Source organism: Thalia democratica, chromosome 4 (genome assembly GCF_965202585.1).
Source record: "Thalia democratica chromosome 4, ktThaDemo2.hap1.1, whole genome shotgun sequence".
Lineage (NCBI taxonomy): Eukaryota > Metazoa > Chordata > Thaliacea > Salpida > Salpidae > Thalia > Thalia democratica.
In genome coordinates, this window is record NC_139168.1 from 79,560,590 (window position 1) to 79,704,768 (window position 144,179).

The window sequence follows — 144,179 nt, forward strand, 5'->3', positions numbered from 1 at the left end:
TATCTAAAAAGTAAACACGTTTCTAATTAATTCAAACATATTTTATTTCATATAAACAAAAACATACTAAACGCTTTGTCTTGCTTCATAGATGGCATATTTAATGTTTATATTAAGTGTTTAAATCATTTTTATGTATGTTAAACGCTTAGAAATATTTCTAAGGTATGATATACAAACTTATATTAGTTTTGAATATTATAGTTTGAGAAACTTCTAATTTAGAAACTGTTTTTATAAATTTCAGTAGGTTTCTTTACAGCTAATCAAATTGGAAAACATGTTGTTATTTTTACAACTAAATATTAAGGGCTATCTAAAATTTTAATAAGAGTTGGAATATAAATCAAATAGCAACACATTATAGTAATGCAATTTATTAAAGCAAAAAAATAATTACGAAAAATTATCAATCAAACTGAATAATTATACATCTTTTTTAGAGAAGTAGTTGTATAACTGAACACAATTTTTTATCGTCTCATCCATCCATGCTTCATCAACTTCTGGTGCGTGAAGGTTTCGCTGAAAACGTCATTCAGCATTTCAGTGATAAATTTGTTGAACTTCAATGTGCTCTTATCCCTCGGCACCTTGAAGTCCTTCTTGACTTCATCGTCATCGTCGAAGATGAAATCACCTTCCACTATCAGGTACACGGAGACCAGCATTCCGAAGATGTCGGCGTCCTTGTATGTTCTCTCCTGGATTATTCCCGGAGATCTGTATCCTTGCGTGCCAACGCAGTTCCAGTTTTCGAACGGCTTTAAATAAATAATGTAAAATTTTATTTTTTATTTATTAAGTTTCTAAATCATGTTAAAAAAAATTAATAGTAGTTTTATATAAAAATTTAGTATCTATCATTTTAAGTTTTATAAGTCTTAAATTGAATATTTATTAAATTATAAATAAATTTTATCGATGTTTTTATGTAGTTTTTAGTATATTTAAATACATTTGAAGAAAAAAATTAACAAATTTTAAAATTTTATACCACGTGTATAGCTCAGTCATGTGTCTTAATAAAACTGACCTTATCGCTTTCTATGTGAGTGCATCCGAAATCAACGAATTTCACTTCAATGTCGCCTTCATGTTCTCTTATTAGTATGTTGTCTAATTTAACGTCCAAATGGTAGACCCCCTTCTGGTTCATGCGATTGATCGTTTTGTACGCCTGAAAAAAAATTGTTGGTTTTAAATCAGTTTAAAATTATCATTAATAGCACAGGTTAATTATAATTTATAAGTGGTTATCTACTGGATACGGATCATATGTACTTTTCAAGTGTTTCTTGTAACATATAGTGTAAGGTTCGAAACTTAATTGACTTTAATCAACCTCTGCTTTTTCTTGCTTAATACAAGTATTATTTTTAAGTCAGGATCCGGATACAATATTACCGCTCCTAATTTTAGCAAACTTTCCTGACCACTTTTATTTGTTTTAAAAGTTGTCTATGTAAAATTTGTTAGCAATTAAAATGATAGATTAAAGTTGTAAATCAGTACATCATGCAAGAATTTTATTGTGTTAAATGCTTTTTAGTCCGCAAAGAAAATCTGTAGTTTGCATTGTAGATAAATCTTTATTTATTTATAAAATTTCGTTTAATATATAGTTTTTTCGAAACTCATATGGTAGTATCATAATCTAATTATCTAAACCTTAATTAAACTTATGCCTAAAAGTTACATTATTTTAACTTAAAAGCTTATCTTGCAACAAGAAAAATTATCTATAACACATTTTTTTTTTCTTTTTACATTCAAAAAGCTAATTGCAATTGAGATTTGAAAAAAGCAAACAATATTTTAAAACTGCAATTATCATACAGCTTATAACTATCGATAATTTTAGTTCATTGCGTAAAAAATAAGTTGCTTAGCAACTAACGGAAACGACGCGTGCTTCTCTCACTTGTGGTTAGTAACGGTTGCGCAGTAACAAATGCAATCAGTGAAACATCAACAATTAATCATTAAGAAACAAATAATTTTTGCTATGTTTGTTTTATAAAACAAGTTTAAAAACTTTAAATTTTGTTGCCAGACTTCTGCTGGTTTAAACTTACTCAGTTAAGCATTTACGTTTATTGTTAGTATAGTAACTATCTATATTCAACTCATATTAAACCTTATGCTAAGTTTAAGTTGATAAATATACTAAATAAATTAAACTACACAGTAAAAAAACAACATTATTTTTTTAAAATTAAATTATGTTCAGAAACTTAATTTGTAAAGCTGTGAAAACAGCTTACAGTTATTATCAAACAGTATCTTTTTCGTATAAATATATATTAAGAATATTGTTTTCAATGCACTAATACTTACGTGTATTAAAAAAAAAATTCTCTAATAATTTATAATAATTTTAAATTGATTTGAAGAGAAAAACAATGTTGTCATTAAATATAAATAGAAGAAAGCGTTTATAATCACCTTTAAATGTATTCCAAGGAAGCGTTTGTAGGAATTTATTTTAACGGTCAACTGAGAAAGCATTTAATATATTTTATCATAATATAAGTGTATCAGATTAAAACTAGGGTTCAAACCTTTTACTGTATTATTTTTTTTATAGATTGAGAAATATTTAAAAATAAGTTTTATTATAAATAAAAATGATAAAGTTAATAATAAAGATACGTGTTAAACTATTCGATTGTTCAGAGTATTTTTAAATTAAACAGCACTTTTTAAGGATATGATTAAAGAAAAAAGTTTTTTTAATATTTTATTATTGTAATTATCCTGCAGTTTATTGGGTTTTAAACCAAAATATAAATTAAATTTTTCGAAAAAAATTGGAAAAACAAACTTATGTGTATGGTAGAGTGTAATTGTTAAAAACTTATGTTAAATCAATCACTAATTATAAAAACTAGTTACATATATATAGGTTTACATAAATTACTTTTTACTAAACCAAACACACAAACAAATTCAAGAATCTTTAAAAAATAACGTTTTAACAGCTTAAATCAACATAAAAATTGGAATTATTATTAATAATTTAAGCAAAATGTTCTGCATTTTATTTATTACTGTTAAATTCAAATATGACAATTTAAAAAACTTAGAAACCCTTAAGCACAATAATTTTGCTAAACTAATTACTAAAGTCTTCTGTTTTGATAGTAGCGATTTTTAACTTTTTACCTTTAAACAAACAATTTGAAAATTATAAGAAAAACCAAATAAACATAGCTGTTAGAAAATACGTGATAAATTAAAAAGAAGTTTTCAGTTTTGACTGAGAACTTTAGTTGCATTTACCCTGTTGTTTCTGTTAAAATACCTTTAAGTTGTATCAGTTATGTGTCCAGCAAGGTATTTATACTTATTTAAACTGATATATGATTTGATAACGTTGCTTGATCTTTGTAATTCGAATTATCCTAATAAAGTCAATGAATATTTTCAAACTGTTATCGGCTCAAACAATAACACTATATTTAAATGTATAAATATTAACAAACGCAGTTTATTTTTACTTACAATAAAAGTCTTTTTTTATTAAGTTCAGTAGTTTTCTAAAATCACAGTTAATTTTAGAAAGTTTTTGCTGTAATATTGCTAAACTTAGTTAAAAATCCTTCAATAATTTACTTCTATAAATATTACTAAATGTTGATGTGGTGTATTGTAAGTATTTTTGATTCAAGCATGATACACATAGATCTATCGTGTTTTATTAGTTATGTTTAATTTATATCTATCTTTATAACTATATAATTAAGTTTAGGAAATTAAGTGTTTAAAATTTTTAGAAGTTTTATTTAGCTCTACAAGTGATAATTCAAAAATCGAGCTATCAAACAACTTCATGTTTTATTCCATGCTGTGAAACTTAAACTTTTATTTGTTGGTATCGTAAAGACAACATAGATTTTGAAACAGTTCTATGCGTTTTTCAGTATGCAGCTTTAAAAAACTATATTTAAATAAAAAAATAACATTAAAACATACAAAACTGCTGTTTCTAAAAATTTTTACTTCTACCATCTGTCTTATTGCAATCTTATAATTAAAAACACATGTACTTAACATTATGATATAGAAGTAATATTTCTTTAAATGAATAAAACATTTTTAAAACTTTTGTTAAAGTATTTAAATACACGCAAATACTTGTTTAACATAACAATATACATATTTTATAGTTTTATTATAATTATGCACTTTCAAGAAACTCAATTTTTTAAGCTGTAGAAAACAACCTATAGTTGTTAACAAACAGTATTTTCTCATTTTCAATTTAATAAAATCAAAAATCACAAATAAATTAAATCAACATAGAATTGAAAAGAAAAGTGTATTGTCATTAAACATAAAAAAGATAAAAATATTTATAATTTCCTTTGAATGCATTTTAAGGCAACGTGTTTAAGAATTTATTTTAACGAATAACTTTCAAAGCATTTGTTAGATTTTAGTGAAATCTAATTGTATCAGGTTCGAACTATGGTTCAAATTTTTTATTATATCAAAGGTTTTGTTATAGATTAAGAAATATTAAGAAAACCAGTTAGGTTAGTAATAAAAATGTTAATGTTAGTAGTAAAAATGATAGCAAAAAATTTAAAAATTTGAATAAATATATAATTTATAGTTATTTTAAAGAATAACTTTTACGTCATTTTAAATTAAAGTTCTGTAAAAGACAGCTAACTCAAAAAAAAAAAATTATATATATTATATTTTATAGATTTCGTTTAAACATGAGTGATTTATACTCATTCAGTGAACACTAACTATAATTAATAGCCTAGTAAAATTACTCATATTCTAAGGTTTAAATTTATATCTATAAATCTAGTTCTAACTCTTATTATTAACCTTATAAATGAAGTTTATAATTGAAAGACATGTTTTAGTTAAAATTTTGTGCAAAAGTTAATAGAAAATGATAGTATTAAGATGTTTTATAAACTCTTTCTAGTAACAATTGTTTTGCGACTTTAATTCGTTACGTATTTAACAAGTTAAAATTAAATAATGGGTAAGTTTAACAATTTGTACCTTGGTGGCAATTATTGAAAAAAAGTTTGGGAAACTTTGTTTAGTTGCACTATACAAATAATTAAGGTATAAATGAATTCAATATTTCAAAAATTTCAAAGTTTATAATAATCTAACGAAAGATTATAGACTTTGACTTAAAAAATGTGAGCTTCTATTAAAAAAGTTTGTTAGAAACAACCATTTAATAACATTCTATTATTGTTTTATAACGTACGTTAGATTTAACATATAAAATTATAAAAGAAGTTTTAGAACTGACCAAACCGGTGTTCATGCAACATTAATACTAGTTTTATATGTTAATAAAACTGTTATATTTCTTTAATTTGAGTTCCGATCTAGTTTTAGTGTATTTTTTTTTGATAAACTTGATGTACACTAACTAACAAAGGCGTACATACTTACAGTGCATTAGCTGTGTATAATTTTCGTTATATCTTTAATTAGTTTTTATTTTGCAAAAAGTTAAATTACTTCAGAACAAATAAAGATCATTGATAAATTTATATATAGAAGTTAACATCCTACATACATTTGCTTAAACTATTTTAATAATATTTTGACAAAATAAGATTAGGATAACTCTGAGTACAAAAAAAAAGAGTACGAATCGAAATCTTGTTCGATATTCAGTAATATAAAGCTAAAATTTCTTTCTAAAAAAATGAGTTAATTATAACAAACATTTTATTTACAGCATTTGTCAATTTCTATTTGAAACAACCTACTTAAACATGACTTATTGTTAGAACTAACCAAAAAATGTGAAAATAATTATGTATAAACTGATGCCTTGTTACAACTGTTAACTTGAATCAAATAATAAAACAAAAACTAACTAATAATATGTAAATCAAGTAATGAAGCCGCTGAACTGAAGTCGAAAACAAGTAACTTAATACCTAAAAACTAATTTAACGATAATTCGATAAAACCTTGTATTATGTAATCATATTTAAAGTCTAAAATAGAACTGGTTCGTAGTGGAAGTTTTCTTTTATTGCCAGACATATGCTGGTTAATACTCCTGGGGAGGAATATACAACTTATAACAACTTGAATAGTATTTATGTCGGTTAATAAACGTTTGATTTATTATTTAACTTGTAATACGTGAGCAGAAATACAACGTGACTTAAATAGATTATATAAAAATACTTTTGTCGTAGCAAAAGGTGATTGAAGTTTTTTTTTAAGAAAAGTTACAAACACTAATTTTACAATTTACATTAAAATATTAACAATATAACTTTTTAATAAACTTTTAGTCGATGGAAGTATATTATATAGACTTGTATTTTAAATTTATATTATTATTTCATAAACTTAGAAATTTTATTATTTTATATTAATAAAAAAAAGAGAACTTATATTATCTATTGATAGCTTGTAGATATTGAATGTGTTTACGTTCAATTCTTTTGTTAGAATTAAGTTTTAAATTTTTCTACATAATATAGTATATATATTCAGACATGTTTAGTTAAAGAAGTTGTTTAGAACCTACTTAAATTAAGAAAAGCTTTAAAGTCACTATAGTAATGTTATTCGTCAGTTATAGTAAACTTTAAAAATAAGAACTTAAAAAATAATAAAATTAAACTAAGTATTCAACTTTGAGACTTTACGACTTTTGTAACTGTTTTTTTTTATTTTTAAAGGGCATTTTTAAGTTAGAAAATGTTTTGAAATCCCTGCCGTAACTTGATTTAAAATTCAGGACTAAAAAAACTGAAGGAGTTTTGTGAGTTGATCCTTCCAGTTTAAATAAAAAGCCAACTGTTTTTGAGAAATTTCTTAAAGATTTACCGTATTTCTTCTAGTTCTTTGAAAGTACATGTTTTGAGTTTATTTTTAGACAAAATTTAATTAAAAAAAATTATATTGTTAAATGTTATATCATTATTGAAAAGATACTGTAAAATTACATTACACTTGAATTACAAATAAATAAAAAACTGATGATTTCAAAAACTATTTATATGAGATAGGTTGTTTTTTCAAATCAAAATTTCACTACCTAACATGAGAAATTAGTTTAAAACTCTAGGGTTTTCCAGGTTTTCCGTCTAAATTGTCAAATTCTAGGTTTTTTAAAGATTCTAGGTCTTTTGGCCTTGTAAGTGGTCTGTTATGACATAAATTAAGAATAAGTTCCATTTAAAGTTTCCTTTATATGAGTATAAAGATTCATAACTTTTTAAGAATATTGTTTCCAAATATTTTTGTTTGGCATTTTGTTATTATCAATGTTTCACTTTGTTCAAATATAATTTAAAACTAAGTTTTCTTGAACTAAAAAAGTTCAACGCTCCCAACATTGTTAAGCGAATAAAAATAATAATTGTTTTTTCTTTATACTTTTTAGTAACTTACTTTCAAATGTTAATAACTACAGTAGAATAATTTAAATGAACATATGAATTTTATTGCAATTCATTTAATATTATTTAAAGCTTACTGCTTTTTTATAATCCTATTATTGTATTAAAAGTTTATAAAGCTTCTATTTCCCTTAAAATTAAATTTCAAGATATTTTTGTTAAATAAAGAGCAATACAACTTAATCATTAGAAAGCATTTTTGCAAGCAGGATCGCAAGAATGCAAATAAAAAAGCGCTTTGTTTTGAGCGCTTCGTCGGAATTACGCCTAACGTTAATTAGATCTCTTATACTTAAAATTCTCAATTGAATTGAATAAAAACTCCTCAAATTATATTTTACTTGTTAATTATATATAAATACGTTTCTTATTTAATTTAACAAAAACTAATATTTATATATGACAAATTTATGTAAAGATTAAATGCTTTAATTATTTTTACTCAAGTTTAACGCTTCCAAATGATTCCATGGTATGATATATTATTTCAGACTAGTTTTAAATTCTATAATTTCAGAATGACTAATTTAGAAGCTTTTTAATATAAAACTTAGCTAGGTATCTAAACAGCTAACCTTAAAAACAATTTTTTATCTTACAGTTAAATTTAAAAAACCATGTTATTCAAAATTTCAATATAAATTAAATAACGACTTATTCTGCTAATGCATTTTATTAAAGTAAAATGTTACAGAAAAAAAATCAATCAAACTGAGTAATTATATAACTATTTTTTTAAATAATTAACTGAACACAAAATTTTATCGTCTCACCCATCCATGCTTCATTATTTTCTGGTGCGTGAAGGTTCCGCTGAAAACGTCATTCAGCATTTCAGTGATAAATTTGTTGAACTTCAATGTGCTCTTATCCCTCGGCACCTTGAAGTCCTTCTTGACATCATCGTCATCGTCGAAGATGAAATCACCTTCCACCATCAGGTACACGGAGACCAGCATTCCGAAGATGTCGGCGTCCTTGTATGTTTTCTCCTGGATTATTCCCGGAGATCTGTATCCTTGCGTGCCAACGCAGTTCCAGTTTTCAAACGGCTTTAAAAAAAATTAATAACGTTAGATTTTTTGGCATTTACCAAGTTTTAAGATCATTTTAACAATTGTAGGTAGTAATTTTATATAAATATTTAGTATCTTTTCTTTTAAGTTTTGTAAACCTTAAATTGAATATTTATGTAAATTAAATTAAATTTACCAAAGTTTTTATTAAGTTATCTGTATATTTAAATATAGTTATTAAAAAAAATTAAAACTTTATATAACTAAGTAAACGTAGTAATGTTTCTAAACAAAACTGACCTTATCGCTTTCTATGTGAGTGCATCCGAAATCAACGAATTTCACTTCAATGTCGCCTTCATGTTCTCTTATTAGTATGTTGTCTAATTTAACGTCCAAATGGTAGACCCCCTTCTGGTTCATGCGATTGATCGTTTTGTACGCCTGAAAAAAAATTGTTGGTTTTAAATCAGTTTAAAATTATCATAAATAGCCCAAGTTAATTATAAGTTATAAGTGGTTATCTACTGGATACTGATCATATGTACTTTTCAAGTGATTCTTGTAACATATAGTGTAAGGTTCGAAACTTAATTGACTTTAATCAACCTCTGCTTTTTCTTGCTTAATACAAGTATTATTATTAAGTCAGGATCCGGTTGGATCCGGATGATTTTCTAATTTGAAAACTTTATCCTGATCGAGGAGGGTTATAATTTTAAAAAAGTCGGAATCCGGATACTAGATTACAATAACTTATTTAATTTCTAGCTTAGATACTTTTTTAATTGTTACTTTTTAATATAAGTGAATATTTTAGTAGTTGGTAGTAATTCAAAATTAATTCTGCCATAGTTTTATTAACAAACAATTATACAAAGAACATATCTTTAAATTTAAAATTATCAAACCTTCTTGAACAACAGCTTCGCATTCTTCTCATCCATGTATTCATGCTTGTCTAAATAAGCTGAAATATCTTTGAAACCGTCCAGGTATTCCATCACTATGATGTAGTAGTCCTCATAAGTGTACCAGTCCTTTAGTTTCACTATATCTGTTTAATATTGATTATTTTTAGTTTTAAAATGTTTAACATCTTTGTGATCATTTTGTATGTTTTTTTTTTGCATGCTAAACGTAGGCATCATAGACATTGATACTGACATCATGACTAAATTATAAGACATGCAAAAGAAAGAAAAAAGAAAAAAATAAGTTAAGTATAAGTGATTTCTAGAGAAAAGAAAATAATGTTGAAGGATAAGGCAAACGAAATTCTTACTATTTTCCAAGACTGTTCCTTTCACTGTCCCTAATACTTTTTGGTGTTTTTCAACTTCCTCAGGGATTCCAGTAACATTTTTCATAGAACAATATTTTATTGCAACTTTGAGGTTTTCGTGTTCCAGCATGCCTGTCAACAAATGCATGTTACAAATAACCAATATTGTAAAATCTAAATTATCAAAAATCTGATGAAAATTATTAAAGAAACTTATTTTTAGTTATTTTAATCATAAGTTATTACATATTAATAACAACGTCAAATCTCAACATTTTTTTTGAATTTTTACTCATAGCCTTTAAATTTTAACGGAAGTAGTAATTCCAATTACGCAACTACCTATAAACACTGCCCCGTGTCCTCCCCATCCGATGCATTTATCAGTAATCTTGTATTTCTGGAAAAACATTTTATTAGTACTGGAGTAATTCAAATGATAGTCATCAACAGTCAGTTCGCTTTTGTCGGGTAGCTTCAATGTTTGTGTTACGCATTTTCCCGGTCAGTTTTACATTTTTTAGCTATGACTGTTACTGGTTGTATGTTTTTTCGTTTGTTTTTTATGGGTACCATTTCGTATTTTACGAGAGCTTGTTATGTGAAGTTTTACTAAAATTATGTGCTATAAAGTAAGTTTTATTTTTATATAAATGAAACAAAACTTGAGTTTGTCAGCTTATTATAATTTATTAGTTTGATTTTCATTAGAAGAAATAGGTAAATTAGTTAAGTAAATAAATGAAGTTTAAAGAAAGTAAAAAGTAAACTTACAAAGCATTTGTTTACTGTAGTTTGCATAGTAACAAAAAATGTTGTGAAAATTTAGATAAAAATAAAAAATGCATTTGAAAGGGCATATTACGTAAGATGTATATTTTAAAGAAAAAAAAAGTTTCGCTCAGTATTAGTGGGGCTAAGCTTTTAGGGTGGAGGCGGGGACGTGGTGGCCCTTGAAGAGCGACAGCGTGTGGTGAAAAACCCGTAAATTTTTTAAATTATTTTTTTTCTAAAATCGATATGGTGCAATCTTGTGGATTTGCGACACCTAGCGGATAAAAAAATTAGAAATTTAACTTTGATTTTTATTTAAAATAAACTAATTTCGCGATGTGTTTAAAATTCGTAATCAATTAGGCAATTTTACAATTTTTTTAGAAGTCAGAGCTTAAAAACCTCGGAAACTTCTTTATGATAAAGTAAAGGTTTACAGTTTTATATTAAATTAAAGATTAACGTTTTTATAATGAAGTAAAGTCTAAATTTTAACAAGGTTTTTAACGTTAACAAGTTATACTGCATATATTATAAAATCTATGAAAAACTGTGAAAATTTATCGATTCTTATCGTTTTTTAAGCGAATGAGATATGTTAATTTTATTTAAACTCTAACAATATAAATAACAAACTATTTAAAAGGTAACATATATTGAAGCTATTACAGGTATTACATACAAAGTAAAGTTTCATGTTTAACTGTTTTAATTGTTTTTTTTTTTTTTGAAAACGGATAAACTTAATAATAAATGCATATTTCTAAGTACAACATTTATAAAACAGCATTCATTACAATTACATTAAGGCAATGGAGTACAATACAAAACCAGAAAAATTGGGTTTGAATCTTTATATTAAGCTTAAACTCAGCGAAATTTTTATTATCAGGCTTCTTATACATAACTCGTAATTACTTGTCCTTTACAGTTTAAATAATATTTTTGTTTGATAGTACAACTGTTTTAAATAAATGTAGCCCGCCTAAAACTTTTCTTCTATGTTCCGCGAGCAACTACTTCTAGCAAAATTAATCTAACACTTGTAAAAAGCTGCCCTCTACTTTACTCATTTATGACAACTAATTTATCTTGTAAACATTATTGTTATGTTCTTTTTAAAGTTTGCAGTTTGTTTTAACACGCTCAAACGTATTTTAAAAAAGCTATACATAAAAGCTGTATCTTAAATTAAGAAAAGCTGTATAGAAATCAGTAAAAGCTTAGAAGTAGAGCAACGAATAAAACTTATAAAAAGTTATTAACTCATGTTTGTTTGTTATTCAAAAAACGAGATTTTTAAGTAAATTTTCTGTCTATGTATGAACTCAAGTTAAATTTATTAAAAATTTTACAATAAAAATGATTTTTTTTCAAAGCTTACAAAAGTTTCAGTAATTCTTCCACTTTCATTAAATACTAACGTACAAATTTTAAGGTTCGTATTTAACTAAACATAAATTTTTTTGAATCAAACATTGTTTATTTTATCTCTATTTGGAGTAAACTTTACATATAAATGCATATAATTCTAAAACAGTAGTCATTACAGTCATAAAAGCAGATTAAGCGAGGCGATGGAGTAAAGTACCAACCCAGACAAAACGGGTCTGAATCTTGGCAAAACTTATATCGAGCTTAATTTTACATTAAATTTTTATTATAATTATCAGGCTCTTAATATTTAATTTGTAACCACTTATCCTTTATAGTTTAAAATCGTGTTTCTTATTGATAATACAATTATTTCATGTAAGCCCGCGGAAACTTTTTATATATTCTGCTCGCAACTCTTTCTAAAAAGAATGGCCTTTTACCTATAAAATGCTTTTTTTATAAAATCCTTGTATTTTACTCGTCTAAATAAATAGTCTATCTTCTAAATAGTATCAATATATTTTTATTATAAAATGTATCATCTATGTCTGGTGTACTACCTGACAAAAAGCAAGTCGATTTTGTTATGTGCAAATTATAAGTAGTTTATAAAAAATATCACTGTAAAGTAATGTTCAAAAAATGTACAAATAATAGAAATTAAAAGTAGAACGGATTTTACATTAAAGTATGTATTTTGATTTTAAAATTAGCCGAAATAAAATAAACTAAATATTAAATAAACTCTACTTAACAATTTATCTTTCAACTTGTCATAAGCAAGAAGCTAAATGTCTATTAATCGAAAGTTTGAAAAAGTAGCTATAACCAGTTAACATAAGCTTTAATTCTTTTTGAAAAAGATTCATTTAAGCACTGACTATGTCTTTGACCGAAACTTAGTTTGTAAAATAAAATCTTGAAAGAATAAATTCATTATTTCCCCTATAGTAGCTAGCTAAGTGCTTTATCTAAACTCGAAATCGTTAAACTTAACATAATAATTCTAAAAGTTAAGTATTGAGTACACAGAGATTTTATAGAAACTAAATACCTATACAATAAATATATCTTTAGACCCCAAATAACATTATACAAGAAAGTATTTTTGTAGTTTTTTGTGTACGCAAAAACGTATATGTGTTTAAAGTTGTTTTAATTTAGTTGAAAATTAACTAAAAGGCTTGCGTTAAGTTAAAAATAATGAGCTGAAACAATTTTTTTATTAATTTAAATGACACAAAAGTTTCGTTGTTAAAATTTGTTGGTATACTGTAACTTTCTAACAAAATTTATGTATAGTTTGGCAGTTTTAAATTCATCAAAGAGCTGCGTTTAAAGTTTTAAAAAAATATTTGGTATCCAGTTAAACTTCTCAATAACAGGTTCAGAATGATAAAGTAAAAACTAATAAATAATTTTTACTTATTTAAGCTATAATTTTCAGCTTCAAGCTGAGTAAAAAAATTGTATTTTCTCGCGTTCATGTGATTTCTTTAGCAATTTTATTACTTTTATAAGTTTATTATATAACTTGTAACTTATTTTGGTAATATAATGCACTGACGAAAGTCAAAATGTACGAAATACAACCAGGCTTGGTAGAAACAATTTCCAGCAAAGTTGCCATAAAAAGTGTCATTCGACTTTAGAACAAGTTAATTTCATTTATACTGTAAAAATCTGATTTCATTACATAAAATTAGTAGCTTTTAACTTCCCAAGTTGCCAAAACACGACATTGTTAGAGTAAATATTTGCAGTAGCCAATAACACGATTTAAACATTGTTTATTTTACAACAATTTAGTTTTAAAATAGGATATTTTAGTGATAGCTGCAGACCGCGGTAACCTTTATAAAGTGCGGCCCGTGAATAACTTAAGAATAAGAAAAATGACTCTTTAATTGTAAAGTCTGCCAATTTAACTGATAAGGAAATGCTGCAGCTACAAAACTTTTAATTTAAATTAACAGGTTCAACAGATATTCTTTTGAAATTAACACATATTCAGTTTTTTTAGGAAAAATTCGTAATAAATTTTTGTTATGTTTTCACACCAGAGCCCTACAGTGTTATTTGACGTGAGAACCTAAACAAATCACATTATATTTTAACAACATGTTCATAGTTTATAAACAAACACGAAGAAATTGGCAAAGCAGGTCCTTTTAAAATACATACTTGGACAGCTAAATATTTCAGTTCAAACACCGTTGATAAAGAAAACAATTTTTTCTTGGCACCTTAACTAGTTTCGTAAAAGCTACCCATCAGTAACGATATTTACAACTTATGTAATTAACAACTGCAAGACTACCAGGATAAAAAATCAGTACATACTAATTACCTCTTTAAATATAATCTAGCTTGTGCAAACGAAATATGCAGTCAACATATACGACTTTGGTAAACGGATTATGCTTACAACGACTTATTAAACGTTTTGGTCTTTACCCTTTTGATGCATATTTAACTTTTTATAACAGTTTTAGTAAGGGACTATTTCTTATCAGAATTATGCAGTGCACAAATAATTGTAAATACAAAAAAAATTAAATTGATTTTTGAACTTTTGTAACCTTATGTAATTCTGTAACTTTATTTTAGATAAAAAACAGTTTATAATAGAACACAATTTATTCAATACACAAAAAAACATAATATTTGAAGATTGGATTCATTCCATGTTTTTCACACGTCCAACGTCAGCAACAAATAGAAGACCACCGGAGAGACCTGTAAGAATAATATACAATTAATAAACCGAAAAAATTATTGATGCTTCTTTAACTAATAATTGGTAATCTTTCATTAAATAATCAAATTATATTAGTGAACAGATGCCGTTAAAAGTGGCTGAAACTCAAAAGTCAACGTAACATGTAATGAAAAAGCATCTAACAAACTTGTAGCTTTTGCAGTCAAAACAACAGTTTATTAACAATTTACAAATAAATAAATGCAAGCAAGCAATACAAACTAATTTAATTTATTAATTTTAATAACTATACGTGTTCAAAGTTTAGATAAAATCATATAACTTAGCTATTAAATACCACAAAGAAATAAATTATAGTTCTGTGAAACAAAATAGCTTACTTAGCTTCAAACTTTTTAATAACCTCTATTTCACAAGTACTATATTTTAGTCTCTTTAAAATTAATTGTAGACTTGTAACAAAAATTATAGTAAAACAATCAAAAAACATACAAGTTTAAAATGTTAGCTACAAAATCTACATGTTATTGAAAATTAACACCAGCTTTTAAATTTGACTTAAGTCAGTTTATCTTAAAGCTTATAAAATTTATACATATGTAAACAACAAATAAATAAAGACGTTTGAATGATTAAAATTAACAACACTTTTTACTTTTAACAAGTTTGATTGAGCAATGCTTACAAATCTTAAATAACTTATTTTCTTTACAAAAGATAATAAATACTCAAAAAATTAATTAATAAAACAAAAATTCGAGTAAATTTGAAAAAAATAATTATAATAGCAATCGACACAAACGATATAAAATTTATAAATTATAAAATCTAAATGAGATAATTAGAAGGAGCATAGACTATTCAAAAGCTTTATTTTTCAATCATAGTTGTCACAACTGTTATTAAATTTAGTAAAGAAAAAGTTATTTACATTAAAACAGATTAAAATATTATAGTAAATTGGACAAAATAAAATGAGAAAATACTGCACCATTTGTTGGTCTAGTAATTTAAACAAATGTAATTTTAATAATTCTCAAATTTGCTATGATACACCGCTAAGATAAACATATATTTAATTTTGGTTAAATTAATAAATACATATTTTTTCTTATGTTCAAAATAAACAGTCGATTTATAAATCAAAACTCTATTTAACTATAAAAAACACCAAGCACTAAAAAAACACTTTGGATTTATTAAAAAAATTTCAGTATCAGATTATTTTTTCTATATGTTTAACAAAACAGTTTTTAAATTATTTGTAATTGTAGACACTTACTTATTGTTCCACTTCGCACAATTTATGATATTTAGTGACAGAGAGGTCCACCGGTTCCGCTTCAGTGATTTGGCATCGGTGAACCAATTCAAGACACTGAAAAAAAAATTATAAATATTACAATTCATAGAGTTGATTTAAACTGGTATTAAATATTTAGTAAAGCATTTTATTTAAACACAATAGATATATAGAATATGTAAAAATTTGTGGCCACATTGTTAAATATTAAGCATGTTCCATCACAATTATCATTGTTTCGTTATGATTTTCTTATTGAATCACTAGTTAAATAAACTTCACTCATTCTTTTAACAAAAAAAAAGTATAATGTGCAACAGTTGTATGAAAAATGTTAGCAGGAATAATTAAAACGACATATTCTGTAAAAAAAGTTTTGAGGCTATTGTTCTGATAAGTTCAAATTTCTTATTAAACTGAACTGTATAATTATTTCTTGACATACAGATTAAAATGTCAAGTTGACTAAAAGGTTTGTAGTTTGTTGTAGATGAAAAGTTTATAGAAGTTCAAATGACCAGTTTGTAGAGAGCATATTTATCTTTTAGGGTTATAAACTTTGTAAATTGAAACTGTGAAAAACACTCTTAAAAGTTTTAATGATTTTAAACAACTAGTTTTTGTAATATGTACTATGATTACTTAATTTAAACTACTGATATGAAAACACACTGTTCAAATATTACTTACATTTCAGGCCACCTGTATTAAACAATAAATTTTACTACTATTTTTTATGCTTTACTACACCACTATACATATTAAACACAACATTATAAGATACTAAGTTTTACAAGTACCATATTTTAGTCTCTTTAAACTTAATTGTAGATTTGTATACAATATATACAAGTTAACATGTAATAAAAAAGCATCCAACAAACTTGTAGCTTTTGCAGTCAAAACTACAGTTTGATAAAAATTGACAAAAAATTAAATGCAAGCGAGCAATACAAACTAAATAAATTTATTAATTTTAATAATCATATGTGTTTAAAGTTTAAATAAAATCATATAACTTATAAATAAAGACGTTTGAATGATTTAAATTACCATTTTATTGAAATTAACAACACTTTTTACTTTTAACAAGTTTGTTTGAGCAATGCTTACATATCTTAACTAACTTATTTTCCTTTCAAAAGATGATAAATACTCACATAATTAATTTACCAAACGAAAATTCGAGTTTAAATTATTAAAATAGAAATCAAAACAAACAAATGAAATTAATCAATTATCAAACCTAAATAAGATTATCAGAAGGAGCATACACTATTTAAAAGCTTTAATTTTTAATCATAGTTGTTGCAACTGCTAATAACTTTTTCTCTACTAAATTTAAGTACATTAAAACAGTTTAATATATTATAAAAAATTTGACAAAATTTACATTGCTCAATATGAGAAAATACTGCTCTATTTGTTGGTTTAGTAAGTTAATCATATATAACTTTAATAGTTATCAAGTTTGCTATGATAGACCGCTAAGATAAACGTTTTACTTTACTTTGATTGTATCAATGAAAACATCTTTTTTCTTATGTTTAAAATAGACAGTAAATTTATAAATCAAAACTCTATTTAACCATAAAAATACCCCAAGCACTAAAGAAACACTTTGGATTTATTACAAAAAATTCAGTATCAGATTATTTTCTTTAAGTTGAACAAAACAGTTTTTAAATTATTTGTAATTGTAAATACTTACTTATTGTTTCACTTTGCATAATCAATGAGATCTAGTGACAGAGAGGTCCACCGGATCCACATTAGTGATTTGTCATGGTCAATAATGCAATTTAAGAACAGAAACTGAAAAAAAAACAAAGTTATAAATAGTATAATACATAAAGTTGATTTAAACTGGTATTTTTATTAAAATAGTCATGTGTGTGCATGTCTAACAACTTAAGTAAAGTACACACAACTGTTTTGCAAACAGAGATATTAAATTTGTATAAAAAATCATAAAAATATTACTTATTAAAAATGTGTTTTATTCATTATTATACAAACAACTTGGTTTACATTTAAAATAATTCTCATAGTATAAAAACAACATTGCCACTCTTTAAAACAAAAAACTATCCTTAGTGACCTTGTACAGTCCTAAGTCATCCTGTGCTTTTTTTTCAAATCATATTGAAAATCTTAATTTAATTGAAATAAACTTTTCAAATCAATATAAATCATGTTTTAAAACAAAACAGGTTATAAAATATCAAAACATTGTTACTTGACCAACTTTATCTGTATCAAGGTCTAGAAAAAACTGGCCTAAGACTTTTAAAAACATAAAACTATTTTGATTTGTCCTTACTTAACCTTAGATTTAAAAAATTCAAACTCTGCTGAACAATATTAAGTATTTTGAATGTATGGCAAGCATGATACAAAATACTTATAAACTTTTGGTGAAAATGTAAGGTTTTCAAAATTATATCTTTTTTTACAACATTATACTTATACAAAGATAAAATGTTTTAAAAACAAGTGTTGATTAAATAAAAGTAATTTTATACATTTAGATATATAAATGTAAAAGTACTGGGTGTAAGGGACAGGGGTGGGGGCTTATAAATTTATATGCTCATCTGTTTACCAGAGGTCTTAACTACTTTATCTACTTTATAGATAGCTGATTTATAAATTAAATGTTATATGTGATCAGTCACATAAAGGTTAGAATTTTTTTCTATACCCTTAATAGGTTTTAACCAAAACACTATGTTAAAATTTTAGCATGGGTGCCATACTTTCAGAAAAAAAGAATAGTTTAAGTTTGTGTATCAGGTTAAAACTTTTTTTTATAAACTTATAAACAGTTATATAAAAAGTTATCTACTGCTATGATTAAATAATATGTTAATGAAACTAAAACTTTTAGCTTTTGTGTTTTACCAGGTAAAATGTATTATACTGTTATCTTAATCTTCAAATTACATACATGGTTTGTCTTATAGTATGGATCTGTTTGATATATAAGAGTTAAACAACTCTAAGTTGTAGTTAATAATACTATTATTAAAACATACTCACCACTGTACTATACCAAAAACTTGCAGAAATAATTTTATTGGGTGGGTTGTAGAAGAAGATATTGTTGTAAACAAACTTTCAAAACACTAGGTGCTTATTTCGTTTTAATAAGTATTCGCTGTTCAAATACTAGTTTTATTACTTACAAAACCACTGTACGAAACCCAATTTACAATTTAATTTAAAAAACTTTTTACGTTTAAAATGACCAAACTATACAATTAAAAGTCAAAAAAATTAAATTCTTGCAATATTCACAAATTTCAACATACTATCAAAAAATTACAAAATGTAAAATTTGACTAATAAACTAGGTTTTAATAAAAACATTTTTTGATTAATTTTTAATAGATTTCTTTATAAAAATTGTTACAACAGAAGTATTTATTTTCACATCTAAAAACTCGCACAAATAAAAGTTTTAGAACGTTTGTATAATGTTTCAATTTTGTTAAAAAATAGAGTAGTTTTATCCGTGAAAAACTATGTGGATGAAAGCTTAACTTCAAAACAGGAAAAGAAAGCAGTTACTAATTAATGTTACATTTACCAGACCAAAAAAGTACCAAAAAATAAGTTTAATAATTTTTGTTTAACAATACATATGGTTGGAAAAATTAATGTTTTGCTTTAAAATTTAAAAAATATTATAATTTATTTTAGGAATTTTTACATAACAGTGTATACCATATATTTTGAAAAAATAAAAGCGTCAATAAACCTAACCAAGTTAAAATGTCTTATTTTTGTATGTCTATAAAAATAAACAGTAATTAAGTTGGTGTCTATTGTTAATGTTATTTTAGTTTATAAACTTTTCAGTTGTTGGTTTTATAAGTAAACATGTGAAACTGCGGTTAATTTTCTTAATGATTCTTGTAAAAATTAATAATTTAAAACTTAACTTTTATCAGTACTTGTGCAATTGATATAAAAACTTCTAACTGAAATATAGAATTAATTCAATAATTGCTTACTTAGATGCTTTAAACAGCTTTCTTATTATATGAATATAATTTATTAAACTTTAGTAAAAGAAATAAAAATGTTACATAATAAAGTTAAATAAGCATTTGTAAGCAAGTTTTAAAATTTTCTAGTAACTAATATTGTTTCCTACAATAAAATTAATGTAAAAAAAACTTACAAAACGAATAGTAAAAACTTTTATTTTAAACTAGACTGTCATTTAATTTTTTTTTAAACTTGAAAAATTTTATTGCTTTGCCACTACTTACTTTTCACTAAATATGTAATGTTGTTCTAAGCAGCTTTCGAAATGACTAGCAGCTAAAATAGAAACATTGAAAAAAAAATCAATTTTAAAAGCTTTAAAACAAGCATATTAATTTAAACTATATACACTTGTAATAAAATGAATGAAACACTTTGACATTTTTCGGTCCAGTTTTTACTTAAAGTTTTTATTAAAAGTAAGAGCATTGTTATCATTATTTAAAAAGTGTTTCGTACAATGTATAATTTACAAGGTATACACAGATTTATATTGCAAATGAAGATTTAAAGTAAAATGTGAATTTAGAAAACAAAAAAACTAAAAAGATTGCTAAAAAAGTTCGAAAATAAATTAGTTATGTTAGTTTATTATTTAAATAAATAAACTGCTAAGATTAATGTCTAGCTACATAAGTTTAGCAGTTATAAGTCTGTGAACTTTGTATGTTGTATAGTATCTACAAAGTTACAATAAATATAATTTTTTTTTAATTACATATTGAACTTTTCTTCAAATCATGTTGAAAAATAACTTGCAATTTTTAATTTTTTATCGAAATTATTTACAAAACTCACACAAATATACGTTTTAGAATGTTTGTATTATTTTTCAATTTTTGAAAAAATAAAGTAAAATCATATCTCAGTCGTTTTGAAAATATTGTTAAACTAAATTAAATTAAATTAAATTAATATTAGAAAATATATAACTGTCGTGTTAGTAATCAACCAAAAATATTATAGTTTAAAATTATACTAATTTAATATTAATTTTTATTTTGAGTTGAAGAATTTGAAAACAACTACATAGCTATTGCAAATTTAGATAAATTATATGGCAAAATACCATAAACTTAATAAGTATTGACTGAATTAAGTTTTACTCAAACTTGGTTTTAGTTTAATGCAATGTTCTTAAGTATTTTTGTGTATGAGTGATTTTTTATTATGTCTTAGACAATTTTATAAATTAATTGTACTTGTTTGATGCTGTAGATTATATTTTTACTTGTTTAATTTAATCAACTAAAATGATAACAATAGCACTAATTTAACCAACTTCTAAATTTGTAATCGTAACTTTTTTTTTCTATAATTCAGTTATTTAAATATATATGGACCAATTGCCAAAGTTTTATTCTTTAATTTAGCTGTAATCAATATATTTTTAAGATTTTTTTTATAAATTCTATTTTTTTTACTTATTTTAAGATGTGATTAACACCTTTGAAATTTACTAACAATTAAAGTAGGAGTATATAAAAAATATTGATTTCACAAGCTTAACAATAAGCGTAATTTATTATAATAAAGATTCAAATTTCTTTTTATTTGAATTTTGTTTCGAAAAGTTTGTGTTTGGCGTTAAGTTATCATCAATATTTTACTTTGCGAATACAATATTTTCAATATAAATTTATTGAATTGAAAATTTTTAAGGTTCACAACATGTTGAGTGAATAACTTTTGTTTACATTTACTTTTTTACGTATATACTTTTAAATACTTAATAACAAAAAACAATGGTTAAATTAATTAGTTGGACTTTAAACAATTCATCAAACGATTTTTTAAACTATACTACTTTTTTATAATCCTATTATTGTATTAAAAGTTTATAAAGCTTCTATTTCCCTTATTATTAAATTTCAAGATATTTTTGTTAAATAAAGAGCAATACAACTTAATCATTAGAAAGCATTTTTGCAAGCAGGATCGCAAGAATGCAAAAAAAAAAGCGCTTTGTTTTGAGCGCTTTGTCGGAATTTCGCCCAACTTTATTAGATCTCTTATACTTAAAATTCTCAATTGAATTGAATAAAAACTCCTCAAATTATGTTTTACTTGTTAATTATATATAAATACGTTTCTTATTTAATTTAACAAAAAACTAATATTTATATATGACAAATTTATGTTTAGATTAAATGTTTTAATTATTTTTACTCAAGTTTAACGCTTCCAAATGATTCCATGGTATGATATATTATTTCAGACTAGTTTTAAATTCTATAATTTCAGAATGACTAATTTAGAAGCTTTTTAATATAAAATTTAGTTAGGTATCTAAACAGCTAACCTTAAAAACAATTTTTTATCTTACAGTTAAATTTTAAAAACCATGTTGTTCAAAATTTCAATATAAATTAAATAACGACTTATTCTGCTAATGCATTTTATTAATGCAAAATGTTACAGAAAAAAAATCAATCAAACTGAATAATTATATAACTATTTTTTTAAATAATTAACTGAACACAAAATTTTATCGTCTCATCCATCCATGCTTCATTATCTTCTGGTGCGTGAAGGTTCCGCTGAAAACGTCATTCAGCATTTCAGTGATAAATTTGTTGAACTTCAATGTGCTCTTATCCCTCGGCACCTTGAAGTCTTTCTTGACTTCATCGTCATCGTCGAAGATGAAATCACCTTCCACCATCAGGTACACGGAGACCAGCATTCCGAAGATGTCGGCGTCCTTGTATGTTTTCTCCTGGATTATTCCCGGAGATCTGTATCCTTGCGTGCCAACGCAGTTCCAGTTTTCAAACGGCTTTAAATAAATAGTGTAAAATTTTATTTTGTGTTTATTAAGTTTCTAAATCATGTTAACAAAAATATGTGGTAGTTTTATATAAAAATTTAGTGTCTATCATTTTAAGTTTTGTAAGTCTTAAAGTGAATATTTATTAAAGTATAAATAAATTTTATCAATGTTTTTATGTAGTTTTTAGTATATTTAAGTACATTTGAAGAAAAACATAACAAATTTTAAAATTTTATATAACGTGTATCACTTAATAATGTGTCTAAACAAAACTGACCTTATCGCTTTCTATGTGAGTGCATCCGAAATCAACGAATTTCACTTCAATGTCGCCTTCATGTTCTCTTATTAGCATGTTGTCTAATTTAACGTCCAAATGGTAGACCCCCTTCTGGTTCATGCGATTGATCGTTTTGTACGCCTGAAAAAAAATTGTTGGTTTTAAATCAGTTTAAAGTTATCATAAACAGCACAGGTTAATTATAAGTTATAAGTGGCTATCTACTGGATACGGATCACATGTACTTTTCAAGTGTTTCTTGTAACATATAGTGTAAGGTTCGAAACTTTATTGACTTTAATCAACCTCTGCTTTTTCTTGCTTAATACAAGTATTATTTTTAAGTCAGGATCCGGTCGGATCCGGATCCAACTAATTTGAAAACTTTATCCTGATCGAGGAGGGTTATAATTTTAAAAAATTCGGAATCCGTATACTAGATTACAATAACTTATTTAATTTTTAGCTTAGATACTTTTTTAATTGTTACTTTTTAATATAAGTGAATATTTTAGTAGTTGGTAGTAATTCAAAATTAATTCTACCATAGTTTTATTAACAAACAATTATACAAAGAACATATCTTTAAATTTAAAATTATCAAACCTTCTTGAACAACAGCTTCGCATTCTTCTCATCCATGTATTCATGCTTGTCTAAATAAGCTGAAATATCTTTGAAACCGTCCAGGTATTCCATCACTATGATGTAGTAGTCCTCATAAGTGTACCAGTCCTTTAGTTTCACTATATCTGTTTAATATTGATTATTTTTAGTTTTAAAACGTTTAACATCTTTGTGATCATTGTTTATGTTCTTTTTTTTTTTTTGCATGCCAAACGTAGTCATTATAGACATTGATACTGACATCATGACTAAATTGAAAGACACGCAAAAGAAAGAAAAAAGAAAAAAATAAGTTAAGTATAAGTGATTTCTAGAGAAAAGAAAATAATGTTGAAGGATAAGGCAAACGAAATTCTTACTATTTTCCAAGACTGTTCCTTTTACTGCCCCTAATACTTTTTGGTGTTTTTCAACTTCCTCAGGGATTCCCATAACATTTTTCATAGAACAATATTTTATTGCAACTTTGAGGTTTTCGTGTTCCGGCATGCCTGTGAACAAAAGCATGTTAGAAATAATCAATATTGTAAAATCTAAATTATCAAAAAGCTGATGAAAATTATTTAAGAAACTTATTTTTAGTTATTTTAATCATAAGTTATTACAGATTAATAACAACGTCAAAACTCAACATTTTTTGAATTTTTACTCATAGACTTTTCATTTTAACGGAAGTAGTAATTCCAATTACGCAATTACCTATAAACACTGCCCCGTGTCCTCCCCATCCGATGCATTTATCAGTAATCTTGTATTTGTGGAAAAACATTTTATTAGTACTGGAGTATTTCAAATGATAGTCATCAACAGTCAGTTCGCTTTTGTCGGGTAGCTTCAATGTTTGTGTTACGCATTTTCCCGGTCAGTTTTACATTTTTTAGCTATGACTGTTACTGGTTGTATGTTTTTTCGTTTGTTTATTATGGGTACCATTTCGTATTTTACGATAGCTTGTTAAGTGAAGTTTTACTAAAGTTCTGTGTTGTAAAGTAAGTTTTACTTTTATATAAATAAAGCAAAAGTTGAGTTTGTCAGCTTAATATAATTTATTAGTTTGATTTTCATTAGAAGAAATAGGTAAATTAGTTAAGTAAATGAATGAAGTTTAAAGAAAGTAAAAAGTAAACTTACAAAGCATTTGTTTACTGTAGTTTGCATAGTAACAAAAAATGTTGTGAAAATTTAGATAAAAATAAAAAATGCATTTGAAAGGGCATATTACGTAAGATGTATATTTAAAAGAAAAAAAAAGTTTCGCTCAGTATTAGTGGGGCTAAGCTTTTAGGGTGGAGTAGACGGACGTGGTGGCCCTTGAAGAGCGACAGCGTGTGGTGAAAAACCCGTAAATTTTTTAAATTATTTTTTTTCTAAAATCGATATGGTGCAATCTTGTGGATTTGCGACACCTAGCGGATAAAAAAATTAGAAATTTAACTTTGATTTTTATTTAAAATAAACTAATTTCGCGATGTGTTTAAAATTCGTAATCAATTAGGCAGTTTTACAATTTTTTTAGAAGTCAGAGCTTAAAAACCTCGGAAACTTCTTTATGATAAAGTAAAGGTTTACAGTTTTATATTAAATTAAAGATTAACGTTTTTATAATGAAGTAAAGTCTAAATTTTAACAAGGTTTTTAACGTTAACAAGTTATACTGCATATATTATAAAATCTATGAAAAACTGTGAAAATTTATCGATTCTTATCGTTTTTTAAGCGAATGAGATATGTTAATTTTATTTAAACTCTTACAATATAAATAACAAACTATTTAAAAGGTAACATATATTGAAGCTATTACAGGTATTACATACAAAGTAAAGTTTCATGTTTAACTGTTTTAATTGTTTTTTTTTTTTTTTTTGAAAACGGATAAACTTAATAATAAATGCATATTTCTAAGTACAACATTTATAAAACAGCATTCATTACAATTACATTAAGGCAATGGAGTACAATACAAAACCAGAAAAATTGGGTTTGAATCTTTATATTAAGCTTAAACTCAGCGAAATTTTTATTATCAGGCTTCTTATACATAACTCGTAATTACTTGTCCTTTACAGTTTAAATAATATTTTTGTTTGATAGTACAACTGTTTTAAATAAATGTAGCCCGCCTAAAACTTTTCTTCTATGTTCCGCGAGCAACTACTTCTAGCAAAATTAATCTAACACTTGTAAAAAGCTGCCCTCTACTTTACTCATTTATGACAACTAATTTATCTTGTAAACATTATTGTTATGTTCTTTTTAAAGTTTGCAGTTTGTTTTAACACGCTCAAACGTATTTTAAAAAAGCTATACATAAAAGCTGTATCTTAAATTAAGAAAAGCTGTATAGAAATCAGTAAAAGCTTAGAAGTAGAGCAACGAATAAAACTTATAAAAAGTTATTAACTCATGTTTGTTTGTTATTCAAAAAACGAGATTTTTAAGTAAATTTTCTGTCTATGTATGAACTCAAGTTAAATTTATTAAAAATTTTACAATAAAAATGATTTTTTTTTCAAAGCTTACAAAAGTTTCAGTAATTCTTCCACTTTCATTAAATACTAACGTACAAATTTTAAGGTTCGTATTTAACTAAACATAATTTTTTTTGAATCAAACATTGTTTATTTTATCTCTATTTAGAGTAAACTTTACATATAAATGCATCTAATTCTAAAACAGTAGTCATTACAGTCATAAAAGCAGATTAAGCGAGGCGATGGAGTAAAGTACCAACCCAGACAAAACGGGTCTGAATCTTGGCAAAACTTATATCGAGCTTAATTTTACATTAAATTTTTATTATAAGTATCAGGCTCTTAATATTTAATTTGTAACCACTTATCCTTTATAGTTTAAAATCGTGTTTCTTATTGATAAATCAATTATTTCATGTAAGCCCGCGGAAACTTTTTATATATTCTGCTCGCAACTCTTTCTAAAAAGAATGGCCTTTTACCTATAAAATGCTTTTTTTATAAAATCCTTGTATTTTACTCGTCTAAATAAATAGTCTATCTTCTAAATAGTATCAATATATTTTTATTATAAAATGTATCATCTATGTCTGGTGTACTACCTGACAAAAAGCAAGTCGATTTTGTTATGTGCAAATTATAAGTAGTTTATAAAAAATATCACTGTAAAGTAATGTTCAAAAAATGTACAAATAATAGAAATTAAAAGTAGAACGGATTTTACATTAAAGTATGTATTTTGATTTTAAAATTAGCCGAAATAAAATAAACTAAATATTAAATAAACTCTACTTAACAATTTATCTTTCAACTTGTCATAAGCAAGAAGCTAAATGTCTATTAATCGAAAGTTTGAAAAAGTAGCTATAGCCAGTTAACATAAGCTTTAATTCTTTTTGAAAAAGATTCATTTAAGCACTGACTATGTCTTTGACCGAAACTTAGTTTGTAAAATAAAATCTTGAAAGAATAAATTCATTATTTCTAGTAGCTAGCTAAGTGCTTTATCTAAACTCGAAATCGTTAAACTTAACATAATAATTCTAAAAGTTAAGTATTGAGTACACAGAGATTTTATAGAAACTAAATACCTATACAATAAATATATCTTTAGACCCCAAATAACATTATACAAGAAAGTATTTTTGTAGTTTTTTGTGTACGCAAAAACGTATATGTGTTTAAAGTTGTTTTAATTTAGTTGAAAATTAACTAAAAGGCTTGCGTTAAGTTAAAAATAATGAGCTGAAACAATTTTTTTATTAATTTAAATGACACAAAAGTTTCGTTGTTAAAATTTGTTGGTATACTGTAACTTTCTAGCAAAATTTATGTATAGTTTGGCAGTTTTAAATTCATCAAAGAGCTGCGTTTAAAGTTTTAAAAAAATATTTGGTATCCAGTTAAACTTCTCAATAACAGGTTCAGAATGATAAAGTAAAAACTAATAAATAATTTTTACTTATTTAAGCTATAATTTTCAGCTTCAAGCTGAGTAAAAAAAATTGTATTTTCTCGCGTTCATGTGATTTCTTTAGCAATTTTATTACTTTTATAAGTTTATTATATAACTTGTAACTTATTTTGGTAATATAATGCACTGACGAAAGTCAAAATGTACGAAATACAACCAGGCTTGGTAGAAACAATTTCCAGCAAAGTTGCCATAAAAAGTGTCATTCGACTTTAGAACAAGTTAATTTCATTTATACTGTAAAAATCTGATTTCATTACATAAAATTAGTAGCTTTTAACTTCCCAAGTTGCCAAAACACGACATTGTTAGAGTAAATATTTGCAGTAGCCAATAACACGATTTAAACATTGTTTATTTTACAACAATTTAGTTTTAAAATAGGATATTTTAGTGATAGCTGCAGACCGCGGTAACCTTTATAAAGTGCGGCCCGTGAATAACTTAAGAATAAGAAAAATGACTCTTTAACTGTAAAGTCTGCCAATTTAACTGATAAGGAAATGCTGCAGCTACAAAACTTTTAATTTAAATTAACAGGTTCAACAGATATTCTTTTGAAATTAACACATATTCAGTTTTTTTAGGAAAAATTCGTAATAAATTTTTGTTATGTTTTCACACCAGAGCCCTACAGTGTTATTTGACCTGAGAACCTAAACAAATCACATTATATTTTAACAACATGTTCATAGTTTATAAACAAACACGAAGAAATTGGCAAAGCAGGTCCTTTTAAAATACATACTTGGACAGCTAAATATTTCAGTTCAAACACCGTTGATAAAGAAAACAATTTTTTCTTGGCACCTTAACTAGTTTCGTAAAAGCTACCCATCAGTAACGATATTTACAACTTATGTAATTAACAACTGCAAGACTACCAGGATAAAAAATCAGTACATACTAATTACCTCTTTAAATATAATCTAGCTTGTGCAAACGAAATATGCAGTCAACATATACGACTTTGGTAAACGGATTATGCTTACAACGACTTATTAAACGTTTTGATGCATATTTAACTTTTTATAACAGTTTTAGTAAGGGACTATTTCTTATCAGAATTATGCAGTGCACAAATAATTGTAAATACAAAAAAAATTAAATTGATTTTTGAACTTTTGTAACCTTATGTAATTCTGTAACTTTATTTTAGATAAAAAACAGTTTATAATAGAACACAATTTATTTAATACACAAAAAAACATAATATTTGAAGATTGGATTCATTCCATGTTTTTCACACGTCCAACGTCAGCAACAAATAGAAGACCACCGGAGAGACCTGTAAGAATAATATATAATTAATAAACCGGAAAAATTATTGATGCTTTTTAAACTAAAAATTAGTAATATTTCATTTAATAATTAAATCATATTAGTGAACAGATGCCGTTAAAAGTGGCTGAAACTCAAAAAGCAACGTAACATGTAATAAAAAAGCATCCAACAAACTTGTAGCTTTTGCAGTCAAAACAACAGTTTATTAACAATTTACAAATAAAAAAATGCAAGCAAGCAATAAAAACTAATTTAATTCATTAATTTTAATAACTATACGTGTTCAAAGTTTAACTAAAATCATATAACTTAGCTATTAAATACCACAAAGAAATAAATTATAGTTCTGTGAAACAAAATAGCTTCCACAGCTTCAAACTTTTTAATAACCTCTATTTCACAAGTACTATATTTTAGTCTCTTTAAAATTAATTGTAGACTTGTAACAAAAATTATAGTAAAACAATCAAAAAACATACAAGTTTAAAATGTTAGCTACAAAATCTACATGTTATTGAAAATTAACACCAGCTTTTAAATTTGACTTAAGTCAGTTTATCTTAAAGCTTATAAAATTTATACATATGTAAACAACAAATAAATAAAGACGTTTGAATGATTAAAATTAACAACACTTTTTACTTTTAACAAGTTTGATTGAGCAATGCTTACAAATCTTAAATAACTTATTTTCTTTACAAAAGATAATAAATACTCAAAAAATTAATTAATAAAACAAAAATTCGAGTAAATTTGAAAAAAATAATTATAATAGCAATCGACACAAACGATATAAAATTTATAAATTATAAAATCTAAATAAGATAATTAGAAGGAGCATAGACTATTTAAAAGCTTTATTTTTCAATCATAGTTGTCACAACTGTTATTAAATTTAGTAAAGAAAAAGTTATTTACATTAAAACAGATTAAAATATTATAGTAAATTGGACAAAATAAAATGAGAAAATACTGCACCATTTGTTGGTCTAGTAATTTAAACAAATGTAATTTTAATAATTCTCAAATTTGCTATGATACACCGCTAAGATAAACATATATTTAATTTTGGTTAAATTAATAAATACATATTTTTTCTTATGTTCAAAATAAACAGTCGATTTATAAATCAAAACTCTATTTAACTATAAAAAACACCAAGCACTAAAAAAACACTTTGGATTTATTAAAAAAATTTCAGTATCAGATTATTATTACTCAAAAAATTAATTAATAAAACAAAAATTCGAGTAAATTTGAAAAAAATAATTATAATAGCAATCGACACAAACGATATAAAATTTATAAATTATAAAATCTAAATAAGATAATTAGAAGGAGCATAGACTATTTAAAAGCTTTATTTTTCAATCATAGTTGTCACAACTGTTATTAAATTTAGTAAAGAAAAAGTTATTTACATTAAAACAGATTAAAATATTATAGTAAATTGGACAAAATAAAATGAGAAAATACTGCACCATTTGTTGGTCTAGTAATTTAAACAAATGTAATTTTAATAATTCTCAAATTTGCTATGATACACCGCTAAGATAAACATATATTTAATTTTGGTTAAATTAATAAATACATATTTTTTCTTATGTTCAAAATAAACAGTCGATTTATAAATCAAAACTCTATTTAACTATAAAAAACACCAAGCACTAAAAAAACACTTTGGATTTATTAAAAAAATTTCAGTATCAGATTATTATTACTCAAAAAATTAATTAATAAAACAAAAATTCGAGTAAATTTGAAAAAAATAATTATAATAGCAATCGACACAAACGATATAAAATTTATAAATTATAAAATCTAAATAAGATAATTAGAAGGAGCATAGACTATTTAAAAGCTTTATTTTTCAATCATAGTTGTCACAACTGTTATTAAATTTAGTAAAGAAAAAGTTATTTACATTAAAACAGATTAAAATATTATAGTAAATTGGACAAAATAAAATGAGAAAATACTGCACCATTTGTTGGTCTAGTAATTTAAACAAATGTAATTTTAATAATTCTCAAATTTGCTATGATACACCGCTAAGATAAACATATATTTAATTTTGGTTAAATTAATAAATACATATTTTTTCTTATGTTCAAAATAAACAGTCGATTTATAAATCAAAACTCTATTTAACTATAAAAAACACCAAGCACTAAAAAAACACTTTGGATTTATTAAAAAAATTTCAGTATCAGATTATTTTTTCTATATGTTTAACAAAACAGTTTTTAAATTATTTGTAATTGTAAACACTTACTTATTGTTCCACTTCGCACAATTTATGATATTTAGTGACAGAGAGGTCCACCGGTTCCGCTTCAGTGATTTGGCATCGGTGAACCAATTCAAGACACTGAAAAAATAATTATAAATATTACAATTCATAGAGTTGATTTAAACTGGTATAAAATATTTAGTAAAGCATTTTATTTAAACACAATAGATATATAGAATATGTAAAAATTTGTGGCCACATTGTTAAATATTAAGCATGTTCCATCACAATTATCATTGTTTCGTTATGATTTTCTTATTGAATCACTAGTTAAATAAACTTCACTTATTCTTTTAACAAAAAAAAAGTATAATGTGCAACAGTTGTATGAAAAATGTTAGCAGGAATAATTAAAACGACATATTCTGTAAAAAAAGTTTTGAGGCTATTGTTCTGATAAGTTCAAATTTCTTATTAAACTGAACTGTATAATTATTTCTTGACATACAGATTAATATGTCAAGTTGACTAAAAGGTTTGTTGTAGATGAAAAGTTTATAGAAGTTCAAATGACCAGTTTGTAGAGAGCATATTTATCTTTTAGGGTTATAAACTTTGTAAATTGAAACTGTGAAAAACACTCTTAAAAGTTTTAATGATTTTAAACAACTAGTTTTTGTAATATGTACTATGATTACTTAATTTAAACTACTGATATGAAAACACACTGTTCAAATATTACTTACATTTCAGGCCACCTGTATTAAACAATAAATTTTACTACTATTTTTTATGCTTTACTACACCACTATACATATTAAACACAACATTATAAGATACTAAGTTTTACAAGTACCATATTTTAGTCTCTTTAAACTTAATTGTAGATTTGTATACAATATATACAAGTTAACATGTAATAAAAAAGCATCCAACAAACTTGTAGCTTTTGCAGTCAAAACTACAGTTTGATAAAAATTGACAAAAAATTAAATGCAAGCGAGCAATACAAACTAAATAAATTTATTAATTTTAATAATTATATGTGTTTAAAGTTTAAATAAAATCATATAACTTATAAATAAAGACGTTTGAATGATTTAAATTACCATTTTATTGAAATTAACAACACTTTTTACTTTTAACAAGTTTGTTTGAGCAATGCTTACATATCTTAACTAACTTATTTTCCTTTCAAAAGATGATAAATACTCACATAATTAATTTACCAAACGAAAATTCGAGTTTAAATTATTAAAATAGAAATCAAAACAAACAAATGAAATTAATCAATTATCAAACCTAAATAAGATTATCAGAAGGAGCATACACTATTTAAAAGCTTTAAAATTTAATCATAGTTGTTGCAACTGCTAATAACTTTTTCTCTACTAAATTTAAGTACATTAAAACAGTTTAATATATTATAATAAATTTGACAAAATTTACATTGCTCAATATGAGAAAATACTGCACTTTTTGTTGGTTTAGTAAGTTAATCATATGTAACTTTAATAGTTATCAAGTTTGCTATGATAGACCGCTAAGATAAACGTTTTACTTTACTTTGATTGTATCAATGAAAACATCTTTTTTCTTATGTTTAAAATAGACAGTAAATTTATAAATCAAAACTCTATTTAACCATAAAAATACCCCAAGCACTAAAGAAACACTTTGGATTTATTACAAAAAATTCAGTATCAGATTATTTTCTTTAAGTTGAACAAAACAGTTTTTAAATTATTTGTAATTGTAAATACTTACTTATTGTTTCACTTTGCATAATCAATGAGATCTAGTGACAGAGAGGTCCACCGGATCCACATTAGTGATTTGTCATGGTCAATAATGCAATTTAAGAACAGAAACTGAAAAAAAAACAAAGTTATAAATAGTATAATACATAAAGTTGATTTAAACTGGTATTTTTATTAAAATAGTCATGTGTGTGCATGTCTAACAACTTAAGTAAAGTACACACAACTGTTTTGCAAACAGAGATATTAAATTTGTATAAAAAATAATAAAAATATTACTTATTAAAAATGTGTTTTATTCATTATTATACAAACAACTTGGTTTACATTTAAAATAGTTCTCATAGTATAAAAACAACATTGCCACTCTTTAAAACAAAAAACTATCCTTAGTGACCTTGTACAGTCCTAAGTCATCCTGTGCTTTTTTTTCAAATCATATTGAAAATCTTAATTTAATTGAAATAAACTTTTCAAATCAATATAAATCATGTTTTAAAACAAAACAGGTTATAAAATATCAAAACATTGTTACTTGACCAACTTTATCTGTATCAAGGTCTAGAAAAAACTGGCCTAAGACTTTTAAAAACATAAAACTATTTTGATTTGTCCTTACTCAACCTTAGATTTAAAAAATTCAAACTCTGCTGAACAATATTAAGTATTTTGAATGTATGGCAAGCATGATACAAAATACTTATAAACTCTTGGTGAAAATGTAAGGTTTTCAAAATTATATCTTTTTTTACAACATTATACTTATACAAAGATAAAATGTTTTAAAAACAAGTGTTGATTAAATAAAAGTAATTTTATACATTTAGATATATAAATGTAAAAGTACTGGGTGTAAGGGACAGGGGTGGGGGCTTATAAATTTATATGCTCATCTATTTACCAAAGGTCTTAACTACTTTATCTACTTTATAGATAGCTGATTTATAAATTAAATGTTATATGTCATCAGTCACATAAAGGTTAGAATTTTTTTCTATACCCTTAATAGGTTTTAACCAAAACACTATGTTAAAATTTTAGCATGGGTGCCATACTTTCAGAAAAAAAGAATAGTTTAAGTTTGTGTATCAGGTTAAAACTTTTTTTTATAAACTTATAAACAGTTATATAAAAAGTTATCTACTGCTATGATTAAATAATATGTTAATGAAACTAAAACTTTTAGCTTTTGTGTTTTACCAGGTAAAATGTATTATACTGTTATCTTAATCTTCAAATTACATACATGGTTTGTCTTATAGTATGGATCTGTTTGATATATAAGAGTTAAACAACTCTAAGTTGTAGTTAATAATACTATTATTAAAACATACTCACCACTGTACTATACCAAAAACTTGCAGAAATAATTTTATTGGGTGGGTTGTAGAAGAAGATATTGTTGTAAACAAACTTTCAAAACACTAGGTGCTTATTTCGTTTTAATAAGTATTCGCTGTTCAAATACTAGTTTTATTACTTACAAAACCACTGTACGAAACCCAATTTACAATTTAATTTAAAAAACTTTTTACGTTTAAAATGACCAAACTATACAATTAAAAGTCAAAAAAATTAAATTCTTGCAATATTCACAAATTTCAACATACTATCAAAAAATTACAAAATGTAAAATTTGACTAATAAACTAGGTTTTAATAAAAACATTTTTTGATTAATTTTTAATAGATTTCTTTATAAAAATTGTTACAACAGAAGTATTTATTTTCACATCTAAAAACTCGCACAAATAAAAGTTTTAGAACGTTTGTATAATGTTTCAATTTTGTTAAAAAATAGAGTAGTTTTATCCGTGAAAAACTATGTGGATGAAAGCTTAACTTCAAAACAGGAAAAGAAAGCAGTTACTAATTAATGTTATATTTACCAGACCAAAAAAGTACCAAAAAATAAGTTTAATAATTTTTGTTTAACAATACATATGGTTGGAAAAATTAATGTTTTGCTTTAAAATTTAAAGAATATTATAATTTATTTTAGGAATTTTTACATAACAGTGTATACCATATAATTTGAAAAAATAAAAGCGTCAATAAACCTAACCAAGTTAAAATGTCTTATTTTTGTATGTCTATAAAAATAAACAGTAATTAAGTTGGTGTCTATTGTTAATGTTATTTTAGTTTATAAACTTTTCAGTTGTTGGTTTTATAAGTAAACATGTGAAACTGCGGTTAATTTTCTTAATGATTCTTGTAAAAATTAATAATTTAAAACTTAACTTTTATCAGTACTTGTGCAATTGATATAAAAACTTCTAACTGAAATATAGAATTAATTCAATAATTGCTTACTTAGATGCTATAAACAGCTTTCTTATTATATGAATATAATTTATTAAACTTTAGTAAAAGAAATAAAAATGTTACATAATAAAGTTAAATAAGCATTTGTAAGCAAGTTTTAAAATTTTCTAGTAACTAATATTGTTTCCTACAATAAAATTAATGTAAAAAAAACTTACAAAACGAATAGTAAAAACTTTTATTTTAAACTAGACTGTCATTTAATTTTTTTTTAAACTTGAAAAATTTTATTGCTTTGCCACTACTTACTTTTCACTAAATATGTAATGTTGTTCTAAGCAGCTTTCGAAATGACTAGCAGCTAAAATAGAAACATTGAAAAAAAAATCAATTTTAAAAGCTTTAAAACAAGCATATTAATTTAAACTATATACACTTGTAATAAAATGAATGAAACACTTTGACATTTTTCGGTCCAGTTTTTACTTAAAGTTTTTATTAAAAGTAAGAGCATTGTTATCATTATTTAAAAAGTGTTTCGTACAATGTATAATTTACAAGGTATACACAGATTTATATTGCAAATGAAGATTTAAAGTAAAATGTGAATTTAGAAAACAAAAAAACTAAAAAGATTGCTAAAAAAGTTCGAAAATAAATTAGTTATGTTAGTTTATTATTTAAATAAATAAACTGCTAAGATTAATGTCTAGCTACATAAGTTTAGCAGTTATAAGTCTGTGAACTTTGTATGTTGTATAGTATCTACAAAGTTACAATAAATATAATTTTTTTTTAATTACATGTTGAACTTTTCTTCAAATCATGTTGAAAAATAACTTGCAATTTTTAATTTTTATCGAAATTATTTACAAAACTCACACAAATATACGTTTTAGAATGTTTGTATTATTTTTCAATTTTTGAAAAAATAAAGTAAAATCATATCTCAGTCGTTTTGAAAATATTGTTAAACTAAATTAAATTAAATTAAATTAATATTAGAAAATATATAACTGTCGTGTTAGTAATCAACCAAAAATATTATAGTTTAAAATTATACTAATTTAATATTAATTTTTATTTTGAGTTGAAGAATTTGAAAACAACTACATAGCTATTGCAAATTTAGATAAATTATATGGCAAAATACCATAAACTTAATAAGTATTGACTGAATTAAGTTTTACTCAAACTTGGTTTTAGTTTAATGCAATGTTCTTAAGTATTTTTGTGTATGAGTGATTTTTTATTATGTCTTAGACAATTTTATAAATTAATTGTACTTGTTTGATGCTGTAGATTATATTTTTACTTGTTTAATTTAATCAACTAAAATGATAACAATAGCACTAATTTAACCAACTTCTAAATTTGTAATCGTAACTTTTTTTTTTCTATAATTCAGTTATTTAAATATATATGGACCAATTGCCAAAGTTTTATTCTTTAATTTAGCTGTAATCAATATATTTTTAAGATTTTTTTTATAAATTCTATTTTTTTTACTTATTTTAAGATGTGATTAACACCTTTGAAATTTACTAACAATTAAAGTAGGAGTATATAAAAAATATTGATTTCACAAGCTTAACAATAAGCGTAATTTATTATAATAAAGATTCAAATTTCTTTTTATTTGAATTTTGTTTCGAAAAGTTTGTGTTTGGCGTTAAGTTATCATCAATATTTTACTTTGCGAATACAATATTTTCAATATAAATTTATTGAATTGAAAATTTTTAAGGTTCACAACATGTTGAGTGAATAACTTTTGTTTACATTTACTTTTTTACGTATATACTTTTAAATACTTAATAACAAAAAACAATGGTTAAATTAATTAGTTGGACTTTAAACAATTCATCAAACGATTTTTTAAACTATACTACTTTTTTATAATCCTATAATATTAAAAGCTTTTAGTGCTTCTAGTTCCCTAAAAAATAAAAAATAAAAATTTGATATATAAAGAGTATAACAAAGTTTCTAATACTTTTAAAGTATAAAAGGAAATACTTGCAAACAAGATCGCAAGAATTCAAAAAAAAAAATGGTCGAAAAGCTGCCGGGACATTTCGCAAAACGCAATATTTGTGTATTTTGAACGCTAGGTCGGAATTTCGCCCGATTTTAATTCAAATTCTTATTTGGTAAAAATTATATTTTTAAATTAGATTTTTACTTGTTTGCTATCTAAAAAGTAAACACGTTTCTAATTAATTCAAACATATTTTATTTCATATAAACAAAAACATACTAAACGCTTTGTCTTGCTTCATAGATGGCATATTTAATGTTTATATTAAGTGTTTAAATCATTTTTATGTATGTTAAACGCTTAGAAATATTTATAAGGTATGATATACAAACTTATATTAGTTTTGAATATTATAGTTTGAGAAACTTCTAATTTAGAAACTGTTTTTATAAATTTCAGTAGGTTTCTTTACAGCTAATCGAATTGGAAAACATGTTGTTATTTTTACAACTAAATATTAAGGGCTATCTAAAATTTTAATAAGAGTTGGAATATAAATCAAATAGCAACACATTCTGCTAATGTAGTTTATTAAAGCAAAAAATTCATAACGAAAAAAAACTAATCAAACTGAATAATCGTATAACTTTTTTAGAGAAGTAATTGTATAACTGAACACAAAATTTTATCGTCTCATCCATCCATGCTTCATCAACTTCTGGTGCGTGAAGGTTTCGCTGAAAACGTCATTCAGCATTTCAGTGATAAATTTGTTGAACTTCAATGTGCTCTTATCCCTCGGCACCTTGAAGTCCTTCTTGACATCATCGTCATCGTCGAAGATGAAATCACCTTCCACCATCAGGTACACGGAGACCAGCATTCCGAAGATGTCGGCGTCCTTGTATGTTTTCTCCTGGATTATTCCCGGAGATCTGTATCCTTGCGTGCCAACGCAGTTCCAGTTTTCAAACGGCTTTAAAAAAATTTAATAACGTTAGATTTTTTGGCATTTACCAAGTTTTGAGATCATTTTAACAATTGTAGGTAGTAATTTTATATAAATATTTAGTATCTTTTCTTTTAAGTTTTGTAAACCTTAAATTGAATATTTATGTAAATTAAATTAAATTTACTAAAGTTTTTATTAAGTTATCTGTATATTTAAATATAGTTATTAAAAAAAATTAAAACTTTATATAACTAAGTAAACGTAGTAATGTGTCTAAACAAAACTGACCTTATCGCTTTCTATGTGAGTGCATCCGAAATCAACGAATTTCACTTCAATGTCGCCTTCATGTTCTCTTATTAGTATGTTGTCTAATTTAACGTCCAAATGGTAGACCCCCTTCTGGTTCATGCGATTGATCGTTTTGTACGCCTAGAAAAAAATTGTTGGTTTTAAATCAGTTTAAAATTATCATAAATAGCACAAGTTAATTATAAGTTATAAGTGGTTATCTACTGGATACGGATCATATGTACTTTTCAAGTGATTCTTGTAACATATAGTGTAAGGTTCGAAAATTGACTTTAATCAACCTCTGCTTTTTCTTGCTTAATACAAGTATTATTTTTAAGTCAGGATCCGGTCGGATCCGGATCCAGCTAATTTGAAAAATTTATCCTGATCGAGGAGGGTTATAATTTTAAAAAAGTCGGAATCCGGATACTAGATTACAATAACTTATTTAATTTTTAGCTTAGATACTTTTTTAGTTGTAACTTTTTAATATAAGTGAATATTTTAGTAGTTGGTAGTAATTCAAAATTAATTCTGCCATAGTTTTATTAACAAACAATTATACAAAGAACATATCTTTAAATTTAAAATTATCAAACCTTCTTGAACAACAGCTTCGCATTCTTCTCATCCATGTATTCATGCTTGTCTAAATAAGCTGAAATATCTTTGAAACCGTCCAGGTATTCCATCACTATGATGTAGTAGTCCTCATAAGTGTACCAGTCTTTTAGTTTCACTATATCTGTTTAATATTGATTATTTTTAGTTTTAAAATGTTTAACATCTTTGTGATCATTGTTTATGTTCTTTTTTTTTGCATGCCAAACGTAGGCATTATAGACATTGATACTGACATCATGACTAAATTGAAAGACATGCAAAAGAAAGAAAAAAAAAAAAGTTAAGTATAAGTGATTTCTAGAGAAAAGAAAATAATGTTGAAGGATAAGGCAAACGAAATTCTTACTATTTTCCAAGACTGTTCCTTTCACTGCCCCTAATACTTTTTGGTGTTTTTCAACTTCCTCAGGGATTCCAGTAACATTTTTCATAGAACAATATTTTATTGCAACTTTGAGGTTTTCGTGTTTCGGCATGCCTGTGAACAAATGCATTTTACAAATAATCAATATTGTAAAATCTAAATTATCAAAAAGCTGATGAAAATTATTTAAGAAACTTATTTTTAGTTATTTTAATCATAAGTTATTACAGATTAATAACAACGTCAAAACTCAACATTTTTTTGAATTTTTACTCATAGACTTTTAATTTTAACAGAAGTAGTAATTCCAATTACTCAATTACCTATAAACACTGCCCCGTGTCCTCCCCATCCGATGCATTTATCAGTAATCTTGTATTTGTGGAAAAACATTTTATTAGTACTGGAGTATTTCAAATGATAGTCATCAACAGTCAGTTCGCTTTTGTCGGGTAGCTTCAATGTTTGTGTTACGCATTTTCCCGGTCAGTTTTACATTTTTTAGCTATGACTGTTACTGGTTGTATGTTTTTTCGTTTGTTTATTATTGGTACCATTTCGTATTTTACGATAGCTTGTTAAGTGAAGTTTTACTAAAGTTCTGTGTTGTAAAGTAAGTTTTACTTTTATATAAATAAAGCAAAAGTTGAGTTTGTCAGCTTAATATAATTTATTAGTTTGATTTTCATTAGAAGAAATAGGTAAATTAGTTAAGTAAATAAATGAAGTTTAAAGAAAGTAAAAAGTAAACTTACAAAGCATTTGTTTACTGTAGTTTGCATAGTAACAAAAAATGTTGTGAAAATTTAGATAAAAATAAAAAATGCATTTGAAAGGGCATATTACGTAAGATGTATATTTTAAAGAAAAAAAAAGTTTCGCTCAGTATTAGTCCGGCTAAGCTTTTAGGGTGGAGGCGGGGACGTGGTGGCCCTTGAAGAGCGACAGCGTGTGGTGAAAAACCCGTAAATTTTTTAAATTATTTTTTTTCTAAAATCGATATGGTGCAATCTTGTGGATTTGCGACACCTAGCGGATAAAAAAATTAGAAATTTAACTTTGATTTTTATTTAAAATAAACTAATTTCGCGATGTGTTTAAAATTCGTAATCAATTAGGCAGTTTTACAATTTTTTTAAAAGTCAGAGCTTAAAAACCTCGGAAACTTCTTTATGATAAAGTAAAGGTTTACAGTTTTATATTAAATTAAAGATTAACGTTTTTATAATGAAGTAAAGTCTAAATTTTAACAAGGTTTTTAACGTTAACAAGTTATACTGCATATATTATAAAATCTATGAAAAACTGTGAAAATTTATCGATTCTTATCGTTTTTTAAGCGAATGAGATATGTTAATTTTATTTAAACTCTAACAATATAAATAACAAACTATTTAAAAGGTAACATATATTGAAGCTATTACAGGTATTACATACAAAGTAAAGTTTCATGTTTAACTGTTTTAATTGTTTTTTTTTTTTTTTGAAAACGGATAAACTTAATAATAAATGCATATTTCTAAGTACAACATTTATAAAACAGCATTCATTACAATTACATTAAGGCAATGGAGTACAATACAAAACCAGAAAAATTGGGTTTGAATCTTTATATTAAGCTTAAACTCAGCGAAATTTTTATTATCAGGCTTCTTATACATAACTCGTAATTACTTGTCCTTTACAGTTTAAATAATATTTTTGTTTGATAGTACAACTGTTTTAAATAAATGTAGCCCGCCTAAAACTTTTCTTCTATGTTCCGCGAGCAACTACTTCTAGCAAAATTAATCTAACACTTGTAAAAAGCTGCCCTCTACTTTACTCATTTATGACAACTAATTTATCTTGTAAACATTATTGTTATGTTCTTTTTAAAGTTTGCAGTTTGTTTTAACACGCTCAAACGTATTTTAAAAAAGCTATACATAAAAGCTGTATCTTAAATTAAGAAAAGCTGTATAGAAATCAGTAAAAGCTTAGAAGTAGAGCAACGAATAAAACTTATAAAAAGTTATTAACTCATGTTTGTTTGTTATTCAAAAAACGAGATTTTTAAGTAAATTTTCTGTCTATGTATGAACTCAAGTTAAATTTATTAAAAATTTTACAATAAAAATGATTTTTTTTTCAAAGCTTACAAAAGTTTCAGTAATTCTTCCACTTTCATTAAATACTAACGTACAAATTTTAAGGTTCGTATTTAACTAAACATAATTTTTTTTGAATCAAACATTGTTTATTTTATCTCTATTTGGAGTAAACTTTACATATAAATGCATCTAATTCTAAAACAGTAGTCATTACAGTCATAAAAGCAGATTAAGCGAGGCGATGGAGTAAAGTACCAACCCAGACAAAACGGGTCTGAATCTTGGCAAAACTTATATCGAGCTTAATTTTACATTAAATTTTTATTATAATTATCAGGCTCTTAATATTTAATTTGTAACCACTTATCCTTTATAGTTTAAAATCGTGTTTCTTATTGATAATACAATTATTTCATGTAAGCCCGCGGAAACTTTTTATATATTCTGCTCGCAACTCTTTCTAAAAAGAATGGCCTTTTATCTATAAAATGCATTTTTTATAAAATCCTTGTATTTTACTCGTCTAAATAAATAGTCTATCTTCTAAATAGTATCAATATATTTTTATTATAAAATGTATCATCTATGTCTGGTGTACTACCTGACAAAAAGCAAGTCGATTTTGTTATGTGCAAATTATAAGTAGTTTATAAAAAATATCACTGTAAAGTAATGTTCAAAAAATGTACAAATAATAGAAATTAAAAGTAGAACGGATTTTACATTAAAGTATGTATTTTGATTTTAAAATTAGCCGAAATAAAATAAACTAAAAATTAAATAAACTCTACTTAACAATTTATCTTTCAACTTGTCATAAGCAAGAAGCTAAATGTCTATTAATCGAAAGTTTGAAAAAGTAGCTATAGCCAGTTAACATAAGCTTTAATTCTTTTTGAAAAAGATTCATTTAAGCACTGACTATGTCTTTGACCGAAACTTAGTTTGTAAAATAAAATCTTGAAAGAATAAATTCATTATTTCCCCTATAGTAGCTAGCTAAGTGCTTTATCTAAACTCGAAATCGTTAAACTTAACATAATAATTCTAAAAGTTAAGTATTGAGTACACAGAGATTTTATAGAAACTAAATACCTATACAATAAATATATCTTTAGACCCCAAATAACATTATACAAGAAAGTATTTTTGTAGTTTTTTGTGTACGCAAAAACGTATATGTGTTTAAAGTTGTTTTAATTTAGTTGAAAATTAACTAAAAGGCTTGCGTTAAGTTAAAAATAATGAGCTGAAACAATTTTTTTATTAATTTAAATGACACAAAAGTTTGTTGTTAAAATTTGTTGGTATACTGTAACTTTCTAACAAAATTTATGTATAGTTTGGCAGTTTTAAATTCATCAAAGAGCTGCGTTTAAAGTTTTAAAAAAATATTTGGTATCCAGTTAAACTTCTCAATAACAGGTTCAGAATGATAAAGTAAAAACTAATAAATAATTTTTACTTATTTAAGCTATAATTTTCAGCTTCAAGCTGAGTAAAAAAAATTGTATTTTCTCGCGTTCATGTGATTTCTTTAGCAATTTTATTACTTTTATAAGTTTATTATATAACTTGTAACTTATTTTGGTAATATAATGCACTGACGAAAGTCAAAATGTACGAAATACAACCAGGCTTGGTAGAAACAATTTCCAGCAAAGTTGCCATAAAAAGTGTCATTCGACTTTAGAACAAGTTAATTTCATTTATACTGTAAAAATCTGATTTCATTACATAAAATTAGTAGCTTTTAACTTCCCAAGTTGCCAAAACACGACATTGTTAGAGTAAATATTTGCAGTAGCCAATAACACGATTTAAACATTGTTTATTTTACAACAATTTAGTTTTAAAATAGGATATTTTAGTGATAGCTGCAGACCGCGGTAACCTTTATAAAGTGCGGCCCGTGAATAACTTAAGAATAAGAAAAATGACTCTTTAATTGTAAAGTCTGCCAATTTAACTGATAAGGAAATGCTGCTACTACAAAACTTTTAATTTAAATTAACAGGTTCAACAGATATTCTTTTGAAATTAACACATATTCAGTTTTTTTAGGAAAAATTCGTAATAAATTTTTGTTATGCTTTCACACCAGAGCCCTACAGTGTAATTTGACCTGAGAACCTAAACAAATCACATTATATTTTAACAACATGTTCATAGTTTATAAACAAACACGAAGAAATTGGCAAAGCAGGTCCTTTTAAAATACATACTTGGACAGCTAAATATTTCAGTTCAAACACCGTTGATAAAGAAAACAATTTTTTCTTGGCACCTTAACTAGTTTCGTAAAAGCTACCCATCAGTAACGATATTTACAACTTATGTAATTAACAACTGCAAGACTACCAGGATAAAAAATCAGTACATACTAATTACCTCTTTAAATATAATCTAGCTTGTGCAAACGAAATATGCAGTCAACATATACGACTTTGGTAAACGGATTATGCTTACAACGACTTATTAAACGTTTTGGTCTTTACCCTTTTGATGCATATTTAACTTTTTATAACAGTTTTAGTAAGGGACTATTTCTTATCAGAATTATGCAGTGCACAAATAATTGTAAATACAAAAAAAATTAAATTGATTTTTGAACTTTTGTAACCTTATGTAATTCTGTAACTTTATTTTAGATAAAAAACAGTTTATAACAGAACACAATTTATTTAATACAAGAAAAAAACATAATATTTGAAGATTGGATTCATTCCATGTTTTTCACACGTCCAACGTCAGCAACAAATAGAAGACCACCGGAGAGACCTGTAAGAATAATATATAATTAATAAACCGGAAAAATTATTGATGCTTTTTAAACTAAAAATTAGTAATATTTCATTTAATAATTAAATCATATTAGTGAACAGATGCCGTTAAAAGTGGCTGAAACTCAAAAAGCAACGTAACATGTAATAAAAAAGCATCCAACAAACTTGTAGCTTTTGCAGTCAAAACAACAGTTTATTAACAATTTACAAATAAAAAAATGCAAGCAAGCAATACAAACTAATTTAATTCATTAATTTTAATAACTATACGTGTTCAAAGTTTAACTAAAATCATATAACTTAGCTATTAAATACCACAAAGAAATAAATTATAGTTCTGTGAAACAAAATAGCTTCCACAGCTTCAAACTTTTTAATAACCTCTATTTCACAAGTACTATATTTTAGTCTCTTTAAAATTAATTGTAGACTTGTAACAAAAATTATAGTAAAACAATCAAAAAACATACAAGTTTAAAATGTTAGCTACAAAATCTACATGTTATTGAAAATTAACACCAGCTTTTAAATTTGACTTAAGTCAGTTTATCTTAAAGCTTATAAAATTTATACATATGTAAACAACAAATAAATAAAGACGTTTGAATGATTAAAATTAACAACACTTTTTACTTTTAACAAGTTTGATTGAGCAATGCTTACAAATCTTAAATAACTTATTTTCTTTACAAAAGATAATAAATACTCAAAAAATTAATTAATAAAACAAAAATTTGAGTAAATTTGAAAAAAATAATTATAATAGCAATCGACACAAACGATATAAAATTTATAAATTATAAAATCTAAATAAGATAATTAGAAGGAGCATAGACTATTTAAAAGCTTTATTTTTCAATCATAGTTGTCACAACTGTTATTAAATTTAGTAAAGAAAAAGTTATTTACATTAAAACAGATTAAAATATTATAGTAAATTGGACAAAATAAAATGAGAAAATACTGCACCATTTGTTGGTCTAGTAATTTAAACAAATGTAATTTTAATAATTCTCAAATTTGCTATGATACACCGCTAAGATAAACATATATTGAATTTTGGTTAAATTAATAAATACATATTTTTTCTTATGTTCAAAATAAACAGTCGATTTATAAATCAAAACTCTATTTAACTATAAAAAACACCAAGCACTAAAAAAACACTTTGGATTTATTAAAAAAATTTCAGTATCAGATTATTTTTTCTATATGTTTAACAAAACAGTTTTTAAATTATTTGTAATTGTAAACACTTACTTATTGTTCCACTTCGCACAATTTATGATATTTAGTGACAGAGAGGTCCACCGGTTCCGCTTCAGTGATTTGGCATCGGTGAACCAATTCAAGACACTGAAAAAAAAATTATAAATATTACAATTCATAGAGTTGATTTAAACTGGTATTAAATATTTAGTAAAGCATTTTATTTAAACACAATAGATATATAGAATATGTAAAAATTTGTGGCCACATTGTTAAATATTAAGCATGTTCCATCACAATTATCATTGTTTCGTTATGATTTTCTTATTGAATCACTAGTTAAATAAACTTCACTTATTCTTTTAACAAAAAAAAAGTATAATGTGCAACAGTTGTATGAAAAATGTTAGCAGGAATAATTAAAACGACATATTCTGTAAAAAAAGTTTTGAGGCTATTGTTCTGATAAGTTCAAATTTCTTATTAAACTGAACTGTATAATTATTTCTTGACATACAGATTAATATGTCAAGTTGACTAAAAGGTTTGTTGTAGATGAAAAGTTTATAGAAGTTCAAATGACCAGTTTGTAGAGAGCATATTTATCTTTTAGGGTTATAAACTTTGTAAATTGAAACTGTGAAAAACACTCTTAAAAGTTTTAATGATTTTAAACAACTAGTTTTTGTAATATGTACTATGATTACTTAATTTAAACTACTGATATGAAAACACACTGTTCAAATATTACTTACATTTCAGGCCACCTGTATTAAACAATAAATTTTACTACTATTTTTTATGCTTTACTACACCACTATACATATTAAACACAACATTATAAGATACTAAGTTTTACAAGTACCATATTTTAGTCTCTTTAAACTTAATTGTAGATTTGTATACAATATATACAAGTTAACATGTAATAAAAAAGCATCCAACAAACTTGTAGCTTTTGCAGTCAAAACTACAGTTTGATAAAAATTGACAAAAAATTAAATGCAAGCGAGCAATACAAACTAAATAAATTTATTAATTTTAATAATTATATGTGTTTAAAGTTTAAATAAAATCATATAACTTATAAATAAAGACGTTTGAATGATTTAAATTACCATTTTATTGAAATTAACAACACTTTTTACTTTTAACAAGTTTGTTTGAGCAATGCTTACATATCTTAACTAACTTATTTTCCTTTCAAAAGATGATAAATACTCACATAATTAATTTACCAAACGAAAATTCGAGTTTAAATTATTAAAATAGAAATCAAAACAAACAAATGAAATTAATCAATTATCAAACCTAAATAAGATTATCAGAAGGAGCATACACTATTTAAAAGCTTTAAAATTTAATCATAGTTGTTGCAACTGCTAATAACTTTTTCTCTACTAAATTTAAGTACATTAAAACAGTTTAATATATTATAAAAAATTTGACAAAATTTACATTGCTCAATATGAGAAAATACTGCTCTATTTGTTGGTTTAGTAAGTTAATCATATATAACTTTAATAGTTATCAAGTTTGCTATGATAGACCGCTAAGATAAACGTTTTACTTTACTTTGATTGTATCAATGAAAACATCTTTTTTCTTATGTTTAAAATAGACAGTAAATTTATAAATCAAAACTCTATTTAACCATAAAAATACCCCAAGCACTAAAGAAACACTTTGGATTTATTACAAAAAATTCAGTATCAGATTATTTTCTTTAAGTTGAACAAAACAGTTTTTAAATTATTTGTAATTGTAAATACTTACTTATTGTTTCACTTTGCATAATCAATGAGATCTAGTGACAGAGAGGTCCACCGGATCCACATTAGTGATTTGTCATGGTCAATAATGCAATTTAAGAACAGAAACTGAAAAAAAAACAAAGTTATAAATAGTATAATACATAAAGTTGATTTAAACTGGTATTTTTATTAAAATAGTCATGTGTGTGCATGTCTAACAACTTAAGTAAAGTACACACAACTGTTTTGCAAACAGAGATATTAAATTTGTATAAAAAATCATAAAAATATTACTTATTAAAAATGTGTTTTATTCATTATTATACAAACAACTTGGTTTACATTTAAAATAATTCTCATAGTATAAAAACAACATTGCCACTCTTTAAAACAAAAAACTATCCTTAGTGACCTTGTACAGTCCTAAGTCATCCTGTGCTTTTTTTTCAAATCATATTGAAAATCTTAATTTAATTGAAATAAACTTTTCAAATCAATATAAATCATGTTTTAAAACAAAACAGGTTATAAAATATCAAAACATTGTTACTTGACCAACTTTATCTGTATCAAGGTCTAGAAAAAACTGGCCTAAGACTTTTAAAAACATAAAACTATTTTGATTTGTCCTTTCTCAACCTTAGATTTAAAAAATTCAAACTCTGCTGAACAATATTAAGTATTTTGAATGTATGGCAAGCATGATACAAAATACTTATAAACTTTTGGTGAAAATGTAAGGTTTTCAAAATTATATCTTTTTTTACAACATTATACTTATACAAAGATAAAATGTTTTAAAAACAAGTGTTGATTAAATAAAAGTAATTTTATACATTTAGATATATAAATGTAAAAGTACTGGGTGTAAGGGACAGGGGTGGGGGCTTATAAATTTATATGCTCATCTGTTTACCAGAGGTCTTAACTACTTTATCTACTTTATAGATAGCTGATTTATAAATTAAATGTTATATGTCATCAGTCACATAAAGGTTAGAATTTTTTTCTATACCCTTAATAGGTTTTAACCAAAACACTATGTTAAAATTTTAGCATGGGTGCCATACTTTCAGAAAAAAAGAATAGTTTAAGTTTGTGTATCAGGTTAAAACTTTTTTTTATAAACTTATAAACAGTTATATAAAAAGTTATCTACTGCTATGATTAAATAATATGTTAATGAAACTAAAACTTTTAGCTTTTGTGTTTTACCAGGTAAAATGTATTATACTGTTATCTTAATCTTCAAATTACATACATGGTTTGTCTTATAGTATGGATCTGTTTGATATATAAGAGTTAAACAACTCTAAGTTGTAGTTAATAATACTATTATTAAAACATACTCACCACTGTACTATACCAAAAACTTGCAGAAATAATTTTATTGGGTGGGTTGTAGAAGAAGATATTGTTGTAAACAAACTTTCAAAACACTAGGTGCTTATTTCGTTTTAATAAGTATTCGCTGTTCAAATACTAGTTTTATTACTTACAAAACCACTGTACGAAACCCAATTTACAATTTAATTTAAAAAACTTTTTACGTTTAAAATGACCAAACTATACAATTAAAAGTCAAAAAAATTAAATTCTTGCAATATTCACAAATTTCAACATACTATCAAAAAATTACAAAATGTAAAATTTGACTAATAAACTAGGTTTTAATAAAAACATTTTTTGATTAATTTTTAATAGATTTCTTTATAAAAATTGTTACAACAGAAGTATTTATTTTCACATCTAAAAACTCGCACAAATAGAAGTTTAAGTACGTTTGTATAATGTTTCAATTTTGTTAAAAAATAGAGTAGTTTTATCCGTGAAAAACTATGTGGATGAAAGCTTAACTTCAAAACAGGAAAAGAAAGCAGTTACTTATTAATGTTATATTTACCAGACCAAAAAAGTACCAAAAAATAAGTTTAATAATTTTTGTTTAACAATACATATGGTTGGAAAAATTAATGTTTTGCTTTAAAATTTAAAGAATATTATAATTTATTTTAGGAATTTTTACATAACAGTGTATACCATATATTTTGAAAAAATAAAAGCGTCAATAAACCTAACCAAGTTAAAATGTCTTATTTTTGTATGTCTATAAAAATAAACAGTAATTAAGTTGGTGTCTATTGTTAATGTTATTTTAGTTTATAAACTTTTCAGTTGTTGGTTTTATAAGTAAACATGTGAAACTGCGGTTAATTTTCTTAATGATACTTGTAAAAATTAATAATTTAAAACTTAACTTTTATCAGTACTTGTGCAATTGATATAAAAACTTCTAACTGAAATATAAAATTAATTCAATAATTGCTTACTTAGATGCTTTAAACAGCTTTCTTATTATATGAATATAATTTATTAAACTTTAGTAAAAGAAATAAAAATGTTACATAATAAAGTTAAATAAGCATTTGTAAGCAAGTTTTAAAATTTTCTAGTAACTAATATTGTTTCCTACAATAAAATTAATGTAAAAAAAACTTACAAAACGAATAGTAAAAACTTTTATTTTAAACTAGACTGTCATTTAATTTTTTTTTAAACTTGAAAAATTTTATTGCTTTGCCACTACTTACTTTTCACTAAATATGTAATGTTGTTCTAAGCAGCTTTCGAAATGACTAGCAGCTAAAATAGAAACATTGAAAAAAAAATCAATTTTAAAAGCTTTAAAACAAGCATATTAATTTAAACTATATACACTTGTAATAAAATGAATGAAACACTTTGACATTTTTCGGTCCAGTTTTTACTTAAAGTTTTTATTAAAAGTAAGAGCATTGTTATCATTATTTAAAAAGTGTTTCGTACAATGTATAATTTACAAGGTATACACAGATTTATATTGCAAATGAAGATTTAAAGTAAAATGTGAATTTAGAAAACAAAAAAACTAAAAAGATTGCTAAAAAAGTTCGAAAATAAATTAGTTATGTTAGTTTATTATTTAAATAAATAAACTGCTAAGATTAATGTCTAGCTACATAAGTTTAGCAGTTATAAGTCTGTGAACTTTGTATGTTGTATAGTATCTACAAAGTTACAATAAATATAATTTTTTTTTAATTACATATTGAACTTTTCTTCAAATCATGTTGAAAAATAACTTGCAATTTTTAATTTTTATCGAAATTATTTACAAAACTCACACAAATATACGTTTTAGAATGTTTGTATTATTTTTCAATTTTTGAAAAAATAAAGTAAAATCATATCTCAGTCGTTTTGAAAATATTGTTAAACTAAATTAAATTAAATTAAATTAATATTAGAAAATATATAACTGTCGTGTTAGTAATCAACCAAAAATATTATAGTTTAAAATTATACTAATTTAATATTAATTTTTATTTTGAGTTGAAGAATTTGAAAACAACTACATAGCTATTGCAAATTTAGATAAATTATATGGCAAAATACCATAAACTTAATAAGTATTGACTGAATTAAGTTTTACTCAAACTGGGTTTTAGTTTAATGCAATGTTCTTAAGTATTTTTGTGTATGAGTGATTTTTTATTATGTCTTAGACAATTTTATAAATTAATTGTACTTGTTTGATGCTGTAGATTATATTTTTACTTGTTTAATTTAATCAACTAAAATGATAACAATAGCACTAATTTAACCAACTTCTAAATTTGTAATCGTAACTTTTTTTTTTCTATAATTCAGTTATTTAAATATATATGGACCAATTGCCAAAGTTTTATTCTTTAATTTAGCTGTAATCAATATATTTTTAAGATTTTTTTTTATAAATTCTATTTTTTTTACTTATTTTAAGATGTGATTAACACCTTTGAAATTTACTAACAATTAAAGTAGGAGTCTATAAAAAATATTGATTTCACAAGCTTAACAATAAGCGTAATTTATTATAATAAAGATTCAAATTTCTTTTTATTTGAATTTTGTTTCAAAAAGTTTGTGTTTGGCGTTAAGTTATTATCAATATTTTACTTTGCGAATACAATATTTTCAATATAAATTTATTGAATTGAAAATTTTTAAGGTTCACAACATGTTGAGTGAATAACTTTTGTTTACATTTACTTTTTTACGTATATACTTTTAAATACTTAATAACAAAAAACAATGGTTAAATTAATTAGTTGGACTTTAAACAATTCATCAAACGATTTTTTAAACTATACTACTTTTTTATAATCCTATAATATTAAAAGCTTTTAGTGCTTCTAGTTCCCTAAAAAATAAAAAATAAAAATTTGATATATAAAGAGTATAACAAAGTTTCTAATACTTTTAAAGTATAAAAGGAAATACTTGCAAACAAGATCGCAAGAATTCAAAAAAAAAAATGGTCGAAAAGCTGCCGGGACATTTCGCAAAACGCAATATTTGTGTATTTTGAACGCTAGGTCGGAATTTCGCCCGATTTTAATTCAAATTCTTATTTGGTAAAAATTATATTTTTAAATTAGATTTTTACTTGTTTGCTATCTAAAAAGTAAACACGTTTCTAATTAATTCAAACATATTTTATTTCATATAAACAAAAACATACTAAACGCTTTGTCTTGCTTCATAGATGGCATATTTAATGTTTATATTAAGTGTTTAAATCATTTTTATGTATGTTAAACGCTTAGAAATATTTATAAGGTATGATATACAAACTTATATTAGTTTTGAATATTATAGTTTGAGAAACTTCTAATTTAGAAACTGTTTTTATAAATTTCAGTAGGTTTCTTTACAGCTAATCGAATTGGAAAACATGTTGTTATTTTTACAACTAAATATTAAGGGCTATCTAAAATTTTAATAAGAGTTGGAATATAAATCAAATAGCAACACATTCTGCTAATGTAGTTTATTAAAGCAAAAAATTCATAACGAAAAAAAACTAATCAAACTGAATAATCGTATAACTTTTTTAGAGAAGTAATTGTATAACTGAACACAAAATTTTATCGTCTCATCCATCCATGCTTCATCAACTTCTGGTGCGTGAAGGTTTCGCTGAAAACGTCATTCAGCATTTCAGTGATAAATTTGTTGAACTTCAATGTGCTCTTATCCCTCGGCACCTTGAAGTCCTTCTTGACATCATCGTCATCGTCGAAGATGAAATCACCTTCCACCATCAGGTACACGGAGACCAGCATTCCGAAGATGTCGGCGTCCTTGTATGTTTTCTCCTGGATTATTCCCGGAGATCTGTATCCTTGCGTGCCAACGCAGTTCCAGTTTTCAAACGGCTTTAAAAAAATTTAATAACGTTAGATTTTTTGGCATTTACCAAGTTTTGAGATCATTTTAACAATTGTAGGTAGTAATTTTATATAAATATTTAGTATCTTTTCTTTTAAGTTTTGTAAACCTTAAATTGAATATTTATGTAAATTAAATTAAATTTACTAAAGTTTTTATTAAGTTATCTGTATATTTAAATATAGTTATTAAAAAAAATTAAAACTTTATATAACTAAGTAAACGTAGTAATGTGTCTAAACAAAACTGACCTTATCGCTTTCTATGTGAGTGCATCCGAAATCAACGAATTTCACTTCAATGTCGCCTTCATGTTCTCTTATTAGTATGTTGTCTAATTTAACGTCCAAATGGTAGACCCCCTTCTGGTTCATGCGATTGATCGTTTTGTACGCCTAGAAAAAAATTGTTGGTTTTAAATCAGTTTAAAATTATCATAAATAGCACAAGTTAATTATAAGTTATAAGTGGTTATCTACTGGATACGGATCATATGTACTTTTCAAGTGATTCTTGTAACATATAGTGTAAGGTTCGAAAATTGACTTTAATCAACCTCTGCTTTTTCTTGCTTAATACAAGTATTATTTTTAAGTCAGGATCCGGTCGGATCCGGATCCAGCTAATTTGAAAAATTTATCCTGATCGAGGAGGGTTATAATTTTAAAAAAGTCGGAATCCGGATACTAGATTACAATAACTTATTTAATTTTTAGCTTAGATACTTTTTTAGTTGTAACTTTTTAATATAAGTGAATATTTTAGTAGTTGGTAGTAATTCAAAATTAATTCTGCCATAGTTTTATTAACAAACAATTATACAAAGAACATATCTTTAAATTTAAAATTATCAAACCTTCTTGAACAACAGCTTCGCATTCTTCTCATCCATGTATTCATGCTTGTCTAAATAAGCTGAAATATCTTTGAAACCGTCCAGGTATTCCATCACTATGATGTAGTAGTCCTCATAAGTGTACCAGTCTTTTAGTTTCACTATATCTGTTTAATATTGATTATTTTTAGTTTTAAAATGTTTAACATCTTTGTGATCATTGTTTATGTTCTTTTTTTTTGCATGCCAAACGTAGGCATTATAGACATTGATACTGACATCATGACTAAATTGAAAGACATGCAAAAGAAAGAAAAAAAAAAAAGTTAAGTATAAGTGATTTCTAGAGAAAAGAAAATAATGTTGAAGGATAAGGCAAACGAAATTCTTACTATTTTCCAAGACTGTTCCTTTCACTGCCCCTAATACTTTTTGGTGTTTTTCAACTTCCTCAGGGATTCCAGTAACATTTTTCATAGAACAATATTTTATTGCAACTTTGAGGTTTTCGTGTTTCGGCATGCCTGTGAACAAATGCATTTTACAAATAATCAATATTGTAAAATCTAAATTATCAAAAAGCTGATGAAAATTATTTAAGAAACTTATTTTTAGTTATTTTAATCATAAGTTATTACAGATTAATAACAACGTCAAAACTCAACATTTTTTTGAATTTTTACTCATAGACTTTTAATTTTAACAGAAGTAGTAATTCCAATTACTCAATTACCTATAAACACTGCCCCGTGTCCTCCCCATCCGATGCATTTATCAGTAATCTTGTATTTGTGGAAAAACATTTTATTAGTACTGGAGTATTTCAAATGATAGTCATCAACAGTCAGTTCGCTTTTGTCGGGTAGCTTCAATGTTTGTGTTACGCATTTTCCCGGTCAGTTTTACATTTTTTAGCTATGACTGTTACTGGTTGTATGTTTTTTCGTTTGTTTATTATTGGTACCATTTCGTATTTTACGATAGCTTGTTAAGTGAAGTTTTACTAAAGTTCTGTGTTGTAAAGTAAGTTTTACTTTTATATAAATAAAGCAAAAGTTGAGTTTGTCAGCTTAATATAATTTATTAGTTTGATTTTCATTAGAAGAAATAGGTAAATTAGTTAAGTAAATAAATGAAGTTTAAAGAAAGTAAAAAGTAAACTTACAAAGCATTTGTTTACTGTAGTTTGCATAGTAACAAAAAATGTTGTGAAAATTTAGATAAAAATAAAAAATGCATTTGAAAGGGCATATTACGTAAGATGTATATTTTAAAGAAAAAAAAAGTTTCGCTCAGTATTAGTCCGGCTAAGCTTTTAGGGTGGAGGCGGGGACGTGGTGGCCCTTGAAGAGCGACAGCGTGTGGTGAAAAACCCGTAAATTTTTTAAATTATTTTTTTTCTAAAATCGATATGGTGCAATCTTGTGGATTTGCGACACCTAGCGGATAAAAAAATTAGAAATTTAACTTTGATTTTTATTTAAAATAAACTAATTTCGCGATGTGTTTAAAATTCGTAATCAATTAGGCAGTTTTACAATTTTTTTAAAAGTCAGAGCATAAAAACCTCGGAAACTTCTTTATGATAAAGTAAAGGTTTACAGTTTTATATTAAATTAAAGATTAACGTTTTTATAATGAAGTAAAGTCTAAATTTTAACAAGGTTTTTAACGTTAACAAGTTATACTGCATATATTATAAAATCTATGAAAAACTGTGAAAATTTATCGATTCTTATCGTTTTTTAAGCGAATGAGATATGTTAATTTTATTTAAACTCTAACAATATAAATAACAAACTATTTAAAAGGTAACATATATTGAAGCTATTACAGGTATTACATACAAAGTAAAGTTTCATGTTTAACTGTTTTAATTGTTTTTTTTTTTTTTTGAAAACGGATAAACTTAATAATAAATGCATATTTCTAAGTACAACATTTATAAAACAGCATTCATTACAATTACATTAAGGCAATGGAGTACAATACAAAACCAGAAAAATTGGGTTTGAATCTTTATATTAAGCTTAAACTCAGCGAAATTTTTATTATCAGGCTTCTTATACATAACTCGTAATTACTTGTCCTTTACAGTTTAAATAATATTTTTGTTTGATAGTACAACTGTTTTAAATAAATGTAGCCCGCCTAAAACTTTTCTTCTATGTTCCGCGAGCAACTACTTCTAGCAAAATTAATCTAACACTTGTAAAAAGCTGCCCTCTACTTTACTCATTTATGACAACTAATTTATCTTGTAAACATTATTGTTATGTTCTTTTTAAAGTTTGCAGTTTGTTTTAACACGCTCAAACGTATTTTAAAAAAGCTATACATAAAAGCTGTATCTTAAATTAAGAAAAGCTGTATAGAAATCAGTAAAAGCTTAGAAGTAGAGCAACGAATAAAACTTATAAAAAGTTATTAACTCATGTTTGTTTGTTATTCAAAAAACGAGATTTTTAAGTAAATTTTCTGTCTATGTATGAACTCAAGTTAAATTTATTAAAAATTTTACAATAAAAATGATTTTTTTTTCAAAGCTTACAAAAGTTTCAGTAATTCTTCCACTTTCATTAAATACTAACGTACAAATTTTAAGGTTCGTATTTAACTAAACATAATTTTTTTTGAATCAAACATTGTTTATTTTATCTCTATTTGGAGTAAACTTTACATATAAATGCATCTAATTCTAAAACAGTAGTCATTACAGTCATAAAAGCAGATTAAGCGAGGCGATGGAGTAAAGTACCAACCCAGACAAAACGGGTCTGAATCTTGGCAAAACTTATATCGAGCTTAATTTTACAATAAATTTTTATTATAATTATCAGGCTCTTAATATTTAATTTGTAACCACTTATCCTTTATAGTTTAAAATCGTGTTTCTTATTGATAATACAATTATTTCATGTAAGCCCGCGGAAACTTTTTATATATTCTGCTCGCAACTCTTTCTAAAAAGAATGGCCTTTTATCTATAAAATGCATTTTTTATAAAATCCTTGTATTTTACTCGTCTAAATAAATAGTCTATCTTCTAAATAGTATCAATATATTTTTATTATAAAATGTATCATCTATGTCTGGTGTACTACCTGACAAAAAGCAAGTCGATTTTGTTATGTGCAAATTATAAGTAGTTTATAAAAAATATCACTGTAAAGTAATGTTCAAAAAATGTACAAATAATAGAAATTAAAAGTAGAACGGATTTTACATTAAAGTGTGTATTTTGATTTTAAAATTAGCCGAAATAAAATAAACTAAATATTAAATAAACTCTACTTAACAATTTATCTTTCAACTTGTCATAAGCAAGAAGCTAAATGTCTATTAATCGAAAGTTTGAAAAAGTAGCTATAGCCAGTTAACATAAGCTTTAATTCTTTTTGAAAAAGATTCATTTAAGCACTGACTATGTCTTTGACCGAAACTTAGTTTGTAAAATAAAATCTTGAAAGAATAAATTCATTATTTCCCCTATAGTAGCTAGCTAAGTGCTTTATCTAAACTCGAAATCGTTAAACTTAACATAACAATTCTAAAAGTTAAGTATTGAGTACACAGAGATTTTATAGAAACTAAATACCTATACAATAAATATATCTTTAGACCCCAAATAACATTATACAAGAAAGTATTTTTGTAGTTTTTTGTGTACGCAAAAACGTATATGTGTTTAAAGTTGTTTCAATTTAGTTGAAAATTAACTAAAAGGCTTGCGTTAAGTTAAAAATAATGAGCTGAAACAATTTTTTTATTAATTTAAATGACACAAAAGTTTCGTTGTTAAAATTTGTTGGTATACTGTAACTTTCTAACAAAATTTATGTATAGTTTGGCAGTTTTAAATTCATCAAAGAGCTGCGTTTAAAGTTTTAAAAAAATATTTGGTATCCAGTTAAACTTCTCAATAACAGGTTCAGAATGATAAAGTAAAAACTAATAAATAATTTTTACTTATTTAAGCTATAATTTTCAGCTTCAAGCTGAGTAAAAAAAATTGTATTTTCTCGCGTTCATGTGATTTCTTTAGCAATTTTATTACTTTTATAAGTTTATTATATAACTTGTAACTTATTTTGGTAATATAATGCACTGACGAAAGTCAAAATGTACGAAATACAACCAGGCTTGGTAGAAACAATTTCCAGCAAAGTTGCCATAAAAAGTGTCATTCGACTTTAGAACAAGTTAATTTCATTTATACTGTAAAAATCTGATTTCATTACATAAAATTAGTAGCTTTTAACTTCCCAAGTTGCCAAAACACGACATTGTTAGAGTAAATATTTGCAGTAGCCAATAACACGATTTAAATAACATTGTTTATTTTACAACAATTTAGTTTTAAAATAGGATATTTTAGTGATAGCTGCAGACCGCGGTAACCTTTATAAAGTGCGGCCCGTGAATAACTTAAGAATAAGAAAAATGACTCTTTAATTGTAAAGTCTGCCAATTTAACTGATAAGGAAATGCTGCAGCTACAAAACTTTTAATTTAAATTAACAGGTTCAACAGATATTCTTTTGAAATTAACACATATTCAGTTTTTTTAGGAAAAATTCGTAATAAATTTTTGTTATGTTTTCACACCAGAGCCCTACAGTGTTATTTGACGTGAGAACCTAAACAAATCACATTATATTTTAACAACATGTTCATAGTTTATAAACAAACACGAAGAAATTGGCAAAGCAGGTCCTTTTAAAATACATACTTGGACAGCTAAATATTTCAGTTCAAACACCGTTGATAAAGAAAACAATTTTTTCTTGGCACCTTAACTAGTTTCGTAAAAGCTACCCATCAGTAACGATATTTACAACTTATGTAATTAACAACTGCAAGACTACCAGGATAAAAAATCAGTACATACTAATTACCTCTTTAAATATAATCTAGCTTGTGCAAACGAAATATGCAGTCAACATATACGACTTTGGTAAACGGATTATGCTTACAACGACTTATTAAACGTTTTGGTCTTTACCCTTTTGATGCATATTTAACTTTTTATAACAGTTTTAGTAAGGGACTATTTCTTATCAGAATTATGCAGTGCACAAATAATTGTAAATACAAAAAAAAAAAAATTGATTTTTGAACTTTTGTAACCTTATGTAATTCTGTAACTTTATTTTAGATAAAAAACAGTTTATAATAGAACACAATTTATTTAATACACAAAAAAACATAATATTTGAAGATTGGATTCATTCCATGTTTTTCACACGTCCAACGTCAGCAACAAATAGAAGACCACCGGAGAGACCTGTAAGAATAATATATAATTAATAAACCGGAAAAATTATTGATGCTTTTTAAACTAAAAATTAGTAATATTTCATTTAATAATTAAATCATATTAGTGAACAGATGCCGTTAAAAGTGGCTGAAACTCAAAAAGCAACGTAACATGTAATAAAAAAGCATCCAACAAACTTGTAGCTTTTGCAGTCAAAACAACAGTTTATTAACAATTTACAAATAAAAAAATGCAAGCAAGCAATACAAACTAATTTAATTCATTAATTTTAATAACTATACGTGTTCAAAGTTTAACTAAAATCATATAACTTAGCTATTAAATACCACAAAGAAATAAATTATAGTTCTGTGAAACAAAATAGCTTCCACAGCTTCAAACTTTTTAATAACCTCTATTTCACAAGTACTATATTTTAGTCTCTTTAAAATTAATTGTAGACTTGTAACAAAAATTATAGTAAAACAATCAAAAAACATACAAGTTTAGAATGTTAGCTACAAAATCTACATGTTATTGAAAATTAACACCAGCTTTTTAATTTGACTTAAGTCAGTTTATCTTAAAGCTTATAAAATTTATACATATGTAAACAACAAATAAATAAAGACGTTTGAATGATTAAAATTAACAACACTTTTTACTTTTAACAAGTTTGATTGAGCAATGCTTACAAATCTTAAATAACTTATTTTCTTTACAAAAGATAATAAATACTCAAAAAATTAATTAATAAAACAAAAATTCGAGTAAATTTGGAAAAAATAATTATAATAGCAATCGACACAAACGATATAAAATTTATAAATTATAAAATCTAAATAAGATAATTAGAAGGAGCATAGACTATTTAAAAGCTTTATTTTTCAATCATAGTTGTCACAACTGTTATTAAATTTAGTAAAGAAAAAGTTATTTACATTAAAACAGATTAAAATATTATAGTAAATTGGACAAAATAAAATGAGAAAATACTGCACCATTTGTTGGTCTATTAATTTAAACAAATGTAATTTTAATAATTCTCAAATTTGCTATGATACACCGCTAAGATAAACATATATTTAATTTTGGTTAAATTAATAAATACATATTTTTTCTTATGTTCAAAATAAACAGTCGATTTATAAATCAAAACTCTATTTAACTATAAAAAACACCAAGCACTAAAAAAACACTTTGGATTTATTAAAAAAATTTCAGTATCAGATTATTTTTTCTATATGTTTAACAAAACAGTTTTTAAATTATTTGTAATTGTAAACACTTACTTATTGTTCCACTTCGCACAATTTATGATGTTTAGTGACAGAGAGGTCCACCGGTTCCGCTTCAGTGATTTGGCATCGGTGAACCAATTCAAGACACTGAAAAAAAAATTATAAATATTACAATTCATAGAGTTGATTTAAACTGGTATTAAATATTTAGTAAAGCATTTTATTTAAACACAATAGATATATAGAATATGTAAAAATTTGTGGCCACATTGTTAAATATTAAGCATGTTCCATCACAATTATCATTGTTTCGTTATGATTTTCTTATTGAATCACTAGTTAAATAAACTTCACTTATTCTTTTAACAAAAAAAAAGTATAATGTGCAACAGTTGTATGAAAAATGTTAGCAGGAATAATTAAAACGACATATTCTGTAAAAAAAGTTTTGAGGCTATTGTTCTGATAAGTTCAAATTTCTTATTAAACTGAACTGTATAATTATTTCTTGACATACAGATTAATATGTCAAGTTGACTAAAAGGTTTGTTGTAGATGAAAAGTTTATAGAAGTTCAAATGACCAGTTTGTAGAGAGCATATTTATCTTTTAGGGTTATAAACTTTGTAAATTGAAACTGTGAAAAACACTCTTAAAAGTTTTAATGATTTTAAACAACTAGTTTTTGTAATATGTACTATGATTACTTAATTTAAACTACTGATATGAAAACACACTGTTCAAATATTACTTACATTTCAGGCCACCTGTATTAAACAATAAATTTTACTACTATTTTTTATGCTTTACTACACCACTATACATATTAAACACAACATTATAAGATACTAAGTTTTACAAGTACCATATTTTAGTCTCTTTAAACTTAATTGTAGATTTGTATACAATATATACAAGTTAACATGTAATAAAAAAGCATCCAACAAACTTGTAGCTTTTGCAGTCAAAACTACAGTTTGATAAAAATTGACAAAAAATTAAATGCAAGCGAGCAATACAAACTAAATAAATTTATTAATTTTAATAATTATATGTGTTTAAAGTTTAAATAAAATCATATAACTTATAAATAAAGACGTTTGAATGATTTAAATTACCATTTTATTGAAATTAACAACACTTTTTACTTTTAACAAGTTTGTTTGAGCAATGCTTACATATCTTAACTAACTTATTTTCCTTTCAAAAGATGATAAATACTCACATAATTAATTTACCAAACGAAAATTCGAGTTTAAATTATTAAAATAGAAATCAAAACAAACAAATGAAATTAATCAATTATCAAACCTAAATAAGATTATCAGAAGGAGCATACACTATTTAAAAGCTTTAAAATTTAATCATAGTTGTTGCAACTGCTAATAACTTTTTCTCTACTAAATTTAAGTACATTAAAACAGTTTAATATATTATAATAAATTTGACAAAATTTACATTGCTCAATATGAGAAAATACTGCACTTTTTGTTGGTTTAGTAAGTTAATCATATGTAACTTTAATAGTTATCAAGTTTGCTATGATAGACCGCTAAGATAAATGTTTTACTTTACTTTGATTGTATCAATGAAAACATCTTTTTTCTTATGTTTAAAATAGACAGTAAATTTATAAATCAAAACTCTATTTAACCATAAAAATACCCCAAGCACTAAAGAAACACTTTGGATTTATTACAAAAAATTCAGTATCAGATTATTTTCTTTAAGTTGAACAAAACAGTTTTTAAATTATTTGTAATTGTAAATACTTACTTATTGTTTCACTTTGCATAATCAATGAGATCTAGTGACAGAGAGGTCCACCGGATCCACATTAGTGATTTGTCATGGTCAATAATGCAATTTAAGAACAGAAACTGAAAAAAAAACAAAGTTATAAATAGTATAATACATAAAGTTGATTTAAACTGGTATTTTTATTAAAATAGTCATGTGTGTGCATGTCTAACAACTTAAGTAAAGTACACACAACTGTTTTGCAAACATAGATATTAAATTTGTATAAAAAATCATAAAAATATTACTTATTAAAAATGTGTTTTAATCATTATTATACAAACAACTTGGTTTACATTTAAAATAATTCTCATAGTATAAAAACAACATTGCCACTCTTTAAAACAAAAAACTATCCTTAGTGACCTTGTACAGTCCTAAGTCATCCTGTGCTTTTTTTTTAAATCATATTGAAAATCTTAATTTAATTGAAATAAACTTTTCAAATCAATATAAATCATGTTTTAAAACAAAACAGGTTATAAAATATCAAAACATTGTTACTTGACCAACTTTATCTGTATCAAGGTCTAGAAAAAACTGGCCTAAGACTTTTAAAAACATAAAACTATTTTGATTTGTCCTTACTCAACCTTAGATTTAAAAAATTCAAACTCTGCTGAACAATATTAAGTATTTTGAATGTATGGCAAGCATGATACAAAATACTTATAAACTTTTGGTGAAAATGTAAGGTTTTCAAAATTATATCTTTTTTTACAACATTATACTTATACAAAGATAAAATGTTTTAAAAACAAGTGTTGATTAAATAAAAGTAATTTTATACATTTAGATATATAAATGTAAAAGTACTGGGTGTAAGGGACAGGGGTGGGGGCTTATAAATTTATATGCTCATCTGTTTACCAGAGGTCTTAACTACTTTATCTACTTTATAGATAGCTGATTTATAAATTAAATGTTATATGTCATCAGTCACATAAAGGTTAGAATTTTTTTCTATACCCTTAATAGGTTTTAACCAAAACACTATGTTAAAATTTTAGCATGGGTGCCATACTTTCAGAAAAAAAGAATAGTTTAAGTTTGTGTATCAGGTTAAAACTTTTTTTTATAAACTTATAAACAGTTATATAAAAAGTTATCTACTGCTATGATTAAATAATATGTTAATGAAACTAAAACTTTTAGCTTTTGTGTTTTACCAGGTAAAATGTATTATACTGTTATCTTAATCTTCAAATTACATACATGGTTTGTCTTATAGTATGGATCTGTTTGATATATAAGAGTTAAACAACTCTAAGTTGTAGTTAATAATACTATTATTAAAACATACTCACCACTGTACTATACCAAAAACTTGCAGAAATAATTTTATTGGGTGGGTTGTAGATGAAGATATTGTTGTAAACAAACTTTCAAAACACTAGGTGCTTATTTCGTTTTAATAAGTATTCGCTGTTCAAATACTAGTTTTATTACTTACAAAACCACTGTACGAAACCCAATTTACAATTTAATTTAAAAAACTTTTTACGTTTAAAATGACCAAACTATACAATTAAAAGTCAAAAAAATTAAATTCTTGCAATATTCACAAATTTCAACATACTATCAAAAAATTACAAAATGTAAAATTTGACTAATAAACTAGGTTTTAATAAAAACATTTTTTGATTAATTTTTAATAGATTTCTTTATAAAAATTGTTACAACAGAAGTATTTATTTTCACATCTAAAAACTCGCACAAATAAAAGTTTTAGAACGTTTGTATAATGTTTCAATTTTGTTAAAAAATAGAGTAGTTTTATCCGTGAAAAACTATGTGGATGAAAGCTTAACTTCAAAACAGGAAAAGAAAGCAGTTACTAATTAATGTTATATTTACCAGACCAAAAAAGTACCAAAAAATAAGTTTAATAATTTTTGTTTAACAATACATATGGTTGGAAAAATTAATGTTTTGCTTTAAAATTTAAAGAATATTATAATTTATTTTAGGAATTTTTACATAACAATGTATACCATATAATTTGAAAAAATAAAAGCGTCAATAAACCTAACCAAGTTAAAATGTCTTATTTTTGTATGTCTATAAAAATAAACAGTAATTAAGTTGGTGTCTATTGTTAATGTTATTTTAGTTTATAAACTTTTCAGTTGTTGGTTTTATAAGTAAACATGTGAAACTGCGGTTAATTTTCTTAATGATTCTTGTAAAAATTAATAATTTAAAACTTAACTTTTATCAGTACTTGTGCAATTGATATAAAAACTTCTAACTGAAATATAGAATTAATTCAATAATTGCTTACTTAGATGCTTTAAACAGCTTTCTTATTATATGAAAATAATTTATTAAACTTTAGTAAAAGAAATAAAAATGTTACATAATAAAGTTAAATAAGCATTTGTAAGCAAGTTTTAAAATTTTCTAGTAACTAATATTGTTTCCTACAATAAAATTAATGTAAAAAAAACTTACAAAACGAATAGTAAAAACTTTTATTTTAAACTAGACTGTCATTTAATTTTTTTTTAAACTTGAAAAATTTTATTGCTTTGCCACTACTTACTTTTCACTAAATATGTAATGTTGTTCTAAGCAGCTTTCGAAATGACTAGCAGCTAAAATAGAAACATTGAAAAAAAAATCAATTTTAAAAGCTTTAAAACAAGCATATTAATTTAAACTATATACACTTGTAATAAAATGAATGAAACACTTTGACATTTTTCGGTCCAGTTTTTACTTAAAGTTTTTATTAAAAGTAAGAGCATTGTTATCATTATTTAAAAAGTGTTTCGTACAATGTATAATTTACAAGGTATACACAGATTTATATTGCAAATGAAGATTTAAAGTAAAATGTGAATTTAGAAAACAAAAAAACTAAAAAAGTTCGAAAATAAATTAGTTATGTTAGTTTATTATTTAAATAAATAAACTGCTAAGATTAATGTCTAGCTACATAAGTAAAGCAGTTATAAGTCTGTGAACTTTGTATGTTGTATAGTATCTACAAAGTTACAATAAATATATTTTTTTTTTAATTACATGTTGAACTTTTCTTCAAATCATGTTGAAAAATAACTTGCAATTTTTAATTTTTATCGAAATTATTTACAAAACTCACACAAATATACGTTTTAGAATGTTTGTATTATTTTTCAATTTTTGAAAAAATAAAGTAAAATCATATCTCAGTCGTTTTGAAAATATTGTTAAACTAAATTAAATTAAATTAAATTAATATTAGAAAATATATAACTGTCGTGTTAGTAATCAACCAAAAATATTATAGTTTAAAATTATACTAATTTAATATTAATTTTTATTTTGAGTTGAAGAATTTGAAAACAACTACATAGCTATTGCAAATTTAGATAAATTATATGGCAAAATACCATAAACTTAATAAGTATTGACTGAATTAAGTTTTACTCAAACTTGGTTTTAGTTTAATGCAATGTTCTTAAGTATTTTTGTGTATGAGTGATTTTTTATTATGTCTTAGACAATTTTATAAATTAATTGTACTTGTTTGATGCTGTAGATTATATTTTTACTTGTTTAATTTAATCAACTAAAATGATAACAATAGCACTAATTTAACCAACTTCTAAATTTGTAATCGTAACTTTTTTTTTTCTATATTTCAGTTATTTAAATATATATGGACCAATTGCCAAAGTTTTATTCTTTAATTTAGCTGTAATCAATATATTTTTAAGATTTTTTTTATAAATTCTATTTTTTTTACTTATTTTAAGATGTGATTAACACCTTTGAAATTTACTAACAATTAAAGTAGGAGTCTATAAAAAATATTGATTTCACAAGCTTAACAATAAGCGTAATTTATTATAATAAAGATTCAAATTTCTTTTTATTTGAATTTTGTTTCGAAAAGTTTGTGTTTGGCGTTAAGTTATCATCAATATTTTACTTTGCGAATACAATATTTTCAATATAAATTTATTGAATTGAAAATTTTTAAGGTTCACAACATGTTGAGTGAATAACTTTTGTTTACATTTACTTTTTTACGTATATACTTTTAAATACTTAATAACAAAAAACAATGGTTAAATTAATTAGTTGGACTTTAAACAATTCATCAAACGATTTTTTAAACTATACTACTTTTTTATAATCCTATAATATTAAAAGCTTTTAGTGCTTCTAGTTCCCTAAAAAATAAAAAATAAAAATTTGATATATAAAGAGTATAACAAAGTTTCTAATACTTGTAAAGTATAAAAGGAAATACTTGCAAACAAGATCGCAAGAATTCAAAAAAAAAAAAAATGGTCGAAAAGCTGCCGGGACATTTCGCAAAACGCAATATTTGTGTATTTTGAACGCTAGGTCGGAATTTCGCCCGATTTTAATTCAAATTCTTATTTGGTAAAAATTATATTTTTAAATTAGATTTTTACTTGTTTGCTATCTAAAAAGTAAACACGTTTCTAAACTAAACTAATTAATTCAAACATATTTTATTTCATATAAACAAAAACATACTAAACGCTTTGTCTGGCTTCATAAATGGCATGTTTAATGTTTATATTAAGTGTTTAAATCATTTTTATGTATGTTAAACGCTTAGAAATATTTCTAAGGTATAATATACAAACTTATATTAGTTTTGAATATTATAGTTTGAGAAAATTCTAATTTAGAAACTGTTTTTATAAATTTAAGTAGGTTTCTTTACAGCTAATCAAATTGGAAAACATATTGTTATTTTTACAACTAAATATTAAAGGCTATCTAAAATTTTAATAAGAGTTGGAATATAAATCAAATAGCAACACATTATAGTAATGCAATTTATTAAAGCAAAAAAATAATTACGAAAAATTATCAATCAAACTGAATAATTATACAACTTTTTTAGAGAAGTAGTTGTATAACTGAACACAATTTTTTATCGTCTCATCCATCCATGCTTCATCAACTTCTGGTGCGTGAAGGTTCCGCTGAAAACGTCATTCAGCATTTCAGTGATAAACTTGTTGAACTTTAATGTGCTCTTATCCCTCGGCACCTTGAAGTCCTTCTTGACATCATCGTCATCGTCGAAGATGAAATCACCTTCCACCATCAGGTACACGGAGACTAGCATTCCGAAGATGTCGGCGTCCTTGTATTTTTTCTCCTGGATTATTCCCGGAGATCTGTATCCTTGCGTGCCAACGCAGTTCCAGTTTTCAAACGGCTTTAAAAAAATTAATAACGTTAGATCTTTTTGGCATTTACCAAGTTTTGAGATCATTTTAACAATTGTAGGTAGTAATTTTATATAAATATTTAGTATCTTTTCTTTTAAGTTTTTTAAACCTTAAATTGAATATTTATTTAAATTAAATTAAATTTACCAAAGTTTTTATTAAGTTTACTGTAAATTTAAATATAGTTATAAGAAAAAATTGAAACTTTATATAACTAAGTAAACGTAGTAATGTGTCTAAACAAAACTGACCTTATCGCTTTCTATGTGAGTGCATCCGAAATCAACGAATTTCACTTCAATGTCGCCTTCATGTTCTCTTATTAGTATGTTGTCTAATTTAACGTCCAAATGGTAGACCCCCTTCTGGTTCATGCGATTGATCGTTTTGTACGCCTGAAAAAAAATTGTTGGTTTTAAATCAGTTTAAAATTATCATAAATAGCACAAGTTAATTATAAGTTATAAGTGGTTATCTACTGGATCCGGATCATATGTACTTTTCAAGTGATTCTTGTAACATATAGTGTAAGGTTCGAAACTTAATTGACTTTAATCAACCTCTGCTTTTTCTTGCTTAATACAAGTATTATTTTTAAGTCAGGATCCGGTCGGATCCGGATCTAGCTAATTTTAAAACTTTATCCTGATCGAGGAGGGTTATAATTTTAAAAAAGTCGGAATCCGGATACTAGATTACAATAACTTATTTAATTTTTAGCTTAGATACTTTTTTAATTGTTACTTTTTAATATAAGTGAACATTTTAGTAGTTGGTAGTAATTCAAAATTAATTCTGCCATAGTTTTATTAACAAACAATTATACAAAGAACATATCTTTAAATTTAAAATTATCAAACCTTCTTGAACAACAGCTTCGCATTCTTCTCATCCATGTATTCATGCTTGTCTAAATAAGCTGAAATATCTTTGAAACCGTCCAGGTATTCCATCACTATGATGTAGTAGTCCTCATAAGTGTACCAGTCCTTTAGTTTCACTATATCTGTTTAATATTGATTATTTTTAGTTTTAAAATGTTTAACATCTTTGTGATCATTGTTTATGTTCTTTTTTTTTGCATGCCAAACGTAGGCATTATAGACATTGATACTGACATCATGACTAAATTGAAAGACATGCAAAAGAAAGAAAAAAGAAAAAAATAAGTTAAGTATAAGTGATTTCTAGAGAAAAGAAAATAATGTTGAAGGATAAGGCAAACGAAATTCTTACTATTTTCCAAGACTGTTCCTTTCACTGCCCCTAATACTTTTTGGTGTTTTTCAACTTCCTCAGGGATTCCAGTAACATTTTTCATAGAACAATATTTTATTGCAACTTTGAGGTTTTCGTGTTCCGGTATGCCTGTGAACAAATGCATTTTACAAATAATCAATATTGCAAAATCTAAATTCAAAATCTGATGAAAATTTTAAAAGAAACTTAATGTTAGTTATTTTAATCATAAGTTATTACAGATTAATAACAACGTCAAATCTCAACATTTTTTTTTAATTTTTACTCATAGACTTTTAATTTTAACAGAAGTAGTAATTCCAATGACGCAACTACCTATAAACACTGCCCCGTGTCCTCCCCATCCGATGCATTTATCAGTAATCGTGTATTTCTGGAAAAACATTTTATTAGTACTGAAGTATTTCAAATGGAAGTCATCAACAGTCAGTTCGCTTTTGTCGGGTAGCTTCAATGTTTGTGTTACGCATTTTTCCCGGACAATTTTACATTTTTTAGCTATGACTGTTACTGGTTGTATAGTTTTTCGTTTGTTTATTATGGGTACCATTTCGTATTTTACGAGAGCTTGTTAAGTGAAGTTTTACTAAAGTTCTGTGTTGTAAAGTAAGTTTTACTTTTATATAAATAAAGCAAAAGTTGAGTTTGTCAGCTTAATATAATTTATTAGTTTGATTTTCATTAGAAGAAATAGGTAAATTAGTTAAGTAAATAAATGAAGTTTAAAGAAAGTAAAAAGTAAACTTACAAAGCATTTGTTTACTGTAGTTTGCATAGTAACAAAAAATGTTGTGAAAATTTAGATAAAAATAAAAAATGCATTTGAAAGGGCATATTACGTAAGATGTATATTTTAAAGAAAAAAAAAGTTTCGCTCAGTATTAGTCCGGCTAAGGTTTTAGGGTGGAGGCGGGGACGTGGTGGCCCTTGAAGAGCGACAGCGTGTGGTGAAAAACCCGTAAATTTTTTTAATTATTTTTTTTCTAAAATCGATATGGTGCAATCTTGTGGATTTGCGACACCTAGCGGATAAAAAAATTAGAAATTTAACTTTGATTTTTATTTAAAATAAACTAATTTCGCGATGTGTTTAAAATTCGTAATCAATTAGGCAGTTTTACAATTTTTTTAGAAGTCAGAGCTTAAAAACCTCGGAAACTTCTTTATGATAAAGTAAAGGTTTACAGTTTTATATTAAATTAAAGATTAACGTTTTTATAATGAAGTAAAGTCTAAATTTTAACAAGGTTTTTAACGTTAACAAGTTATACTGCATATATTATAAAATCTATGAAAAACTGTGAAAATTTATCGATTCTTATCGTTTTTTAAGCGAATGAGATATGTTAATTTTATTTAAACTCTAACAATATAAATAACAGACTATTTAAAAGGTAACATATATTGAAGCTATTACAGGTATTACATACAAAGTAAAGTTTCATGTTTAACTGTTTTAATTGTTTTTTTTTTTTTTTGAAAACGGATAAACTTAATAATAAATGCATATTTCTAAGTACAACATTTATAAAACAGCATTCATTACAATTACATTAAGGCAATGGAGTACAATACAAAACCAGAAAAATTGGGTTTGAATCTTTATATTAAGCTTAAACTCAGCGAAATTTTTATTATCAGGCTTCTTATACATAACTCGTAATTACTTGTCCTTTACAGTTTAAATAATATTTTTGTTTGATAGTACAACTGTTTTAAATAAATGTAGCCCGCCTAAAACTTTTCTTCTATGTTCCGCGAGCAACTACTTCTAGCAAAATTAATCTAACACTTGTAAAAAGCTGCCCTCTACTTTACTCATTTATGACAACTAATTTATCTTGTAAACATTATTGTTATGTTCTTTTTAAAGTTTGCAGTTTGTTTTAACACGCTCAAACGTATTTTAAAAAAGCTATACATAAAAGCTGTATCTTAAATTAAGAAAAGCTGTATAGAAATCAGTAAAAGCTTAGAAGTAGAGCAACGAATAAAACTTATAAAAAGTTATTAACTCATGTTTGTTTGTTATTCAAAAAACGAGATTTTTAAGTAAATTTTCTGTCTATGTATGAACTCAAGTTAAATTTATTAAAAATTTTACAATAAAAATGATTTTTTTTTCAAAGCTTACAAAAGTTTCAGTAATTCTTCCACTTTCATTAAATACTAACGTACAAATTTTAAGGTTCGTATTTAACTAAACATAAACTTTTTTGAATCAAACATTGTTTATTTTATCTCTATTTGGAGTAAACTTTACATATAAATGCATCTAATTCTAAAACAGTAGTCATTACAGTCATAAAAGCAGATTAAGCGAGGCGATGGAGTAAAGTACCAACCCAGACAAAACGGGTCTGAATCTTGGCAAAACTTATATCGAGCTTAATTTTACATTAAATTTTTATTATAATTATCAGGCTCTTAATATTTAATTTGTAACCACTTATCCTTTATAGTTTAAAATCGTGTTTCTTATTGATAATACAATTATTTCATGTAAGCCCGCAGAAACTTTTTATATATTCTGCTCGCAACTCTTTCTAAAAAGAATGGCCTTTTACCTATAAAATGCTTTTTTTATAAAATCCTTGTATTTTACTCGTCTAAATAAATAGTCTATCTTCTAAATAGTATCAATATATTTTTATTATAAAATGTATCATCTATGTCTGGTGTACTACCTGACAAAAAGCAAGTCGATTTTGTTATGTGCAAATTATAAGTAGTTTATAAAAAATATCACTGTAAAGTAATGTTCAAAAAATGTACAAATAATAGAAATTAAAAGTAGAACGGATTTTACATTAAAGTATGTATTTTGATTTTAAAATTAGCCGAAATAAAATAAACTAAATATTAAATAAACTCTACTTAACAATTTATCTTTCAACTTGTCATAAGCAAGAAGCTAAATGTCTATTAATCGAAAGTTTGAAAAAGTAGCTATAGCCAGTTAACATAAGCTTTAATTCCTTTTGAAAAAGATTCATTTAAGCACTGACTATGTCTTTGACCGAAACTTAGTTTGTAAAATAAAATCTTGAAAGAATAAATTCATTATTTCCCCTATAGTAGCTAGCTAAGTGCTTTATCTAAACTCGAAATCGTTAAACTTAACATAATAATTCTAAAAGTTAAGTATTGAGTACACAGAGATTTTATAGAAACTAAATACCTATACAATAAATATATCTTTAGACCCCAAATAACATTATACAAGAAAGTATTTTTGTAGTTTTTTGTGTACGCAAAAACGTATATGTGTTTAAAGTTGTTTTAATTTAGTTGAAAATTAACTAAAAGGCTTGCGTTAAGTTAAAAATAATGAGCTGAAACAATTTTTTTATTAATTTAAATGACACAAAAGTTTCGTTGTTAAAATTTGTTGGTATACTGTAACTTTCTAACAAAATTTATGTATAGTTTGGCAGTTTTAAATTCATCAAAGAGCTGCGTTTAAAGTTTTAAAAAAATATTTGGTATCCAGTTAAACTTCTCAATAACAGGTTCAGAATGATAAAGTAAAAACTAATAAATAATATTTACTTATTTAAGCTATAATTTTCAGCTTCAAGCTGAGTAAAAAAAATTGTATTTTCTCGCGTTCATGTGATTTCTTTAGCAATTTTATTACTTTTATAAGTTTATTATATAACTTGTAACTTATTTTGGTAATATAATGCACTGACGAAAGTCAAAATGTACGAAATACAACCAGGCTTGGTAGAAACAATTTCCAGCAAAGTTGCCATAAAAAGTGTCATTCGACTTTAGAACAAGTTAATTTCATTTATACTGTAAAAATCTGATTTCATTACATAAAATTAGTAGCTTTTAACTTCCCAAGTTGCCAAAACACGACATTGTTAGAGTAAATATTTGCAGTAGCCAATAACACGATTTAAACATTGTTTATTTTACAACAATTTAGTTTTAAAATAGGATATTTTAGTGATAGCTGCAGACCGCGGTAACCTTTATAAAGTGCGGCCCGTGAATAACTTAAGAATAAGAAAAATGACTCTTTAATTGTAAAGTCTGCCAATTTAACTGATAAGGAAATGCTGCAGCTACAAAACTTTTAATTTAAATTAACAGGTTCAACAGATATTCTTTTGAAATTAACACATATTCAGTTTTTTTAGGAAAAATTCGTAATAAATTTTTGTTATGCTTTCACACCAGAGCCCTACAGTGTAATTTGACCTGAGAACCTAAACAAATCACATTATATTTTAACAACATGTTCATAGTTTATAAACAAACACGAAGAAATTGGCAAACCAGGTCCTTTTAAAATACATACTTGGACAGCTAAATATTTCAGTTCAAACACCGTTGATAAAGAAAACAATTTTTTCTTGGCACCTTAACTAGTTTCGTAAAAGCTACCCATCAGTAACGATATTTACAACTTATGTAATTAACAACTGCAAGACTACCAGGATAAAAAATCAGTACATACTAATTACCTCTTTAAATATAATCTAGCTTGTGCAAACGAAATATGCAGTCAACATATAGGACTTTGGTAAACGGATTATGCTTACAACGACTTATTAAACGTTTTGGTCTTTACCCTTTTGATGCATATTTAACTTTTTATAACAGTTTTAGTAAGGGACTATTTCTTATCAGAATTATGCAGTGCACAAATAATTGTAAATACAAAAAAAATTAAATTGATTTTTGAACTTTTGTAACCTTATGTAATTCTGTAACTTTATTTTAGATAAAAAACAGTTTATAATAGAACACAATTTATTTAATACACAAAAAAACATAATATTTGAAGATTGGATTCATTCCATGTTTTTCACACGTCCAACGTCAGCAACAAATAGAACACAATCGGAAAGATCTGTAAGAATAATATATAATTAATAAACCGGAAAAATTATTGATGCTTTTTAAACTAAAAATTAGTAATATTTCATTTAATAATTAAATCATATTAGTGAACAGATGCCGTTAAAAGTGGCTGAAACTCAAAAAGCAACGTAATATGTAATAAAAAAGCATCCAACAAACTTGTAGCTTTTGCAGTCAAAACAACAGTTTATTAACAATTTACAAATAAAAAAATGCAAGCAAGCGATACAAACTAATTTAATTCATTAATTTTAATAACTATACGTGTTCAAAGTTTAACTAAAATCATATAACTTAGCTATTAAATACCACAAAGAAATAAATTATAGTTCTGTGAAACAAAATAGCTTCCACAGCTTCAAACTTTTTAATAACCTCTATTTCACAAGTACTATATTTTAGTCTCTTTAAAATTAATTGTAGACTTGTAACAAAAATTATAGTAAAACAATCAAAAAACATACAAGTTTAAAATGTTAGCTACAAAATCTACATGTTATTGAAAATTAACACCAGCTTTTAAATTTGACTTAAGTCAGTTTATCTTAAAGCTTATAAAATTTATACATATGTAAACAACAAATAAATAAAGACGTTTGAATGATTAAAATTTACAACACTTTTTACTTTTAACAAGTTTGATTGAGCAATGCTTACAAATCTTAAATAACTTATTTTCTTTACAAAAGATAATAAATACTCAAAAAATTAATTAATAAAACAAAAATTCGAGTAAATTTGAAAAAAATAATTATAATAGCAATCGACACAAACGATATAAAATTTATAAATTATAAAATCTAAATAAGATAATTAGAAGGAGCATAGACTATTTAAAAGCTTTATTTTTCAATCATAGTTGTCACAACTGTTATTAAATTTAGTAAAGAAAAAGTTATTTACATTAAAACAGATTAAAATATTATAATAAATTGGACAAAATAAAATGAGAAAATACTGCACCATTTGTTGGTCTAGTAATTTAAACAAATGTAATTTTAATAATTCTCAAATTTGCTATGATACACCGCTAAGATAAACATATATTTAATTTTGGTTAAATTAATAAATACATATTTTTTCTTATGTTCAAAATAAACAGTCGATTTATAAATCAAAACTCTATTTAACTATAAAAAACACCAAGCACTAAAAAAACACTTTGGATTTATTAAAAAAATTTCAGTATCAGATTATTTTTTCTATATGTTTAACAAAACAGTTTTTAAATTATTTGTAATTGTAAACACTTACTTATTGTTCCACTTCGCACAATTTATGATATTTAGTGACAGAGAGGTCCACCGGTTCCGCTTCAGTGATTTGGCATCGGTGAACCAATTCAAGACACTGAAAAAAAAATTATAAATATTACAATTCATAGAGTTGATTTAAACTGGTATTAAATATTTAGTAAAGCATTTTATTTAAACACAATAGATATATAGAATATGTAAAAATTTGTGGCCACATTGTTAAATATTAAGCATGTTCCATCACAATTATCATTGTTTCGTTATGATTTTCTTATTGAATCACTAGTTAAATAAACTTCACTTATTCTTTTAACAAAAAAAAAGTATAATGTGCAACAGTTGTATGAAAAATGTTAGCAGGAATAATTAAAACGACATATTCTGTAAAAAAAGTTTTGAGGCTATTGTTCTGATAAGTTCAAATTTCTTATTAAACTGAACTGTATAATTATTTCTTGACATACAGATTAATATGTCAAGTTGACTAAAAGGTTTGTTGTAGATGAAAAGTTTATAGAAGTTCAAATGACCAGTTTGTAGAGAGCATATTTATCTTTTAGGGTTATAAACTTTGTAAATTGAAACTGTGAAAAACACTCTTAAAAGTTTTAATGATTTTAAACAACTAGTTTTTGTAATATGTACTATGATTACTTAATTTAAACTACTGATATGAAAACACACTGTTCAAATATTACTTACATTTCAGGCCACCTGTATTAAACAATAAATTTTACTACTATTTTTTATGCTTTACTACACCACTATACATATTAAACACAACATTATAAGATACTAAGTTTTACAAGTACCATATTTTAGTCTCTTTAAACTTAATTGTAGATTTGTATACAATATATACAAGTTAACATGTAATAAAAAAGCATCCAACAAACTTGTAGCTTTTGCAGTCAAAACTACAGTTTGATAAAAATTGACAAAAAATTAAATGCAAGCGAGCAATACAAACTAAATAAATTTATTAATTTTAATAATTATATGTGTTTAAAGTTTAAATAAAATCATATAGCTTATAAATAAAGACGTTTGAATGATTTAAATTACCATTTTATTGAAATTAACAACACTTTTTACTTTTAACAAGTTTGTTTGAGCAATGCTTACATATCTTAACTAACTTATTTTCCTTTCAAAAGATGATAAATACTCACATAATTAATTTACCAAACGAAAATTCGAGTTTAAATTATTAAAATAGAAATCAAAACAAACAAATGAAATTAATCAATTATCAAACCTAAATAAGATTATCAGAAGGAGCATACACTATTTAAAAGCTTTAAAATTTAATCATAGTTGTTGCAACTGCTAATAACTTTTTCTCTACTAAATTTAAGTACATTAAAACAGTTTAATATATTTTAATAAATTTGACAAAATTTACATTGCTCAATATGAGAAAATACTGCACTATTTGTTGGTCTAGTAAGTTAAACATATGTAACTTTAATAGTTATCAAGTTTGCTATGATAGACCGCTAAGATAAACATTTTACTTTACTTTGATTATATCAATAAAAACATCTTTTTTCTTATGTTTAAAATAAACAGTAAATTTATAAATCAAAACTCTATTTAACCATAAAAAAAACCCCAAGCACTAAAGAAACACTTTGGATTTATTACAAAAATTTCAGTATCAGATTTTTTTCTATAAGTTGAACAAAACAGTTTTTAAATTATTTGTAATTGTAAATACTTACTTATTGTTTCACTTTGCATAATCAATGAGATCTAGTGACAGAGAGGTCCACCGGTTCCGCATCATTGATTTGTCATGATCAATAATGCAATTTAAGAACAGAAACTGAAAAAAAAAACAAAGTTATAAATAGTATAATACATAAAGTTGATTTAAACTGGTATTTTTATTAAAATAGTCATGTGTGTGCATGTCTAACAACTTAAGTAAAGTACACACAACTGTTTTGCAAACAGAGATATTAAATTTGTATAAAAAATCATAAAAATATTACTTATTAAAAATGTGTTTTATTCATTATTATACAAACAACTTGGTTTACATTTAAAATAGTTCTCATAGTATAAAAACAACATTGCCACTCTTTAAAACAAAAAACTATCCTTAGTGACCTTGTACAGTCCTAAGTCATCCTGTGCTTTTTTTTCAAATCATATTGAAAATCTTAATTTAATTGAAATAAACTTTTCAAATCAATATAAATCATGTTTTAAAACAAAACAGGTTATAAAATATCAAAACATTGTTACTTGACCAACTTTATCTGTATCAAGGTCTAGAAAAAACTGGCCTAAGACTTTTAAAAACATAAAACTATTTTGATTTGTCCTTACTCAACCTTAGATTTAAAAAATTCAAACTCTGCTGAACAATATTAAGTATTTTGAATGTATGGCAAGCATGATACAAAATACTTATAAACTTTTGGTGAAAATGTAAGGTTTTCAAAATTATATCTTTTTTTACAACATTATACTTATACAAAGATAAAATGTTTTAAAAACAAGTGTTGATTAAATAAAAGTAATTTTATACATTTAGATATATAAATGTAAAAGTACTGGGTGTAAGGGACAGGGGTGGGGGCTTATAAATTTATATGCTCATCTGTTTACCAAAGGTCTTAACTACTTTATCTACTTTATAGATAGCTGATTTATAAATTATATGTTATATGTCATCAGTCACATAAAGGTTAGAATTTTTTTCTATACCCTTAATAGGTTTTAACCAAAACACTATGTTAAAATTTTAGCATGGGTGCCATACTTTCAGAAAAAAAGAATAGTTTAAGTTTGTGTATCAGGTTAAAACTTTTTTTTATAAACTTATAAACAGTTATATAAAAAGTTATCTACTGCTATGATTAAATAATATGTTAATGAAACTAAAACTTTTAGCTTTTGTGTTTTACCAGGTAAAATGTATTATACTGTTATCTTAATCTTCAAATTACATACATGGTTTGTCTTATAGTATGGATCTGTTTGATATATAAGAGTTAAACAACTCTAAGTTGTAGTTAATAATACTATTATTAAAACATACTCACCACTGTACTATACCAAAAACTTGCAGAAATAATTTTATTGGGTGGGTTGTAGAAGAAGATATTGTTGTAAACAAACTTTCAAAACACTAGGTGCTTATTTCGTTTTAATAAGTATTCGCTGTTCAAATACTAGTTTTATTACTTACAAAACCACTGTACGAAACCCAATTTACAATTTAATTTAAAAAACTTTTTACGTTTAAAATGACCAAACTATACAATTAAAAGTCAAAAAAATTAAATTCTTGCAATATTCACAAATTTCAACATACTATCAAAAAATTACAAAATGTAAAATTTGACTAATAAACTAGGTTTTAATAAAAACATTTTTTGATTAATTTTTAATAGATTTCTTTATAAAAATTGTTACAACAGAAGTATTTATTTTCACATCTATAACTCGCACAAATAAAAGTTTTAGAACGTTTGTATAATGTTTCAATTTTGTTAAAAAATAGAGTAGTTTTATCCGTGAAAAACTATGTGGATGAAAGCTTAACTTCAAAACAGGAAAAGAAAGCAGTTACTAATTAATGTTATATTTACCAGACCAAAAAAGTACCAAAAAATAAGTTTAATAATTTTTGTTTAACAATACATATGGTTGGAAAAATTAATGTTTTGCTTTAAAATTTAAAGAAAATTATAATTTATTTTAGGAATTTTTACATAACAGTGTATACCATATAATTTGAAAAAATAAAAGCGTCAATAAACCTAACCAAGTTAAAATGTCTTATTTTTGTATGTCTATAAAAATAAACAGTAATTAAGTTGGTGTCTATTGTTAATGTTATTTTAGTTTATAAACTTTTCAGTTGTTGGTTTTATAAGTAAACATGTGAAACTGCGGTTAATTTTCTTAATGATTCTTGTAAAAATTAATAATTTAAAACTTAACTTTTATCAGTACTTGTGCAATTGATATAAAAACTTCTAACTGAAATATAGAATTAATTCAATAATTGCTTACTTAGATGCTTTAAACAGCTTTCTTATTATATGAATATAATTTATTAAACTTTAGTAAAAGAAATAAAAATGTTACATAATAAAGTTAAATAAGCATTTGTAAGCAAGTTTTAAAATTTTCTAGTAACTAATATTGTTTCCTACAATAAAATTAATGTAAAAAAAACTTACAAAACGAATAGTAAAAACTTTTATTTTAAACTAGACTGTCATTTAATTTTTTTTTAAACTTGAAAAATTTTATTGCTTTGCCACTACTTACTTTTCACTAAATATGTAATGTTGTTCTAAGCAGCTTTCGAAATGACTAGCAGCTAAAATAGAAACATTGAAAAAAAAATCAATTTTAAAAGCTTTAAAACAAGCATATTAATTTAAACTATATACACTTGTAATAAAATGAATGAAACACTTTGAAATTTTTCGGTCCAGTTTTTACTTAAAGTTTTTATTAAAAGTAAGAGCATTGTTATCATTATTTAAAAAGTGTTTCGTACAATGTATAATTTACAAGGTATACACAGATTTATATTGCAAATGAAGATTTAAAGTAAAATGTGAATTTAGAAAACAAAAAAACTAAAAAGATTGCTAAAAAAGTTCGAAAATAAATTAGTTATGTTAGTTTATTATTTAAATAAATAAACTGCTAAGATTAATGTCTAGCTACATAAGTTTAGCAGTTATAAGTCTGTGAACTTTGTATGTTGTATAGTATCTACAAAGTTACAATAAATATAGTTTTTTTTTAATTACATGTTGAACTTTTCTTCAAATCATGTTGAAAAATAACTTGCAATTTTTAATTTTTATCGAAATTATTTACAAAACTCACACAAATATACGTTTTAGAATGTTTGTATTATTTTTCAATTTTTGAAAAAATAAAGTAAAATCATATCTCAGTCGTTTTGAAAATATTGTTAAACTAAATTAAATTAAATTAAATTAATATTAGAAAATATATAACTGTCGTGTTAGTAATCAACCAAAAATATTATAGTTTAAAATTATACTAATTTAATATTAATTTTTATTTTGAGTTGAAGAATTTGAAAACAACTACATAGCTATTGCAAATTTAGATAAATTATATGGCAAAATACCATAAACTTAATAAGTATTGACTGAATTAAGTTTTACTCAAACTTGGTTTTAGTTTAATGCAATGTTCTTAAGTATTTTTGTGTATGAGTGATTTTTTATTATGTCTTAGACAATTTTATAAATTAATTGTACTTGTTTGATGCTGTAGATTATATTTTTACTTGTTTAATTTAATCAACTAAAATGATAACAATAGCACTAATTTAACCAACTTCTAAATTTGTAATCGTAACTTTTTTTTTTCTATAATTCAGTTATTTAAATATATATGGACCAATTGCCAAAGTTTTATTCTTTAATTTAGCTGTAATCAATATATTTTTAAGATTTTTTTTATAAATTCTATTTTTTTTACTTATTTTAAGATGTGATTAACACCTTTGAAATTTACTAACAATTAAAGTAGGAGTATATAAAAAATATTGATTTCACAAGCTTAACAATAAGCGTAATTTATTATAATAAAGATTCAAATTTCTTTTTATTTGAATTTTGTTTCGAAAAGTTTGTGTTTGGCGTTAAGTTATCATCAATATTTTACTTTGCGAATACAATATTTTCAATATAAATTTATTGAATTGAAAATTTTTAAGGTTCACAACATGTTGAGTGAATAACTTTCGTTTACATTTACTTTTTTACGTATATACTTTTAAATACTTAATAACAAAAAACAATGGTTAAATTAATTAGTTGGACTTTAAACAATTCATCAAACGATTTTTTAAACTATACTACTTTTTTATAATCCTATAATATTAAAAGCTTTTAGTGCTTCTAGTTCCCTAAAAAATAAAAAATAAAAATTTGATATATAAAGAGTATAACAAAGTTTCTAATACTTGTAAAGTATAAAAGGAAATACTTGCAAACAAGATCGCAAGAATTCAAAAAAAAAAAATGGTCGAAAAGCTGCCGGGACATTTCGCAAAACGCAATATTTGTGTATTTTGAACGCTAGGTCGGAATTTCGCCCGATTTTAATTCAAATTCTTATTTGGTAAAAATTATATTTTTAAATTAGATTTTTACTTGTTTGCTATCTAAAAAGTAAACACGTTTCTAATTAATTCAAACATATTTTATTTCATATAAACAAAAACATACTAAACGCTTTGTCTGGCTTCATAAATGGCATGTTTAATGTTTATATTAAGTGTTTAAATCATTTTTATGTATGTTAAACGCTTAGAAATATTTCTAAGGTATAATATACAAACTTATATTAGTTTTGAATATTATAGTTTGAGAAAATTCTAATTTAGAAACTGTTTTTATAAATTTAAGTAGGTTTCTTTACAGCTAATCAAATTGGAAAACATATTGTTATTTTTACAACTAAATATTAAAGGCTATCTAAAATTTTAATAAGAATTTGAATATAAATCAAATAGCAACACATTATAGTAATGCAATTTATTAAAGCAAAAAATAAATTACGAAAAAATATCAATCAAACTGAATAATTATATTTTTTTTAGAGAAGTAATTATATAACTGAACTAAATTTTTTATCGTCTCATCCATCCATGCTTCATCATCTTCTGGTGCGTGAAGGTTCCGCTGAAAACGTCATTCAGCATTTTAGTGATAAATTTGTTGAACTTCAATGTGCTCTTATCCCTCGGCACCTTGAAGTCTTTCATGACTTCATCGTCATCGTCGAAGATGAAATCACCTTCCACCATCAGGTACACAGAGACCAGCATTCCGAAGATGTCGGCGTCCTTGTATGTTTTCTCCTGGATTATTCCCGGAGATCTGTATCCTTGCGTGCTAACGCAGTTCCAGTTTTCAAACTGCTTTAAAAAAAAATAATGATTTTTTTTTGCATATACCAAGTTTTGAGATCATTTTAATAATTGTAGGTAGTAATTATATATAAAGATTTAGTATCTATTCTTTTAAATTTTGTAAACTGTAAATTGATTATTTATGTAAATTGAATTAAAGTTTACCAAAGTTTTTATTAATTTATTTGTATAATTAAATTTAGTTTAAGAAAAACAAAAAAAAAAGAAACTTCATATAACGTGTATCACTTAATAATGTGTCTTAATAAAACTGACCTTATCGCTTTCTATGTGAGTGCATCCGAAATCAACGAATTTCACTTCAATGTCGCCTTCATGTTCTCTTATTAGCATGTTGTCTAATTTAACGTCCAAATGGTAGACCCCCTTTTGGTTCATGCGATTGATCGTTTTGTACGCCTGAAAAACAAATTGTAGAATTTTAATCAGTAAAATTGTTTTTTTATAGCACATATTAGTTAAAAATTATAAGTGGTGATCTACTGGATGCGGATCTAATGTACTTTTCAAGTTTTTCCTGTAGCATCTAGTCTAGTTTAAAGTCCAAAACTCAATTTACCTCAAATGTTTCTGGCATATTTATTTTTTTCTGCATAATCTACGCATTATTTTTAAGTTAGGACCTGGATCAAGTTAATTTAAAAATTGTATACTGATCAAGCAGGGTTCTAACTTTGAAAGAAGATTCGGATCCGAGTACTAGATCAAAATATAATTAATATTTATTGGCTTTAATACTTTTGTAAATGTAATTTTTAAATGTTTTTAGTTATTTGAGTTGTTGGAAGTAATTAAAAAATAATGCTGCCATAGTTATATTAACAAAAAATTAAAAAAAATATAAATAATTAAAATAAATATAACAAACCTTCTTGAACAACTGTTTCGCTCTCTTCTCATCCATGTATTCATGCTTGTCTAAATAAGCTGAAATATCTTTGAACCCGTCCAGGTATTCCATCACTATGATGTAGTAGTCCTCATAAGTGTACCAGTCTTTTAGTTTCACTATATCTGTTTAATATTGATTATTTTTAGTTTTAAAATGTTTAACATCTTTGTGATCATTGTTTATGTTCTTTGTCTTTTGCATGCCAAACGTAGGCATTATAGACATTGATACTGACATCATGACTAAATTGAAAGACATGCAAAAGAAAGAAGAAAGAAAAAAAAAATTCAAGTATAAGTGATTTCTAGTGAAAAGAAAATAATGTTGAAGGATAAGGCAAACGAAATTCTTACTATTTTCCAAGACTGTTCCTTTCACTGCCCCTAATACTTTTTGGTGTTTTTCAACTTCCTCAGGGATTCCAGTAACATTTTTCATAGAACAATATTTTATTGCAACTTTGAGGTTTTCGTGTTTCGGCATGCCTGTGAACAAATGCATGTTACAAATAATCAATATTGTAAAATCTAAATTATCAAAAAGCTGATGAAAATTATTTAAGAAACTTATTTTTAGTTATTTTAATCATAAGTTATTACAGATTAATAACAACGTCAAAACTCAACATTTTTTTGAATTTTTACTCATAGACTTTTAATTTTAACAGAAGTAGTAATTCCAATTACTCAATTACCTATAAACACTGCCCCGTGTCCTCCCCATCCGATGCATTTATCAGTAATCTTGTATTTGTGGAAAAACATTTTATTAGTACTGGAGTATTTCAAATGATAGTCATCAACAGTCAGTTCGCTTTTGTCGGGTAGCTTCAATGTTTGTGTTACGCATTTTCCCGGTCAGTTTTACATTTTTTAGCTATGACTGTTACTGGTTGTATGTTTTTTCGTTTGTTTATTATGGGTACCATTTCGTATTCTACGAGAGCTTGTGATGTGAAGTTTTACTAAAGTTCTGTGTTGTAAAGTAAGTTTTACTTTTATATAAATAAAGCAAAAGTTGAGTTTGTCAGCTTAATATAATTTATTAGTTTGATTTTCATTAGAAGAAATAGGTAAATTAGTTAAGTAAATAAATGAAGTTTAAAGAAAGTAAAAAGTAAACTTACAAAGCATTTGTTTACTGTAGTTTGCATAGTAACAAAAAATGTTGTGAAAATTTAGATAAAAATAAAAAATGCATTTGAAAGGGCATATTACGTAAGATGTATATTTTAAAGAAAAAAAAAGTTTCGCTCAGTATTAGTGGGGCTAAGCTTTTAGGGTGGAGGCGGGGACGAGGTGGCCCTTGAAGAGCGACAGCGTGTGGTGAAAAACCCGCAAATTTTTTAAATTATTTTTTTTCTAAAATCGATATGGTGCAATCTTGTGGATTTGCGACACCTAGCGGATAAAAAAATTAGAAATTTAACTTTGATTTTTATTTAAAATAAACTAATTTCGCGATGTGTTTAAAATTCGTAATCAATTAGGCAGTTTTACAATTTTTTAGAAGTCAGAGCTTAAAAACCTCGGAAACTTCTTTATGATAAAGTAAAGGTTTACAGTTTTATATTAAATTAAAGATTAACGTTTTTATAATGAAGTAAAGTCTAAATTTTAACAAGGTTTTTAACGTTAACAAGTTATACTGCATATATTATAAAATCTATGAAAAACTGTGAAAATTTATCGATTCTTATCGTTTTTTAAGCGAATGAGATATGTTAATTTTATTTAAACTCTAACAATATATATAACAAACTATTTAAAAGGTAACATATATTGAAGCTATTACAGGTATTACATACAAAGTAAAGTTTCATGTTTAACTGTTTTAATTGTTTTTTTTTTTTTTTGAAAACGGATAAACTTAATAATAAATGCATATTTCTAAGTACAACATTTATAAAACAGCATTCATTACAATTACATTAAGGCAATGGAGTACAATACAAAACCAGAAAAATTGGGTTTGAATCTTTATATTAAGCTTAAACTCAGCGAAATTTTTATTATCAGGCTTCTTATACATAACTCGTAATTACTTGTCCTTTACAGTTTAAATAATATTTTTGTTTGATAGTACAACTGTTTTAAATAAATGTAGCCCGCCTAAAACTTTTCTTCTATGTTCCGCGAGCAACTACTTCTAGCAAAATTAATCTAACACTTGTAAAAAGCTGCCCTCTACTTTACTCATTTATGACAACTAATTTATCTTGTAAACATTATTGTTATGTTCTTTTTAAAGTTTGCAGTTTGTTTTAACACGCTCAAACGTATTTTAAAAAAGCTATACATAAAAGCTGTATCTTAAATTAAGAAAAGCTGTATAGAAATCAGTAAAAGCTTAGAAGTAGAGCAACGAATAAAACTTATAAAAAGTTATTAACTCATGTTTGTTTGTTATTCAAAAAACGAGATTTTTAAGTAAATTTTCTGTCTATGTATGAACTCAAGTTAAATTTATTAAAAATTTTACAATAAAAATGATTTTTTTTTCAAAGCTTACAAAAGTTTCAGTAATTCTTCCACTTTCATTAAATACTAACGTACAAATTTTAAGGTTCGTATTTAACTAAACATAATTTTTTTTGAATCAATCATTGTTTATTTTATCTCTATTTGGAGTAAACTTTACATATAAATGCATATAATTCTAAAACAGTAGTCATTACAGTCATAAAAGCAGATTAAGCGAGGCGATGGAGTAAAGTACCAACCCAGACAAAACGGGTCTGAATCTCGGCAAAAACTTATATCAGGCTTAATTGTACATTAAATATTTATTATAATTATCAGGCTTTTAATACATAATTTGTAACCACTTATCCTTTATAGTTTAAAATCGTGTTTCTTATTGATAATACAATTATTTCATGTAAGCCCGCGGAAACTTTTTATATATTCTGCTCGCAACTCTTTCTAAAAAGAATGGCCTTTTATCTATAAAATGCTTTTTTTATAAAATCCTTGTATTTTACTCGTCTAAATAAATAGTCTATTTTCTAAATAGTATCAATTTTTTTTTATTATAAAATGTATTATCTATGTCTGGTGTACTACCTGACAAAAAGCAAGTCGATTTTGTTATGTGCAAATTATAAGTAGTTTATAAAAAATATCACTGTAAAGTAATGTTCAAAAAATGTACAAATAATAGAAATTAAAAGTAGAACGGATTTTACATTAAAGTATGTATTTTGATTTTAAAATTAGCCGAAATAAAATAAACTAAATATTAAATAAACTCTACTTAACAATTTATCTTTCAACTTGTCATAAGCAAGAAGCTAAATGTCTATTAATCGAAAGTTTGAAAAAGTAGCTATAGCCAGTTAACATAAGCTTTAATTCTTTTTGAAAAAGATTCATTTAAGCACTGACTATGTCTTTGACCGAAACTTAGTTTGTAAAATAAAATCTTGAAAGAATAAATTCATTATTTCCCCTATAGTAGCTAGTTAAGTGCTTTATCTAAACTCGAAATCGTTAAACTTAACATAATAATTCTAACATAATAAAATTAACATAATATCTAAAAGTTAAGTATTGAGTACACAGAGATTTTATAGAAACTAAATACCTATACAATAAATATATCTTTAAACCCCAAATAACATTATACAAGAAAGTATTTTTGTAGTTTTTTGTGTACGCAAAAACGTATATGTGTTTAAAGTTGTTTTAATTTAGTTGAAAATTAACTAAAAGGCTTGCGTTAAGTTAAAAATAATGAGCTGAAACAATTTTTTTATTAATTTAAATGACACAAAAGTTTCGTTGTTAAAATTTGTTGGTATACTGTAACTTTCTAACAAAATTTATGTATAGTTTGGCAGTTTTAAATTCATCAAAGAGCTGCGTTTAAAGTTTTAAAAAAATATTTGGTATCCAGTTAAACTTCTCAATAACAGGTTCAGAATGATAAAGTAAAAACTAATAAATAATTTTTACTTATTTAAGCTATAATTTTCAGCTTCAAGCTGAGTAAAAAAAATTGTATTTTCTCGCGTTCATGTGATTTCTTTAGCAATTTTATTACTTTTATAAGTTTATTATATAACTTGTAACTTATTTTGGTAATATAATGCACTGACGAAAGTCAAAATGTACGAAATACAACCAGGCTTGGTAGAAACAATTTCCAGCAAAGTTGCCATAAAAAGTGTCATTCGACTTTAGAACAAGTTAATTTCATTTATACTGTAAAAATCTGATTTCATTACATAAAATTAGTAGCTTTTAACTTCCCAAGTTGCCAAAACACGACATTGTTAGAGTAAATATTTGCAGTAGCCAATAACACGATTTAAACATTGTTTATTTTACAACAATTTAGTTTTAAAATAGGATATTTTAGTGATAGCTGCAGACCGCGGTAACCTTTATAAAGTGCGGCCCGTGAATAACTTAAGAATAAGAAAAATGACTCTTTAATTGTAAAGTCTGCCAATTTAACTGATAAGGAAATGCTGCAGCTACAAAACTTTTAATTTAAATTAACAGGTTCAACAGATATTCTTTTGAAATTAACACATATTCAGTTTTTTTAGGAAAAATTCGTAATAAATTTTTGTTATGCTTTCACACCAGAGCCCTACAGTGTAATTTGACCTGAGAACCTAAACAAATCACATTATATTTTAACAACATGTTCATAGTTTATAAACAAACACGAAGAAATTGGCAAAGCAGGTCCTTTTAAAATACATACTTGGACAGCTAAATATTTCAGTTCAAACACCGTTGATAAAGAAAACAATTTTTTCTTGGCACCTTAACTAGTTTCGTAAAAGCTACCCATCAGTAACGATATTTACAACTTATGTAATTAACAACTGCAAGACTACCAGGATAAAAAATCAGTACATACTAATTACCTCTTTAAATATAATCTAGCTTGTGCAAACGAAATATGCAGTCAACATATACGACTTTGGTAAACGGATTATGCTTACAACGACTTATTAAACGTTTTGGTCTTTACCCTTTTGATGCATATTTAACTTTTTATAACAGTTTTAGTAAGGGACTATTTCTTATCAGAATTATGCAGTGCACAAATAATTGTAAATACAAAAAAAATTAAATTGATTTTTGAACTTTTGTAACCTTATGTAATTCTGTAACTTTATTTTAGATAAAAAACAGTTTATAATAGAACACAATTTATTTAATACACAAAAAAACATAATATTTGAAGATTGGATTCATTCCATGTTTTTCACACGTCCAACGTCAGCAACAAATAGAAGACCACCGGAGAGACCTGTAAGAATAATATATAATTAATAAACCGGAAAAATTATTGATGCTTTTTAAACTAAAAATTAGTAATATTTCATTTAATAATTAAATCATATTAGTGAACAGATGCCGTTAAAAGTGGCTGAAACTCAAAAAGCAACGTAACATGTAATAAAAAAGCATCCAACAAACTTGTAGCTTTTGCAGTCAAAACAACAGTTTATTAACAATTTACAAATAAAAAAATGCAAGCAAGCAATACAAACTAATTTAATTCATTAATTTTAATAACTATACGTGTTCAAAGTTTAACTAAAATCATATAACTTAGCTATTAAATACCACAAAGAAATAAATTATAGTTCTGTGAAACAAAATAGCTTCCACAGCTTCAAACTTTTTAATAACCTCTATTTCACAAGTACTATATTTTAGTCTCTTTAAAATTAATTGTAGACTTGTAACAAAAATTATAGTAAAACAATCAAAAAACATACAAGTTTAAAATGTTAGCTACAAAATCTACATGTTATTGAAAATTAACACCAGCTTTTAAATTTGACTTAAGTCAGTTTATCTTAAAGCTTATAAAATTTATACATATGTAAACAAAAAATAAATAAAGACGTTTGAATGATTAAAATTAACAACACTTTTTACTTTTAACAAGTTTGATTGAGCAATGCTTACAAATCTTAAATAACTTATTTTCTTTACAAAAGATAATAAATACTCAAAAAATTAATTAATAAAACAAAAATTCGAGTAAATTTGAAAAAAATAATTATAATAGCAATCGACACAAACGATATAAAATTTATAAATTATAAAATCCAAATAAGATAATTAGAAGGAGCATAGACTATTTAAAAGCTTTATTTTTCAATCATAGTTGTCACAACTGTTATTAAATTTAGTAAAGAAAAAGTTATTTACATTAAAACAGATTAAAATATTATAGTAAATTGGACAAAATAAAATGAGAAAATACTGCACCATTTGTTGGTCTAGTAATTTAAACAAATGTAATTTTAATAATTCTCAAATTTGCTATGATACACCGCTAAGATAAACATATATTTAATTTTGGTTAAATTAATAAATACATATTTTTTCTTATGTTCAAAATAAACAGTCGATTTATAAATCAAAACTCTATTTAACTATAAAAAACACCAAGCACTAAAAAAACACTTTGGATTTATTAAAAAAATTTCAGTATCAGATTATTTTTTCTATATGTTTAACAAAACAGTTTTTAAATTATTTGTAATTGTAAACACTTACTTATTGTTCCACTTCGCACAATTTATGATATTTAGTGACAGAGAGGTCCACCGGTTCCGCTTCAGTGATTTGGCATCGGTGAACCAATTCAAGACACTGAAAAAAAAATTATAAATATTACAATTCATAGAGTTGATTTAAACTGGTATTAAATATTTAGTAAAGCATTTTATTTAAACACAATAGATATATAGAATATGTAAAAATTTGTGGCCACATTGTTAAATATTAAGCATGTTCCATCACAATTATCATTGTTTCGTTATGATTTTCTTATTGAATCACTAGTTAAATAAACTTCACTTATTCTTTTAACAAAAAAAAAGTATAATGTGCAACAGTTGTATGAAAAATGTTAGCAGGAATAATTAAAACGACATATTCTGTAAAAAAAGTTTTGAGGCTATTGTTCTGATAAGTTCAAATTTCTTATTAAACTGAACTGTATAATTATTTCTTGACATACAGATTAATATGTCAAGTTGACTAAAAGGTTTGTTGTAGATGAAAAGTTTATAGAAGTTCAAATGACCAGTTTGTAGAGAGCATATTTATCTTTTAGGGTTATAAACTTTGTAAATTGAAACTGTGAAAAACACTCTTAAAAGTTTTAATGATTTTAAACAACTAGTTTTTGTAATATGTACTATGATTACTTAATTTAAACTACTGATATGAAAACACACTGTTCAAATATTACTTACATTTCAGGCCACCTGTATTAAACAATAAATTTTACTACTATTTTTTATGCTTTACTACACCACTATACATATTAAACACAACATTATAAGATACTAAGTTTTACAAGTACCATATTTTAGTCTCTTTAAACTTAATTGTAGATTTGTATACAATATATACAAGTTAACATGTAATAAAAAAGCATCCAACAAACTTGTAGCTTTTGCAGTCAAAACTACAGTTTGATAAAAATTGACAAAAAATTAAATGCAAGCGAGCAATACAAACTAAATAAATTTATTAATTTTAATAATTATATGTGTTTAAAGTTTAAATAAAATCATATAACTTATAAATAAAGACGTTTGAATGATTTAAATTACCATTTTATTGAAATTAACAACACTTTTTACTTTTAACAAGTTTGTTTGAGCAATGCTTACATATCTTAACTAACTTATTTTCCTTTCAAAAGATGATAAATACTCACATAATTAATTTACCAAACGAAAATTCGAGTTTAAATTATTAAAATAGAAATCAAAACAAACAAATGAAATTAATCAATTATCAAACCTAAATAAGATTATCAGAAGGAGCATACACTATTTAAAAGCTTTAAAATTTAATCATAGTTGTTGCAACTGCTAATAACTTTTTCTCTACTAAATTTAAGTACATTAAAACAGTTTAATATATTATAATAAATTTGACAAAATTTACATTGCTCAATATGAGAAAATACTGCACTTTTTGTTGGTTTAGTAAGTTAATCATATGTAACTTTAATAGTTATCAAGTTTGCTATGATAGACCGCTAAGATAAACGTTTTACTTTACTTTGATTGTATCAATGAAAACATCTTTTTTCTTATGTTTAAAATAGACAGTAAATTTATAAATCAAAACTCTATTTAACCATAAAAATACCCCAAGCACTAAAGAAACACTTTGGATTTATTACAAAAAATTCAGTATCAGATTATTTTCTTTAAGTTGAACAAAACAGTTTTTAAATTATTTGTAATTGTAAATACTTACTTATTGTTTCACTTTGCATAATCAATGAGATCTAGTGACAGAGAGGTCCACCGGATCCACATTAGTGATTTGTCATGGTCAATAATGCAATTTAAGAACAGAAACTGAAAAAAAAACAAAGTTATAAATAGTATAATACATAAAGTTGATTTAAACTGGTATTTTTATTAAAATAGTCATGTGTGTGCATGTCTAACAACTTAAGTAAAGTACACACAACTGTTTTGCAAACAGAGATATTAAATTTGTATAAAAAATCATAAAAATATTACTTATTAAAAATGTGTTTTATTCATTATTATACAAACAACTTGGTTTACATTTAAAATAATTCTCATAGTATAAAAACAACATTGCCACTCTTTAAAACAAAAAACTATCCTTAGTGACCTTGTACAGTCCTAAGTCATCCTGTGCTTTTTTTTCAAATCATATTGAAAATCTTAATTTAATTGAAATAAACTTTTCAAATCAATATAAATCATGTTTTAAAACAAAACAGGTTATAAAATATCAAAACATTGTTACTTGACCAACTTTATCTGTATCAAGGTCTAGAAAAAACTGGCCTAAGACTTTTAAAAACATAAAACTATTTTGATTTGTCCTTACTCAACCTTAGATTTAAAAAATTCAAACTCTGCTGAACAATATTAAGTATTTTGAATGTATGGCAAGCATGATACAAAATACTTATAAACTTTTGGTGAAAATGTAAGGTTTTCAAAATTATATCTTTTTTTACAACATTATACTTATACAAAGATAAAATGTTTTAAAAACAAGTGTTGATTAAATAAAAGTAATTTTATACATTTAGATATATAAATGTAAAAGTACTGGGTGTAAGGGACAGGGGTGGGGGCTTATAAATTTATATGCTCATCTGTTTACCAGAGGTCTTAACTACTTTATCTACTTTATAGATAGCTGATTTATAAATTAAATGTTATATGTCATCAGTCACATAAAGGTTAGAATTTTTTTCTATACCCTTAATAGGTTTTAACCAAAACACTATGTTAAAATTTTAGCATGGGTGCCATACTTTCAGAAAAAAAGAATAGTTTAAGTTTGTGTATCAGGTTAAAACTTTTTTTTATAAACTTATAAACAGTTATATAAAAAGTTATCTACTGCTATGATTAAATAATATGTTAATGAAACTAAAACTTTTAGCTTTTGTGTTTTACCAGGTAAAATGTATTATACTGTTATCTTAATCTTCAAATTACATACATGGTTTGTCTTATAGTATGGATCTGTTTGATATATAAGAGTTAAACAACTCTAAGTTGTAGTTAATAATACTATTATTAAAACATACTCACCACTGTACTATACCAAAAACTTGCAGAAATAATTTTATTGGGTGGGTTGTAGAAGAAGATATTGTTGTAAACAAACTTTCAAAACACTAGGTGCTTATTTCGTTTTAATAAGTATTCGCTGTTCAAATACTAGTTTTATTACTTACAAAACCACTGTACGAAACCCAATTTACAATTTAATTTAAAAAACTTTTTACGTTTAAAATGACCAAACTATACAATTAAAAGTCAAAAAATTTAAATTCTTGCAATATTCACAAATTTCAACATACTATCAAAAAATTACAAAATGTAAAATTTGACTAATAAACTAGGTTTTAATAAAAACATTTTTTGATTAATTTTTAATAGATTTCTTTATAAAAATTGTTACAACAGAAGTATTTATTTTCACATCTAAAAACTCGCACAAATAAAAGTTTTAGAACGTTTGTATAATGTTTCAATTTTGTTAAAAAATAGAGTAGTTTTATCCGTGAAAAACTATGTGGATGAAAGCTTAACTTCAAAACAGGAAAAGAAAGCAGTTACTTATTAATGTTATATTTACCAGACCAAAAAAGTACCAAAAAATAAGTTTAATAATTTTTGTTTAACAATACATATGGTTGGAAAAATTAATGTTTTGCTTTAAAATTTAAAGAATATTATAATTTATTTTAGGAATTTTTACATAACAGTGTATACCATATATTTTGAAAAAATAAAAGCGTCAATAAACCTAACCAAGTTAAAATGTCTTATTTTTGTATGTCTATAAAAATAAACAGTAATTAAGTTGGTGTCTATTGTTAATGTTATTTTAGTTTATAAACTTTTCAGTTGTTGGTTTTATAAGTAAACATGTGAAACTGCGGTTAATTTTCTTAATGATTCTTGTAAAAATTAATAATTTAAAACTTAACTTTTATCAGTACTTGTGCAATTGATATAAAAACTTCTAACTGAAATATAGAATTAATTCAATAATTGCTTACTTAGATGCTTTAAACAGCTTTCTTATTATATGAATATAATTTATTAAACTTTAGTAAAAGAAATAAAAATGTTACATAATAAAGTTAAATAAGCATTTGTAAGCAAATTTTAAAATTTTCTAGTAACTAATATTGTTTCCTACAATAAAATTAATGTAAAAAAAACTTACAAAACGAATAGTAAAAACTTTTATTTTAAACTAGACTGTCATTTAGTTTTTTTTTAAACTTGAAAAATTTTATAGCTTTGCCACTACTTACTTTTCACTAAATATGTAATGTTGTTCTAAGCAGCTTTCGAAATGACTAGCAGCTAAAATAGAAACATTGAAAAAAAAATCAATTTTAAAAGCTTTAAAACAAGCATATTAATTTAAACTATATACACTTGTAATAAAATGAATGAAACACTTTGACATTTTTCGGTCCAGTTTTTACTTAAAGTTTTTATTAAAAGTAAGAGCATTGTTATCATTATTTAAAAAGTGTTTCGTACAATGTATAATTTACAAGGTATACACAGATTTATATTGCAAATGAAGATTTAAAGTAAAATGTGAATTTAGAAAACAAAAAAACTAAAAAGATTGCTAAAAAAGTTCGAAAATAAATTAGTTATGTTAGTTTATTATTTAAATAAATAAACTGCTAAGATTAATGTCTAGCTACATAAGTTTAGCAGTTATAAGTCTGTGAACTTTGTATGTTGTATAGTATCTACAAAGTTACAATAAATATAATTTTTTTTTAATTACATATTGAACTTTTCTTCAAATCATGTTGAAAAATAACTTGCAATTTTTAATTTTTATCGAAATTATTTACAAAACTCACACAAATATACGTTTTAGAATGTTTGTATTATTTTTCAATTTTTGAAAAAATAAAGTAAAATCATATCTCAGTCGTTTTGAAAATATTGTTAAACTAAATTAAATTAAATTAAATTAATATTAGAAAATATATAACTGTCGTGTTAGTAATCAACCAAAAATATTATAGTTTAAAATTATACTAATTTAATATTAATTTTTATTTTGAGTTGAAGAATTTGAAAACAACTACATAGCTATTGCAAATTTAGATAAATTATATGGCAAAATACCATAAACTTAATAAGTATTGACTGAATTAAGTTTTACTCAAACTGGGTTTTAGTTTAATGCAATGTTCTTAAGTATTTTTGTGTATGAGTGATTTTTTATTATGTCTTAGACAATTTTATAAATTAATTGTACTTGTTTGATGCTGTAGATTATATTTTTACTTGTTTAATTTAATCAACTAAAATGATAACAATAGCACTAATTTAACCAACTTCTAAATTTGTAATCGTAACTTTTTTTTTTTCTATAATTCAGTTATTTAAATATATATGGACCAATTGCCAAAGTTTTATTCTTTAATTTAGCTGTAATCAATATATTTTTAAGATTTTTTTTATAAATTCTATTTTTTTTACTTATTTTAAGATGTGATTAACACCTTTGAAATTTACTAACAATTAAAGTAGGAGTCTATAAAAAATATTGATTTCACAGGCTTAACAATAAGCGTACTTTATTATATTAAAGATTCAAGTTTCTTTTTATTTGAATTTTGTTTCAAAAAGCTTGTGTTTGGCGTTTAGTTATTATCAATATTTTATTTTGTGAATACAAAATTTTTAATATAAATTTATTGAATTGAAAGTTTCAACGTTCACAACATGTTGAGTGAATAACTTTTGTTTACATTTACTTTTTTACGTATATACTTTTAAATACTTAATAACAAAAAATAATGGTTAAATTAATTAGTTGGACTTTAAACAATTCAACAAACGATTTTTTAAACTATACTACTTTTTTATAATCCTATAATATTAAAAGCTTTTAGTGCTTCTAGTTCCCTAAAAAATAAAAAATAAAAATTTGATATATAAAGAGTATAACAAAGTTTCTAATACTTTTAAAGTATAAAAGGAAATACTTGCAAACAAGATCGCAAGAATTCAAAAAAAAAATTGGTCGAAAAGCTGCCGGGACATGTCGCAAAACGCAATATTTGTGTATTTTGAACGCTAGGTCGGAATTTCGCCCGATTTTAATTCAAATTCTTATTTGGTAAAAATTATATTTTTAAATTAGATTTTTACTTGTTTGCTATCTAAAAAGTAAACACGTTTCTAATTAATTCAAACATATTTTATTTCATATAAACAAAAACATACTAAACGCTTTGTCTTGCTTCATAGATGGCATATTTAATGTTTATATTAAGTGTTTAAATCATTTTTATGTATGTTAAACGCTTAGAAATATTTATAAGGTATGATATACAAACTTATATTAGTTTTGAATATTATAGTTTGAGAAACTTCTAATTTAGAAACTGTTTTTATAAATTTCAGTAGGTTTCTTTACAGCTAATCGAATTGGAAAACATGTTGTTATTTTTACAACTAAATATTAAGGGCTATCTAAAATTTTAATAAGAGTTGGAATATAAATCAAATAGCAACACATTCTGCTAATGTAGTTTATTAAAGCAAAAAATTCATAACGAAAAAAAACTAATCAAACTGAATAATCGTATAACTTTTTTAGAGAAGTAATTGTATAACTGAACAAAAATTTTTATCGTCTCATCCATCCATGCTTCATCAACTTCTGGTGCGTGAAGGTTTCGCTGAAAACGTCATTCAGCATTTCAGTGATAAATTTGTTGAACTTCAATGTGCTCTTATCCCTCGGCACCTTGAAGTCCTTCTTGACGTCATTGTCATCGTCGAAGATGAAATCACCTTCCACCATCAGGTACACGGAGACTAGCATTCCGAAGATGTCGGCGTCCTTGTATGTTCTCTCCTGGATTATTCCCGGAGATCTGTATCCTTGCGTGCCAACGCAGTTCCAGTTTTCAAACGGCTTTAAATAAATAATGTAAAATTTTATTTTTTATTTATTAAGTTTCTAAATCATGTTAAAAAAAATTAATAGTAGTTTTATATAAAAATTTAGTATCTATCATTTTAAGTTTTATAAGTCTTAAATTGAATATTTATTAAATTATAAATAAATTTTATCGATGTTTTTATGTAGTTTTTAGTATATTTAAATACATTTGAAGAAAAAAATTAACAAATTTTAAAATTTTATACCACGTGTATAGCTCAGTCATGTGTCTTAATAAAACTGACCTTATCGCTTTCTATGTGAGTGCATCCGAAATCAACGAATTTTACTTCAATGTCGCCTTCATGTTCTCTTATTAGTATGTTGTCTAATTTAACTTCCAAATGGTAGACCCCCTTCTGGTTCATGCGATTGATCGTTTTGTACGCCTGAAAAAAAATTTTTGGTTTTAAATCAGTTTAAAATTATCATAAATAGCACAAGTTAATTATAAGTTATAAGTGGTTATCTACTGGATACGGATCATATGTACTTTTCAAGTGATTCTTGTAACATATAGTGTAAGGTTCGAAACTTAATTGACTTTAATCAACCTCTGCTTTTTCTTGCTTAATACAAGTATTATTTTTAAGTCAGGATCCGGTCGGATCCGGATCCAGCTAATTTGAAAAATTTATCCTGATCGAGGAGGGTTATAATTTTAAAAAAGTCGGAATCCTAATACTAGATTACAATAACTTGTTTAATTTTTAGCTTAGATACTTTTTTAGTTGTAACTTTTTAATATAAGTGAATATTTTAGTAGTTGGTAGTAATTCAAAATTAATTCTACCATAGTTTTATTAACAAACAATTATACAAAGAACATATCTTTAAATTTAAAATTATCAAACCTTCTTGAACAACAGCTTCGCATTCTTCTCATCCATGTATTCATGCTTGTCTAAATAAGCTGAAATATCTTTGAAACCGTCCAGGTATTCCATCACTATGATGTAGTAGTCCTCATAAGTGTACCAGTCTTTTAGTTTCACTATATCTGTTTAATATTGATTATTTTTAGTTTTAAAATGTTTAACATCATTGTGATCATTGTTTATGTTCTTTTTTTTTTGCATGCCAAACGTAGGCATTCTAGACATTGATACTGACATCATGACTAAATTGAAAGACATGCAAAAGAAAGAAAAAAAAAAAAGTTAAGTATAAGTGATTTCTAGAGAAAAGAAAATAATGTTGAAGGATAAGGCAAATGAAATTCTTACTATTTTCCAAGACTGTTCCTTTCACTGCCCCTAATACTTTTTGGTGTTTTTCAACTTCCTCAGGGATTCCAGTAACATTTTTCATAGAACAATATTTTATTGCAACTTTGAGGTTTTCGTGTTTCGGCATGCCTGTGAACAAATGCATGTTACAAATAATCAATATTGTAAAATCTAAATTATCAAAAAGCTGATGAAAATTATTTAAGAAACTTATTTTTAGTTATTTTAATCATAAGTTATTACAGATTAATAACAACGTCAAAACTCAACATTTTTTTGAATTTTTACTCATAGACTTTTAATTTTAACAGAAGTAGTAATTCCAATTACTCAATTACCTATAAACACTGCCCCGTGTCCTCCCCATCCGATGCATTTATCAGTAATCTTGTATTTGTGGAAAAACATTTTATTAGTACTGGAGTATTTCAAATGGAAGTCATCAACAGTCAGTTCGCTTTTGTCGGGTAGCTTCAATGTTTGTTTTACGCATTTTTCCCGGTCAGTTTTACATTTTTTAGCTATGACTGTTACTGGTTGTATGTTTTTTCGTTTGTTTATTATGGGTACCATTTCGTATTTTACGATAGCTTGTTAAGTGAAGTTTTACTAAAGTTCTGTGTTGTAAAGTAAGTTTTACTTTTATATAAATAAAGCAAAAGTTGAGTTTGTCAGCTTAATATAATTTATTAGTTTGATTTTCATTAGAAGAAATAGGTAAATTAGTTAAGTAAATAAATGAAGTTTAAAGAAAGTAAAAAGTAAACTTACAAAGCATTTGTTTACTGTAGTTTGCATAGTAACAAAAAATGTTGTGAAAATTTAGATAAAAATAAAAAATGCATTTGAAAGGGCATATTACGTAAGATGTATATTTTAAAGAAAAAAAAAGTTTCGCTCAGTATTAGTGGGGCTAAGCTTTTAGGGTGGAGTAGACGGACGTGGTGGCCCTTGAAGAGCGACAGCGTGTGGTGAAAAACCCGTAAATTTTTTTAATTATTTTTTTACTAAAATCGATATGGTGCAATCTTGTGGATTTGCGACACCTAGCGGATAAAAAAATTAGAAATTTAACTTTGATTTTTATTAAAAATAAACTAATTTCGCGATGTGTTTAAAATTCGTAATCAATTAGGCAGTTTTACAATTTTTTTAGAAGTCAGAGCTTAAAAACCTCGGAAACTTCTTTATGATAAAGTAAAGGTTTACAGTTTTATATTAAATTAAAGATTAACGTTTTTATAATGAAGTAAAGTCTAAATTTTAACAAGGTTTTTAACGTTAACAAGTTATACTGCATATATTATAAAATCTATGAAAAACTGTGAAAATTTATCGATTCTTATCGTTTTTTAAGCGAATGAGATATGTTAATTTTATTTAAACTCTAACAATATAAATAACAAACTATTTAAAAGGTAACATATATTGAAGCTATTACAGGTATTACATACAAAGTAAAGTTTCATGTTTAACTGTTTTAATTGTTTTTTTTTTTTTGAAAACGGATAAACTTAATAATAAATGCATATTTCTAAGTACAACATTTATAAAACAGCATTCATTACAATTACATTAAGGCAATGGAGTACAATACAAAACCAGAAAAATTGGGTTTGAATCTTTATATTAAGCTTAAACTCAGCGAAATTTTTATTATCAGGCTTCTTATACATAACTCGTAATTACTTGTCCTTTACAGTTTAAATAATATTTTTGTTTGATAGTACAACTGTTTTAAATAAATGTAGCCCGCCTAAAACTTTTCTTCTATGTTCCGCGAGCAACTACTTCTAGCAAAATTAATCTAACACTTGTAAAAAGCTGCCCTCTACTTTACTCATTTATGACAACTAATTTATCTTGTAAACATTATTGTTATGTTCTTTTTAAAGTTTGCAGTTTGTTTTAACACGCTCAAACGTATTTTAAAAAAGCTATACATAAAAGCTGTATCTTAAATTAAGAAAAGCTGTATAGAAATCAGTAAAAGCTTAGAAGTAGAGCAACGAATAAAACTTATAAAAAGTTATTAACTCATGTTTGTTTGTTATTCAAAAAACGAGATTTTTAAGTAAATTTTCTGTCTATGTATGAACTCAAGTTAAATTTATTAAAAATTTTACAATAAAAATGATTTTTTTTTCAAAGCTTACAAAAGTTTCAGTAATTCTTCCACTTTCATTAAATACTAACGTACAAATTTTAAGGTTCGTATTTAACTAAACATAATTTTTTTTGAATCAAACATTGTTTATTTTATCTCTATTTGGAGTAAACTTTACATATAAATGCATCTAATTCTAAAACAGTAGTCATTACAGTCATAAAAGCAGATTAAGCGAGGCGATGGAGTAAAGTACCAACCCAGACAAAACGGGTCTGAATCTTGGCAAAACTTATATCGAGCTTAATTTTACATTAAATTTTTATTATAATTATCAGGCTCTTAATATTTAATTTGTAACCACTTATCCTTTATAGTTTAAAATCGTGTTTCTTATTGATAATACAAATATTTCATGTAAGACCGCGGAAACTTTTAATATATTCTGCTCGCAACTCTTTCTAAAAAGAATGGCCTTTTATCTATAAAATGCTTTTTTTATAAAATCCTTGTATTTTACTCGTATAAATAAACAGTCTATTTTCTAAATAGTATCAATTTTTTTTTATTATAAAATGTATTATCTATGTCTGGTGTACTACCTGACAAAAAGCAAGTCGATTTTGTTATGTGCAAATTATAAGTAGTTTATAAAAAATATCACTGTAAAGTAATGTTCAAAAAATGTACAAATAATAGAAATTAAAAGTAGAACGGATTTTACATTAAAGTATGTATTTTGATTTTAAAATTAGCCGAAATAAAATAAACTAAAAATTAAATAAACTCTACTTAACAATTTATCTTTCAACTTGTCATAAGCAAGAAGCTAAATGTCTATTAATCGAAAGTTTGAAAAAGTAGCTATAGCCAGTTAACATAAGCTTTAATTCTTTTTGAAAAAGATTCATTTAAGCACTGACTATGTCTTTGACCGAAACTTAGTTTGTAAAATAAAATCTTGAAAGAATAAATTCATTATTTCCCCTATAGTAGCTAGCTAAGTGCTTTATCTAAACTCGAAATCGTTAAACTTAACATAATAATTCTAAAAGTTAAGTATTGAGTACACAGAGATTTTATAGAAACTAAATACCTATACAATAAATATATCTTTAGACCCCAAATAACATTATACAAAAAAGTATTTTTGTAGTTTTTTGTGTACGCAAAAACGTATATGTGTTTAAAGTTGTTTTAATTTAGTTGAAAATTAACTAAAAGGCTTGCGTTAAGTTAAAAATAATGAGCTGAAACAATTTTTTTATTAATTTAAATGACACAAAAGTTTCGTTGTTAAAATTTGTTGGTATACTGTAACTTTCTAACAAAATTTATGTATAGTTTGGCAGTTTTAAATTCATCAAAGAGTTTCGTTTAAAGTTTTAAAAAAATATTTGGTATCCAGTTAAACTTCTCAATAACAGGTTCAGAATGATAAAGTAAAAACTAATAAATAATTTTTACTTATTTAAGCTATAATTTTCAGCTTCAAGCTGAGTAAAAAAAATTGTATTTTCTCGCGTTCATGTGATTTCTTTAGCAATTTTATTACTTTTATAAGTTTATTATATAACTTGTAACTTATTTTGGTAATATAATGCACTGACGAAAGTCAAAATGTACGAAATACAACCAGGCTTGGTAGAAACAATTTCCAGCAAAGTTGCCATAAAAAGTGTCATTCGACTTTAGAACAAGTTAATTTCATTTATACTGTAAAAATCTGATTTCATTACATAAAATTAGTAGCTTTTAACTTCCCAAGTTGCCAAAACACGACATTGTTAGAGTAAATATTTGCAGTAGCCAATAACACGATTTAAACATTGTTTATTTTACAACAATTTAGTTTTAAAATAGGATATTTTAGTGATAGCTGCAGACCGCGGTAACCTTTATAAAGTGCGGCCCGTGAATAACTTAAGAATAAGAAAAATGACTCTTTAATTGTAAAGTCTGCCAATTTAACTGATAAGGAAATGCTGCAGCTACAAAACTTTTAATTTAAATTAACAGGTTCAACAGATATTCTTTTGAAATTAACACATATTCAGTTTTTTTAGGAAAAATTCGTAATAAATTTTTGTTATGTTTTCACACCAGAGCCCTACAGTGTTATTTGACGTGAGAACCTAAACAAATCACATTATATTTTAACAACATGTTCATAGTTTATAAACAAACACGAAGAAATTGGCAAAGCAGGTCCTTTTAAAATACATACTTGGACAGCTAAATATTTCAGTTCAAACACCGTTGATAAAGAAAACGATTTTTTCTTGGCACCTTAACTAGTTTCGTAAAAGCTACCCATCAGTAACGATATTTACAACTTATGTAATTAACAACTGCAAGACTACCAGGATAAAAAATCAGTACATACTAATTACCTCTTTAAATATAATCTAGCTTGTGCAAACGAAATATGCAGTCAACATATACGACTTTGGTAAACGGATTATGCTTACAACGACTTATTAAACGTTTTGGTCTTTACCCTTTTGATGCATATTTAACTTTTTATAACAGTTTTAGTAAGGGACTATTTCTTATCAGAATTATGCAGTGCACAAATAATTGTAAATACAAAAAAAATTAAATTGATTTTTGAACTTTTGTAACCTTATGTAATTCTGTAACTTTATTTTAGATAAAAAACAGTTTATAATAGAACACAATTTATTTAATACACAAAAAAACATAATATTTGAAGATTGGATTCATTCCATGTTTTTCACACGTCCAACGTCAGCAACAAATAGAAGACCACCGGAGAGACCTGTAAGAATAATATATAATTAATAAACCGGAAAAATTATTGATGCTTTTTAAACTAAAAATTAGTAATATTTCATTTAATAATTAAATCATATTAGTGAACAGATGCCGTTAAAAGTGGCTGAAACTCAAAAAGCAACGTAACATGTAATAAAAAAGCATCCAACAAACTTGTAGCTTTTGCAGTCAAAACAACAGTTTATTAACAATTTACAAATAAAAAAATGCAAGCAAGCAATACAAACTAATTTAATTCATTAATTTTAATAACTATACGTGTTCAAAGTTTAACTAAAATCATATAACTTAGCTATTAAATACCACAAAGAAATAAATTATAGTTCTGTGAAACAAAATAGCTTCCACAGCTTCAAACTTTTTAATAACCTCTATTTCACAAGTACTATATTTTAGTCTCTTTAAAATTAATTGTAGACTTGTAACAAAAATTATAGTAAAACAATCAAAAAACATACAAGTTTAAAATGTTAGCTACAAAATCTACATGTTATTGAAAATTAACACCAGCTTTTAAATTTGACTTAAGTCAGTTTATCTTAAAGCTTATAAAATTTATACATATGTAAACAACAAATAAATAAAGACGTTTGAATGATTAAAATTAACAACACTTTTTACTTTTAACAAGTTTGATTGAGCAATGCTTACAAATCTTAAATAACTTATTTTCTTTACAAAAGATAATAAATACTCAAAAAATTAATTAATAAAACAAAAATTCGAGTAAATTTGAAAAAAATAATTATAATAGCAATCGACACAAACGATATAAAACTTATAAATTATAAAATCTAAATAAGATAATTAGAAGGAGCATAGACTATTTAAAAGCTTTATTTTTCAATCATAGTTGTCACAACTGTTATTAAATTTAGTAAAGAAAAAGTTATTTACATTAAAACAGATTAAAATATTATAGTAAATTGGACAAAATAAAATGAGAAAATACTGCACCATTTGTTGGTCTAGTAATTTAAACAAATGTAATTTTAATAATTCTCAAATTTGCTATGATACACCGCTAAGATAAACATATATTTAATTTTGGTTAAATTAATAAATACATATTTTTTCTTATGTTCAAAATAAACAGTCGATTTATAAATCAAAACTCTATTTAACTATAAAAAACACCAAGCACTAAAAAAACACTTTGGATTTATTAAAAAAATTTCAGTATCAGATTATTTTTTCTATATGTTTAACAAAACAGTTTTTAAATTATTTGTAATTGTAAACACTTACTTATTGTTCCACTTCGCACAATTTATGATATTTAGTGACAGAGAGGTCCACCGGTTCCGCTTCAGTGATTTGGCATCGGTGAACCAATTCAAGACACTGAAAAAAAAATTATAAATATTACAATTCATAGAGTTGATTTAAAATGGTATTAAATATTTAGTAAAGCATTTTATTTAAACACAATAGATATATAGAATATGTAAAAATTTGTGGCCACATTGTTAAATATTAAGCATGTTCCATCACAATTATCATTGTTTCGTTATGGTTTTCTTATTGAATCACTAGTTAAATAAACTTCACTTATTCTTTTAACAAAAAAAAAGTATAATGTGCAACAGTTGTATGAAAAATGTTAGCAGGAATAATTAAAACGACATATTCTGTAAAAAAAGTTTTGAGGCTATTGTTCTGATAAGTTCAAATTTCTTAGTAAACTGAACTGTATAATTATTTTTTGACATACAGATTAAAATGTCAAGTTGACTAAAAGGTTTGTAGTTTGTTGTAGATGAAAAGTTTATAGAAGTTCAAATGACCAGTTTGTAGAGAGCATATTTATCTTTAAGGGTTATAAACTTTGTAAATTGAAACTGTGAAAAACACTCTTAAAAGTTTTAATGATTTTAAACAACTAGTTTTTGTAATATGTACTATGATTACTTAATTTAAACTACTGATATGAAAACACACTGTTCAAATATTACTTACATTTCAGGCCACCTGTATTAAACAATAAATTTTACTACTATTTTTTATGCTTTACTACACCACTATACATATTAAACACAACATTATAAGATACTAAGTTTTACAAGTACCATATTTTAGTCTCTTTAAACTTAATTGTAGATTTGTATACAATATATACAAGTTAACATGTAATAAAAAAGCATCCAACAAACTTGTAGCTTTTGCAGTCAAAACTACAGTTTGATAAAAATTGACAAAAAATTAAATGCAAGCGAGCAATACAAACTAAATAAATTTATTAATTTTAATAATTATATGTGTTTAAAGTTTAAATAAAATCATATAACTTATAAATAAAGACGTTTGAATGATTTAAATTACCATTTTATTGAAATTAACAACACTTTTTACTTTTAACAAGTTTGTTTGAGCAATGCTTACAAATCTTAACTAACTTATTTTCATTTCAAAAGATGATAAATACTCACATAATTAATTAATCAAACAAAAATTCGAGTTTAAATTATTAAAATAGAAATCAAAACAAACAAATGAAATTAATCAATTATCAAACCTAAATAAGATTATCAGAAGGAGCGTACACTATTTAAAAGCTTTAATTTTTAATCATAGTTGTTGCAACTGCTAATAACTTTTTCTCTACTAAATTTAAGTACATTAAAACAGTTTAATATATTATAATAAATTTGACAAAATTTACATTGCTCAATATGAGAAAATACTGCACTTTTTGTTGGTTTAGTAAGTTAATCATATGTAACTTTAATAGTTATCAAGTTTGCTATGATAGACCGCTAAGATAAACGTTTTACTTTACTTTGATTGTATCAATGAAAACATCTTTTTTCTTATGTTTAAAATAGACAGTAAATTTATAAATCAAAACTCTATTTAACCATAAAAATACCCCAAGCACTAAAGAAACACTTTGGATTTATTACAAAAAATTCAGTATCAGATTATTTTCTTTAAGTTGAACAAAACAGTTTTTAAATTATTTGTAATTGTAAATACTTACTTATTGTTTCACTTTGCATAATCAATGAGATCTAGTGACAGAGAGGTCCACCGGATCCACATTAGTGATTTGTCATGGTCAATAATGCAATTTAAGAACAGAAACTGAAAAAAAAACAAAGTTATAAATAGTATAATACATAAAGTTGATTTAAACTGGTATTTTTATTAAAATAGTCATGTGTGTGCATGTCTAACAACTTAAGTAAAGTACACACAACTGTTTTGCAAACAGAGATATTAAATTTGTATAAAAAATCATAAAAATATTACTTATTAAAAATGTGTTTTAATCATTATTATACAAACAACTTGGTTTACATTTAAAATAATTCTCATAGTATAAAAACAACATTGCCACTCTTTAAAACAAAAAACTATCCTTAGTGACCTTGTACAGTCCTAAGTCATCCTGTGCTTTTTTTTCAAATCATATTGAAAATCTTAATTTAATTGAAATAAACTTTTCAAATCAATATAAATCATGTTTTAAAACAAAACAGGTTATAAAATATCAAAACATTGTTACTTGACCAACTTTATCTGTATCAAGGTCTAGAAAAAACTGGCCTAAGACTTTTAAAAACATAAAACTATTTTGATTTGTCCTTACTCAACCTTAGATTTAAAAAATTCAAACTCTGCTGAACAATATTAAGTATTTTGAATGTATGGCAAGCATGATACAAAATACTTATAAACTTTTGGTGAAAATGTAAGGTTTTCAAAATTATATCTTTTTTTACAACATTATACTTATACAAAGATAAAATGTTTTAAAAACAAGTGTTGATTAAATAAAAGTAAGTTTATACATTTAGATATATAAATGTAAAAGTACTGGGTGTAAGGGACAGGGGTGGGGGCTTATAAATTTATATGCTCATCTGTTTACCAGAGGTCTTAACTACTTTATCTACTTTATAGATAGCTGATTTATAAATTAAATGTTATATGTCATCAGTCACATAAAGGTTAGAATTTTTTTCTATACCCTTAATAGGTTTTAACCAAAACACTATGTTAAAATTTTAGCATGGGTGCCATACTTTCAGAAAAAAAGAATAGTTTAAGTTTGTGTATCAGGTTAAAACTTTTTTTTATAAACTTATAAACAGTTATATAAAAAGTTATCTACTGCTATGATTAAATAATATGTTAATGAAACTAAAACTTTTAGCTTTTGTGTTTTACCAGGTAAAATGTATTATACTGTTATCTTAATCTTCAAATTACATACATGGTTTGTCTTATAGTATGGATCTGTTTGATATATAAGAGTTAAACAACTCTAAGTTGTAGTTAATAATACTATTATTAAAACATACTCACCACTGTACTATACCAAAAACTTGCAGAAATAATTTTATTGGGTGGGTTGTAGAAGAAGATATTGTTGTAAACAAACTTTCAAAACACTAGGTGCTTATTTCGTTTTAATAAGTATTCGCTGTTCAAATACTAGTTTTATTACTTACAAAACCACTGTACGAAACCCAATTTACAATTTAATTTAAAAAACTTTTTACGTTTAAAATGACCAAACTATACAATTAAAAGTCAAAAAAATTAAATTCTTGCAATATTCACAAATTTCAACATACTATCAAAAAATTACAAAATGTAAAATTTGACTAATAAACTAGGTTTTAATAAAAACATTTTTTGATTAATTTTTAATAGATTTCTTTATAAAAATTGTTACAACAGAAGTATTTATTTTCACATCTAAAAACTCGCACAAATAAAAGTTTTAGAACGTTTGTATAATGTTTCAATTTTGTTAAAAAATAGAGTAGTTTTATCCGTGAAAAACTATGTGGATGAAAGCTTAACTTCAAAACAGGAAAAGAAAGCAGTTACTAATTAATGTTATATTTACCAGACCAAAAAAGTACCAAAAAATAAGTTTAATAATTTTTGTTTAACAATACATATGGTTGGAAAAATTAATGTTTTGCTTTAAAATTTAAAGAATATTATAATTTATTTTAGGAATTTTTACATAACAGTGTATACCATATAATTTGAAAAAATAAAAGCGTCAATAAACCTAACCAAGTTAAAATGTCTTATTTTTGTATGTCTATAAAAATAAACAGTAATTAAGTTGGTGTCTATTGTTAATGTTATTTTAGTTTATAAACTTTTCAGTTGTTGGTTTTATAAGTAAACATGTGAAACTGCGGTTAATTTTCTTAATGATTCTTGTAAAAATTAATAATTTAAAACTTAACTTTTATCAGTACTTGTGCAATTGATATAAAAACTTCTAACTGAAATATAGAATTAATTCAATAATTGCTTACTTAGATGCTTTAAACAGCTTTCTTATTATATGAATATAATTTATTAAACCTTAGTAAAAGAAATAAAAATGTTACATAATAAAGTTAAATAAGCATTTGTAAGCAAGTTTTAAAATTTTCTAGTAACTAATATTGTTTCCTACAATAAAATTAATGTAAAAAAAACTTACAAAACGAATAGTAAAAACTTTTATTTTAAACTAGACTGTCATTTAATTTTTTTTTAAACTTGAAAAATTTTATTGCTTTGCCACTACTTACTTTTCACTAAATATGTAATGTTGTTCTAAGCAGCTTTCGAAATGACTAGCAGCTAAAATAGAAACATTGAAAAAAAAATCAATTTTAAAAGCTTTAAAACAAGCATATTAATTTAAACTATATACACTTGTAATAAAATGAATGAAACACTTTGACATTTTTCGGTCCAGTTTTTACTTAAAGTTTTTATTAAAAGTAAGAGCATTGTTATCATTATTTAAAAAGTGTTTCGTACAATGTATAATTTACAAGGTATACACAGATTTATATTGCAAATGAAGATTTAAAGTAAAATGTGAATTTAGAAAACAAAAAAACTAAAAAGATTGCTAAAAAAGTTCGAAAATAAATTAGTTATGTTAGTTTATTATTTAAATAAATAAACTGCTAAGATTAATGTCTAGCTACATAAGTAAAGCAGTTATAAGTCTGTGAACTTTGTATGTTGTATAGTATCTACAAAGTTACAATAAATATAATTTTTTTTTAATTACATGTTGAACTTTTCTTCAAATCATGTTGAAAAATAACTTGCAATTTTTAATTTTTATCGAAATTATTTACAAAACTCACACAAATATACGTTTTAGAATGTTTGTATTATTTTTCAATTTTTGAAAAAATAAAGTAAAATCATATCTCAGTCGTTTTGAAAATATTGTTAAACTAAATTAAATTAAATTAAATTAATATTAGAAAATATATAACTGTCGTGTTAGTAATCAACCAAAAATATTATAGTTTAAAATTATACTAATTTAATATTAATTTTTATTTTGAGTTGAAGAATTTGAAAACAACTACATAGCTATTGCAAATTTAGATAAATTATATGGCAAAATACCATAAACTTAATAAGTATTGACTGAATTAAGTTTTACTCAAACTTGGTTTTAGTTTAATGCAATGTTCTTAAGTATTTTTGTGTATGAGTGATTTTTTATTATGTCTTAGACAATTTTATAAATTAATTGTACTTGTTTGATGCTGTAGATTATATTTTTACTTGTTTAATTTAATCAACTAAAATGATAACAATAGCACTAATTTAACCAACTTCTAAATTTGTAATCGTAACTTTTTTTTTTCTATAATTCAGTTATTTAAATATATATGGACCAATTGCCAAAGTTTTATTCTTTAATTTAGCTGTAATCAATATATTTTTAAGATTTTTTTTATAAATTCTATTTTTTTTACTTATTTTAAGATGTGATTAACACCTTTGAAATTTACTAACAATTAAAGTAGGAGTATATAAAAAATATTGATTTCACAAGCTTAACAATAAGCGTAATTTATTATAATAAAGATTCAAATTTCTTTTTATTTGAATTTTGTTTCGAAAAGTTTGTGTTTGGCGTTAAGTTATCATCAATATTTTACTTTGCGAATACAATATTTTCAATATAAATTTATTGAATTGAAAATTTTTAAGGTTCACAACATGTTGAGTGAATAACTTTTGTTTACATTTACTTTTTTACGTATATACTTTTAAATACTTAATAACAAAAAACAATGGTTAAATTAATTAGTTGGACTTTAAACAATTCATCAAACGATTTTTTAAACTATACTACTTTTTTATAATCCTATAATATTAAAAGCTTTTAGTGCTTCTAGTTCCCTAAAAAATAAAAAATAAAAATTTGATATATAAAGAGTATAACAAAGTTTCTAATACTTTTAAAGTATAAAAGGAAATACTTGCAAACAAGATCGCAAGAATTCAAAAAAAAAAATGGTCGAAAAGCTGCCGGGACATGTCGCAAAACGCAATATTTGTGTATTTTGAACGCTAGGTCGGAATTTCGCCCGATTTTAATTCAAATTCTTATTTGGTAAAAATTATATTTTTAAATTAGATTTTTACTTGTTTGCTATCTAAAAAGTAAACACGTTTCTAATTAATTCAAACATATTTTATTTCATATAAACAAAAACATACTAAACGCTTTGTCTTGCTTCATAGATGGCATATTTAATGTTTATATTAAGTGTTTAAATCATTTTTATGTATGTTAAACGCTTAGAAATATTTATAAGGTATGATATACAAACTTATATTAGTTTTGAATTTTATAGTTTGAGAAACTTCTAATTTAGAAACTGTTTTTATAAATTTCAGTAGGTTTCTTTACAGCTAATCGAATTGGAAAACATGTTGTTATTTTTACAACTAAATATTAAGGGCTATCTAAAATTTTAATAAGAGTTGGAATATAAATCAAATAGCAACACATTCTGCTAATGTAGTTTATTAAAGCAAAAAATTCATAACGAAAAAAAACTAATCAAACTGAATAATCGTATAACTTTTTTAGAGAAGTAATTGTATAACTGAACAAAAATTTTTATCGTCTCATCCATCCATGCTTCATCAACTTCTGGTGCGTGAAGGTTTCGCTGAAAACGTCATTCAGCATTTCAGTGATAAATTTGTTGAACTTCAATGTGCTCTTATCCCTCGGCACCTTGAAGTCCTTCTTGACGTCATTGTCATCGTCGAAGATGAAATCACCTTCCACCATCAGGTACACGGAGACTAGCATTCCGAAGATGTCGGCGTCCTTGTATGTTCTCTCCTGGATTATTCCCGGAGATCTGTATCCTTGCGTGCCAACGCAGTTCCAGTTTTCAAACGGCTTTAAATAAATAATGTAAAATTTTATTTTTTATTTATTAAGTTTCTAAATCATGTTAAAAAAAATTAATAGTAGTTTTATATAAAAATTTAGTATCTATCATTTTAAGTTTTATAAGTCTTAAATTGAATATTTATTAAATTATAAATAAATTTTATCGATGTTTTTATGTAGTTTTTAGTATATTTAAATACATTTGAAGAAAAAAATTAACAAATTTTAAAATTTTATACCACGTGTATAGCTCAGTCATGTGTCTTAATAAAACTGACCTTATCGCTTTCTATGTGAGTGCATCCGAAATCAACGAATTTCACTTCAATGTCGCCTTCATGTTCTCTTATTAGTATGTTGTCTAATTTAACGTCCAAATGGTAGACCCCCTTCTGGTTCATGCGATTGATCGTTTTGTACGCCTGAAAAAAAAATGTTGGTTTTAAATCAGTTTAAAATTATCATTAATAGCACAGGTTAATTATAATTTATAAGTGGTTATCTACTGGATACGGATCATAAGTACTTTTCAAGTGTTTCTTGTAACATATAGTGTAAGGTTCGAAACTTAATTGACTTTAATCAACCTCTGCTTTTTCTTGCTTAATACAAGTATTATTTTTAAGTCAGGATCCGGATACAATATTACCGCTCCTAATTTTAGCAAACTTTCCTGACCACTTTTATTTGTTTTAAAAGTTGTCTATGTAAAATTTGTTAGCAATTAAAATGATAGACTAAAGTTGTAAATCAGTACATCATGCAAGAATTTTATTGTGTTAAATGCTTTTTAGTCCGCAAAGAAAATCTGTAGTTTGCATTGTAGATAAATCTTTATTTATTTATAAAATTTCGTTTAATATATAGTTTTTTCGAAACTCATATGGTAGTATCATAATCTAATTATCTAAACCTTAATTAAACTTATGCCTAAAAGTTACATTATTTTAACTTAAAAGCTTATCTTGCAACAAGAAAAATTATCTATAACACATTTTTTTTTTCTTTTTACATTCAAAAAGCTAATTGCAATTGAGATTTGAAAAAAGCAAACAATATTTTAAAACTGCAAGTATATACTGCTTATAACTATCGATAATTTTAGTTCATTGCGTAAAAAATAAGTTGCTAAGCAACTAACGGAAACGACGCGTGCTTCTCTCACTTGTGGTTAGTAACGGCTGCGCAGTAACAAATGCAATCAGTGAAACATCAACAATTAATCATTAAGAAACAAATAATTTTTGCTATGTTTGTTTTATAAAACAAGTTTAAAAACTTTAAATTATGTTGCCAGACTATTTGCTGGTTTAAACTTACTCAGTTAAGCATTTACGTTTATTGTTAGTATAGTAACTATCTATGTTCAACTCATATTAAATCTTATGCTAAGTTTAAGTTGATAAATATACGAAATAAATTAAACTACACAGTAAAAAAAACAACATTTTTTTTTTAAATTAAATTCTGTTCAGAAACTTAATTTGTATAGCTGTGAAAACAGCTTACAGTTATTATCAAACAGTATCTTTTTCGTATAAATATATATTAAGAATATTGTTTTCAATGCACTAATACTTACGTGTATTAAAAAAAAATTTCTCTAATAATTTATAATAATTTTAAATTGATTTGAAGAGAAAAACAATGTTGTCATTAAATATAAATAGAAGAAAGCGTTTATAATCACCTTTAAATGTATTCCAAGGAAGCGTTTGTAGGAATTTATTTTAACGGTCAACTGAGAAAGCATTTAATATATTTTATCATAATATAAGTGTATCAGATTAAAACTAGGGTTCAAACCTTTTACTGTATTATTTTTTTTATAGATTGAAAAATATTTAAAAATAAGTTTTATTATAAATAAAAATGATAAAGTTAATAATAAAGATACGTGTTAAACTATTCGATTGTTCAGAGTATTTTTAAATTAAACAGCACTTTTTAAGAATATGATTAAAGAAAAATTTTTTTTTATATTTTATTATTGTAATTATCCTGCAGTTTATTGGGTTTTAAACCAAAATATAAATTAAATTTTTCGAAAAAAATTGGAAAGACAAACTTATGTGTATGGTAGAGTGTAATTGTTAAAAACTTATGTTAAATCAATCACTAATTATAAAAACTAGTTACATATATATAGGTTTACATAAATTACTTTTTACTAAACCAAACACACAAACAAATTCAAGAATCTTTAAAAAATAATGTTTTAACAGCTTAAATCAACATAAAAATTGGAATTATTATTAATAATTTAAGCAAAATTTTCTGCATTTTATTTATTACTGTTAAATTCAAATATGACAATTTAAAAAACTTAGAAACTCTTAAGCACAATAGTTTTGCAAAACTAATTACTAAAGTCTTCTGTTTTGTTACTAGCGATTTTTAACTTTTTACCTTTAAACAAACAAAAAGTTATAAGAAAAACCAAACAAACATAGTTGTTAGAAAATACGTGATAAATTAAAAAGAAGTTTTCAGATTTGACTGAGAACTTTAGTTGCATTAACCATGTTGTTTCTGTTAAAATACCTTTAAGTTGTATCTGTTATGTGTCCAGCAAGGTATTTATACTTACTTAAACTGATATATGATTTGATAACGTTGCTTGGTCTTTGTAATTCGAATTATCCTAATAAAGTCAATGAATATTTTCAAACTGTTATCGACTAAAACAATAACACTATATTTAAATGTATAAATATTAACAAACGCAGTTTATATTTACTTACAATAAAAGTCTTTTTTTATTAATTTCAGTTGTTCTCTAAAATTACAGTTAATTTTAGAAAGTTTTTGCTGTAACATTGCTAAACTTAGTTAAAAATCCTTCAATAATTTACTTCTATAAGTATTACTAAATGTTGATGTGGTGTATTGTAAGTATTTTTAATTCAAGCATGATACAAATAGATCTATCGTGTTTTATTAGTTATGTTTAATTTATATCTATCTTTATAACTATATAATTAAGTTTAGGAAAATAAGTGTTTAAAATTTTTAGAAGTTTTATTTAGCTCTACAAGTGATCATTCAAAAATCGAGCTATCAAACAACTTCATGTTTTATTCCATGCTGTAAAACTTAAACTTTTATTTGTTGGTTTCGTAAAGACAACATAGATTTTGAAACAGTTCTATGCATTTTTCAATATGCAGCTTTAAAAAACTATATTTAAATAAAAAAATAACATTAAAACATACAAAACTGCTGTTTCTAAAAATTTTTACTTCTACCATCTGTCTTATTGCAATCTTATAATTAAAAACACATGTACTTAACATTATGATATAGAAGTAATATTTCTTTAAATGAATAAAACATTTTTAAAACTTTTGTTAAAGTATTTAAATACACGCAAATACTTGTTTAACATAACAATATATATATTTTATAGTTTTATTATAATTATGCACTTTCAAGAAACTCAATTTTTTAAGCTGTAGAAAACAACCTATAGTTGTTAACAAACAGTATTTTCTCATTTTCAATTTAATAAAATCAAAAATCACAAATAAATTAAATCAACATAGAATTGAAAAGAAAAGTGTATTGTCATTAAACATAAAAAAGAGAAAAATATTTATAATTTTTTTTGAATGCATTTTAAGGCAACGTGTTTAGGAATTTATTTTAACGAATAACTTTCAAAGCATTTGTTAGATTTTAGTGAAATCTAATTGTATCAAGTTCGAACTATGGTTCAAGTTTTTTATTATATCAAAGGTTTTGTTATATACTAGGAAATATTAAGAAAACCAGTTAGGTTAGTAATAAAAATGTTAATGTTAGTAGTAAAAATGATAGCAAAAAATTTAAAAATTTGAATAAATATATAATTTATAGTTATTTTAAAGAATAACTTTTACGTCATTTTAAATTAAAGTTCTGTAAAAGACAGCTAACTCAAAAAAAAAAAAATTATATATATTATACTTTATAGATTTCGTTTAAACATGAGTGAGTTATACTCATTTAGTGAACACTAACTATAATTAATAGCCTAGTAAAATTACTCATATTCTAAGGTTTAAATTTATATCTATAAATCTAGTTCTAACTCTTGTTATTAACCTTATAAATGAAGTTTATAATTGAAAAACATGTTTTAGTTAAAATTTTGTGCAAAAGTTAATAGAAAATGATAGTATTAAGATGTTTTATAAACTCTTTTTAGTAACAATTGTTTTGCGACTTTAATTCGTTACGTATTTAACAAGTTAAAATTAAATAATGGGTAAGTTTAACAATTTGTACCTAGGTGGCAATTATTGAAAAAAAGTTTGGGAAACTTTGTTTAGTTGCACTATACAAATAATTAAGGTATAAATGAATTCAATATTTCAAAAATTTCAAAGTTTATAATAATCTAACGAAAGATTATAGACTTTGACTTAAAAAATGTGAGCTTCTATTAAAAAGTTTGTGAGAAACAACCATTTAATAACATTCTAATATTGTTTTATAACGTACGTTAGATTTAACATATAAAATTATAAAAGACGTTTTAGAACTGACTAAACCGGTTTTCATGCAACATTAATACTAGTTTTATATGTTAATAAAACTGTTATGTTTCTTTAATTTCAGTTCCGATCTAGTTTTACTATATTTTTTTTGATAAACTTGATGTACACTAACTAACAAAGGCGTACATACTTACAGTGCATTAGCTGTGTATAATTTTCGTTATATCTTTAATTAGTTTTTATTTTGCAAAAAGTTAAATTACTTCAGAACAAATAACGGATCATTGATAAATTTATATATAGAAGTTAACATGCCTACATACATTTGCTTAAACTATTTTAATAATATTTTGACAAAATAAGATTAGGATAACTCTGAGTACAAAAAAAAAGTACAAATCGAAATCTTGTTCGATATTCAGTAATATAAAGCTAAAAATTCTTTCTAAAAAAATGAGTTAATTATAACAAGCATTTTATTTACAGCATTTGTTAATTTCTATTTGAAACAACCTACTTAAACATGACTTATTGTTAGAACTAACCAAAAATGTGAAAATAATTATGTATAAACTGATGCCTTGTTACAACTGTTAACTTGAATCAAATAATAAAACAAAAACTAACTAATAATATGTAAATCAAGTAATGAAGCCGCTGAACTGAAGTCGAAAACAAGTAACTTAATACCTAAAAACTAATTTAACGATAATTCGATAAAACCTTGTATTATGTAATCATATTTAAAGTCTAAAATAGAACTGGTTCGTAGTGGAAGTTTTCTTTTATTGCCAGACATATGCTGGTTAATACTCCTGGGGAGGAATATACAACTTATAACAACTTGAATAGTATTTATGTCGGTTAATAAACGTTTGATTTATTATTTAACTTGTAATACGTGAGCAGAAATACAACGTGACTTAAATAGATTATATAAAAATACTTTTGTCGTAGCAAAAGGTGATTGAAGTTTTTTTTTAAGAAAAGTTACAAACACTAATTTTACAATTTACATTAAAATATTAACAATATAACTTTTTAATAAACTTTTAGTCGATGGAAGTATATTATATAGACTTGTATTTTAAATTTATATTATTATTTCATAAACTTAGAACTTTTATTATTTTATATTAATAAAAAAAAGAGAACTTATATTATCTATTGATAGCTTGTAGATATTGAATGTGTTTACGTTCAATTCTTTTGTTAGAATTAAGTTTTAAATTTTTCTACATAATATAGTATATATATTCAGACATGTTTAGTTAAAGAAGTTGTTTAGAACCTACTTAAATTAAAAGAGCTTTAAAGTCACTATAGTAATGTTATTGGTCAGTTATAGTAAACTTTAAAAACAAGAACTTAAAAAATAATAAAATTAAACTAAGTATTCAACTTTGAGACTTTACGACTTTTGTAACTGTTTTTATTTATTTTCAAAGGGCATTTTTAAGTTAGAAAATGTTTTGAAATCCCTGCCGTAACTTGATTTAAAATTCAGGACTAAAAAAACTGAAGGAGTTTTGTGAGTTGATCCTTCCAGTTTAAATAAAAAGCCAACTGTTTTTGAGAAATTTCTTAAAGATTTACCGTATTTCTTCTAGTTCTTTGAAAGTACATGTTTTGAGTTTATTTTTAGACAAAATTTAATTAAAAAAAAATATATTGTTAAATATTATATCATTATTGAAAAGATACTGTAAAATTACATTACACTTGAATTACAAATAAATAAAAAACTGATGATTTCAAAAACTATTTATATGAGATAGGTTGTTTTTTCAAATCAAAATTTCACTACCTAACATGAAAAATTAGTTTAAAACTCTAGGGTTTTCCAGGTTTTCCGTCTAAATTGTCAAATTCTAGGTTTTTTAAAGATTCTAGGTCTTTTGGCCTTGTAAATGGTCTGTTATGACATAAATTAAGAATAAGTTCCATTTAAAGTTTCCTTTATATGAGTATAAAGATTCATAACTTTTTTAGAATATTGTTTCCAAATATTTTTGTTTGGCATTTTGTTATTATCAATGTTTCACTTTGTTCAAATATAATTTGAAACTAAGTTTTCTTGAACTAAAAAAGTTCAACGCTCCCAACATTGTTAAGCGAATAAAAATAATAATTGTTTTTTTTTATATTTTTTAGTAACTTACTTTTAAATGTTAATAACTACAGTAGAATAATTTAAATGAACATTTGAATTTTATTGCAATTCATTAAATATTATTTAAACCTTACTGCTTTTTTATAATCCTATTATTGTATTAAAAGTTTATAAAGCTTCTATTTCCCTTAAAATTAAATTTCAAGATATTTTTGTTAAATAAAGAGCAATACAACTTAATCATTAGAAAGCATTTTTGCAAGCAGGATCGCAAGAATGCAAAAAAAATCGTTTCGTTTTGAGCGCTTTGTCGGAATTACGCCTAACTTTATTAGATCTCTTATACTTAAAATTCTAAATTAAATTGAATAAAAACTCCTCAAATTATATTTTACTTGTTAATTGTATATAAATACGTTTCTTATTTTATTTAACAAAAAACTAATATTTATATATGACAAATTTATGTTTAGATTAAATGTTTTAATTATTTTTACTCAATTTTAACGCTTCCAAATGATTCCATGGTATGATATATTATTTCAGACTAGTTTTAAATTCTATAATTTCAGAATGACTAATTTAGAAGCTTTTTAATATAAAATTTAGCTAGGTATCTAAACAGCTAACCTTAAAAACAATTTTTTATCTTACAGTTAAATTTCAAAAACTATGTTATTCAAAATTTCAATATAAATTAAACAACGACTTATTCTGCTAATGCATTTTATTAAAGCAAAATGTTACAGAAAAAAAATCAATCAAACTGAATAATTATATAACTATTTTTTTAAATAATTAACTGAACACAAAATTTTATCGTCTCATCCATCCATGCTTCATTATCTTCTGGTGCGTGAAGGTTCCGCTGAAAACGTCATTCAGCATTTCAGTGATAAATTTGTTGAACTTCAATGTGCTCTTATCCCTCGGCACCTTGAAGTCCTTCTTGACATCATCGTCATCGTCGAAGATGAAATCACCTTCCACCATCAGGTACACGGAGACCAGCATTCCGAAGATGTCGGCGTCCTTGTATGTTTTCTCCTGGATTATTCCCGGAGATCTGTATCCTTGCGTGCCAACGCAGTTCCAGTTTTCAAACGGCTTTAAAAAAAATTAATAACGTTAGATTTTTTGGCATTTACCAAGTTTTGAGATCATTTTAACAATTGTAGGTAGTAATTTTATATAAATATTTAGTATCTTTTCTTTTAAGTTTTGTAAACCTTAAATTGAATATTTATGTAAATTAAATTAAATTTACTAAAGTTTTTATTAAGTTATCTGTATATTTAAATATAGTTATTAAAAAAAATTAAAACTTTATATAACTAAGTAAACGTAGTAATGTGTCTAAACAAAACTGACCTTATCGCTTTCTATGTGAGTGCATCCGAAATCAACGAATTTAACTTCAATGTCGCCTTCATGTTCTCTTATTAGTATGTTGTCTAATTTAACGTCCAAATGGTAGACTCCCTTCTGGTTCATGCGATTAATCGTTTTGTACGCCTGAAAAAAAATTTTTGGTTTTAAATCAGTTTAAAATTATCATAAATAGCACAAGTTAATTATAAGTTATAAGTAGTTATCTACTGGATACGGATCATATGTACTTTTCAAGTGATTCTTGTAACATATAGTGTAAGGTTCGAAACTTAATTGACTTTAATCAACCTCTGCTTTTTCTTGCGTAATACAAGTATTATTTTTAAGTCAGGATCCGGTTGGATCCGGATGATTTTCTAATTTGAAAACTTTATCCTGATCGAGGAGGGTTATAATTTTAAAAATGTCGGAATCCGGATACTAGATTACAATAACTTATTTAATTTTTAGCTTAGATACTTTTTTAATTGTTACTTTTTAATATAAGTGAATATTTTAGTAGTTGGTAGTAATTCAAAATTAATTCTGCCATAGTTTTATTAACAAACAATTATACAAAGAACATATCTTTAAATTTAAAATTATCAAACCTTCTTGAACAACAGCTTCGCATTCTTCTCATCCATGTATTCATGCTTGTCTAAATAAGCTGAAATATCTTTGAAACCGTCCAGGTATTCCATCACTATGATGTAGTAGTCCTCATAAGTGTACCAGTCCTTTAGTTTCACTATATCTGTTTAATATTGATTATTTTTAGTTTTAAAGTGTTTAACATCTTTGTGATCATTGTTTATGTTCTTTTTTTTTGCATGCCAAACGTAGGCATTATAGACATTGATACTGACATCATGACGAAATTATAAGACATGCAAAAGAAAGAAAAAAGAAAAAAATAAGTTAAGTATAAGTGATTTCTAGAGACAAGAAAATAATGTTGAAGGATAAGGCAAACGAAATTCTTACTATTTTCCAAGGCTGTTCCTTTCACTGCCCCTAATACTTTTTGGTGTTTTTCAACTTCCTCAGGGATTCCAGTAACATTTTTCATAGAACAATATTTTATTGCAACTTTGAGGTTTTCGTGTTTCGGCATGCCTGTGAACAAATGCATGTTACAAATAACCAATATTGTAAAATCTAAATTATCAAAAAGCTGATGAAAATTATTTAAGAAACTTATTTTTAGTTATTTTAATCATAAGTTATTACAGATTAATAACAACGTCAAAACTCAACATTTTTTTGAATTTTTACTCATAGACTTTTAATTTTAACAGATGTAGTAATTCCAATTACTCAATTACCTATAAACACTGCCCCGTGTCCTCCCCATCCGATGCATTTATCAGTAATCTTGTATTTGTGGAAAAACATTTTATTAGTACTGGAGTATTTCAAATGATAGTCATCAACAGTCAGTTCGCTTTTGTCGGGTAGCTTCAATGTTTGTGTTACGCATTTTCCCGGTCAGTTTTACATTTTTTAGCTATGACTGTTACTGGTTGTATGTTTTTTCGTTTGTTTATTATGGGTACCATTTCGTATTTTACGATAGCTTGTTAAGTGAAGTTTTACTAAAGTTCTGTGTTGTAAAGTAAGTTTTACTTTTATATAAATAAAGCAAAAGTTGAGTTTGTCAGCTTAATATAATTTATTAGTTTGATTTTCATTAGAAGAAATAGGTAAATTAGTTAAGTAAATAAATGAAGTTTAAAGAAAGTAAAAAGTAAACTTACAAAGCATTTGTTTACTGTAGTTTGCATAGTAACAAAAAATGTTGTGAAAATTTAGATAAAAATAAAAAATGCATTTGAAAGGGCATATTACGTAAGATGTATATTTTAAAGAAAAAAAAAGTTTCGCTCAGTATTAGTGGGGCTAAGCTTTTAGGGTGGAGTAGACGGACGTGGTGGCCCTTGAAGAGCGACAGCTTGTGGTGAAAAACCTGTAAATTTTTTTAATTATTCTTTTTCTAAAATCGATATGGTGCAATCTTGTGGATTTGCGACACCTAGCGGATAAAAAAATTAGAAATTTAACTTTGATTTTTATTTAAAATAAACTAATTTCGCGATGTGTTTAAAATTCGTAATCAATTAGGCAGTTTTACAATTTTTTTAGAAGTCAGAGCTTAAAAACCTCGGAAACTTCTTTATGATAAAGTAAAGGTTTACAGTTTTATATTAAATTAAAGATTAACGTTTTTATAATGAAGTAAAGTCTAAATTTTAACAAGGTTTTTAACGTTAACAAGTTATACTGCATATATTATAAAATCTATGAAAAACTGTGAAAATTTATCGATTCTTATCGTTTTTTAAGCGAATGAGATATGTTAATTTTATTTAAACTCTAACAATATAAATAACAAACTATTTAAAAGGTAACATATATTGAAGCTATTACAGGTATTACATACAAAGTAAAGTTTCATGTTTAACTGTTTTAATTGTTTTTTTTTTTTTTGAAAACGGATAAACTTAATAATAAATGCATATTTCTAAGTACAACATTTATAAAACAGCATTCATTACAATTACATTAAGGCAATGGAGTACAATACAAAACCAGAAAAATTGGGTTTGAATCTTTATATTAAGCTTAAACTCAGCGAAATTTTTATTATCAGGCTTCTTATACATAACTCGTAATTACTTGTCCTTTACAGTTTAAATAATATTTTTGTTTGATAGTACAACTGTTTTAAATAAATGTAGCCCGCCTAAAACTTTTCTTCTATGTTCCGCGAGCAACTACTTCTAGCAAAATTAATCTAACACTTGTAAAAAGCTGCCCTCTACTTTACTCATTTATGACAACTAATTTATCTTGTAAACATTATTGTTATGTTCTTTTTAAAGTTTGCAGTTTGTTTTAACACGCTCAAACGTATTTTAAAAAAGCTATACATAAAAGCTGTATCTTAAATTAAGAAAAGCTGTATAGAAATCAGTAAAAGCTTAGAAGTAGAGCAACGAATAAAACTTATAAAAAGTTATTAACTCATGTTTGTTTGTTATTCAAAAAACGAGATTTTTAAGTAAATTTTCTGTCTATGTATGAACTCAAGTTAAATTTATTAAAAATTTTACAATAAAAATGATTTTTTTTTCAAAGCTTACAAAAGTTTCAGTAATTCTTCCACTTTCATTAAATACTAACGTACAAATTTTAAGGTTCGTATTTAACTAAACATAAATTTTTTTGAATCAAACATTGTTTATTTTATCTCTATTTGGAGTAAACTTTACATATAAATGCATATAATTCTAAAACAGTAGTCATTACAGTCATAAAAGCAGATTAAGCGAGGCGATGGAGTAAAGTACCAACCCAGACAAAACGGGTCTGAATCTTGGCAAAACTTATATGGAGCTTAATTTTACATTAAATTTTTAGTATAATTATCAGGCTCTTAATATTTAATTAGTAACCACTTATCCTTTATAGTTTAAAATCGTGTTTCTTATTGATAATACAATTATTTCATGTAAGCCCGCGGAAACTTTTTATATATTCTGCTCGCAACTCTTTCTAAAAAGAATGGCCTTTTACCTATAAAATGCTTTTTTTATAAAATCCTTGTATTTTACTCGTCTAAATAAATAGTCTATCTTCTAAATAGTATCAATATATTTTTATTATAAAATGTATCATCTATGTCTGGTGTACTACCTGACAAAAAGCAAGTCGATTTTGTTATGTGCAAATTATAAGTAGTTTATAAAAAATATCACTGTAAAGTAATGTTCAAAAAATGTACAAATAATAGAAATTAAAAGTAGAACGGATTTTACATTAAAGTATGTATTTTGATTTTAAAATTAGCCGAAATAAAATAAACTAAATATTAAATAAACTCTACTTAACAATTTATCTTTCAACTTGTCATAAGCAAGAAGCTAAATGTCTATTAATCGAAAGTTTGAAAAAGTAGCTATAGCCAGTTAACATAAGCTTTAATTCTTTTTGAAAAAGATTCATTTAAGCACTGACTATGTCTTTGACCGAAACTTAGTTTGTAAAATAAAATCTTGAAAGAATAAATTCATTATTTCCCCTATAGTAGCTAGCTAAGTGCTTTATCTAAACTCGAAATCGTTAAACTTAACATAATAATTCTAAAAGTTAAGTATTGAGTACACAGAGATTTTATAGAAACTAAATACCTATACAATAAATATATCTTTAGACCCCAAATAACATTATACAAGAAAGTATTTTTGTAGTTTTTTGTGTACGCAAAAACGTATATGTGTTTAAAGTTGTTTTAATTTAGTTGAAAATTAACTAAAAGGCTTGCGTTAAGTTAAAAATAATGAGCTGAAACAATTTTTTTATTAATTTAAATGACACAAAAGTTTCGTTGTTAAAATTTGTTGGTATACTGTAACTTTCTAACAAAATTTATGTATAGTTTGGCAGTTTTAAATTCATCAAAGAGCTGCGTTTAAAGTTTTAAAAAAATATTTGGTATCCAGTTAAACTTCTCAATAACAGGTTCAGAATGATAAAGTAAAAACTAATAAATAATTTTTACTTATTTAAGCTATAATTTTCAGCTTCAAGCTGAGTAAAAAAAATTGTATTTTCTCGCGTTCATGTGATTTCTTTAGCAATTTTATTACTTTTATAAGTTTATTATATAACTTGTAACTTATTTTGGTAATATAATGCACTGACGAAAGTCAAAATGTACGAAATACAACCAGGCTTGGTAGAAACAATTTCCAGCAAAGTTGCCATAAAAAGTGTCATTCGACTTATTAATTTCATTTATACTGTAAAAATCTGATTTCATTACATAAAATTAGTAGCTTTTAACTTCCCAAGTTGCCAAAACACGACATTGTTAGAGTAAATATTTGCAGTAGCCAATAACACGATTTAAACATTGTTTATTTTACAACAATTTAGTTTTAAAATAGGATATTTTAGTGATAGCTGCAGACCGCGGTAACCTTTATAAAGTGCGGCCCGTGAATAACTTAAGAATAAGAAAAATGACTCTTTAATTGTAAAGTCTGCCAATTTAACTGATAAGGAAATGCTGCAGCTACAAAACTTTTAATTTAAATTAACAGGTTCAACAGATATTCTTTTGAAATTAACACATATTCAGTTTTTTTAGGAAAAATTCGTAATAAATTTTTGTTATGCTTTCACACCAGAGCCCTACAGTGTAATTTGACCTGAGAACCTAAACAAATCACATTATATTTTAACAACATGTTCATAGTTTATAAACAAGCACGAAGAAATTGCCAAAGCAGGTCCTTTTAAAATACATACTTGGACAGCTAAATATTTCAGTTCAAACACCGTTGATAAAGAAAACAATGTTTTCTTGGCACCTTAACTAGTTTCGTAAAAGCTACCCATCAGTAACGATATTTACAACTTATGTAATTAACAACTGCAAGACTACCAGGATAAAAAATCAGTACATACTAATTACCTCTTTAAATATAATCTAGCTTGTGCAAACGAAATATGCAGTCAACATATACGACTTTGGTAAACGGATTATGCTTACAACGACTTATTAAACGTTTTGGTCTTTACCCTTTTGATGCATATTTAACTTTTTATAACAGTTTTAGTAAGGGACTATTTCTTATCAGAATTATGCAGTGCACAAATAATTGTAAATACAAAAAAAATTAAATTGATTTTTGAACTTTTGTAACCTTATGTAATTCTGTAACTTTATTTTAGATAAAAAACAGTTTATAATAGAACACAATTTATTTAATACACAAAAAAACATAATATTTGAAGATTGGATTCATTCCATGTTTTTCACACGTCCAACGTCAGCAACAAATAGAAGACCACCGGAGAGACCTGTAAGAATAATATATAATTAATAAACCGGAAAAATTATTGATGCTTTTTAAACTAAAAATTAGTAATATTTCATTTAATAATTAAATCATATTAGTGAACAGATGCCGTTAAAAGTGGCTGAAACTCAAAAAGCAACGTAACATGTAATAAAAAAGCATCCAACAAACTTGTAGCTTTTGCAGTCAAAACAACAGTTTATTAACAATTTACAAATAAAAAAATGCAAGCAAGCAATACAAACTAATTTAATTCATTAATTTTAATAACTATACGTGTTCAAAGTTTAACTAAAATCATATAACTTAGCTATTAAATACCACAAAGAAATAAATTATAGTTCTGTGAAACAAAATAGCTTCCACAGCTTCAAACTTTTTAATAACCTCTATTTCACAAGTACTATATTTTAGTCTCTTTAAAATTAATTGTAGACTTGTAACAAAAATTATAGTAAAACAATCAAAAAACATACAAGTTTAAAATGTTAGCTACAAAATCTACATGTTATTGAAAATTAACACCAGCTTTTAAATTTGACTTAAGTCAGTTTATCTTAAAGCTTATAAAATTTATACATATGTAAACAACAAATAAATAAAGACGTTTGAATGATTAAAATTTACAACACTTTTTACTTTTAACAAGTTTGATTGAGCAATGCTTACAAATCTTAAATAACTTATTTTCTTTACAAAAGATAATAAATACTCAAAAAATTAATTAATAAAACAAAAATTCGAGTAAATTTGAAAAAAATAATTATAATAGCAATCGACACAAACGATATAAAATTTATAAATTATAAAATCTAAATAAGATAATTAGAAGGAGCATAGACTATTTAAAAGCTTTATTTTTCAATCATAGTTGTCACAACTGTTATTAAATTTAGTAAAGAAAAAGTTATTTACATTAAAACAGATTAAAATATTATAGTAAATTGGACAAAATAAAATGAGAAAATACTGCACCATTTGTTGGTCTAGTAATTTAAACAAATGTAATTTTAATAATTCTCAAATTTGCTATGATACACCGCTAAGATAAACATATATTTAATTTTGGTTAAATTAATAAATACATATTTTTTCTTATGTTCAAAATAAACAGTCGATTTATAAATCAAAACTCTATTTAACTATAAAAAACACCAAGCACTAAAAAAACACTTTGGATTTATTAAAAAAATTTCAGTATCAGATTATTTTTTCTATATGTTTAACAAAACAGTTTTTAAATTATTTGTAATTGTAAACACTTACTTATTGTTCCACTTCGCACAATTTATGATATTTAGTGACAGAGAGGTCCACCGGTTCCGCTTCAGTGATTTGGCATCGGTGAACCAATTCAAGACACTGAAAAAAAAATTATAAATATTACAATTCATAGAGTTAATTTAAACTGGTATTAAATATTTAGTAAAGCATTTTATTTAAACACAATAGATATATAGAATATGTAAAAATTTGTGGCCACATTGTTAAATATTAAGCATGTTCCATCACAATTATCATTGTTTCGTTATGATTTTCTTATTGAATCACTAGTTAAATAAACTTCACTTATTCTTTTAACAAAAAAAAAGTATAATGTGCAACAGTTGTATGAAAAATGTTAGCAGGAATAATTAAAACGACATATTCTGTAAAAAAAGTTTTGAGGCTATTGTTCTGATAAGTTCAAATTTCTTATTAAACTGAACTGTATAATTATTTCTTGACATACAGATTAATATGTCAAGTTGACTAAAAGGTTTGTTGTAGATGAAAAGTTTATAGAAGTTCAAATGACCAGTTTGTAGAGAGCATATTTATCTTTTAGGGTTATAAACTTTGTAAATTGAAACTGTGAAAAACACTCTTAAAAGTTTTAATGATTTTAAACAACTAGTTTTTGTAATATGTACTATGATTACTTAATTTAAACTACTGATATGAAAACACACTGTTCAAATATTACTTACATTTCAGGCCACCTGTATTAAACAATAAATTTTACTACTATTTTTTATGCTTTACTACACCACTATACATATTAAACACAACATTATAAGATACTAAGTTTTACAAGTACCATATTTTAGTCTCTTTAAACTTAATTGTAGATTTGTATACAATATATACAAGTTAACATGTAATAAAAAAGCATCCAACAAACTTGTAGCTTTTGCAGTCAAAACTACAGTTTGATAAAAATTGACAAAAAATTAAATGCAAGCGAGCAATACAAACTAAATAAATTTATTAATTTTAATAATTATATGTGTTTAAAGTTTAAATAAAATCATATAACTTATAAATAAAGACGTTTGAATGATTTAAATTACCATTTTATTGAAATTAACAACACTTTTTACTTTTAACAAGTTTGTTTGAGCAATGCTTACATATCTTAACTAACTTATTTTCCTTTCAAAAGATGATAAATACTCACATAATTAATTTACCAAACGAAAATTCGAGTTTAAATTATTAAAATAGAAATCAAAACAAACAAATGAAATTAATCAATTATCAAACCTAAATAAGATTATCAGAAGGAGCATACACTATTTAAAAGCTTTAAAATTTAATCATAGTTGTTGCAACTGCTAATAACTTTTTCTCTACTAAATTTAAGTACATTAAAACAGTTTAATATATTATAATAAATTTGACAAAATTTACATTGCTCAATATGAGAAAATACTGCACTATTTGTTGGTCTAGTAAGTTAAACATATGTAACTTTAATAGTTATCAAGTTTGCTATGATAGACCGCTAAGATAAACATTTTACTTTACTTTGATTATATCAATAAAAACATCTTTTTTCTTATGTTTAAAATAAACAGTAAATTTATAAATCAAATTTCTATTTAACCATAAAAAAAACCCCAAGCACTAAAGAAACACTTTGGATTTATTACAAAAATTTCAGTATCAGATTTTTTTCTATAAGTTGAACAAAACAGTTTTTAAATTATTTGTAATTGTAAATACTTACTTATTGTTTCACTTTGCATAATCAATGAGATCTAGTGACAGAGAGGTCCACCGGTTCCGCATCATTGATTTGTCATGATCAATAATGCAATTTAAGAACAGAAACTGAAAAAAAAAACAAAGTTATAAATAGTATAATACATAAAGTTGATTTAAACTGGTATTTTTATTAAAATAGTCATGTGTGTGCATGTCTAACAACTTAAGTAAAGTACACACAACTGTTTTGCAAACAGAGATATTAAATTTGTATAAAAAATCATAAAAATATTACTTATTAAAAATGTGTTTTATTCATTACTATACAAACAACTTGGTTTACATTTAAAATAATTCTCATAGTATAAAAACAACATTGCCACTCTTTAAAACAAAAAACTATCCTTAGTGACCTTGTACAGTCCTAAGTCATCCTGTGCTTTTTTTTCAAATCATATTGAAAATCTTAATTTGATTGAAATAAACTTTTCAAATCAATATAAATCATGTTTTAAAACAAAACAGGTTATAAAATATCAAAACATTGTTACTTGACCAACTTTATCTGTATCAAGGTCTAGAAAAAACTGGCCTAAGACTTTTAAAAACATAAAACTATTTTGATTTGTCCTTACTCAACCTTAGATTTAAAAAATTCAAACTCTGCTGAACAATATTAAGTATTTTGAATGTATGGCAAGCATGATACAAAATACTTATAAACTTTTGGTGAAAATGTAAGGTTTTCAAAATTATATCTTTTTTTACAACATTATACTTATACAAAGATAAAATGTTTTAAAAACAAGTGTTGATTAAATAAAAGTAATTTTATACATTTAGATATATAAATGTAAAAGTACTGGGTGTAAGGGACAGGGGTGGGGGCTTATAAATTTATATGCTCATCTGTTTACCAGAGGTCTTAACTACTTTATCTACTTTATAGATAGCTGATTTATAAATTAAATGTTATATGTCATCAGTCACATAAAGGTTAGAATTTTTTTCTATACCCTTAATAGGTTTTAACCAAAACACTATGTTAAAATTTTAGCATGGGTGCCATACTTTCAGAAAAAAAGAATAGTTTAAGTTTGTGTATCAGGTTAAAACTTTTTTTTATAAACTTATAAACAGTTATATAAAAAGTTATCTACTGCTATGATTAAATAATATGTTAATGAAACTAAAACTTTTAGCTTTTGTGTTTTACCAGGTAAAATGTATTATACTGTTATCTTAATCTTCAAATTACATACATGGTTTGTCTTATAGTATGGATCTGTTTGATATATAAGAGTTAAACAACTCTAAGTTGTAGTTAATAATACTATTATTAAAACATACTCACCACTGTACTATACCAAAAACTTGCAGAAATAATTTTATTGGGTGGGTTGTAGAAGAAGATATTGTTGTAAACAAACTTTCAAAACACTAGGTGCTTATTTCGTTTTAATAAGTATTCGCTGTTCAAATACTAGTTTTATTACTTACAAAACCACTGTACGAAACCCAATTTACAATTTAATTTAAAAAACTTTTTACGTTTAAAATGACCAAACTATACAATTAAAAGTCAAAAAAATTAAATTCTTGCAATATTCACAAATTTCAACATACTATCAAAAAATTACAAAATGTAAAATTTGACTAATAAACTAGGTTTTAATAAAAACATTTTTTGATTAATTTTTAATAGATTTCTTTATAAAAATTGTTACAACAGAAGTATTTATTTTCACATCTAAAAACTCGCACAAATAAAAGTTTTAGAACGTTTGTATAATGTTTCAATTTTGTTAAAAAATAGAGTAGTTTTATCCGTGAAAAAATATGTGGATGAAAGCTTAACTTCAAAACAGGAAAAGAAAGCAGTTACTAATTAATGTTATATTTACCAGACCAAAAAAGTACCAAAAAATAAGTTTAATAATTTTTGTTTAACAATACATATGGTTGGAAAAATTAATGTTTTGCTTTAAAATTTAAAGAATATTATAATTTATTTTAGGAATTTTTACATAACAGTGTATACCATATAATTTGAAAAAATAAAAGCGTCAATAAACCTAATCAAGTTAAAATGTCTTATTTTTGTATGTCTATAAAAATAAACAGTAATTAAGTTGGTGTCTATTGTTAATGTTATTTTAGTTTATAAACTTTTCAGTTGTTGGTTTTATAAGTAAACATGTGAAACTGCGGTTAATTTTCTTAATGATTCTTGTAAAAATTAATAATTTAAAACTTAACTTTTATCAGTACTTGTGCAATTGATATAAAAACTTCTAACTGAAATATAGAATTAATTCAATAATTGCTTACTTAGATGCTTTAAACAGCTTTCTTATTATATGAATATAATTTATTAAACTTAAGTAAAAGAAATAAAAATGTTACATAATAAAGTTAAATAAGCATTTGTAAGCAAGTTTTAAATTTTTCTAGTAACTAATATTGTTTCCTACAATAAAATTAATATAAAAAAACTTACAAAACGAATAGTAAAAACTTTTATTTTAAACTAAGACTGTCATTTAATTTTTTTTTAAACTTGAAAAATTTCATTGCTTTGCCACTACTTACTTTTCACTAAATATGTAATGTTGTTCTTAGCAGCTTTCGAAATGACTAGCAGCTAAAATAGAAACATTGAAAAAAAATTCAATTTTAAAAGCTTTAAAACAAGCATATTAATTTAAACTATATACACTTGTTATAAAATGAATGAAACACTTTGACATTTTTCGGTCCAGTTTTTACTTAAAGTTTTTATTAAAAGTAAGAGCATTGTTATCATTATTTAAAAAGTGTTTCGTACAATGTATAATTTACAAGGTATACACAGATTTATATTGCAAATGAAGATTTAAAGTAAAATGTGAATTTAGAAAACAAAAAAACTAAAAAGATTGCTAAAAAAGTTCGAAAATAAATTAGTTATGTTAGTTTGTTATTTAAATAAATAAGCTGCTAAGATTAATGTCTAGCTACATAAGTTTAGCAGTTATAAGTCTGTAAACTTTGTATATTGTATAGTATCTACAAAGTTACAATAAATATAATTGTTTTTTAATTACATATTGAACTTTTCTTCAAATCATGTTGAAAAATAACTTGCAATTTTTAATTTTTTATCGAATTTACTTACAAAACTCACACAAATATACGTTTTAGAATGTTTGTATTATTTTTCAATTTTTGAAAAAATAAAGTAAAATCATATCTCAGTCGTTTTGAAAATATTGTTAAATTAAATTAAATTAAATAAATATTAGAAAATATATAACTGTCGTGTTAGTAATCAATTAAAAAAATTATAGTTTACAATTATACTATTTTAATATTAATTTTTATTTTGAGTAGAAGAATTTGAAAACAACTACATAGCTGTTGCAAATTTAGATAAATTATATGGCAAAATATCATAAACTGAATAAGTATTGACTAAATTAAGATTTTACTCCAACTTGGTTTTAGTTTAATGCAATGCTCTTAAGTATTTTTGTGTATGAGTGATTTTTTATTATGTCTTAGACAATTTTATAAATTAATTGTACTTGTTTGATGCTGTAGATTATATTTTTATTTGTTTAATTTAATCAACTAAAATGATAACAATAGCACTAATTTAACCAACTTCTAAATTTGTAATCGTAACTTTTTTTTTTCTATAATTCAGTTATTTAAATATATATGGACCAATTGCCAAAGTTTTACTCTTTAATTTAGCTGTAATCAATATATTTTTAAGATTTTTTATATAAATTCTATTTTTTTTACTTATTTTAAGACGTGATTAACACCTTTGAAATTTACTAACAATTAAAGTAGGAGTATATAAAAAATATTGATTTCACAAGCTTAACAATAAGCGTAGTTTATTATAATAAAGATTCAAATTTCTTTTTATTTGAATTTTGTTTCGAAAAGTTTGTGTTTGGCGTTTAGTTATTATCAATATTTTACTTTGTGAATACAAAATTTTTAATATAAATTTATTGAATTGAAAAGTTTCAACGTTCACAACATGTTGAGTGAATAATTTTTGTTTACATTTCTTTTTCACGTAGATACTTTTAAATACTTAATAATAAAAAACAATAGTTAAATTAACTAATTGGACTTTAATCAATTCATCAAACCAGTTTTTAAACTATACTACTTTTTTATAATCCTATAATATTAAAAGCTTTTAGTGCTTCTACTTCCCTAAAAAATAAAAAATAAAAATTTGATATATAAAGAGTATAACAAAGTTTCTAATACTTGTAAAGTATAAAAGGAAATACTTGCAAACAAGATCGCAAGAATTCAAAAAAAAAAAATTGGTCGGAAAGCTGCCGGGACATTTCGCAAAACCAAATATTTGTGTATTTTGAACGCTAGGTCGGAATTTCGCCCCATTTTAATTCAAATTCTTATTTGGTAAAAATTATATTTTTAAATTAGATTTTTACTTGTTTACTATCTAAAAAGTAAACACGTTTCTAATTAATTCAAACATATTTTATTTCATATAAACAAAAACATACTAAACGCTTTGTCTTGCTTCATAGATGGCATGTTTAATGTTTATATTAAGTGTTTAAATCATTTTTATGTATGTTAAACGCTTAGAAATATTTCTAAGGTATGATATACAAACTTATATTAGTATTGAATATTATAGTTTGAGAAACTTCTAATTTAGAAACTGTTTTTATAAATTTAAGTAGGTTTCTTTACAGCTAATCAAATTGGAAAACATGTTGTTATTTTTACAACTAAATATTAAAGGCTATCTAAAATTTTAATAAGAATTGGAATATAAATCAAATAGCAACACATTATAGTAATGCAATTTATTAAAGCAAAAAATTAATTACGAAAAAATATCAATCAAACTGAATAATTATATAACTTTTTTAGAGAAGTAGTTGTATAACTGAACACAATTTTTTATCGTCTCATCCATCCATGCTTCATTATCTTCTGGTGCGTGAAGGTTCCGCTGAAAATGTCATTCAGCATTTCAGTGATAAATTTGTTAAACTTCAATGTGCTCTTATCCCTCGGTACCTTGAAGTTTTTCTTGACTTCATCGTCATCGTCGAAGATGAAATCACCTTCCACCATCAGGTACACGGAGACCAGCATTCCGAAGATGTCGGCGTCCTTGTATGTTCTCTCCTGGATTATTCCCGGAGATCTGTATCCTTGCGTGCCAACGCAGTTCTAGTTTTCGAACGGCTTTAAACAAATAATGTAAAATTTTGTTTTGTTTTTATTAAGTTTTTAAATCATGTTAACAAAAATATGTGGTAGTTTTATATAAAAATTTAGTATCTGTCATTTTAAGTTTTGTAAGTCTTAAATTGAATATTTATTAAATTATAAATAAATTTTATCGATGTTTTTATGTAGTTTTTAGTATATTTAAATACATTTGAAGAAAAAAATAAAAAAAATTTAAAATTTTATACCACGTGTATAGCTCAGTCATGTTTCTTAATAAAACTGACCTTATCGCTTTCTTTGTGAGTGCATCCGAAATCAACGAATTTCACTTCAATGTCGCCTTCATGTTCTCTTATTAGTATGTTGTCTAATTTAACGTCCAAATGGTACACCCCCTTCTGGTTCATGGGATTGATCGTTTTGTACGCCTAGAAAAAAAAATTGTTGGTTTTAAATCTGTTTAAAATTATCATAAATAGCACAGGTTAGTTACAAGTTATAGTGGTTATCTACTGGATACGGATCATATGTACTTTTCAAGTGTTTCTTGTAACATATAGTGTAAGGTTCGAAACTTAATTGACTTTAATCAACCTCTGTTTTCTTTGCTTAATACAAGTATTATTTTTAAGTCAGGATCCGGATACAATATTACCGCTCCTAATTTTAGCAAACTTTCCTGACCACTTTTATTTGTTTTAAAAGTTGTCTATGTAAAATTTGTTAGCAATTAAAATGATAGATTAAAGTTGTAAATCAGTACATCATGCAAGAATTTTATTGTGTTAAATGCTTTTTAGTCCGCAAAGAAAATCTGTAGTTTGCATTGTAGATAAATCTTTATTTATTTATAAAATTTCGTTTAATATATAGTTTTTTCGAAACTCATATGGTAGTATCATAATCTAATTATCTAAACCTTAATTAAACTTATGCCTAAAAGTTACATTATTTTAACTTAAAAGCTTATCTTGCAACAAGAAAAATTATCTATAACACATTTTTTTTTTCTTTTTACATTCAAAAAGCTAATTGCAATTGAGATTTGAAAAAAGCAAACAGTATTTTAAAACTGCAACTATTATACTGCTTATAACTATCGATTACTTTAGTTCATTGCGTAAAAAATAAGTTGCTTAGCAACTAACGGAAACGACGCGTGCTTCTCTCACTTGTGGTTAGTAACGGCTGCGCAGTAACAAATGCAATCAGTGAAACATCAACAATTAATCATTAAGAAACAAATAATTTTTGCTATGTTTGTTTTATAAAACAAGTTTAAAAACTTTAAATTTTGTTGCCAGACTTATGCTGGTTTAAACTTACTCAGTTAAGCATTTACGTTTATTGTTAGTATAGTAACTATCTATATTCAACTCATATTAAATCTTATGATAAGTTTAAGTTGATAAATATACAAAATAAATTAAACTACACAGTAAAAAAACAACATTATTTTTTTTAAATTAAATTCTGTTCAGAAACTTAATTTGTAAAGCTGTGAAAACAGCTTACAGTTATTATCAAACAGTATCTTTTTCGTATAAATATATATTAAGAATATTGTTTTCAAAGCACTAATACTTTCAGTGTATTAAAAAAAAATTCTCTAATAATTTATAATAATTTTAAGTTGATTTGAAGAGAAAAACAATGTTGTCATTAAATATAAATAGAAGAAAGCGTTTATAATCACCTTTAAATGTATTCCAAGGAAGCGTTTGTAGGAATTTATTTTAACGGTCAACTGAGAAAGCATTTAATATATTTTATTATAATATAAGTGTATCAGATTCAAACAAGGGTTCAAACATTTTACTGTATTATTCTTTTTTATAGATTGAGAAATATTTAAAAATAAGTTTTATTATAAATAAAAATGATAAAGTTAATAATAAAGATACGTGTTAAACTATTCGATTGTTCAGAGTATTTTTAAATTAAACAGCACTTTTTAAGGATATGATTAAAGAAAAATTTTTTTTAAATATTTTATTATTGTAATTATCCTGCAGTTTATTGGGTTTTAAACCAAAATATAAATTAAATTTTTCGAAAAAAATTGGAAAGACAAACTTATGTGTATGGTAGAGTGTAATTGTTAAAAACTTATGTTAAATCAATCACTAATTATAAAAACTAGTTACATATATATTGGTTTACATAAATTACTTTTTACTAAACCAAACACACAAACAAATTCAAGAATCTTTAAAAAGTAATGTTTTAACAGCTTAAATCAACATAAAAATTGGAATTAAAATTAATAATTTAAGCAAAATGTTCTTCATTTTATTTATTACTGTTAAATTCAAATATGACAATTTAAAAAACTTAGAAACCCTTAAGCACAATAGTTTTGCTAAACTAATTACTAAAGTCTTCTGTTTTGATAGTAGCGATTTTTAACTTTTTACCTTAAAACAAACAATTTGAAAATTATAAGAAAAACCAAATAAACATAGCTGTTAGAAAATACGTGATAAATTAAAAAGAAGTTTTTAGTTTTGACTGAGAACTTTAGTTGCATTAACCCTGTTGTTTCTGTTAAAATACCTTTAAGTTGTATCTGTTATGTGTCCAGCAAGGTATTTATACTTACTTAAACTGATATATGATTCGATAACGTTGCTAGATCTTTGTAATTCGAATTATCCTAATAAAGTCAATGAATATTTTCAAACTGTTATCGGCTCAAACAATAACACTATATTTAAATGTATAAATATTAACAAACGCAGTTTATTTTTACTTACAATAAAAGTCTTTTTTTATTAAGTTCAGTTGTTGTCTAAAATAACAGTTAATTTTAGAAAGTTTTTGCTGTAATATTGCTAAACTTAGTTAAAAATCCTTCAATAATTTACTTCTATAAGTATTACTAAATGTTGATGTGGTGTATTGTAAGTATTTTTGATTCAAGCATGATACACATAGATCTATCGTGTTTTATTAGTTATGTTTAATTTATATCTATCTTTATAACTATATAATTAAGTTTAGGAAATTAAGTGTTTGAAATTTTTAGAAGTTTTATTTAGCTCTACAAGTGATCATTCAAAAATCGAGCTATCAAACAACTTCATGTTTTATTCCATGCTGTAAAACTTAAACTTTTATTTGTTGGTTTCGTAAAGACAACATAGATTTTGAAACAGTTCTATGCGTTTTTCAATATGCAGCTTTAAAAAACTATATTTAAATAAAAAAATAACATTAAAACATACAAAACTGCTGTTTCTAAAAATTTTTACTTCTACCATCTGTCTTATTGCAATCTTATAATTAAAAACACATGTACTTAACATTATGATATAGAAGTAATATTTCTTTAAATGAATAAAACATTTTTAAAACTTTTGTTAAAGTATTTAAATACACGCAAATACTTGTTTAACATAACAATATATATATTTTATAGTTTTATTATAATTATGCACTTTCAAGAAACTCAATTTTTTAAGCTGTAGAAAACAACCTATAGTTGTTAACAAACAGTATTTTCTCATTTTCAATTTAATAAAATCAAAAATCACAAATAAATTAAATCAACATAGAATTGAAAAGAAAAGTGTATTGTCATTAAACATAAAAAAGAGAAAAATATTTATAATTTCCTTTAAATGCATTTTAAGGCAACGTGTTTAGGAATTTATTTTAACGAATAACTTTCAAAGCATTTGTTAGATTTTAGTGAAATCTAATTGTATCAGGTTCGAACTATGGTTCAAACTTTTTATTATATCAAAGGTTTTGTTATAGATTAAGAAATATTAAGAAAACCAGTTAGGTTAGTAATAAAAATGTTAATGTTAGTAGTAAAAGTAATAGCAAAAATTTAAAAATTTGAAGTAATTATAAATTAAGTTTCGCTTTTTAAGGATTTGATAGTAACAAATAACAGTGTAAGTATTTCAATGTTGTGAAAACTGTTAATGCAAATATTCTGCAGTTTAGTATATTTTTTTATCAAGATGTTACCTTAATATTGCAGAAAAATTTAAACGACAAAATTTTCTGTACATTTGAAGTATATGTTGAATCAAGCACAAACTTTAGAAACTAGTAACATTTCAATGGGTTTACATAAATTACGTTTTACTTAATCAAATTCATTTATAAATTTTAGATTTTTTAATAATAAACATTTAAAAAGCCTTATTAAGTAGAAAATTATAGATGAATATTATTACTATTAGCTAAATGTTTTGCATGCTGTTTTATTATTTTCAATGTATATATAATTTATAGTTATTTTAAAGAATAACTTTTACGTCATTTTAAATTAAAGTTCTGTAAAAGACAGCTAACTCAAAAAAAAATAAATTTATATATATTATACTTTATAGATTTCGTTTAAACATGAGTGATTTATACTCATTTAGTGAACATTAACTATAATTAACAGCCTAGTAAAATTACTCATATTCTAAGGTTTAAATTTATATCTATAAATCTAGTTCTAACTCTTATTATTAACCTAATAAATGAAGTTTATAATTGAAAGACATGTTTTAGTTAAAATTTTGTGCAAAAGTTAATAGAAAATGATAGTATTAAGATGTTTTATAAACTCTTTTTAGTAACAATTGTTTTGCGACTTTAATTCGTTACGTATTTAACAAGTTAAAATTAAATAATGGGTAAGTTTAACAATTTGTACCTAGGTGGCAATTATTGAAAAAAAGTTTGGGAAACTTTGTTTAGTTGCACTATACAAATAATTATTTATAAATAAATTCAATATTTCAAAAATTTCAAAGTTTATAATAATCTAACGAAAGATTATAGACTTTGACTTAAAAAATGTGAGCTTCTATTAAAAAAGTTTGTTAGAAACAACCATTTAATAACATTCTATTATTGTTTTATAACGTACGTTAGATTTAACATATAAAATTATAAAAGAAGTTTTAGAACTGACTAAACCGGTTTTCATGCAACATTAATACTAGTTTTATATGTTAATAAAACTGTTATGTTTCTTTAATTTCAGTTCCGATCTAGTTTTACTATTTTTTTTTGATAAACTTGATGTACACTAACTAACAAAGGCGTACATACTTACAGTGCATTAGCTGTGTATAATTTTCGTTATATCTTTAATTAGTTTTTATTTTGCAAAAAGTTAAATTACTTCAGAAGAAATAACGGATCATTGATAAATTTATATATAGAAGTTAACATGCCTACATACATTTGCTTAAACTATTTTAATAATATTTTGACAAAATAAGATTAGGATAACTCTGAGTACAAAAAAAAAGAGTACAAATCGAAATTTTGTTCGATATTCAGTAATATAAAGCTAAAATTTCTTTCTAAAAAAATGAGTTAATTATAACAAGCATTTTATTTACAGCATTTGTCAATTTCTATTTAAAACAACCTACTTAAACATGACTTATTGTTAGAACTAACCAAAAAATGTGAAAATAATTATGTATAAACTGATGCCTTGTTACAACTGTTAACTTGAATCAAATAATAAAACAAAAACTAACTAATAATATGTAAATCAAGTAATGAAGCCGCTGAACTGAAGTCGAAAACAAGTAACTTAATACCTAAAAACTAATTTAACGATAATTCGATAAAACCTTGTATTATGTAATCATATTTAAAGTCTAAAATGGAACTGGTTCGTAGTGGAAGTTTTCTTTTATTGCCAGACATATGCTGGTTAATACTCCTGGGGAGGAATATACAACTTATAACAACATGAATAGTATTTATGTCTGTTAATAAACGTTTGATTTATTATTTAACGTGTAATACGTAAGCAGAAATACAACGTGACCTAAATAGATTATATAAAAATACTTATGTCGTAGCAAAAGGTGATTGTAGGTTTTTTTTAAGAAAAGTTACAAATACTAATTTTACAATTTACATTAAAATATTAACAATATAACTTTTTAATAAACTTTTAGTCGATGGAAGTATATTATATAGACTTGTATTTTAAATTTATATTATTATTTCATAAACTTAGAACTTTTATTATTTTATATCAATAAAAAAAAGAGAACTTATATTATCTATTGATAGCTTGTAGATATTGAATGTGTTTACGTTCAATTCTTTTGTTAGAATTAAGTTTTAAATTTTTCTACATAATATAGTATATATATTCAGACATGTTTAGTTAAAGAAGTTGTTTAGAACCAACTTAAATTAAGAAAAGCTTTAAAGTCACTATAGTAATGTTATTGGTCAGTTATAGTAAACTTTAAAAATAAGAACTTAAAAAATAATAAAATTAAACTAAGTATTCAACTTTGAGACTTTACAACTTTTGTAACTGCTTTTTTTTATTTTCAAAGGGCATTTTTAAGTTAGAAAATGTTTTGAAATCCCTGCCGTAACTTGATTTAAAATTCAGGACTAAAAAACTGAAGGAGTTTTGTGAGTTGATCCTTCCAGTTTAAATAAAAAGCCAACTGTTTTTGAGAAATTTCTTAAAGATTTACCGAATTTCTTCTAGTTCTTTGAAAGTACATGTTTTGAGTTTATTTTTAGACAAAATTTTATTTAAAAAAAATATATTGTTAAATATTATATCATTATTGAAAAGATACTGTAAAATTACATTACACTTGAATTACAAATAAATAAAAAACTGATGTTTTCAAAAACTATTTATATGAGATAGGTTGTTTTTTCAAATCAAAATTTCACTACCTAACATGAAAAATTAGTTTAAAACTCTAGGGTTTTCCAGGTTTTCCGTCTAAATTGTCAAATTCTAGGTTTTTTAAAGATTCTAGGTCTTTTGGCCTTGTAAATGGTCTGTTATGACATAAATTAAGAATAAGTTTCATTTAAAGTTTCCTTTATATGAGTATAAAGATTCATAACTTTTTTAGAATATTGTTTACAAATATTTTTGTTTGGCATTTTGTTATTATCAATGTTTCACTTTGTTCAAATATAATTTAAAACTAAGTTTTCTTGAACTAAAAAAGTTCAACGCTCCCAACATTGTTAAGCGAATAAAAATAATAATTGTTTTTATTTTATTTTTTAGTAACTTACTTTTAGATGTTAATAACTACAGTAGAATAATTTAAATGAACATATGAATTTTATTGCAATTCATTTAATATTATTTAAATCTTACTGCTTTTTTATAATCCTATTATTGTATTAAAAGTTTATAAAGCTTCTATTTCCCTTAAAATTAAATTTCAAGATATTTTTGTTAAATAAAGAGCAATACAACTTAATCATTAGAAAGCATTTTTACAAGCAGGATCGGAAGAATGCAAATTAAAAATCGTTTCGTTTTGAGCGCTTTGTCGGAATTTCGCCCAACTTAATTAGATCTCTTATACTTAAAATTCTAAATTAAATTGAATAAAAACTCCTCAAATTATATTTTACTTGTTAATTATATATAAATACGTTTCTTATTTAATTTAACAAAAAACTAATATTTATATATGACAAATTTATGTTTAGATTAAATGTTTTAATTATTTTTACTCAAGTTTAACGCTTCCAAATGATTCCATGGTATTATATATTATTTCAGACTTGTTTTAAATTCTATAATTTCAGAATGACTAATTTAGAAGCTTTTTAATATAAAATTTAGCTAGGTATCTAAACAGCTAACCTTAAAAACAATTTTTTATCTTACAGTTAAATTTTAAAAACCATGTTATTCAAAATTTCAATATAAATTAAATAACGACTTATTCTGCTAATGCATTTTATTAAAGCAAAATGTTACAGAAAAAAAATCAATCAAACTGAATAATTATATAACTATTTTTTTAAATAATTAACTGAACACAAAATTTTATCGTCTCATCCATCCATGCTTCATTATCTTCTGGTGCGTGAAGGTTCCGCTGAAAACGTCATTCAGCATTTCAGTGATAAATTTGTTGAACTTCAATGTGCTCTTATCCCTTGGCACCTTGAAGTCCTTCTTGACGTCATCGTCATCGTCGAAGATGAAATCACCTTCCACCATCAGGTACACGGAGACTAGCATTCCGAAGATGTCGGCGTCCTTGTATGTTTTCTCCTGGATTATTCCCGGAGATCTGTATCCTTGCGTGCCAATGCAGTTCCAGTTTTCAAACGGCTTAAAAAAAAATTAATAACATTAGATTTTTTTGGCATTTACCAAGTTTTGATATCATTTTAACAATTGTAGGTAGTAATTTTATATAAATATTTAGTATCTTTTCTTTTAAGTTTTGTAAACCTTAAATTGAATATTTATGTAAATTAAATTAAATTTACCAAAGTTTTTATTAAGTTATCTGTATATTTAAATATAGTTATTAAAAAAAATTAAAACTTTATATAACTAAGTAAACGTAGTAATGTGTCTAAACAAAACTGACCTTATCGCTTTCTATGTGAGTGCATCCGAAATCAACGAATTTCACTTCAATGTCGCCTTCATGTTCTCTTATTAGTATGTTGTCTAATTTAACGTCCAAATGGTAGACCCCCTTCTGGTTCATGCGATTGATCGTTTTGTACGCCTGAAAAAAAATTTTTGGTTTTAAATCAGTTTAAAATTATCATAAATAGCACAAGTTAATTATAAGTTATAAGTGGTTATCTACTGGATACGGATCATATGTACTTTTCAAGTGATTCTTGTAACATATAGTGTAAGGTTCGAAACTTAATTGACTTTAATCAACCTCTGCTTTTTCTTGCTTAATACAAGTATTATTTTTAAGTCAGGATCCGGTTGGATCCGGATCCAGCTAATTTGAAAACTTTATCCTGATCGTGGAGGGTTGTAATTTTAAAAAAGTCGGAATCCGGATACTAGATTACAACAAATTATTTAATTTTTAGCTTAGATACTTTTTTAATTGTTACTTTTTAATATAAGTGAATATTTTAGTAGTTGGTAGTAATTCAAAATTAATTCTGCCATAGTTTTATTAACAAAGAATTATACAAAGAACATATCTTTAAATTTAAAATTATCAAACCTTCTTGAACAACAGCTTCGCATTCTTCTCATCCATGTATTCATGCTTGTCTAAATAAGCTGAAATATCTTTGAAACCGTCCAGGTATTCCATCACTATGATGTAGTAGTCCTCATAAGTGTACCAGTCCTTTAGTTTCACTATATCTGTTTAATATTGATTATTTTTAGTTTTAAAGTGTTTAACATCTTTGTGATCATTGTTTATGTTCTTTTTTTTTTGCATGCCAAACGTAGGCATTATAGACATTGATACTGACATCATGACTAAATTGAAAGACATGCAAAAGTAAGAAACAGAAAATAAAGTCAAGTATAAGTGATTTCTAGTGAAAAGAAAATAATGTTGAAGGATAAGGCAAACGAAATTCTTACTATATTCCAAGACTGTTCCTTTCACTGCTCCTAATACTTTTTGGTGTTTTTCAACTTCCTCAGGGATTCCAGTAACATTTTTCATAGAACAATATTTTATTGCAACTTTGAGGTTTTCGTGTTTCGGCATGCCTGTGAACAAATGCATGTTACAAATAATCAATATTGTAAAATCTAAATTATCAAAAAGCTGATGAAAATTATTTAAGAAACTTATTTTTAGTTATTTTAATCATAAGTTATTACAGATTAATAACAACGTCAAAACTCAACATTTTTTTGAATTTTTACTCATAGACTTTTAATTTTAACAGAAGTAGTAATTCCAATTACTCAATTACCTATAAACACTGCCCCGTGTCCTCCCCATCCGATGCATTTATCAGTAATCTTGTATTTGTGGAAAAACATTTTATTAGTACTGGAGTATTTCAAATGATAGTCATCAACAGTCAGTTCGCTTTTGTCGGGTAGCTTCAATGTTTGTGTTACGCATTTTCCCGGTCAGTTTTACATTTTTTAGCTATGACTGTTACTGGTTGTATGTTTTTTCGTTTGTTTATTATGGGTACCATTTCGTATTTTACGATAGCTTGTTAAGTGAAGTTTTACTAAAGTTCTGTGTTGTAAAGTAAGTTTTACTTTTATATAAATAAAGCAAAAGTTGAGTTTGTCAGCTTAATATAATTTATTAGTTTGATTTTCATTAGAAGAAATAGGTAAATTAGTTAAGTAAATAAATGAAGTTTAAAGAAAGTAAAAAGTAAACTTACAAAGCATTTGTTTACTGTAGTTTGCATAGTAACAAAAAATGTTGTGAAAATTTAGATAAAAATAAAAAATGCATTTGAAAGGGCATATTACGTAAGATGTATATTTTAAAGAAAAAAAAAGTTTCGCTCAGTATTAGTGGGGCTAAGCTTTTAGGGTGGAGTAGACGGACGTGGTGGCCCTTGAAGAGCGACAGCTTGTGGTGAAAAACCTGTAAATTTTTTTAATTATTCTTTTTCTAAAATCGATATGGTGCAATCTTGTGGATTTGCGACACCTAGCGGATAAAAAAATTAGAAATTTAACTTTGATTTTTATTTAAAATAAACTAATTTCGCGATGTGTTTAAAATTCGTAATCAATTAGGCAGTTTTACAATTTTTTTAGAAGTCAGAGCTTAAAAACCTCGGAAACTTCTTTATGATAAAGTAAAGGTTTACAGTTTTATATTAAATTAAAGATTAACGTTTTTATAATGAAGTAAAGTCTAAATTTTAACAAGGTTTTTAACGTTAACAAGTTATACTGCATATATTATAAAATCTATGAAAAACTGTGAAAATTTATCGATTCTTATCGTTTTTTAAGCGAATGAGATATGTTAATTTTATTTAAACTCTAACAATATAAATAACAAACTATTTAAAAGGTAACATATATTGAAGCTATTACAGGTATTACATACAAAGTAAAGTTTCATGTTTAACTGTTTTAATTGTTTTTTTTTTTTTTGAAAACGGATAAACTTAATAATAAATGCATATTTCTAAGTACAACATTTATAAAACAGCATTCATTACAATTACATTAAGGCAATGGAGTACAATACAAAACCAGAAAAATTGGGTTTGAATCTTTATATTAAGCTTAAACTCAGCGAAATTTTTATTATCAGGCTTCTTATACATAACTCGTAATTACTTGTCCTTTACAGTTTAAATAATATTTTTGTTTGATAGTACAACTGTTTTAAATAAATGTAGCCCGCCTAAAACTTTTCTTCTATGTTCCGCGAGCAACTACTTCTAGCAAAATTAATCTAACACTTGTAAAAAGCTGCCCTCTACTTTACTCATTTATGACAACTAATTTATCTTGTAAACATTATTGTTATGTTCTTTTTAAAGTTTGCAGTTTGTTTTAACACGCTCAAACGTATTTTAAAAAAGCTATACATAAAAGCTGTATCTTAAATTAAGAAAAGCTGTATAGAAATCAGTAAAAGCTTAGAAGTAGAGCAACGAATAAAACTTATAAAAAGTTATTAACTCATGTTTGTTTGTTATTCAAAAAACGAGATTTTTAAGTAAATTTTCTGTCTATGTATGAACTCAAGTTAAATTTATTAAAAATTTTACAATAAAAATGATTTTTTTTTCAAAGCTTACAAAAGTTTCAGTAATTCTTCCACTTTCATTAAATACTAACGTACAAATTTTAAGGTTCGTATTTAACTAAACATAAATTTTTTTGAATCAAACATTGTTTATTTTATCTCTATTTGGAGTAAACTTTACATATAAATGCATATAATTCTAAAACAGTAGTCATTACAGTCATAAAAGCAGATTAAGCGAGGCGATGGAGTAAAGTACCAACCCAGACAAAACGGGTCTGAATCTTGGCAAAACTTATATGGAGCTTAATTTTACATTAAATTTTTAGTATAATTATCAGGCTCTTAATATTTAATTAGTAACCACTTATCCTTTATAGTTTAAAATCGTGTTTCTTATTGATAATACAATTATTTCATGTAAGCCCGCGGAAACTTTTTATATATTCTGCTCGCAACTCTTTCTAAAAAGAATGGCCTTTTATCTATAAAATGCATTTTTTATAAAATCCTTGTATTTTACTCGTCTAAATAAATAGTCTATCTTCTAAATAGTATCAATATATTTTTATTATAAAATGTATCATCTATGTCTGGTGTACTACCTGACAAAAAGCAAGTCGATTTTGTTATGTGCAAATTATAAGTAGTTTATAAAAAATATCACTGTAAAGTAATGTTCAAAAAATGTACAAATAATAGAAATTAAAAGTAGAACGGATTTTACATTAAAGTATGTATTTTGATTTTAAAATTAGCCGAAATAAAATAAACTAAATATTAAATAAACTCTACTTAACAATTTATCTTTCAACTTGTCATAAGCAAGAAGCTAAATGTCTATTAATCGAAA

General features: G+C 24.7%; 10 protein-coding genes across 10 annotated transcripts; all 10 read right to left on the reverse strand.

Annotated features, from left to right (window-relative positions):
- Nucleotides 1-22,439: 22,439 nt before the first annotated feature.
- On the reverse strand, nucleotides 22,440-24,400 carry LOC145833664 (serine/threonine-protein kinase pim-3-like). The gene is made up of 5 exons (XM_082940813.1): nucleotides 24,331-24,400; nucleotides 23,991-24,122; nucleotides 23,611-23,756; nucleotides 23,002-23,145; nucleotides 22,440-22,730 (listed from the first exon to the last, which is right to left on the reverse strand). Exons 1-5 carry the CDS (start codon nucleotides 24,398-24,400, stop codon nucleotides 22,440-22,442), a joined length of 783 nt encoding a protein of 260 aa, XP_082796939.1.
- Nucleotides 24,401-37,786: 13,386 nt separating this feature from the next.
- Nucleotides 37,787-39,728, reverse strand: LOC145833665 (serine/threonine-protein kinase pim-3-like). The gene is made up of 5 exons (XM_082940814.1): nucleotides 39,659-39,728; nucleotides 39,318-39,449; nucleotides 38,947-39,092; nucleotides 38,342-38,485; nucleotides 37,787-38,077 (listed from the first exon to the last, which is right to left on the reverse strand). Exons 1-5 carry the CDS (start codon nucleotides 39,726-39,728, stop codon nucleotides 37,787-37,789), a joined length of 783 nt encoding a protein of 260 aa, XP_082796940.1.
- Nucleotides 39,729-52,126: 12,398 nt separating this feature from the next.
- LOC145833666 (serine/threonine-protein kinase pim-3-like) lies at nucleotides 52,127-54,068 on the reverse strand. The gene is made up of 5 exons (XM_082940815.1): nucleotides 53,999-54,068; nucleotides 53,658-53,789; nucleotides 53,287-53,432; nucleotides 52,682-52,825; nucleotides 52,127-52,417 (listed from the first exon to the last, which is right to left on the reverse strand). Exons 1-5 carry the CDS (start codon nucleotides 54,066-54,068, stop codon nucleotides 52,127-52,129), a joined length of 783 nt encoding a protein of 260 aa, XP_082796941.1.
- A 12,401-nt stretch (nucleotides 54,069-66,469) lies between these two features.
- Nucleotides 66,470-68,583, reverse strand: LOC145833667 (serine/threonine-protein kinase pim-1-like). The gene is made up of 5 exons (XM_082940816.1): nucleotides 68,349-68,583; nucleotides 68,010-68,141; nucleotides 67,634-67,779; nucleotides 67,025-67,168; nucleotides 66,470-66,760 (listed from the first exon to the last, which is right to left on the reverse strand). Exons 1-5 carry the CDS (start codon nucleotides 68,581-68,583, stop codon nucleotides 66,470-66,472), a joined length of 948 nt encoding a protein of 315 aa, XP_082796942.1.
- Nucleotides 68,584-80,816: 12,233 nt separating this feature from the next.
- Nucleotides 80,817-82,775, reverse strand: LOC145833668 (serine/threonine-protein kinase pim-3-like). The gene is made up of 5 exons (XM_082940817.1): nucleotides 82,706-82,775; nucleotides 82,365-82,496; nucleotides 81,988-82,133; nucleotides 81,375-81,518; nucleotides 80,817-81,107 (listed from the first exon to the last, which is right to left on the reverse strand). The coding sequence occupies exons 1-5, from the start codon at nucleotides 82,773-82,775 to the stop codon at nucleotides 80,817-80,819; spliced, it is 783 nt and encodes a 260-aa protein (XP_082796943.1).
- Nucleotides 82,776-95,198: 12,423 nt separating this feature from the next.
- On the reverse strand, nucleotides 95,199-97,318 carry LOC145833669 (serine/threonine-protein kinase pim-3-like). The gene is made up of 5 exons (XM_082940818.1): nucleotides 97,084-97,318; nucleotides 96,743-96,874; nucleotides 96,371-96,516; nucleotides 95,762-95,905; nucleotides 95,199-95,489 (listed from the first exon to the last, which is right to left on the reverse strand). Exons 1-5 carry the CDS (start codon nucleotides 97,316-97,318, stop codon nucleotides 95,199-95,201), a joined length of 948 nt encoding a protein of 315 aa, XP_082796944.1.
- A 12,239-nt stretch (nucleotides 97,319-109,557) lies between these two features.
- On the reverse strand, nucleotides 109,558-111,595 carry LOC145833670 (uncharacterized). The gene is made up of 3 exons (XM_082940819.1): nucleotides 111,533-111,595; nucleotides 110,121-110,264; nucleotides 109,558-109,848 (listed from the first exon to the last, which is right to left on the reverse strand). Exons 1-3 carry the CDS (start codon nucleotides 111,593-111,595, stop codon nucleotides 109,558-109,560), a joined length of 498 nt encoding a protein of 165 aa, XP_082796945.1.
- Nucleotides 111,596-117,252: 5,657 nt separating this feature from the next.
- Nucleotides 117,253-119,205, reverse strand: LOC145833672 (serine/threonine-protein kinase pim-3-like). Its single transcript, XM_082940820.1, has 5 exons — nucleotides 119,136-119,205; nucleotides 118,795-118,926; nucleotides 118,419-118,564; nucleotides 117,808-117,951; nucleotides 117,253-117,543 (listed from the first exon to the last, which is right to left on the reverse strand). The coding sequence occupies exons 1-5, from the start codon at nucleotides 119,203-119,205 to the stop codon at nucleotides 117,253-117,255; spliced, it is 783 nt and encodes a 260-aa protein (XP_082796946.1).
- Nucleotides 119,206-131,594: 12,389 nt separating this feature from the next.
- LOC145833673 (uncharacterized) lies at nucleotides 131,595-133,632 on the reverse strand. The gene is made up of 3 exons (XM_082940821.1): nucleotides 133,570-133,632; nucleotides 132,158-132,301; nucleotides 131,595-131,870 (listed from the first exon to the last, which is right to left on the reverse strand). The coding sequence occupies exons 1-3, from the start codon at nucleotides 133,630-133,632 to the stop codon at nucleotides 131,595-131,597; spliced, it is 483 nt and encodes a 160-aa protein (XP_082796947.1).
- Nucleotides 133,633-139,680: 6,048 nt separating this feature from the next.
- On the reverse strand, nucleotides 139,681-141,630 carry LOC145833674 (serine/threonine-protein kinase pim-3-like). The gene is made up of 5 exons (XM_082940822.1): nucleotides 141,561-141,630; nucleotides 141,220-141,351; nucleotides 140,846-140,991; nucleotides 140,237-140,380; nucleotides 139,681-139,971 (listed from the first exon to the last, which is right to left on the reverse strand). Exons 1-5 carry the CDS (start codon nucleotides 141,628-141,630, stop codon nucleotides 139,681-139,683), a joined length of 783 nt encoding a protein of 260 aa, XP_082796948.1.
- Between the last annotated feature and the right edge of the window lie 2,549 nt (nucleotides 141,631-144,179).

Excerpts from the sequence above, each read along its gene's own strand:
- LOC145833664 (XM_082940813.1), bottom strand. The coding sequence starts at position 24,400 with ATGTTTTTCCACAAATACAAGATTACTGATAAATGCATCGGATGGGGA. Across the intron at positions 23,146-23,610 it reads CGAAGCTGTTGTTCAAGAAG|GCGTACAAAACGATCAATCG; the intron begins GTTTGATAATTT and ends ATTTTTTTTCAG. Across the intron at positions 22,731-23,001 it reads CTCACATAGAAAGCGATAAG|CCGTTTGAAAACTGGAACTG; the intron begins GTCAGTTTTGTT and ends ATTTATTTAAAG.
- LOC145833672 (XM_082940820.1), bottom strand. The coding sequence starts at position 119,205 with ATGTTTTTCCACAAATACAAGATTACTGATAAATGCATCGGATGGGGA. Across the intron at positions 117,952-118,418 it reads CGAAGCTGTTGTTCAAGAAG|GCGTACAAAACGATTAATCG; the intron begins GTTTGATAATTT and ends ATTTTTTTTCAG. Across the intron at positions 117,544-117,807 it reads CTCACATAGAAAGCGATAAG|CCGTTTGAAAACTGGAACTG; the intron begins GTCAGTTTTGTT and ends TTTTTTTTAAAG.
- LOC145833668 (XM_082940817.1), bottom strand. The coding sequence starts at position 82,775 with ATGTTTTTCCACAAATACAAGATTACTGATAAATGCATCGGATGGGGA. Across the intron at positions 82,497-82,705 it reads ACACGGGGCAGTGTTTATAG|GCATGCCGAAACACGAAAAC; the intron begins GTAATTGAGTAA and ends ATTTGTTCACAG. Across the intron at positions 81,108-81,374 it reads CTCACATAGAAAGCGATAAG|CAGTTTGAAAACTGGAACTG; the intron begins GTCAGTTTTATT and ends TTTTTTTTAAAG.
- LOC145833667 (XM_082940816.1), bottom strand. The coding sequence starts at position 68,583 with ATGGTACCCATAATAAACAAACGAAAAACTATACAACCAGTAACAGTC. Across the intron at positions 68,142-68,348 it reads ACACGGGGCAGTGTTTATAG|GCATACCGGAACACGAAAAC; the intron begins GTAGTTGCGTCA and ends ATTTGTTCACAG. Across the intron at positions 66,761-67,024 it reads CTCACATAGAAAGCGATAAG|CCGTTTGAAAACTGGAACTG; the intron begins GTCAGTTTTGTT and ends ATTTTTTTAAAG.
- LOC145833669 (XM_082940818.1), bottom strand. The coding sequence starts at position 97,318 with ATGGTACCCATAATAAACAAACGAAAAAACATACAACCAGTAACAGTC. Across the intron at positions 96,875-97,083 it reads ACACGGGGCAGTGTTTATAG|GCATGCCGAAACACGAAAAC; the intron begins GTAATTGAGTAA and ends ATTTGTTCACAG. Across the intron at positions 96,517-96,742 it reads AGGAACAGTCTTGGAAAATA|ATATAGTGAAACTAAAAGAC; the intron begins GTAAGAATTTCA and ends AATATTAAACAG.
- LOC145833666 (XM_082940815.1), bottom strand. The coding sequence starts at position 54,068 with ATGTTTTTCCACAAATACAAGATTACTGATAAATGCATCGGATGGGGA. Across the intron at positions 53,790-53,998 it reads ACACGGGGCAGTGTTTATAG|GCATGCCGAAACACGAAAAC; the intron begins GTAATTGAGTAA and ends ATTTGTTCACAG. Across the intron at positions 52,418-52,681 it reads CTCACATAGAAAGCGATAAG|CCGTTTGAAAACTGGAACTG; the intron begins GTCAGTTTTGTT and ends ATTTTTTTAAAG.
- LOC145833665 (XM_082940814.1), bottom strand. The coding sequence starts at position 39,728 with ATGTTTTTCCACAAATACAAGATTACTGATAAATGCATCGGATGGGGA. Across the intron at positions 39,450-39,658 it reads ACACGGGGCAGTGTTTATAG|GCATGCCGAAACACGAAAAC; the intron begins GTAATTGAGTAA and ends ATTTGTTCACAG. Across the intron at positions 38,486-38,946 it reads CGAAGCTGTTGTTCAAGAAG|GCGTACAAAACGATCAATCG; the intron begins GTTTGATAATTT and ends ATTTTTTTCTAG.
- LOC145833674 (XM_082940822.1), bottom strand. The coding sequence starts at position 141,630 with ATGTTTTTCCACAAATACAAGATTACTGATAAATGCATCGGATGGGGA. Across the intron at positions 141,352-141,560 it reads ACACGGGGCAGTGTTTATAG|GCATGCCGAAACACGAAAAC; the intron begins GTAATTGAGTAA and ends ATTTGTTCACAG. Across the intron at positions 139,972-140,236 it reads CTCACATAGAAAGCGATAAG|CCGTTTGAAAACTGGAACTG; the intron begins GTCAGTTTTGTT and ends TTTTTTTTTAAG.
- LOC145833670 (XM_082940819.1), bottom strand. The coding sequence starts at position 111,595 with ATGCTTTCTCAGTTGACCGTTAAAATAAATTCCTACAAACGCTTCCTT. Across the intron at positions 110,265-111,532 it reads TCCTTGGAATACATTTAAAG|GCGTACAAAACGATCAATCG; the intron begins GTGATTATAAAC and ends TTTTTTTTTCAG. Across the intron at positions 109,849-110,120 it reads CTCACATAGAAAGCGATAAG|CCGTTTGAAAACTGGAACTG; the intron begins GTCAGTTTTATT and ends ATTTATTTAAAG.
- LOC145833673 (XM_082940821.1), bottom strand. The coding sequence starts at position 133,632 with ATGCTTTCTCAGTTGACCGTTAAAATAAATTCCTACAAACGCTTCCTT. Across the intron at positions 132,302-133,569 it reads TCCTTGGAATACATTTAAAG|GCGTACAAAACGATCAATCC; the intron begins GTGATTATAAAC and ends TTTTTTTTCTAG. Across the intron at positions 131,871-132,157 it reads CTCACAAAGAAAGCGATAAG|AACTGCGTTGGCACGCAAGG; the intron begins GTCAGTTTTATT and ends TTCGAAAACTAG.